The 144,179-nt window shown below is 37.0% G+C and overlaps 3 protein-coding genes across 6 annotated transcripts; 1 reads left to right on the forward strand and 2 right to left on the reverse strand.

Annotated features, from left to right (window-relative positions):
• Window positions 1–12,660: 12,660 nt before the first annotated feature.
• On the reverse strand, window positions 12,661–16,905 carry LOC134661189 (neurocalcin homolog). Its single transcript, XM_063517156.1, has 4 exons — window positions 16,745–16,905; window positions 15,870–15,988; window positions 15,110–15,298; window positions 12,661–13,130 (listed from the first exon to the last, which is right to left on the reverse strand). Exons 1-4 carry the CDS (start codon window positions 16,812–16,814, stop codon window positions 12,936–12,938), a joined length of 573 nt encoding a protein of 190 aa, XP_063373226.1. The 5' UTR covers window positions 16,815–16,905; the 3' UTR covers window positions 12,661–12,935.
• A 5,292-nt stretch (window positions 16,906–22,197) lies between these two features.
• LOC134661185 (neuronal calcium sensor 2) lies at window positions 22,198–79,227 on the reverse strand. Of its 2 annotated transcripts, XM_063517150.1 has the most exons (6): window positions 79,141–79,227; window positions 78,697–78,788; window positions 33,681–33,799; window positions 30,331–30,474; window positions 29,984–30,112; window positions 22,711–23,411 (listed from the first exon to the last, which is right to left on the reverse strand). In XM_063517150.1, coding segments are annotated over exons 1-6 (663 nt in total). In that variant the 5' UTR covers window positions 79,143–79,227; the 3' UTR covers window positions 22,711–23,234. The 2 variants fall into 2 exon arrangements, with proteins under 2 accessions (XP_063373221.1, XP_063373220.1); XM_063517151.1 differs by lacking the exons at window positions 78,697–78,788; window positions 79,141–79,227 and adding an exon at window positions 50,528–51,128 and having other exon boundaries at window positions 22,198–23,411; window positions 33,681–33,795.
• Window positions 79,228–80,535: 1,308 nt separating this feature from the next.
• LOC134661161 (activated Cdc42 kinase-like) lies at window positions 80,536–113,134 on the forward strand. Of its 3 annotated transcripts, none has more exons than XM_063517114.1 (26): window positions 80,536–80,670; window positions 80,770–80,848; window positions 83,246–83,426; window positions 84,683–84,856; window positions 85,102–85,251; window positions 85,551–85,699; window positions 86,225–86,365; window positions 87,108–87,267; window positions 90,733–90,864; window positions 91,279–91,376; window positions 91,986–92,082; window positions 94,601–94,834; window positions 96,537–96,699; window positions 97,332–97,417; window positions 97,620–97,724; window positions 98,154–98,219; window positions 100,089–100,178; window positions 102,036–102,076; window positions 102,767–102,889; window positions 103,835–103,965; window positions 104,751–104,806; window positions 105,110–105,294; window positions 106,549–106,594; window positions 106,888–107,284; window positions 110,226–110,338; window positions 112,928–113,134. In XM_063517114.1, the coding sequence occupies exons 1-26, from the start codon at window positions 80,667–80,669 to the stop codon at window positions 113,117–113,119; spliced, it is 3,393 nt and encodes a 1,130-aa protein (XP_063373184.1). In that variant the 5' UTR covers window positions 80,536–80,666; the 3' UTR covers window positions 113,120–113,134. The 3 variants fall into 3 exon arrangements, with proteins under 3 accessions (XP_063373184.1, XP_063373185.1, XP_063373186.1); XM_063517115.1 differs by having other exon boundaries at window positions 84,692–84,856; XM_063517116.1 differs by lacking the exon at window positions 94,601–94,834.
• The last annotated feature ends 31,045 nt before the right edge of the window (window positions 113,135–144,179 follow it).

The raw sequence follows: 144,179 nt of genomic DNA on the forward strand, positions 1-144,179 counted from the left end.
AGATAATTGTGGTTTCATCGCTGCATTTTCAGCCATGCAGTCAAATAATGATATGAACTGGTATGTGGACACTGGGTGTTCACATCATTCAACACCGCACCGAGAATGGTTGGAAAATGTAAGAAATCCGCCTATTAAAAGCATAACAATTGCTAACAACCAACAATTAGATGTAGAATGTTGTGGCGATTTATCAATACAGGTACCAGACAAAAATGGAGGAAGTAATGCAATTCTGGTGAGAGAAGTATTATTTGTACCTGAAATGGCTACTAATTTGTTATCTGTGGGTATGATAATTAAAGCTGGCTGTAAAATTGATTTTCATAAAAAAGGCTGTGACATAAAAAACCAGACCGGGCAAATAGTAGCTACTTGCACTGAAATGAACAATACCTATAAGCTTAATGTTTTTAATAAGGAAGTTAAGGCGATGACAGCTACGACAGCGACAGATACCTACTTAATGCATCAGAGAATGGGGCATTTGAATTTTAATGATGTTGATAAAATACCAAACTGTGCTACCGGTGTTCAATTAGTACAGCAGTCTGAAAGTTGTGTAACATGTGTTTCATGCTTAGAAGGAAAGCAAACAAGACAACCATTTCCAAGCAGTGGCTCCCGGGCAAAAGAGTTGCTAGAGCTAATCCATAGTGATGTATGTGGTCCGCTACAAACCGCATCAGTTGGAGGTTGCAGGTACTTTACAACTTTTATTGATGATTATTCAAGGAAAGTTTTTGTGTATTTTATCAAGAGTAAAGCCGAGGTATTCGATAAATTTTTAGAATTTAAATGTCGTGTAGAAAATGAGTTGAATAAAAAGATAAAGATGGTGCGCAGTGACAATGGGAAAGAATATGTAAATAAAAACTTTGATGTTTATTTGAAGAAAAATGGCATAATGCACCAGACATCCACTCCATACACACCCGAACAGAATGGGATGTCGGAACGTATGAACCGAACGCTTATTGAACGTGCTAAATGTATGATCTTAAATGCTGGTTTACAGAATGACCTGTGGGCTGAGGCAGTGGCGACTGCGGCGTATATTGTAAATCGCTCGCCAACTCGTGCACTTGCCTACATCACACCTGAAGAAGTATGGACCGGAAATAAACCAGATTTGAGCCATATGAGAATATTTGGATGCAAGGCAATGGTGCATGTACCAAAAGAAAAACGACAGAAACTGGATGCAAAATCAAGTGAGTTTATTTTTGTTGGTTATTCGGAATGTACTAAAGGGTACCGGTTTATGGATCCTAAAACCAAGAAAATAATCATGAGTAGAGATGTCGTATTTCTCGAATCAAGTGTTAAGCGAAATATAGTTCCTGCCACGCCTGAAAACTCTGAAACAAAAACAAAACAGGTTAGAAACATAAATTTGAAAAGTAAAGTAAAAAATGTAAAGAAAAATGTGATATACTTACCTTTAACGGAACAGCCTGAAGTGAGGTCTGAAGATGATGATGAAGATGATAATGATGATGATGACGAAGACACTACACTGGAAACTTCAGATACACCAAGCTCAAGTTCTACTGTGTGTGATTGTCTTACAGACGTTCCAACTACACCGAGGACTCCGATAGAGCCCGAATCATCAAGCTCAAGTCCTATAGTAGATGAAGATCCCACAGATGAAACATTCTTACCTGATAATAATGAGAGCTTTCATACTCCTCAGTCGTACAAAGAAAAACTCCGCCCACGCCGTGACAAGCAGGGTACCGATTTAAAACCGACTTCTTACATGTGCATGAACGCTGAGTCAACACCAAGTCTGCTAAACAGCGATCCTCAGAGCCTTGAAGAGGCTCTTAAAGATGATAAGGCGACAGAGTGGATAAAAGCGATGCATGAAGAATATCAATCGTTAATAAAAAATAATACCTGGTCTCTAGTGGATAAACCGGCTGGTAAAAAAGTTATTCCATGCAAATGGGTGTATAAAACAAAAATGAACGAAAATGGAGATATAACACGTTATAAAGCCAGGCTTGTTATTAAAGGTTATAAACAGACAAAAGGAATTGACTACCATGAGATCTATGCACCTGTTGTAAGATACTCCTCTGTTAGATATCTCATTGGATTAGCTGCAAAATATCATCTAAAAATACATCAAATGGACGCTGTTACAGCGTTTCTTCAGGGCGATGTTGAAGAAGAAATATATATGTCTCCGCCACCTTATTTTGAACAAAGAAATAAAGTATGTTGTTTAAACAAAGCCATCTATGGGCTAAAGCAAGCAAGTAGACAATGGAACAAGAAATTAAACAGTGTTTTATTGGAAATTGGGTTAGTCAGATCAAAGGTGGACCCATGTATCTACTATAGAATATTAAACAAAGAAGATATATTTTTTGTAACTGTATATGTGGATGACTTGCTATGCTTGTTCAACAATGACAGCACTGCTAATATGATCAAAGAAAAATTGAAAGAAAAGTTTCATATGAAGGATATGGGAAGAGCGACCCAATGTATTGGTTTCAAGATCACCGAAAACAAAAATAAAGAAATATCACTTGACCAATCTATTTATATAGAGAAAATTTTAAGTCGGTTTGGAATGTTGGATAGTAAACCAGTATGGACTCCAAGTGAAGCAAATATACAGTTGAAGAAAGCTGAAAGTAGTGAAGAGATACTGGCTGACATACCTTATCATGAGGCCGTTGGGTGCTTATTGTATTTGTCTCAAGGGACAAGACCCGACATAGCATATATTGTCAATTCATTGAGTAGATTCAATAACCAGCCGACTGCTCAACACTGGACAACACTGAAGAGGGTCCTAAGATATTTGAAGGCTACAATCGATTACAAACTAACCTTCAATGGTAATAATGAAAATATTACTGGTTACTGCGATGCTGATTGGGCCGGTAACACTGAAGACCGAAGATCGTGTACTGGGTACACATTTATTTTTCAGGGTGCCGCCATAAGTTGGTGTTCCAAACGTCAACCAACTATTGCTCTATCAACTGCTGAAGCCGAGTACATGTCGTTATCTACAGCTGTACAAGAGGCACTCTGGTTAAAGCAATTACAAGATGAATTTTGGCCAGAGCTTTCACAATTACCAATAACTATATTTTGTGATAACCAAAGTGCAATTAGCATTTCAGGTACCGAGGCATTCCGTGCTAGAAGTAAACACATAGATGTCCGGTATCACTTTGTGAGAGAGAAGATAGCCACCAAACAAATTGTGGTTAAGTACATGAAGTCTCAAGAAATGGTGGCTGACGTATTGACAAAGGCTTTGCATCAACCAAAACACAAGGCCTTCACCGAATCAATGGGTTTGCGTTCAGTGGAGGATGTTAGAAATTTAGAATAGTATGAACGCAAGCCCCTACCAATAATGCCTGAGCAATGTCTCGCACTCGTTTATATAGGCTACTAAACATATAGGCGCTCTCTCTCTGTGTGCCTACATGTTGCCGCGTCACCATCAAAGTACTTGTAATTTTGATTTTCTTTTAATATATTCGTTAAAGTCTACTCTGCTTGTGTTATTTATTTCATCAAATATTTAATAATTTATTTTTTCGGGATTAAAGACAGGGTAAATTAAATGTACCTACAAGCTAAAAAACAAACACACATCCACTATAAAAATAAACCCACGATAGCGATGCGTATATTACTTAATGCCTCGAGTTGTGACTCGGGCTTTTTTGGCAGCTGTTTGGCAGTGACTTATGAAATAAATATTTGATAGTACGGTAATAAGTAGGCAATAGGGACACTTTTTTACAAGAGCTCCTCTACCCGCGTTTCATAAGATGGACCACAGCTCACAAGAAACGAAAAAACTCAAGAGTTAGTGATATGTGTTATTTATCCGGTCGACTCATTAATCGAATTTGGGTAGTTTAAAAAAATAGAAATGTTACCAAAATGTTTTTTCACTACACCAGCTGGTAAAGGCTCTCTTCATTGTTCAAAAACTGATAAGAAAGTTGCATTTTATTCACATGTGAGGCAAAGTACCTAATCAAATGCAAATTTTGAGTTGTTTTCTTATGTTTGCTGGTAGAATTGACTTTTAAATTATGATTTTTAATGATAAATATTTAATACCATTCATTTTGAATCGATGTGCTTTGATTTTGTTTCATATGTTAGGTACAGTTAGTATTTTCCTTAGTGTTGGAGTGGTGAAAAATTTTGTGTTTCAGTCGGTGGCAAATTTTGTTTAACCCTCGTGCGTTGAAACCCTCGCAACGCTCAAAATTCCACTTTTCGAACCACTCGCTACGCTCGTGGTTCAATTTTGGAATCTTTTGCTTGCTCGGGTATCAATATTAGCACGAAAGGTTAAACAACAACTTTGCCCTCCTGTAAAACGAATAACTTGTGTCCGTCGTGATCTTAATATTTAGCATTAGGTACCTAATATATGTATGATTATCGATTAGAAAAAAGAATGATGTGATGCGTAGGTAGTTCTATTAGAAAACAAAATTCCTACAATATAGAAGGGTGGGATATACGTTTAAAAGAGAGAAAGAGATTAGATTTGACTGTTTCATACCTAAAATTAAATTTTCTTTATGTTTCCTTACTTGAAGTGCTTGAACTACTAAAGGTAAATAATACATAGTACATGTATTCTGTTATTTATTGAGTTTTTTACTCTTTTTAAATTATATATTTGTAATTTGATTATCATTGTTGACATTGTATAATTACGTTTTCATGCTAAATTATTGACGATCATATTGTAAATTCATATAGATTAGCGTAAGAATAATTTATAGTGTAATTTATCATTATGAAATAAATAAACTAAACTAAACTAATATTTGTTTAGGAATGTTCTTTACATTTAAATGAAACTTCATTCATGAGAGAAGAAAGATTTAATAAATAGATGTCATAATTACAATCTAAAACAGGTGTACCATTTCATTTGGTCAGATTCCACGTAAACGATGTCACGTTACTCATGTCGACGACACAATATCTTCGCGAGAAACATTAAGTTGGGAACAACGTCAGAGTCAAACACTTAAAGATAGGTACAGAAGAACAATTCACACGGTAAGATAGCATTATTGTATGTTATGTTCAATGTGTACTGGGATAGGGTGCTATTACAAGTCAAATGCAACCCAATAGTGTAACTCTTTAAGAGCCTTATTTAAATATTTCCATACAATGGAAAACTACCTACGCTTTACACAAAAAAGACATGTCAAGCACTAAGAACGTCTGAATAAACGTAGGTATATATGCATCAGACGAGGCGTAAGTGGACACGCGAATACGAATATATTAATAATGTTAATTTAAAAAAATTAAGCCAGGAGGTCAGCCTGCGTCAACAGTAAAGTTTTCAAATCAAGCAATTAAATATCCAGCCGGGCTAGCACAGGTGTGGCGCGACAGTATCTCGCCCGCGCGATAGACTACCTGTCGCTCTTTTATTAATACAAAAGGCGGGTAGTCATCTCGCGGGCGAGGTACTTTCGCGCCTCTTTTGTGCTAGACAGACCACCGATTTAAGGTGGTACTGAAGGAGGTACCTACTTACTATTTACTTCATCTGCAAATTAAATTGTGGTTAATGTTATTATGCCGGTAGGTATTAAAAGTATCTGTTTAGCCCTTTACCAGGCCGAGGGATATGTGTGTCCCACGTCCCACATAGTATTTCGTTTATCGTAGTAGCATAGTCGTAGGTAGCATATAATCAGGATTAACGTTAAATTTCCTACTTAAATTAAAATTAATTCTATAGATTTCTGGGGCTTTAATTTTAAACACGCTATTGAAGCCAATATTATAACAGTCATAATGATTTTGTTTTTACATAATCACAGCAAAATAAAGGCCGGGCTAAACTTTACGACTTATATTTCGCCCCGAATTTTCCTGCGTGACTTTAATCGGTTAAGAGCGGTTTCGCACTACGTCCGATCCGAATCCGTGAAAATATGGTCCAAAGTAGCCGTAGAACTATTTCTATGGTAATTTACGCACTAGATCCGATCTCCGTCATCCGATTTCGGAAAGAAATCAGACGGATCTAGTGCGTAAATTACCATAGAAATAGTTCTACGGCTAATACTTCGGACCATATTTTCACGGATTCGGATCGGACGTAGTGCGAAACCGCTTTAACGTTGATTGACAGTGGACATTTCTAAGTTCACATACTGGACGGTTATGAATTGATATTTATAACCATTTCGAACAAGATCTTTTAGGGTTTCAAATTATATAGTATTATATGAGATACATTTAAAGTCACGCTTGTTTCGTCGACCTGGTAAAGGGTTATCATCAATACAAGGCCACCTCGGTATTGTTAGTAGCGAGTGTAGTGACTCAAGTAGCACCCTGGATTCAACAGTTTGTATTGTAACATAGCGTACGCATTCATATTGTACCAAAAGAAAAATAATTATACACACGTTATGTAATTAGCTAATGTTACAAAAAATTAGTAATAAGAGATATATTATCTAACAATCCATTCATCTCGTAGGGAAACCTTTTGCACCATAGGTTTATCAGTGGTGATATAACTAGTATAATTATAATAGTGAAATAGCTTGAACACGATAAAATATGAGTACAAATTTTTGCTTATAATTTTTGACTAGCGGTAGTTTTTTTTAGGTACAATCCAACACGTAGTTTTAAAATCAACGAAACTCCGCTTGTATGGGAAGGTGAAATTCGGCCGAGCTTATCCTCATTATTTATTGTTGGTTTAACAAGCTACTTGTGATTTTGGTATGGGTAACTAAATGTACCTATCCGTTAATTGACGCTCAGGAGGGGCATTGACCAAAAATATAGATATATTAAACATTTTTGAAACCTACTTGAATACAGTTACTATTTTGGTATGCCAGCAATGATCGTGTTGTCACTTACACTATGGCAGCAGTGACAAAGGGGTAGTATTAACATGATAGAAATGCTAACAATGCCCAAAGGGCGTTAAAGGGCTAAATTAATGCAAATGGCAAAGGATTGACGAGTATAAATTGGTTGAAATACGACGAAGTTTGTTAATTAGGTACCTATGTCGGAAAAACGTTTATGCTTTACTACCCGTGCGAAGCCGGGCAGGTTGCTAGTAGCTTTAAAATTAGTTAGTTACCGTAGATATTAAAATTTATATTTATTTGTCATTTTATGTGTCCACATTTTGTCATGTCCAAGCTATCAGAAAGAGAAGATGTTGCAAGCGTGTAAGAAGGAGCCAAACATGTCTAACTAGGTGATAAAGAGATTGTAAATATGTATGTAATGGCGCCGCCACACACTCGACTACCACTCGTATGGGAAGTAGTGAGGGAAGTATGCAGGGCAGTAAGACGGCCGATGACGAGTAACGTGTAGCCACTACGTCTCTGCCTATACTTCCCTTGCTACTTCCTATACCACTCGTCGAGTGTGTGGCCGCGCAGTAGTCTCAGAACCGTACCTATCTATGATAAACAGTAAAAACGTCGTCACGCGCGATGCACTCTTGCATTAAAATATTCCAATAAAGCATTTCTTAGATCGTTATTTTAATGTAAGTAATAATATTTAGCACCCATTTAAGCTAGCATTGAACTAGTAGGGTGCGTCTAAGTCTTCTAAGGATTTATTTCGATTTTATGTAGGTAGTAATACTTAGGTAACTTGATTAACATTTTATGTCATAATTTTATACTTAATAAAGGTCAGGTTACGATTCATAGTTCTTCTACCGCTTAAAATACTGGAAGACTGTAAAAAAACAATGACCAATTAAATCAGCGTAATGACTAGTTACGGGCGGGGCGTTTACCTACAGCGCTCAACTGAATCCTATCTAACATTATTAGCCTATCTATCTACGTCGCGTCGGCCGATCGAAGACTGGATCACTCGCGAGACGAAACCACAAACGTTTACAAACTAAGTACCTATCGCTCATTGAATTGTTTTGCGAACCATGAATCCTTATGTGTAATCACAATATATGTAAAATTATATTCACGTGGAAGTTAATTGGCTCGTTTTACCCAAACAAACTTGGCATAATTATATGGGGATGCCATGTGGATACATTGCAATGGTGTTTTTGTATTAGAATAGCATTAGGGGAATCAATTCCACAAATTGTAACACGATCAGAAATTACAACGCGATATTGTGCGGTACATAAATAAATTGTGCATTGGATTAAACCATAAAATAATTATCGAACTGGGCTAAATGGAAAAGTCGTCCAGTTTAATGACTATTATAAATGTGATAAAATACCATAGGTTATATATATGGTTTACGAATAATTTTGTTATATATCAGTTCATAACTTATATAAATTATATATATACCTATGCAGGTATATTTATCAATTTTATCATCTACTCAATTATACTGATTCATTTAATGATGAGGATTTTCAAAAATAGCAACACTAATCAATGTAAAATTTGCAACCGATTACTCGTAATAAATAAATAAATATTATAGGACATTATTACACAAATTGACTAAGTCCCACGGTAAGCTCAAGAAAGCTTGTGTTGTGGGTACTCAGACAACGATATATATAATATACAAATACTTAAATACATAGAAAACAACCATGACTCAGGAACAAATATCTGTGCTCATCACACAAATAAATACCCTTACTGGGATTCGAACCCAGGACCGCGGCTTCACAGGCAGGGTCACTTCCCACTAGGCCAGACCGGTCGTCAAAGTAATCTAAAGCAGCATAAAATATTAACACAATAAGCTCATATTAACTGGTTAATATTGAGTTTTTTGCCGCATACATGGATACTGCTGTTATGCCATTAGAGTACCTAGTTAATTAAATATTTGCGGAAACCTAAATTTAATCAATTCATCTCACAGTTGAATAAAACATTTAAATGAAACAAATATGAAGGATCCAGGGATGTTAAAACTCCCCTTGTAATTGATGTCATTTGTACGAGTAATAGTTGCTGACTTTGTGAGTGACGAATTTGTGTGTTATGTAGACTCAGGCGCTCTGTGAATCGTACCTCGTACTGATACGCTCGGTTTATTTTTAATTTCACGTCTTTATATTTGGGTAGTACCTAAAACTAATAATTTTGTTTTTTATAATCCCGCAGTCGTGCCAGTTATTTTAAGCAATTAGGTTCTTTACTAGGGCCAGGTAATAGGAAGTATTACAAAACTAAATTAGTTTGTGTACATTTTGTTAAATACCTAAATAAATACACAGGTTATGCATTTAAAATCATTCGTTAAGACTGTATACCTACTTTTTTAATTTTCCCATTGGTCAAAACAGTGATACAGATGAGACTACAAGTACCTAGCTACGACTAATACAAATCAAAACAAGGAAACATACGTGCAGCAGACCGATAGGCGTACTTTAAACCCCTATGCCTGTAAAAGGAGCCTTAGCACCATATAAACGAGGTGAACAGTCCAAACGTGGCAGTGAGAGGGGTAATGGGTAATGAGAGATAGCCAATGTAGTTCTTATTAACCTTTTGGACGCCGATATACTCGTATCCGCACCGTAGTAGGTTCAACGCCAGACCGATTAATCGGTCACATATCACAGAGCAATAGTTCTACGTGCATGCATAAAGTTCAATTTCAGTTTTGACACTTCGGTGACGTGGCGTCAGCGTGACAGCTTTTGTGTTTGACACGGCGTCGAAAAGGTTAATGGCAGGGAACTTCGTGCCATAAGAACGAAATGAAGTAGGTAGATATAAAATACCTAACTCTCAGCCCTGTAGGTTTTATGGACCAATTATCTCATACATAGTTTGGATTGATCTCCCTTCATATTCGAAAGCAGTATATCTCTTGCGCTTTTGTTTACAATTAAATCCAAAGTAACAAAACTATATCAGAAATCGCCGCTTACTACCCTGATCGAAATTAATATTTAGAAAGGTAAATGTAATAACAGCGCGAATAAATCCCTAACGGACAACACATTTTATAATAACACGAAAGCACACAATAAACGAATGGAAATAAAGTCACGCGGAGGAACTAGAAACTATGATAGAAATGTTTCATATTTATAAGGAAATTGATTAAACTCCACATTAATTGGGAACAATAATCATAAGGAGAAATTCAGAAATCTTAGTAACTATATTAATTTAAATGAATTATAAATACACATTTAGCTACAGATTCACCAGATGTAAACCACGCCTACCTGACTAATGGAATTAGGTCAGTCAAAGCTCAGCAAGCCGAATGGATGTGGAGATTAGTAGTGGGAGCGCATGTCCGCAGACCAAGCAAATTCTATTCGTATTCAATTTTCCACGGTCCCCGCCGTCTCAGTGACAACAATTCTGGTGATACCATAAATCTTTATCAAGCGGGTTATATCTGGACACAGACAAGACATCCTCTAGACTGAGCATAGTAACGCTACCCCCTCTGCCACTATATACGGTAGTTTTACTCCATCTTCGAGTCAAAGTGTCAGAATCCCGTGCCGTGATAGGTCCGTGTCTTTGAACGGACCAATAACGGTACGGGATTCGCTCACCTCCTCCCCCCGCACCCCCGTATTTTTGGCAGCATCGGTTTCATGAAATAATTGCTCTAAACTCCGTCTAGAGGATTCCTAGTCTATGTATCTGGATGACGTAACTTTGTTCATAAACATCTAGAGTTATTTCATTATTTTATACGCGACTCGTCGCTATAACAGTTCATTAAAAATAATATAAAACACTATGCGAAACGCGTCGAAAGATCATTTCATAGTAAAATAATTGAATAGTAATACTTAGGCTGACTCGAAGCTATACTTTTTTTTCGAATTCTCGATCAATACAACTAAATCTTAATAATAGCTACACAAATAGAGCAGCATAAATAAGTTGTAAATAACTACGAATTAAATAATAATTACATTAGGTATATTTGTCAGTATCGTTTGATGCGTAAATTGTCTTCATATTGTGCAATAAACCCACAGTCTTTCCAAAATTAGCTTAGCAAGTAATGTTGAATTTGATCGTAAGTTAACTTAATGTCATAAACTAGAGAACAATCTCGTAGCACCACTAGATACCTATTTCAGAAAAAAACAGAAGCTAGTAAGTATTGTATTTCCCAGGTAGTGAGGCTGGTCACTTCCAGTCCATCATATCCCGTCTTCGCTGGGATTATATATTAACGATAATAAATATAATATATATGTACAATTATGAACCATACCATTGAAAACAAAAATTAACAGCTATTCACTGTACTTCACAATAACTCGTAGGTATTCGTAACATCGGGGGTTCTCATCTGGTTCAGAATGGGTTTTTAATAAAAAGTCATCTACTATCATTCTTCTACAACTTATAGGTACATAAATTATACTTTTTCGGGATTGGGTTGTACGGTTTATGCAAAAAATGGTAAGTAGGGGTGATTTTTAACAAGCTTTTAGGCAAACCACGATTGAAGTATACATATAGGCTAAGTTAAGCAAAGATTCATTGTCTGTGTAACATAAAGAAAGTCTAAGACAATTTCGTTCTACAAATTTGACAGCTAAATGAGATGGCGATGTAAGCTGGATATAAGTCTCCGTACATTATGCCGTAACTTATCAAAAGTTAACGTTTAACAATTGAATCACCACAAAACATATGGCGCCATCTTTTTTTTACAAATTTATCTTTTGCTGTCAAACCGAAGCTGGGGGCCGATTTTTGAATTACGATCGCTCGATTTCGGCACTCGAAAATCGGTGGAAAACGGTGAAATGCTGATTTTTTAAATACGAGCGGTAGAAATTGGGAATCTATTGGTATTGACCACTCGTTTTCCATTCTATTAGTAGAATTTACATGCCTAGTAGTGGAGATATTACTAAACGAAATACACGAAATCGAGCGGTCGAATTTCAAAAATCGGCCCCCTGCCCCCCTAGGGCACGATTTTCTTAGACTTTACCTACTTTTTATTACAGTCAATAACTCTTTGGTTAAAGTAAAAAAACAACTTTAACACAATCCTACCATTATGTCACGAAACTTTAACATGTAACTTTTCTCACATTATCTATACTTGGAGTTTGAGTAATTAGAACGGACTAGACGGCGCCATAATTATTCTGCAGCTTATCTCAAAGCATATTAGCATATTTTAATGCTAGTGCGTGTGTCAAGATTCAAGATCATGTCTTATTTCTTAAACGTGTAAGGCTGACGTCGTTTACCCGAGCCAGTCTTGTAAGACATATGCAAGGCTTAGAAGCTGCGAAAACAAGGAAAGGACGCCAATTGTACTAAAACCCATGCATCAAGCAGAGTAGGTACCCTCGTACATACTTTAGTACGATACGACCACACAATACACCGATCAAAGCAGAAACTTAATCTAGTTTTTTAATGTTATAGTTTCTTAATTCCTAACTGACACCGTTTGCTGATAGCAGGTATTTCCAGTAACAAATTGACCGATAGATGACTGCCAATGAAAGTGTACGAAGTTTTGTATTCGATTGAATGGTGAGATAGTCGTAATACCAGCGACTAGATATAAAATATGATTGAGATTAAGCCCTATTATAAAATATAGTGTACCTATTCGAATATAATCCGCGTTCATTTTTTTTTTGGTGATGTTCTATCCACTTTCAGTACCTTAATATAATGTCTTTATTTAAAATACAAACGTATAAATACATAGCGAAGAATAAATAACGTTAATTACTGAGAATTGTTATTGGATGCCTAGTGAAATAAGAGCAATCAATACAACATAAATCCAAGTAGGTATGTGCCTTAACGATTTGCGTCGCGCACTAGCTCTTACAAGCAAATTTAACTGGGGTTATAGTATAGGTATTGGTAATAGTTTCGATAGATGCGCACGAGCCGAAAGCGTGGCTGTCGATAGTATTCGAGGGCAGGCGCGGCTCACTGCGACTGCGGGTCGCACTGCAGCAGGCGCACGATTGAGGGGTCACTCTTAGCGCCTTCTATAAACTCTTCCAGCGACAGTTTCCCGTCTTTATTTCGATCCATTTGACGGAATATTTTGTCCGTCCTCTTCTCCGGCGTGGATTCGTCTTCTGGCATCTTCATCACGGAGCCAACCATCTTGTAAATAGCCTGAAATGTAAAATATAATGCCGTCAAAAACGTCATGTTTCCCGTAGGTACATTATTCAATAGGCAGCAAGTGATTTATGGCTACATGTTAAATAGATGATCTTCACAAGTCCGTCCGTGCCAAGTAGGTACCTAAGGCCGCACTTTTTCGTAAATCTGAATTAATACTATTTTCTCCAATATGCTCGGAAATGTTCACCTTATTGTAGCAAAAATAGTACCGGAAGTACTTCTTTATTGTCAAACTCTAATTTAAAAAAATAAAACTATCGCTGTCCTGTTCTAGCGGACGGGAAGTAAAAAAACACTACAGTAATAACTTATTACTGTAGTGTTTTTTACTTTTTAAAAATAAAAAACGCAAACAGCCAATTATTATTGCCGCGGGCCGCGTCTACACGACCCGATCAGCTATCATTTCAAGCTATAGGATAGAGTGAGATAGTAATATAAACGACCTTACATGTCTCGTTCTTACAAGACCGTTGTGCTCGTGTATGATCGTGCGAATACTGCTTAATAAAATCAAAGATTATTTATATTTTTTTAAGGATCTCATCCGTGTTCATAAAGCTTATATTGCACAATTATAGTTTGACATAGACAGAGAGAATCATACTATCTTTGTCTTACACCAGTACTAGAACCCAAAAGAAAAGGATGAGTATAGTTATTTTTGTTCTTATTTACTGACAATTTGCTTTGACCAACTATATTTTCAATGAACGAATATTGAATGGTACTGAATTGAATGGCAGAATAAGTTTGTGCCTTTAACTTTTAAAAATAACGAGGGAAATTGTTTTTGACGTTTTTGATGTGAAGTTTCGATTTGAGTGATGCTCGATGCTTAAATAATTATTATTTTACTTTATTTCCTCGCATGTTTTGGAGAAAAGCACTATATATGCCTCGGCAGGAATAGCAATTCGTGGATTCGTCTTCTTTGTCGGACTCCGCTACGCGTCGTCCGACAAAATCGAAACTCATCCACGAATTGCCCTTTCCCGGCCTCTGCAATAATGTACTATTGACAAAATACATATTAAAAATTCCTTGTATTGACACAATTTTTAACTATAATAACTCGTATTTTACCGTCACAGACAAATGTTGTCGGATTATCAAAAAAAAAATATTATCATTTTTAATGCTGATTTGAATTAATGTTTTTTTTCTTAGAGCGCAACCGGATGGTATTCGGCAAGTATGTTGAAATGAATAAATGTTACGTTTTCCCGTTGTCACTAAAATACATGATGAGGCATATTTAATCCATAGGACATCCTATTGGATTATTTGGTGTTGATATTTTGTTTGCGAGTCCCTTGCCTTTTGACCTGTTTGTTTCTAGGGAATTGCTGAAAAAGCGATTTATTTTTAGCTGCTAATGTACCCAATTGAAAAGTTAGCAAATGTTTTATCTATTCGAATTATTCAGATGAACCGAATAATTTGGCCGAATCTATACGACAAACTCCATATTCGAAAAAAATATTGTTTGTCTGTTGGTCCTTGTCCATTCCTGGTGCTGTCACCTTAAAGCATTTTTAAGTATTAACTGTTTTAAGATTGCATTAATCATATGACGGATTTAAAACGGTTGCCTTCGTCAGTCAGTCGGTATTTGTAGTAAAACAAAATAAAATAATAATCTCTTTCAGGCGAGCGTTTTCTACCGCCAAAGAGTGTGTGACCGTGACAGAGTGCGGCGAGATCGAATCCGAAGTAAAATTTTGGGTAATTAAAAATATACGTCTACAATAAGGTAAACGTAATATTAAAATGAGCGGAGTTTTAATGTACAAAATAGAGGTACGTGATCTGCGAGTTACCCTGGCCGCACGCGCTTGGAATTTTTATTCGGTTTCCGTACGGAATGACAGGTGGGAACGAGACGTGCATAGTGCTGTCTCGTTGCACACGTCATACCGTACCGAAAATTCCGTGCGTGTGCGGCCAGGCTTAAGATGACTTACAGTTACAATCTCTAGCATCTCCTGGCGCGATATGTATCCGTTACCGTCCAGGTCGTACATGGAGAAGGCCCATTTTAGTTTCTGCTCGAGCTTGCCTCGTGAAGTGACGCTGAGTGCGCATAAGAACTCCCGGAAATCTATCGTGCCGTCGCCATTCGCGTCGAACGTCCGGAACACATGTTCTGCAAACTAGACATTACAGGTTACATTAATTATAATTCATACATGTAGGTACATATACCTACTTAATAGCATTAAAATAGAAACTATAAAAATCCTGTTTAATAGAAGTGACTAGCGCAAAATACAAATATACATATAAGTAACTTTACTAAATATTTAGGATAAACTTTACTAAAGTGGGCAACATAGTATAGTTTCATAGCCAATGACAGCACTTAAAAGGGCCAAATGTTGGGTAGTAGCCCTAAAACAATTATTTTTCTAGGAGACTATTCTTTCAAGAGTCAATAATTCACAAAAGACAAAGCGAGGTAGCGGAGCGGTTTGCATTTACGTTCCTATTGGTGGACTCCTCCCGCTCAGACCGCTCCTCTACCTCGCTCATATCTGGTGCGTGCTGCACCTAAAGGCCCCAGTACACAATGGGCCATCGCCGGCCACTCTAAGGGACGCATTTATGCGTTAGAGGGAGCAAGTGATATTGCTATCTCATTCTACCGCATGGCTGCGTCCCTTGGAGTGGCCGGCGATGGCCCATTGTGTATTGGGGCCTTTACATTCTGACTATCCAACATACCTTACTAGCATCACCATATGGGAAGAAATTCCCGTATATTTTCTTAAACTCTTCTACGGACAAATGTCCACTGGGGCAATCTTTCAAGAAGCCTTTGTACCATTCCTGTATTTCTGCATCTGTAACAGCCAATGAGTCTCGTATAATATTATCATATGTTGTTGAACGTCACCACTAGAAAGAAAAATAAACCATATTTCATAGTAAAAATAGAGCTAGTACTAATTTTTAATTTAAAGGTATCCGAATCACTTTATTAAACAATAATCATTGTTAAAGTTAATTAAGTAAGGATATTTTAACTTAGTCCATTGCAATAAGGTGACAAAAGGTACCTATACATATTTATGAATTTGCCGTACCATATCATATATTCAAACATTTTAAATCCTCGACAAACAAGTTCAAAGGTGGCCGTAAAAAATGTCATCTAGACTAATGCCAGTTGTGGAAATAACAAAAGAAATAGGAATAGGTACCTACTCGTACTTATGAAATGTTTCAGAACATACTTATTGCTAATGATGTCTACATTAAATTCTGACGAAAAATATCTAACATGTCAATAACATCGAGAATGAATAATACCATAATCACCTAAAACCGTGCTTTATATTATTTGAATATTTTATTTGTTGGTAAAAAAAAATTGTTTCAATCTAATAATGAATACTTGTTCTATTCGTCAGACAATACCGTACCAGGTCAACAACACAGCGTTTTTGTCCCCTTAATTCTTTTGATATATTTTTGACAGTGTTATGAAGATAGATGATAGGGTGACTGATAATTTGAGAATATTTTTACTAGTTGTTAACAGTTGAAACTGTAGTTACTTATCTAGGCTAACTATTAAATTTACACAATAAAATTACCTGAAAATTCTGTATTTTGCTTCAGATCTTCTAAAACCTCAGGTTTGAGTTTACTATTTTGTTTACCCATTTTAATTTATGTTCAATATGGAACGTAGATTTGACTCTCAAAATCGTGCTCTTCCTAGTTAGGGATCTCGAGGCCCCTAGAAAATAACAACCTAGAAATAGTATAAATTGCGTCATTACAAGAACATGTATACTTAATTATAAACAAACAGATCACAGCGATTTAGTGTCAAGCTAACATAAATGATACAAAATACTAGTCGCTAAGAAAATAACGAGACGATTTAAGAACTATTTTTGTATTTTGTATATTATACATGAATAGGCAAAATGTGAATCAATAAAAATATTTATTCTTAGAAATACAACAGAGACTTTATGGGGACACAGTGGTTACTTCATCTAGTTTACGTGCCTATCTACAACACTATATGACACCGGATATACTCTACGTTACATTGCTAAACGACAGATCATTGCTTCTGTAAAGAATGAGTAGGCTGTAAACAGTTTAAACATTGGTTCAGACTTAGATATCTTTTATTAGAATAGTAACTTTTTGGATAGAATTGCAATCGTCAAGACATAATGTATAACAGGGGCAAGTCAAATTATAACATGGTTTATGAACTGTGAATTAATTGATACAATTATTTAAAACAAAAACTATTGTTACAATCATTGAGTTTTTATGTTAATTATTTAGAATATTTACCAACTAAAGGGCTCCTTTTTAAATGCTGCTTCGGCTCATGGTGATTTCATAGTAGGTATTGTTTATTTTTCATATTGATTGTATGTATATAGAATGTATAATAGAAATGCTTAGGTACAATGAGTATAGACAGCCAAATGTAATAGTATCGGATAGGACTTTCTGTCAAGCATCTACTACAAATAAGTAAGTGGTTCGAGGGTATTTAATAACTAAATTGTAATGTTTATAACCTTAGCGGCATAATATAATAGATGTAAATCTGTAATTAGTTGATTGCCTTATGGAGCCCATTAGGTGGTAAATAGACGTCTGTTATAAAACATAATAATCTGAAAGTTTGGTAGTTTAAGGGCAAGTTGCACCATGAACATCAACAAACTTATTTACGATTAGGTAGGGCTGCTGTCACCCAATAGATAACTATTAAACTTATCAATCATACAAGCAATTTTTTACGAACTACAATAATGTTGACAGAAGTGACAGAAGGTTTGGTACAACGGGCCCTTATACATGACTGTGTAGTTTAAAGTAACGTTTTATTACATACATATTAAGTACATTATCGTGGCGTAACTGTGGCGAGGCGTCCATGCAATACGATTTCACGTTTTTAGAGTTCCGCACAAAACTGTTATCTAGTATACAAGTTGTCTAGTAAAGAAAATGTGAACCTTATCCCTGGATTGGACAGATACTCAACCTCCTCGTATGCTTGACGCCACACCACTTTGGTGTAGTATATTATACTAAGTAGATAGGTAGGTACTTAAAAAAAGGAGATCCAAGTATGTTTATACAATGCGATAAATACTACTCTGTTCCTAAAAAAAATGGTTTCCTTACAGCAAATAACAACCAAAAAATTTTTATTAAAAAAGCGGATTTTTGCGATAGTCTTCCCTTCCACGCTTGTTAGCAGGATGACTCAATATTTAATATCACAATTAACGCTAGTTATAAACAGTAGCTTCGTGGTGTTTTTTTTTCTTTTTTTAAATTTAAACAACTTTATTCTAGGTACAGTCGAATCATGAAAATACGTGGCATACAACTGAAAGGTTTGAAAATAGATGAAAATAGTAAGCAAAAATTACAGAAATGTTCAAAGTTGTCGTAGGCCGTTCTGTGCAGCCAAATATCAGAAATGGGAAAATAATGTTAGCTATCCATGCAAAACTTCTTCTCGTAGCTACTGAATCTGCAGCTCAACTACTTACACAAAAAATATACAGAAATAATAAAAAATGACATAATGACTACAGTTAGCTTTAAATTTATTTATCACATAATAAAGAGGGTCTACATCGGTTCATGACGCGCTAATCGACTCGCGTCACTCGCGGGACTTCAACAGGTCATAAACAATTTAATGTCTACAGAGTAGCGTTTTCGACACGTTTACATTTTTTCTATTAGGTACTTAGTTCATTTAAATGTGCTTATTGTAGTTATGTGCTATATTTATTCAATAATCGCCCTTTTGGTTCTCGATTGTGGCTTACATTATTTATGGCAACATACATGGCACATTCTTATCTTGAAGCATATAGAAGAAAAGCAAAGTTAGACATTAAGATATTGCTACAGAATGAGACATTTCTATAATTAAGTACAAATACGCTCTTAATAGATCCGTGCTGTAAAGGTGCAAGTTATTATGTTAAATATGACCGACACATCTCTGTGAGTGGCGAGATAGAAAAGTCGTAATGTGGGAACTAGTAAGTACATACAGCTAATTACTAATACTGACTACTTAATAGTTTTGGTAATACAATTGTAACCACTGATGCATAAGCTTAAGTCGCGATAATGACACAACACGGTAATGACACTAATTGACCAAGAATTTGAAGTGTAACTTCTCAATTTATGAGATATGTATTAATTCATTCCTATGTAAAGTCGCTAGTGAGCGTGTCAAACTAAATTGGAGAGTATCTGCGCGTGTATATACGATTTTGAATCGCAGGTTTTTATACACCGTTCAGAATAAAACCAATGGTTAAATAATGCTGTGATATGTTACACAAGACCCTGTCTGCGAGCTATTTTCAGGTCCGAATGAGTATCATTGATCCCTCTTTCCTAGTGTTATAAATTCAGTCATTTCATATTTGTGTTATACCTTTGAAACTAAAATCATAAAAAAGACTTTAATACTAAACTAAGTAATGGTTTAGTGATACAAAAGATGCACATGCGTTGGCGAAGTGTTGAATAAAATATCCTACAGCATTATTATGTAGGTATGTAGCGTCTATAGTCTATAACAAGGTTTGTGAACTTGCATCTTGAGGTATAGTCGACGTAAGAAAATGTTGAGCATAGTTAAATAGATATTACGTTCTAAAAGGAACAACTTTAAAAAAGTTTAAGTGTTAAAAAGAGGTTGAAGTTTATAGCAAAATGATATCAACATTTTCGTAGGCCGTACTCAACATAATTACCGCACTTGAAAACTGGCGGTACACAAATAAAAGTAAACCTAGATGATAGGTTTATTAATAATAATGATATTATGGGGTACACATACACACCCACATGAGATTCGTCAACCATAACTTAATTTAATGACATAGAGTATCTTGATAGCCACTAAAGTAAAATCTGATGAAATTCTGAATGAATGCTCGGAGGGAGCACTCGAGGCATAATTATATTTAATCAACTTTTTAATGCACTGCTTGCAGAACACGTTACAGGTAATAAACTTACAAAGTAGGTATTTGGAATGTATTAAATAAAATATACTACACAGATTCTTTACAAAAGACCCGGTGGCCGTTTCTCAATACGAGCATTGTTGGTTTGTATGATACCTATTCCTGAAACGGGCCCTAGAATTTCAGTAAATATTCATCTAAACTAGGACGTTTCCTTAATCTTTTTTGATTGAATTGCTTTTACGTTTTAGAGGCGCTGTCTTGTGTTTTTTAATTAGGTACGATTTGCGACTGGTACACATAACTAATGAATAAATATTTTCATGTTATCATAATTTCATAAAATGTAGTCAACTCCATGTCCCAGGGATATTGAATTGAAAATCACAAGAATACCTACTAAGATTAAAATTATCATAAAAATAATCCTCGTTCGATTTGCGCCATAGGCAACTACATAGAGCTATGTATTCAATCATTACAAATTCGGTAAGTACCTATTATAAAATCACATAATTTTATAAAAAGCAATGTCTATACGTTTGTGTAGGAGACCATCAACAGATACCACTCGGCAGTCTAAAAAACGTTTACCCTCATCAGCAAAGAGCAGGTTTGTTGGTTTAGTTAGAGGTAACATCTCAACTGTACCTAATGTGAGCTCTTCCCGTTGCTATTATTAGCAATTTGTGCGTTCGTTTACTTTGTACAATGACCCGTTATTTGCGCCTATTTTAATAAAATACAATACTCAAGATTAAAAGAAACATTAGCTCAAATAATAATTAGTCGTAGGTGCAACTGTTTCGACATGTTTAAAATATTGCGACCCAAATAAGTTTAAGCAAATGAGTAAAACCTATTACGATATGGCCAACCACTCATGTCTTTATAGAAGAATCTAAAGAATCACAAAGTACAGTACCTACTATTTTTTTCTTATACTAGCATTATCACCCCGAAGGAGGGGATGAGTATATGTATTCTGCTTGTCTGCTACAAATTCGAATGGTTAGTAAAACTACAATCAACACGGGATCAAATAACAGTTTTACAAAAAGTAAAAATCCGACAAATTATTTAAACTAATAAAGTTGGTTAGGAACATATACTGTCAGCAGCAGAAGTTGCTAAGCGAGCAAGGTGTATAACATTACCTCGACACGCTCTTATTCTCTTATCAATAAAGCTGCGTCAAGATCATTTTGAACACCTGGCCCGCTTAGCAACTTCTGCTGCTGACTGTACCTGATAGATAAAAAGTTAACCATAGAAAATAATAACTATGAAATGCAATAAAGTGAAATGTTAACAGTAACGTAAAGAAACAGTTAATTGATGAATGAATTACCTCCTCCTTTTTTGAAGTCGGTTAAAAATGAATTATAACTATTTACAAAGAGAGCTAGAAGGCACAGTAGTGTGGAAACAATTTGACCAATGTTATCAACCAAGAAGGCAAAAATATCGCCAGATATTTTATTGTATTGCTTTGAATACTACAACAATATAAAAAATATAATAAATAAATAGAATCTGTAAAATCTTGTTAGACAACTAGTAATAAGAATGATCCGTTTGCAAAAACTGCAACGAAGTGAGTAGAACTGTTGATGACAGCGCCACGCACGCACGCAGCTGCTTCTGTCGCCGATTGTGTGACGATTATCGCGCATTCCACTTCGAGTATACTAAAACAGTTCCCCCAAAACCAAATCCTACACCAAATAAGCTAAACTCATCAGAAATTATACTTGAAATGTAATTGAGTAAATGAGTTAAAAGCATGCATTTTGAACATTGATTTACATTTAAAGAAATAAAAGAAATATAATGACGCATATTGTAATGACTCCAAAAAAAACTGTTACGTTTGTTTCAGCGCTGCATGCTTGTGTGCATACATGCAAGTCTCTCGACTCGGCTCAAACCTCTCTTGTTAACCGAGGAGATCTCGTGACTACTGATAGCAAAATACATATAATATGTATGTAAGTTTGAGTTGGTAGCGGGCACTGAGCCTGCTCGATCCTAAATATTAGGATTAGGATTAGTAAAAATATGTGTCAAGGGGCATTAAGCCTGATCAGCGAAGAATGTGACCTACGAGCGATAGATCTATGCGAAAGGTGAGTGGTTCGGATACATTATTTTTAAATATAGGATAGGACAGTCCGACAGCGACAGAAATGTAATACTTCTTATACAATTACCGTTCACATACATTAACTTTATCAAATAGGAATGGACATTTCAATATTTTTTAATATTCAAGAATTCATTGACTTTATGTTCGTTACATTAATATTCGCTAAGTACAAATATATTTTCACAAATATATAGTAAACACGTATTGGAAAAAGCTCGGTGTGGATGATGTCAATGAGGAAGCGCAGCTATCGCTATCGATAAAATTCACCGCCTCTAATTTCTAATCATTTAACTTTTGTGTTTTATTCGAGAACTATTCTCACCATTTGTATACTCTTACAAATATACGTCAGCATTATAACATCTCCCACTACTCACGTTGTTCATGGGAGTTTTTCGGATTTAGGCTTAATTTAATGACGGGTTTTACCAATGAAAACGAAGGCTGCACTTCGCGCTAGCGGCCGCTGCGCTAACAATGCCAATTATCACGGATACTGTGTACACTGCGTAGTTAACCATGCCGACACGACAGCCACACAAACATCACTTAATAATTACTCGCCGAAAGACAAACGTCGCTATGCAAATACTAAATGAGTCGACAAGAATTACATTTTGTAACAATAAATAAAATTAATCTCAAAAAAATCATTACTAATTGACTGGATAGCACGCAATTGTGTTAAAATAAACCGTTCATAAAATAGTGTGCATAAATTATGAAAAATATTTACAAATGAGTAATGTTTTTTAATCCGTACTCTATACATATATCTCTCACCAAAAAGGAGTGTCGGTTACGTTAAATCGTGTAACCGGATTACTTTATGCCTCATAGATTGCTGTCGTGTCTACAGGAGCACACCGTCGGGTTATCGTGAGGTACAGTGTAGGGGTGGGTGGTGAGGCAGGACCGCGGGCTGTATGAGCCGGGAGCCGCTTAAGGGGCCAGCATCTTGGAGAGTTCTTCGTCCTGGAGGCAGCCTTTGAGGAACTCGTCTTGCGTGAGCTGGCCATCATTGTTTTCGTCCATTTTAGCGAAGATGTTCTTGGCACGCTCCTCGGCGGAGTCGGCGGGGCGGTTACTCGAACATGCGCCGAGCATATCGTAGATCGCCTGAAATGTATAATACGTCATCATTTATTACTTAATCATATTACAGACATTGTTAAGATGATGATATGTGAGACTCCTACAGACATAATTTAGTTGAATAAAAACAAAGAGAAATACTATTTATAGCCAACAAACTAAATACAATTAAAGTAGAACCTAGTAGAATAATAGTAAGTAATCAATAAGGAGAGCCGTTGGGCATATTTACGCCGACTAACCGAGTGCACTAGAGAGTCTACGTCAATGTCTTCGTCACGGGCGTGACTGTCAACTTTGGCTTATCTTATTAGCGATCCGGAGAGGACTCGTCAGATCCGCACGCTTCAGGAGTAGAATTTTGTAAAGGGCATAACGCCACAAGTATTAACCACGTAGAAACCGCAATATACGAGCATATTTAAGGGCACACTTATTGTTAGTGAACAGCAAGTCATCTCTTGCCACGACAACTCGTGCAAGCAAATTATGGCAGGTGGCCTCCTTGCAATAGCCCAGTCTTATAGGTACCACTTAATCTTCAACAAAGAGACCAGTAGGAGTATATGTCTACTCCTTTCATTTTATTAGGGTTCCGAAGTCAACTAGGAAAGTAACCCTTATAGTTTCGCCATATCCGTCTGTCTGTCCGTCCGCGGCTTTGCGCCGTGGTCGTTAGCGCTCTAAAGCTGCAATTTGGCATGGATACATAAATCATGCATGGTGATAGAACGATAAAATAAAAACTACAAAAAAAATTTTTTTAGGTTACCGTCCATACAAATTTTTTTTTTTTTGCTTTAACCCAAGGATGTGGGATATCGTCGGATAGGTTCAAAACGAATAAGGGCCTCCAACAACAACTATATACGTGTGTAAGTCCAATACGGGCAATAAATTAAACCAGATATAGGATTTACCCATCTAATCATTAATTTACAAGTTACACTTAATTTTATTATTATTTTTCCCCCCCGTAATTATTTTTTTTTTACATGTACCGAGCATCAATGTACTGCAAACATTAAGAAACATAACCTAACCTAATATAACCTAACCTAACCGTTTAGCTTCATAAGAAATAACAATAAAGCTTATACATTTCCGCACACCCACCGAAATATTTGATTAAAGGTTGGGCCACACGCCTAAGAGGTTCCTTTTTCATTAGTCGTTTGGGGACATATTTTCTTTTAAGAAACTAGCATTTTAATTAAAACATTGAATCTTATTAAATTCCACACGTAAAAGTACTTGGCACCTTTCCGTAATAACAAGCTTTTTTTGAAAACACACTTGAACAAACAAGATTATTCGTCAACAGCCCCCAGGATATAGATAATCTTTATATGAAACTTGGGAGTAAGTATAGAAAACCTACTTTTATTTATACATTTCTCTCTGTTATCAACAGAGACGTAATTAAGAACTGATGATTTATTGAGAATATTAATACAAGACAATTTACATGGTTATTTCTTAAATTCACTCATATATTAAGGCCTGTACCGAAAAGTTTTTATACAGAGTATATTTATGATATCAATCAAACTACAATGAACAGCAAGGATATTTAATTTTAGTTATATGATACATAATGTCTATTTACAATAAATATAATTATACATTTTATGGTTTGAGGTTTTTGCGGCTCAACCAGCGGATTTTTTTCTTCAAGCCTGCCATTAAGTTTTGCACAGGGGTTTCAGTGACTTTGTTGGCGGTTTTTTCCACTTCTTTTTAAAATCTGTCTCTGATGTTGCTGGAGTACAGTTTTTACGCAACTCTGCTTTGACTAATGCCCAATACCGCTCAATGGGTCATAGCTGGGGACAATTTGAGGGTTTTGTATCTGCATTTATGGTGCCTTGCGTGATAAATGACCCAGTGCGTCTTCCACAGGAACATATTGCTTGCCAGATTAAATATTTTTCGCCAAACTTTTCCATAAAAATATTTTTCTCTGAACGCTTATATTCGCTCTATTTTCGGTTGTAAAGAATTGGTCACCTGGCAAAGTTGTAAAATCTTTTTTCACATACGTCTCATCGTCCATAAGAACATCGGCATATTCCGTCCAAGTTGCAGAGAATCTTGTACAATGTTCGCGACCTTGAAACAGAACTATTGTATTGTTTTACCGATTGTTTTGGGGCTTTTACTTTTTTATAAGTCTTTAAATTTTGACGCACTTTGGCTCTCTGGACCATAGATGAACTAGTTTTCAATTTTTTTGCCACATCCCGCACTGATAAACTACATTTTTTCTTGTAAGTATTAGACACTATTTTCTTTTCTAATTTTTTATTATAAGGACCCGTCGGGCGTCCACTTCTAGCTTTATCTTGGATTCTAAAGTCTATTTTTTTATTCCGTAGACTGAAATGACAGTTAATAGTATGAACATGAAATGTCATTTCATACTATTAACCTGTCATTTCAGTCTACCGAATAAAAAAATAGACTTTATATTCTTTTACGTACCGATTAACAATATTTCGCACCGTCGCACGACTCACATTCACCATCTTTCCAACCGCTGCATAAGTTGAATTAGGATATTCAAAAAATAATTAATTAAAAATTAAAAAAACACGACTGCAGTTTAATTAAGCGAACTGAAAAGCTAAAAATAATTTTAGTTATATTAGTTACTCAACTTAATTAATGTAAATTAGAATATAAGTGTTCAGACAGGGTCATAAACAGCAAATGCAAAAGTTTAGGCTCGTTTAGGATCGTGACTGTACCTGTATATTTTATTTCAATTGCAGTCGGGGACCTTGATGTATTAAAATTTTCCCATTTAAAAGGTCCCCGACTGCAATCAAAATAAAATATACAGGTACAGTCACGATCCTAAACGAGCCTAAACTTTTGCATTTGCTGTTTATGACCCTGTCTGAACACTTATATTCTAATTTACATTAATTAAGTTGAGTAACTAATATAACTAAAATTATATTTAGCTTTTCAGTTCGCTTAATTAAACTGCAGTCGTGTTTTTTTTTATTTTTAATTAATTATTTTTATTTTATACATTTTAGTGATCATACAAACTAACGGTTATGTAGCATAATTTCTAAAATCAAATTTCCTAAGTACGAAATTCCTAAAGACAGAACATCGAAAATCAAAATGTCTAATATACGAAATTCCTAAAGATACAGGTCCTACAGTTAATCAACCTACTATTTAAATGTCTAAAATACAATACTGCTAGTGCACGAAAATACTAACGATCTTTTTCCTACGTTCAGTTGACCTAAGTTTAAAATGTATAAACTGCGAAATTTCTAAGACATTTGTCCTACGTTTAGCTGACCTTAGCTTAAAGAGTCAAACGTACGCAACTTTATTTTCAAAAAACTTCCTTTACAACTTAACTAGACGGAGCCCCGCTTCGCAGGGCTCCTATTTCTGGGTGGTTTGCCCTTCGGGCCTCTGAAGCTACCTAACGAACCTAACCTACCTTTTCCCCCAAAGTGTACTGTTTTCACGGACGTCACACTAAACTAAATCAATAGGTAGATAGGTTAGGTTCGTTAGGTAGCTTCAGATGCCCGAAGGGCAAACCGCCCGGAAATAGGAGCCCCGCGTAGCGGGGCTCCGTCAACTTAGGGTAAGAAGGAAATGTTCTCGGAAATATTGATTTTCAATATATCGTCATTAGGCTTTTTGAACGTAGCTATTTTGAGCACTAGACATATTGACTTTTAAAGTATTGTCCTTAGGTATTGTGTACAAAGGAATATTGATTTTCGAAAATGAGATCGTTCGATTAAAACTGTATTAGGACATGCGTCTTTAGGAATTTCGTATATTAGACATTTTGATTTTCGATGTTCTGTTTTAGGAATTTCGTACTTAGGAAATGTGATTTTAGAAATTATGCTATACTCAGAATTGCATGTACCTAATGCTGGTACAGATGGCGCTGATTTATTCGGATCTAAAGTAACACTCATGGAGGTTTATTTACGTGATTACCTCCTCATCAGTTAATCAACCGATTTGAGCGAAAGTTGTGGCATCTGATAGATATTACTGCGATTTAGGTTAATAGTAAAAACATAAAATATGTAGGCTTATAGCGAGCTGTAAAAGTTCCTTCGACCCTTTGTGGAGCTTGGTCTTCGGCCTTTATCATTTACATACTTATAATATTTTTTCTGTGTTTGAAGAACTAGTAAGCATGGACGCGAGCTTACGTGGAAACGATCCTCTCTTGGACGCTTCTAGCCATCGGCCCCTAATTGGAGCTTTGGCCTTCGGCCTTTGCAATTAAGAAACTTGGGGAAGTTCCAAAAAGCACGCACCTGGCTTACGCTCCGGGCCTTTGGCCCTACGCGGGGCTCGGCCTTCGGCCTTCGCAATTAAGAAACTTGGGGAACTTACAAAAAGCACGCACCTGGCTTACGCTCCGGGCCTTACGGCCCTACGCGGAGCTCGAGGCACCTGCCTTACACTCCAGTCCTTCGGCCCTGCGAGGAGCTCGGCTTTCGGCCTTTGCAATTAGAATACTTGGGGATTTTGTATAAAGCGCGCACCGGGTCTGTCTTACGCTCCGGGCCTTCGTGTACCCATGAAGCTCGGCCTTTGGCCTTTGAAAAAATGTAGATTTTACAAAAAAAATTGGTTATTAATGACACTTTCACACTTTTTTCTGTCAAAGTCGGTGCAGTTAGCTTAGACGGACTCTACAATCGTATCGATTAATAAATATAAGTTATTTGTACACATTTCGATTCCATTAGCGCAATTTGGAACATAGGTATTGGCGGCTTTTAAAACATGTGTTAAAAACTTTAAGTAGTATAATGTAATATGTACTATATTATGTTTTTTTATGATCGGCGGTCAAAACCTTCCTTTTAATATCCAATTCAATAATAATATTTGGTTTCATGGGATTTGCTTTTCTTAACATATTTTGAAAATTCTTACTTTCCTAAAATTAGATTTAAACCAACATGTTGCATATATATTATTACTCGTCTTTCAAAGCTCTACATTTTGATACCCTACTCGATAGGTTTGCAAGATATTTTTTTCTTAAGGTTGCGTAATTTGGCGTATTAAGTCCGCCATATCGATTTTGTAATGACGTAAGGATTCTAACGATATATCATACATCTAAATTGGTTGAGGCATTCTGAAGTTATCGTGGAATAAAGAAACTCACATAAATACATAAATATATACATACAAACATGAACGCTGAAAACAATACACTCTTTTTGTTTGGGCAGTCGTGTAATAAAATTATTATGCCAATCGATATGTCGCTGTCGGATCGTATAATCCGCCGTATTACATTACGGCTAGCCGTTTTCTAAAACAGGGGCATTTTGAAATGCGGCGGTTTAACGATTAGCCAGATTGAATGCGGCTGAATGAGATTCCGCCGGAATGTATTCGGCGCCATACGTTCTTCAACACGGCTAGCCGTAATGTAATACAGCGAGTCATTAGCCGCCGCTTTGACAGTTTTTAGTTCCCATTTTTAACACTCGTGGCGCTGCCTGACATAACAACAACAAACTATGAAAAAACGCTGGGGTGTCCATCAAATCTGGAGTTCGTCGGACTGTTTCTTTTCAAAAAACATTTCCTTCGCAACTTAACTAGACGGCGCCCCGCTTCGCGGGGCTCCTATTTCTGGGCGATTTGCCCTTCGGGCATCTGAAGCTACCTAACGAACCTAACCTACCTACCTATTGATTTAGTGAGATGTCCGTGAAAACATAACACTTTGGGGAAAAAAGCGAAGGTAGGTAAGTAGGTTAGGTTCGTTAGGTAGCTTCAGATGCCCGAAGGGCAAACCGCCCAGAAATAGGAGCGCCGCGAAGCGGGGCTCCGTATATTTAAGTTGTGAAGGAAATGTTTTGAAAAAGAAACACATGTAGTGCGGTGGGACCATGGTAAAAATAAATTAAATTGCAAACATTGTCAAACTCCGGTTACGTAGGCGACCGAAAGAACTGGTCACTCTACAATCTAAATAGTATTACGATGCGGCTAAACGAGGGCCGCCTTATTGAAGAACGTATCGCAATGACAATCCGGCTAATCGTCGAACCGCCGCATTTCAAAACGCCCCTGTTTTAGAAAGCGGCTAGCCGTAATGTAATATGGCGGATTATACGATCTGATTACGACAGATACATCAAGATGACACAAACTGAGGAATATAGTAAAAAAAATCGTTTACCATCCAGTATTTTACTGGTATACAGACTCTGTAAAAAAACTATTCGGTACGGGCCTTAGTAGAAATATCTGGGAGAAACATGTAAAAACTCAAAACTGCGCGTTTCCCCAGAGATAAAACCTCGCTAGATCGATTTTTCGCCCCCGAAATCCCCCATATAGTAAATTTCAACGAAATCGTTAGAGCCGTTTCCGAGATCCCCGAAATATAAAGATACCAGAATTGCTCGTTTAAAGGTATTAAGATAATAAATTCTAACGTCAGAGTCATTTTGTGTAATATCAAGCAAATATGTTGTACTGTGTCTGTACTTAATTTTTTATATAAAAATGAAACGACCGAACTAGGTATTAAATAATGTAAAAAGTTAATATTTAAATACCTGAACAATTTTGGTCATCTCCTGGATGTCAATGACTCCGTTGCCATCCACATCATACATGCGGAAGGCCCATTTAAGCTTTTCTTCTGGCGTGCCACTCGATGTAACGTGAATCGCCTGCAGAAATTCCTACAACAAACACAACGTTCCGATACACGTCAAATCCAAACTATACTCCACCAGCAACAATATGTCACAAGTTATTAAATAAGGTACCTAAAATTATTCAACTCGCTTAAGCAGAAACGCATTACATGTAATCATTCGCATAAAGCTTAACAGAAACATGTGTGAACTAAAATCGATCGCTAACTTCGCAACAATAATTTACTGTTACCAAAGTTTACCTTAAAATCTATATAGCCGTTCTTGTCCATGTCGAATGTGCGGAACACATGATCACAGAATTCGACTGCATTTCCAGATGGAAAGAACATCTTGTACATGTCGACGAATTTTGCCGGCGTCAGCCTCCCGTTCGGACAATCTTGCTGCAAGCGTAAAATACAAAACTTAACACACATGACGTCGAAATGTTACCACCACTTAATAGATAGGCAAAAAAAAAGGGAACCGCCTTCAAAAAACCAACCCACTGAAAAGTACAAAATAATTTTTATATGGCACCCCTTTACGTGTCCAGTCCATATTCCGTCGTAAAGCAAATTTTTGCCAAAAAGTAATTAATATCTAATAATAAGAAAATTAATAATCATCCGGGTAATTACTTAGTTTTTGAAGTCGGTGCCAAACCAAAATTTTTGAGAACCGATATTTTAGACAACGAAAAATGCTGCACTTACTTGCATTATAAAGACATACTTAGTTTACTCATCCAGCATCCTTGGTACAATGCCTCAAGGGCCTATTTTAGATTTAAGCTAGTTTTTAATTTCTTTTAGTAATACACTGTATATATCTTGTTTGTAAATAAATGATTATATATTAGTTTACTCATTAATTTAGTTTTTGTAGGTACTATGTACTCGTATTTTTTTTCTGATTTCAAAGAATGTTTTTGTTGGTTTGGCACCGCCTTCAAAAACTAAGTAATTACCCGGATGATTTTCAATTTTCTTATTATTAGGTATTAATTACTTTTTGGCAAAAATTTGCTTTACGACGGAATATGGACTGGACACGTAAAGGGGTGCCATATAAAAATTATTTTGTACTTTTCAGTGGGTTGGTTTTTTGAAGGCGGTTCCCTTTTTTTTAAAAAGATATTATATTAAGTTATTTTATTTTGGTTTTATTTTTGTTTATTTTTAATTTTTTAATTCTTTTTTATTTATTTTATTTTATTTTTTACTTTTTAGTGATAGGTAGGTACTTCATTTATTTTAGGTTTTGGGCTAAAATACTAGTTTGTTAGGCTCTCCATTTAATATTGGGCTAGTAACTACCTACTAATGTTGGTGATGGCCTAACTCGACGATAATCGCGACACAACATAATATGACGTTTTGGTGCTAAACGATTTGTGTATGTATATTCCTCCCACTCCCATTCCCAGTCCCAGTCCGAGTCCGCCTCCCACTCCCACTATTTTATCTAAATCGGTTTCAGCAACTTAAATTTGTTGATAGGTATACGGATAGCATGGCCACCTACGGGGTCCAATTGGTTTTTCAAACCATCCATGTACTGTACACTAAAACCTTCTGCAGAATGTAACACTTTTCTGAAAACCGCATCAAAATCGGTTTAGCCAAACGCAAGATAATCACGAACAAACATACATACATACATACATACGGGTCAAACTGAGAACGCCCTTTTTTTAAAGGCAGTTAGAAAAAAGTTTATCGACCCACCTAGTGGAACTCTGCAACATCGGCACACGACGACAAGTCGGTTAACCAAAACAAAGTGCCTATGATGCACCAAACCCGAGTTCCACTAGGTACAGCAAGGGTTCAGCGTCAGCTTTATCTTGGGTACTGCTCTCCCAAGTGCTCATCAAGATGTGACGGATGACCAAAATAGCGTGGGCCTATGTTGCACCAAACCTGAGTTCCACTAGGTACAGCAAGGGTTTAGCATCAGCTCTATCTTGGGTACTGCTCTCCCAAGTGCTCATCAAGATGTGACGGATGACCAAAATAGCGTGGGCCTATGTTGCACCAAACCTGAGTTCCACTAGGTACAGTCAGGGTTCAGCATCAGCTCTATTTCGGGTACTGCTCTCCCAAGTGCTCATCAAGATGTGACGGATGACCTAAATAGCGTGGGCCTATGTTGCACCAAACCTGAGTTCCACTGGGTACAGCCAGGGTTCAGCATCAGCTCTATCTTGGGTACTGATCTCCCAAGTGCTCATCAAGATATGACGGATGACCAAAATCGCGTGGGCCTATGTTGCACCAAACCTGAGTTCCACTAGGTACAGCCAGGGTTCAGCATCAGCTCTATTTCGTGTACTGCTCTCCCAAGTGCTCATCAAGATGTGACGGATGACCTAAATAGCGTGGGCCTATGTTGCACCAAACCTGAGTTCCACTGGGTACAGCCAGGGTTCAGCATCAGCTCTATCTTGGGTACTGCTCTCCCAAGTGCTGATCAAGATGTGACGCAGGACCAAAATAGCGTGGGCCTATGTCCACCAAACCTGAGTTCCACTAGGTACAGCCAGGGTTCAGCATCAGCTCTATTTCGTGTACTGCTCTCCCAAGTGCTCATCAAGATGTGACGGATGACCAAAATAGCGTGGGCCTATGGTGCACCAAACCTGAGTTCCACTGGGTACAGCAAGGGTTCAGCATCAGCTCTGTCTTGGATACTGCTCTCCCAAGTGCTCATCAAGATGTGACGGATGACCAAAATCGCGTGGACCTATGTTGCACCAAACCTGAGTTCCACTAGGTACAGCCAGGGTTCAGCATCAGCTCTATCTTGGGTACTGCTCTCCCAAGTGCTCATCAATATGTGACGTATGACCAAAATCGCGTGGGCCTATGTTGCACTAAACCTGAGTTCCACTAGGTACAGCCAGGGTTCAGCATCAGCTCTATCTTGGGTACTGCTCTCCCAAGTGCTCATCAAGGCGTGTCGGATGACCAAAACAGCGTGAGCCTATGTTGCATCAAACCTGAGTTCCACTGGGTACAGCCAGGGTACAGCATCAGCTCAGATCTATGTATACTAAAACCTTCTCCAGAATGTAAGAAACACTTTTCTGAAAACCGCATCAAAATCGGTTCAGCCAAACGCGAGATAATCGCGAACAAATATACATACATACATACATACGGGTCAAACTGAGAACCTCCTTTTTTTTTTGAAGGCGGTTAAACAAAAGAATAAAAAGAGGTAGGTAGTTTTAGAGTGATTAAATAAATATACGGAGAACGCATTCTTTCTTAGAGCCAGACCAGGCCGTATGCATAATGAAGCACGGGTCCGGATCTCAGCGTAATAAATACATCACTTCCGTTGTGTCGGAGAGTCCGCAACGCCAAAATCGCTGTACTCTGCAGAGATGCATATTGCACACCTTTAGCTGTGTTATTTGGCCTTTATTGTGCGTACGTGGTACAATATGTACAGACTGTACTGTGATTTATAGAGTAACCCGCTCTCTCCTCAAGTCCCCGCTATCTTTAGAGACGCCATGCAGATGTTGACGTTCAAATTTTAGTTAATTTCAGGCGTTAGTCACATATGGTAGCGTTATTTATAGGCATGTATGGATTACCTTAAAACCTTTGTACCACTCCTTGATGGTAGTCTCATCGTAAGATGTGTGCGTTTTGAGGAAGTCCATATCTTCCTTGGTGAGTTTATCTTTGCTGACGAAACAGCCCATCTTGCTTTCTACAACAATAAAAAATAAAAATTAATTAATTTTAATCTTACGAAAATGGACCAGTGTGGCTACCACCAGTTTGGCACTGACAAGCGCTAGCGTGAACGTAACTTACTTTCTAGTCATCTCGCTCGTACTGACATATTAGTGCGAACGAGATTTATAGAAAGTAAATTACGTAGACGTTGGCCTATACGTCAGTGGTGATACTTTCAGTGACTCATGATATGGGTGGTGGTAAAGCCGTAACAGACTCCAAACTCATGAATACACACAGACAGATTATTTCTTACTCACTCTCACTTAATGGTGCGGCGCACCAAGAACGCGGTGCGGTGCGGTAGTCTGTTACTGCTATTAAACTGGACGTATATAAACGTATCTAGGTAATTTAGCGAGAATGATCCATTCTCAAGACTTGTATTTCAATAAATGAATGACTTTTCCTTTTGCAAGTTTATTATTTACAGATTGTTGTGGGTTGGTCCTCTTTTGCCCTAAATTACGTCCAACTTAGTGTGGCATGGGCTATGAGTACACGTCACGATGACGCGCAGATTTGTCAAATCGAACCTTTATTAGTATGACATTACGCGTCTTCGTGAATGAAACGATCTATACCTACCTATAGGAAAACACGGGTCATACACAAAGTAAGTGTTTTATTTCTTTCTTTTCTGTACCCGCAAAGTGAAAAACATTGGTGATACAAATAGTACAGTATCCTAAACTTTCGGGTACGATGGGATAGGAGGTGATATTTTTTGTTTACCTACCTTACCCATATAAACGAATGTTCTTATTGATATATATACAGGGTGACTCATAAGACGTGAGCAGGACTAAGGCTACACAATCAGTACATGTAGAAGAATCGTTCACCACAATATTTAAGTAAAACAATCACGATTTTTTTCTGTTGTTATACTTTTTGGTAAGGACAAATTTAATTATCTACAATCATGGATACCCTACAACATTTAATTAACAAAGATAAAACCTTTTTAACCGTTATGACAGCACTTTGAGTATGAAGAATTGATGCACTTTGAGGATGAAGAAGATTTTTCAAAAGTAACCAGACTCCGATGACATTCAATTTGGCACTTGTTAAGGATAAAACAAAGAGGGTGACCATGAAAGTCGTAAATAAATTAATTTTTTTTTAAACAGTATAAAATTAATTAAAGTTAATCTCACAAATACTGGTACGAAACAGTTGTTTATAACCTACTGTATGCGTAGGCTTGATCCTGCTCACGTCTCCTGAATCAGACTGTATATATAACAACATTAATTATACTGGGCATCGCACAAATATTTTCGTTCCGACATTCGAACAATAGCTGGCCAGTTTAAGTTACAAGTTCTAAAAACATATTTAATGTTCGCCATCATTCCGACTCGTATTTTAATGAGAGACATGAGAGTGTTTATGGAATGAGGGTTATAAATTCAGGGTTAAGAGAGACTTTGACGGCACACAGTAAATGTGTGTCGCAGTTGACAGTTTTTAGGTAGTATTAATTCCATGTATCTGCTTTCACTGTTGGCAGCACGTGAAGAAACATACACTAGTGCGCTAAGTTAAAGTATTACATCAAGCTAATGCCACAGAATAAATAATAGTACATACTAGGTACAGAAGACTCACTCTCTAACAATACGCGTCTGTTACGATCAGGACAGATATGGCCGCTAGGTGGCGACAGCGCTACGCGCGAATTACTTATGGCTAGCCACCAAAGTTGATGTGGAATGGATGTACTTTTAGCTACCTGTAGCAAACTGACGAAATCGCGGAGTGAGCCACGCCTGCCAATGCTTGTTTGGCATTTCTACCCAATATCGTTCGATAACCAAACACTTTGTACATGTTTGAATTATGACGAGTCTTGGATTTATCAGACAGTCTAAATACCTACGTCTTATTTTTTTATCTAGCAGTGAATGTGTTATTATAAATTCATCCACATTGTATATGATAGATGTAGAACGAAAATTTAAGGTCGCTGACTTCATGGGCGGTTTTTTGACACCATTCTCTAAGACCGGCCTTATAGTAATTATCACGTCCATAATCGCGACCATAATATTAAGTTTATAACTTGTAGATAATATGTAAAAGGGCAAACTAAGACAGCAAGATAGAATGCAACTTTATTTTAAAAGTGTTCACCGTCTAATGAAGTAGTGGGTGATGTATTTGATGGGACGTAGGGCGTGGAAATGTCACGGCCGCTTCGTCGATAAAGATAAAACGTGTCTAGCGAGAGTAATACCCACAACTTACGACATTTTCTTTTCTTTTTCAGAAGATATCAAATTCGTAAGCATTCTTGTAAATATCCACAACTTATTTAGGTATTTATTTAATTAAAAATGCTGAATAACTCAAATGGTGACATGGGAAAAGATATATTCCCTTAAAGTCATACTTTTATTAAATTAGTTTGACTTGTGTTTTGATAACACGCATGCTGTTAAAAATATCTATAAATTACATTTGAATGGAGAGGAAAACTGATTGCATTTACATAACGCGTGCCAATAAATAAAACCAACTGAAATAATTGAAGTTCACGTACGAATTTCTGTGAGCGTCAGGATAACGGGTGGACCCCAGCGATATCAACGAAATATTTATAAACATATGTAAATTCTGTGTACCTCAGTGTATCTTTAACAGAATCCCGTGTACCTCTCCCTAAAACAAGATATTTAACAAAAAAGGTCTACCAGCCATTCTGACGTCAGGATGGCGGGTGGACATATGAAATACCGCTATTATTTTTGAAACTAATATATCTGATGGCGAACGTACGACTTTTATTAAAGTGTAAGAGGTCTTAGATGTAACCTCTAAATTATGGAATATCAATTCGCTCGATGGCATTGGCAAAATTCCTAATGTATTTCGACACTTGGTTATTTTTTCAACATTCTTATTTTGCTGAAGTGCAATAATAACAGGAACTAATAAAACACCAAATAAACTATCCTAAAAATAGCTGTTTATGTGACTGTGACATTATATACAACGCTTTATCTACACATACCTACCTATATGGTGCTCCCACATTGGTTATTATAAAATGTTACATAAGGGTGGAATCACATCTGTCAGCATCGAGCCGCATTTTATATATGAGAAATTGCTCGTTAGTATGAAGATGCGTACGCATGCTTTCAGCTTTCCGATGCGTACGCATCTTCAGACTAACGAGCGATTTCTCATATATAAAATGCGGCTCGATGCTGACAGATGTGATTCCACCCTAACACTGTGTGACAGGGGCAACATAAAAAAACACTACGATTACTATCATCTTGTCCCTGTGTTCACAATGCTGTGTATAATATTTTATAACAGGTAATGTTGGAGCACCATTATATGTTCTGGAACCGCCGCCGAATGTTACCACCGCCATTGCGGCATTCTTGCTCTGTCGCGATTATCAGGCAGCGTATTGATCTCATTTTTAAACGAAAGTGATGCTTAACTTACGAGTATTTTTGCGACAAGATAAACTGAACGTCAAAAGGCGGTAGGTACGAGGGGCGTTCAAAATATTCTCGGTATTGATATCTTACGACCTCTTCTAAAATTTCTTTCGTTACTGGCCGCTAAGGTTTATTCATTGACATTAAAAAAAAGTATAATTCGAACCGAGATGGTCTTTTGTTTTTCTGCAATTGCTGAACAAACATGAACATCATGTGCGAATTGACAATGCTAACTAAATTAGAACATCGATGCGTGATAAAATTCTTGACAAAACAGGGTAAAAATCAAAAAACCATAAAAGAGGAAATGGATTGTGTTTACCGTGAGTCTGCTCCTTCTTTATCTACCATTCAAAAGTGGTCAAGCGCGTTTAAACGCGGAAGGGAGAGTATTGAAGATGACCCTAGACCTGGCCGGCCTGTAGTAGCTACTTCACAAGAAAATATTGATAAAGTGGAAAAACTTATATTGGAAGATGGTCGAGTGAAGGTAAAATCTATAGCACAAGTAACCAATCTCTCTATTGGTACCGTACATGATATTATACATGACCATCTTAATATGTCAAAAGTAAGTGCAAGATGGGTTCCGCGAATGCTGACTCGGCTTCAAAAAGACATGCGTGTAGCTTGTTGTTCCGATTTTATTGACCTGTGCGGTGAAAATCCTGATGAGGTGCTGCAAAGAATAGTTACTGGAGATGAAACCTGGGTTCATCATTATGACCCAGAGAGTAAACAAGAGTCCATGCAGTGGCACATTAAGGGTTCAGCTCATCCCAAGAAGTTCAAGGTCATCCCTTCAGCTGGCAAGGTCATGGCCACGATATTTTGGGATTGTGAAGGAGTATTACTAATCGATTATAAAGAAAAAGGTGTAAATATCACAGGACAGTACTACGCTAACATTCTACGTCAATTAAAGGATGTAATTAAAGAAAAGAGGCGAGGAAAGTTAACCAAAGGTATTCTGCTTCTGCATGACAACGCCCCCGTCCATACTGCTCATATTGCCAAGGCAGCTATTGTTGAATGTGGGTTTAAAACTGTTACTCACCCACCGTATAGTCCGGACTTAGCCCCCAGCGACTTCTTTTTGCTCCCCAATCTTAAAAAGGATCTGCGTGGAAATAAATTTTCTGACGATGAAGCATTGAAGGCGGCAGTGGAGGAGCATTTTTACACGAAAGATAAAAAATATTTTTACGAGGGATTAAAAAAAATAATTGATCGATCTTTTAAGTGTATGAACATAGGGGGGGAGTATATTGAGAAATAAAAATATCAAACTTTTCGTACTTGTTTGTTTTCATTCTCATACCGAGAATATTTTGAACACCCCTCGTAATTGAAATCTTATTCACGCATGTCACGCAACCGTAGTTTTTAACCGACTTCAATTTCATAGAAGGAGGAGGTTCGGTTGTGGCTATTTTTTTTTCTACGTATTCTAGCCTCAATCCTGAAAATTAACCAAACAAGCATCTGTAAAATAACTTGACTACTATTTACTCGTATGTACGTTCACCGATTACTCCGACATCCGTAGTCCGATTTGAGTAATTCTTTTTTTGTTTGAAACCTCCTTTACCTCCAAGTTGGTCCCATATTAATTTGGTTCTGTTTTGATGATGGGATCTATGAGGAATTGAGCTAACTCCTCAATTTTTAAAGGCACATGCATGGTGATTTGGGTGTTTTCTTAAGCAACTCGAGCATTTTTTCCCGAAAACCACCAATTTGATGAAGTAGACCTGATGATGATGATTGTTTTGATGATAATGATGATGATTTTTTCTAAATGTAGTATATTCAGCGATTACTCCGCACCTGTGATCCGATTTGAGTAATTCGTTTTTAGTTTGGAAGAAGTTACCTCCAAGGTGTTTCCGTATTATTTTTGGTTCTGTTCTGATGATGGAATCCATGAGGAATTGAGGGAACTCCTCAATTTTTAAAGGCACGTGTAAAGTGATTTCGGTGTTTTCTAAAGTAACTCGAGCATTTGCTTCGGAAAACCACCAATTTGATGTAGTGCGACTGTAGCCTTACCACAAGTGTGACATTGACATATTCGCTAACGTCTTCGTGACTTACTTTTTATGCATCTCGCTCGCACTAATATGCCAGTACGAGCGAGATGCAAAGAAAATAAGTTACACAAACGCTAGCGAATATATCAATGTCAAACTCGTGGTAAGCTGGTAAAGCTCTGATCGGGGGTTAGGGTTAGGAGTTAAGGGGTCAGGGATTAAGGGATCGGGGAATGGCGCTCGAAGGGTTGCTGGTTCAGGGTCGAGGGGTTCCTGGATCAGGGGTTGATGCGCTGTGAGGTTGAGTGATCGGGGGGGTTGAGGGATTGGGTCAGTTGCGGGGTGGAGGATGGATTTAGTGTAGTGACAGGAATTATAATTTCCCAGACGGACTCGAGAAAATTCCTGATTACATATTTATTAAAGTAATACACACACACGAATACACGAATATACACGAATTTAGTGTTAAACATGATCTTGTTTTTCATTCATGCGTCGCGCTCTTAACAATGCGTTAAAACTAAAAATGAAAAAATAAAAACTTTTTACAAAAAAAAAGAAAACCGACTCAAAAAGGATGAAATAAAATATTATCCTTTTTGAAGTCTATGCGTTACCAACTGATATGTTTGAAGTATAAGCTTAATTAACCCAAATTACTAACTCCATGCAGACGAAGTCGCGGGCAAAAGCTAGTACACAATAAAAACAGTGTCACAGCTAAGAAACGTATTCTAATAAACAGTTTTTCTTTATGTTTTATGCATGATAGGGGATTTATGATAACTTGATAAGTGAGTAGAACTGTAGAGAAATAATACGCACATACATAATGGCAGATACATTGAATCTAAATCAATTGATGAAGTAAAAGCCTTAAAAGTTGACGACAAACTATTATGTCTTTACTTGAAATAAGTACATTGCAATTGTGTCCTGGGGCATCAACCCATCGCTACTTCCCTACTAATATTTATTAATTTTATTATGTAGATACTTATAAACGCAAAAGTAACTCTTTTGTCTGCTACTTCTTAAATCGATTTAGATATTTGGTATGGAGATGGAGACATAGGACAGTTCATTATCATGACTATCTCGGGCAGAAGCAAGCTATGTTATAACTGTGTTATAACTTATAAATTGTTAGAGAGCAGCCTCACATTGGTGTCTAAGGCTAGTTTTAGTGTCACGCGGACCATCCGTGCGGATCGCTCCGCACCGGACCAATATGTATTAACTTCAGGGAGCGTTTTAGAGTGGTATACAGCTTTCTCATACAATTTGGCAATCCGCACGGACGGTCCGCGTGACACTAAAACCAGCCTAACAAACTATAAATTGGATAGAGCAAGCCTGTTCGAAGAATGGCCATTGTGGCGAGCTGTATTGTGTTGTGATAGTGCAGAGTTGCTAATGAGCATCAGTAATGCAAAAGTCTGAATCAGGAATGTGCTGCACCGAGAAACGCTCTGTCGGGCAGGCATTACGAGGACGTTCATAAAGCGACATTCTAATTAACTCCATTTCGGAGATAATCAATATTTTATTTTTTTGCTATAAGGCCTCTACAAGTGTGTACACTTGCCTTTGGGCCGGTTTACATATTGATTAGTGTTTAGAATGAGTTCATACATTTGCTACTAAACTTAGTACAATCTCGGTCGATCGATGTTCGAAATGACATTGATATGTCACAGATTTCAATTGTTTGGTTGAGTTAAATGTAATGGCCGTGTTACAACAACGCTATATGCTACATTTAATTAGTTTTTAAACATATTTTTTTTACATTTTTTACATAAACATAGTTCTCTTAAACGTACTTAACCATACCCCGAAGTTAACGGAATTCAATAAAAACACGGTTTAGGTGCATGTAGCGACGCGACGAAGTCGAGGAGTGTGTGGGCTCACAAAGGCCTTTCATTTGGTACCTACCCCATATGGTAGGTATGTTTAAAAGAAAAAAAGTTTGTACTTAGAGCCAACTTAATGACGTCACAGCAACTACCCCCACCACTTTACACCAGGGTATTACACAGAATTCATCGATACCATAATTACCCATGTCTAAGACGATGTGAGCGAAAATCGAGTTCTAGTAGACTTTTCGTGAACGGCCCTCTATTAACCCTGAGTAGGTAATGAAAGTTCAATAAGTTGGGATTGGGACAATGTGTATCGATACATATTAAAATGACATATTATTCCTGATAAAAGTTAATATATCCGTACTTAACTTAAAGAATAACTTATACGGACTGAGTAATATACAATTAAACTTTTAAGAAAGTAATACGAATCATCTGACTATCCTGCATACATCTGCGAAGAAATTCAAAGGTGTATGTGAAGTCCCCAATCCGCTTTGGACTAGCGTGGGGACTATAGCCCAAGCCCTCTCGCGCATGAGAGGAGGCCTGTGCCCAGCAGTGGGACGTATATGTGTATATATATATATATATATATATAGGCTCAAATTATTTATTATATTTATAATAATAATCATAACAAACTTCCGAGATTAAATACTCTCGAAATTGGGATATGATCATAATGTAGGTATACTAGCGACCCTCCCCAGCTCCGCACGGGTTAACAAATTATAGGTACATAAACCTTCCTCTTGAATCACTATCTATTTAAAAAACCGCATCAAAATCCGTTGCGTAGTTTTAAAGATCTAAGCATACATACAGACAGACAGACAGCGGTAAACGACTTTGATTTATATACTATATATATATATAGTGATGATGAAGTCTGCGGAACCAGAGGGCTACCGCGAAACCCGAATTTCGCAAATTGCGGGGATCTTTATGATGTATTTTTCGTATAAGAGTGTTTGTAGTTTTTTCGTATGATAAACAAATACAATAAACTAATTTGTATCAAGCAGATTTGTCTGCGCGCGATACCAATTTTTTTAATACATATTAAAGAAAAAATGAAAATATTCACCGCTTACGGCAAGACTCGCACTTACAAAAGCGTTTCTGGTAAGCTTCCTTAGCTCTGCTGGTTGAGCATAGTACAATAAACATAGGGGTAATTTTAATAACGAAAACTTCCGTGAGACACATTCAATAACGGGTCACTCACGTATTTTAACTCTACTTCAAATACGTGACATAGGGGTAAACTACAGCAGTGATGATTTTCTTACAAGGGCCAATTATTAGCCGCTTACCTTATAATGAAAATATCATGTCTATGCAAAATTGGTAAATTAACGAGTAAATCGGGGGCCGGATCCGATGACTATGCACTAAGTGTAAATTTGATGAAACTTGCGTTCACAATATATCGGAAATTCAATAAGTTTGAACCGCGCTACCTAGTTATAGTTACGCCGGCCTTCCTAAACTGCTACGTCATACAACAAATCTATCTTGTACTCTGTATTTTTTTTGCCACAGTTAATAGGTGAACTTGATTTTGCTTTGTTCTACTCGTACAACTTTGATTTATAAAGCAATGGTTTTAAAGATAGTGCTTATGTGCTTAGTGGTTCTTCACACTGAACTCTATTGTGCAAGGAGTAACCAGGGCCCCTATTCGACATGTATAACTGTCAGATTTCGCGTCCACTTCAATTCATCAGTTGAATGAATCGCGTGTTCATCAAGTGCGGATAATATCATTTGGTACAACCAATAATTCAACAAATATCAACTTTGTTTTATACTACTTTAAGGTTTATAATGGTTTGGTTTGGTTGTCACCTAAATGTGGATTGCTAATGTAAAATTTTGACACCGGATTGTTCAGATTCAACGGGAGTTCAACACGATACGAGTACGTCAAACGTCGCTTGTCGAATAAGGCCCCAGTTGTAGTTCACATTTACATCTTTCCTTGTCTCCTGAGTGTTCCTGAGACCCATATAGAACAATCCCTATTTTCTATCGGACAAGAAACTAAAGGTCTTGAGATAAAGCTACCCAAAGTTGCTTGATTTTTTCAATATTAGGTAGTAATATGTATATTATATAAGATTAAACATAATCGAGATTTTTGTTGAATTATTGGTTGTATAAAATTATATTATCCGCAGTTGATGAACATGCGGTTCAATCAACTGTTAAATTGAAGTGGACGCGAAATCTGACAGTTGTACATCTCGAAGTGACATTTAATATTTTGTTAGGCATGGTACTAGGCCTCTAATGCAGTCCGCAAATACATAGTTGTGAAAAAGATAAAATCCTGAGTAATAATGACACCCGAGGTATCGTGCTAAGGAGAACTCGTTAAATTCAATAATGGTAATGACCTACCCAAATACCAACAGCCTTTCAACAGTACACACCAGGGATGTTGCGAATATCCGCATCCGCAACCGCGGAACTTCCGCATTATTTTCAACATCCGCATCCGCATCCGCATACAATCGATGCGGATTTAATGCGGATGCGGATGTGGAACAGGTCGGTACAGGAACGTCTTAGCATCGGCGTAAGTGCTAGACTGCTAGGTAATTTAGTCATTAACCAAAAAACCTATTAGAAATGAGCAGTCAAGCGTGAGTGGGAATTAATGTACGGAACCCTTGGAACGCGAGTCCGACTCGCACTTGGCCGGTTTTTTTAAATAAAAATTACTAAAATGTAATATTTGACGTTTTTTATGGTAGGTACTATCTTGACATCCGCATCCGCATCCGCATCCGCGGATGTGAGCCTTTAAAAATCCGCATCCGCGGATGTCAAAAAATCGGCATCCCTGGTACACACATTACGTACCTACATATAGTACGTACGTACATAGAGATATATGACAGGTACCTACATTTTCAAAAGTCCATAGTTCGATTCCACCCGCAAGAGCTGCGTGAAGACTAGTTTCGAAGTTATACAAACACGCGGTTGTGCAGTGAGCCCGGTCGGTCTGGCAGTATTCAAACTTTTTCCCTCTTGGTCCAGCATATTTGTTTTTTAAACTTATGTAACTGAACTAAACGGAAACGCTAGTGCAATATATCCCAACAATTTCCAATAACTCTAAATAATAAAGTTGGTTTGAAACTGCAGTTTGTAGGTATGGTCAAATAATTGAAAATCGAGATTGCATCAATGTGAATATTATCTATTTATTTAAACTTTATTGCACAAAAGAAAAACTTATTGTACAAAAGGCGGACTTAATGCCAAAAGCATTCTCTACCAGTCTATCTATCATTTATTTCTTATCAAAAATAAATAAGAGATGAGGGTATAGGTATAAGTATACATATATTTTGTATTTTATAACGTATCTTATACTATTACACTTAATTTCGTTGCGGGCCACAGTTAGAAATAACAGAGAGAAGAAATTATAGACTAATGGCGTTATTCATAAACGCGTTACTGGTCTAAATTTGCTTTGAATCGTTTGTCTTTATCTGTCATTTTGACTTAATGTATTTGTAAGAAAGGGATAAACTATAATTTAACTAAATCAGTAGGGCTATGATGGCCGGCTCTTTATCATTTGTCACCATGGCTGTCACGTTCTTACAAATATGTAAGTGCGAAAGTGACGCATAGCATGACAGGTGATAAAAATACGAGCATGATAGCTGGTCTGGCCCGTAAAGTTTAATGAAAGTTTACTAATAATATAAGTTTATCAAAGCAATCGATGATCAAGTTGTTTCTGTTAACCTTTTACAAACACTATAAAAATGTTAAGTGATTTATATCCACAACAGCGGGTAGCCATTTACAAAAATAGCTTTACGATATATTTGAAGGTAAAGAGCTTTATGCTGATACTGCTGATAGTCATGTGTGCTTCATACTTTCATGAAATATCTGTTGAATAACATTAACCAACAGATACAACAATGTATTAGTATACATAGTATGTAAATCCAATACGGGCGAATATTTAAACGGTGGTTAGCATAGGACCCAAGAAGTATATTGAGATAGATTTTGCTTAGAAAAACCATTAAAATTTTAACCATACAAAATAATCGGCCCGCAATGTAATAGGTAGGTACACCACACAAGTTACAGGACACGAGCTTTTTAAAGTAACTCAACGCTTGTTGGCAGTTACTATAAAAAGCTTGTATCTCATTTTTTACATAATTTGGGTACCTAAGGTGACGGCTGTCATCTCAATACAAACTTTGTTTTACCTATATTTTAAGGTTATATTATAATATAGGTACCTATAGGTTACATTGTACGTAGATGACAGCTGTCACCCTACCCAATCGCGAAATAGGACCAACATTGTGCAACGAGGGAGGTAAGTGAAATATTGTTAACGAGTTGCTATTAGATTCACGACAGCCGGCACAGCCGCAGGCTAGAGTGAAAAACTCGAGTTTGCAATATTCTTACCCCCGAGTACACGCGTTTTTCATCACATTGATGAAGAAATAACATCTTATTCGATCAAGTGTGATAAAAAATAATTGGTTATAAATAAATAATTAGAAACATTTTTAAATAAAAGTAATTTTGGATAAAGTAAAATCGGTTCTATTACGCCATAATCCCATGAGATGCGTCCGCAAACGTCAGTTTATCTAATTTTGAATATCACTGTCGTCGGTTGCCTGATATTTGACATACGACAGGCCGACGAATGACCTCGCAACTCGCCGTTTATATTCAGATCCAATACTCAATCGATTTAATAATGCAATTGCAAAAACTGCGGATGACATAATATAAAAGAAGGACTTTTGCTCATTTGCAGTCGCGTCTTGTTCTAGTAAAGGTTGCTGTCGGCACATTAAAAGTTGGTTGTACTTCACGGCCGGCCGTCCACGCCAGTCACGTACCTAGGGCACGATTAGCAACTTAAGTGCTAACTTCTCGAATAACTCAAATAACAAGCTTAAGCTTAGTTTTAAGAATTCGTTTAATTACAAGTAGGTAACTTCAAACCGGTAGTGGATTGTCAGAAGTACACATCGGTAACTCGTGGCATTTAGGTAGCACTTAAAAGATTAGTGATGAGCACACATCGGTAACTCGTGGCACTTAGGTGGCACTTGATAGTTTCTAACAGACTAGTGATGTGACAATGTTCTTCCTATACGAGTCGAGATAAAGAAAACACTAAAAAAAGGAATTAATTAAACTAATCTTTTAAGTGCTACCTAAATGCCACGAGTTACCGATGTGTAGCTCAGAAGGGTGTCTCAAAAATACTGGCGTTGAGCAGATCAACGCTATAATCCGTGTCGCATTATGACTAGGAAAAAGTAAAATAAATATTTTTGATACAATTATTCTCTATGAGAGTAGGAACTGTTTTTTCCTAAACAGAATACAATATTGGGTTTTCATTTCATGTCCTTACTTCTGAACGCATGTACTTGGCTAACCTAAAAATCTTTTTTATTGGAACGCAGTGCTACGTTTTTACGACCAACATTGCAGGTTAAAAAAAAAGAAATATAAAAGTGGGTGCCGTGTTAATCTGCTCATAAATCACACACATAAATAAAATAGTACTCAGAATAAATTCCGTGTTACCCTTACAAGGTCAAAATCGTTGTATGACCAACGAGTGTACGAGTCACGGTGTTCAATTACACAAGCAGCAATATTAACCCAGCTGTTTTATTGTTCGTGAGCTTTACTTTAAGTTACTTTACCAAGTTACTTAAATCAAGGTACCTATATCAAAAAATCGTTGACCTTATAGGTAGGTTTTCCAGCAAGTAAAATTTTTGACAGTTATTTTCTCCCGGTCGATACCACCAATCACCATATTTAATTAAATAAATAACATGTTTGTGTGTTGTCGTCTGTGTTTACGAATAAAAAAACTATTCTATTCTATTCTATGTTGGTGCATAAAAAATCTATAAGTAGGTACTTAGGTACATACATTGGCTGATTATATTTCAGGGCGAATCTATATGTACGTATCTATGAAATACATAACAAGTAATCTCGAATCCCATGTATAATAATATATAATAATGCATCCAAGCATTACGATGTAACACAATCTGATACGAACGCGCTCCGTATTCCTTGAACACTAGATCGCAGTAGGTGTCAATGAGGAGTGGGAGCTTTGCTTACCTGGTGTTATGACAATGGCTGTCAAACAAGCCGGTAACGGGGAAACGAATGGGGGCTTTCAAGGCAGCATAATGGCAGGGCGGCGTGCGGCGGCGGGCGCGTGAACACTGACGTTGGCGGAAACAAATCTTTGAGCAAGCAATATCAAACTTAGTAGGAAACTTAGTGACAAACACTCTAGCTAAAAATCACCATACTCTAAATTGCACTTTTTATCGTTGGTAAATATTTATAATTTGTAACAAATGTTGTGTTAACGAATTGATTTTAATTGTGCATCGTTTTATTCCCTAGCTAGCCTTGTCTTTTGAAAATTAGCTACCTAGATTCAAAATTTCATTTGGAGCCGCATTTCAAATAGAATCAAACCGAGCGGGCTGCATACATTCGTCTCATTGGCAGAATTAAGTATGGATGTATGCAGCGCGCCCGGCTTGATTGTACATAGAAGTGGAGCTTTCAACGAGAACGTGATTATTTTAGAATAATTAATAAATTTTCACAATGAGTTATCAATAGGGAATAGTCGTTCTGATGTACAATTGTACATACGACACATCCGCCAGACATTCGTCGGACATCTGTATTATATCCCTATAGTTATCGACTCGTTTTGAGAAAAAAAAACCCATTCAGCGCTAGTCACGACACGTTGTCGTTTTGCCTCTACGATGCATTTTCGCAACATGTCGGAAAAACCATGTTACCGGTTACGACGTAGTGCTACGATCGTACCTCAGCAGCGTTGTGAAATAGATTATTTAATTAGAGCCCCGCTAGTGTTTATCAATGCTCTAACTATGTAATCGCAATAGTTGGCGAAACGTCTTATTTATTTACGTAGATACTTAATTACTATTCTGACTGTGAAGTACAGCGAATTAAAATATATTTGGCTTCAAATATATTCTATGCTAATCACTACATTTGCTCGTTACGGATCTACGAAACATGTTCGCCGCATACCTGAAAGACCATGCGTTCGGCTACGGCGTAGCGTTGCAACCGTAGATGAGCGGTGAATGAGTATTATGACTAACTTAAAACAGTAAAGATTGCTTCCCATACACCAAGGCTTACTTGTCAAATATTGTTCCAATAGACAACAGACGATAGCAACGGTAAACAATTGCAGGATAGCATTTGGTTTGGATACCTTGATTTTTATGAAAACTCCGCAACATTCCATTTTGAATGTTTTTGCCAATTCCGTTTGCGTCATGTGCAGTTAGGCGCAGCAAAGATTGGACAACTCGGCTTTCAATCGCAATATTTCGTTCAATCTCAATGCATGCAAATTATATTTCATTTTTTTAATTGGCAAGTGAAGCGCTCACAACATATCGGTGTAGCATATACCAATAAAGTAAAGTGCAGATGTACAGGTACTTATTACAATGAAAATATGCGAAAATCGTTAATAAAAGTACGACTAGATAGTATAAAAATATAGAAGGTTAGAACAAAGGTCGGGTAAGCCAAATACGTATGGTTGAGTTAATTCCTGGCTTTTTTTTAATTTACTTTTGTTAAATATATTTTGATCCTTATAATTATCGTATTTGAAACAACCCTGATGTCAATAGTAGTATGCCATTGTAGGAACATTTATTATTAACGATATAGCACAATCAATACCATGGACTAAACATGTATATTTACTGTAGATACATCAAGTAAATACGACTTAGGTGCTCATTATCTACAGTATAAAGGCACTCTCTCTGTAATCATATTATTGCAGGTTCATTGACTGTCGAATATAACGAGCAAAATGTAAATTTTCCCGTAACTCTCATCTAAGGCTAACATTCTGTTTTGGGAAGTTAAATATTATCATAATACGTACTTCCTTCCTTCCTTTCGTATTATTTAATTATTTGAAATCATCTGGTATGATTTAAAGCGGTTAGCAACTCAGGAAATTAGTAGGTACCGTAAGTGCGCCAGAGTTTTAACGGATATATGAACTGTTTTTTTTTTATAGCACGAAGGTGGCAAATTACCTCTGGCAATCAAATGCACAACGATCATGTTACGTATTTATGAAATGGAAACGATTCACTTCATATGGATATTTTATACTAAGCTCTTAGGTATACAAATTTAATAAGTAAAGCCTGACCAGTAATATATTATGATCATTGTCAAGAGGGCGCTGTCATTCTCATTCATATGGTGACAGTTCAGTAGTATGAAAAAAATAGTTCCAATGAAATTCCGCAACATGGCGCGTGATCATTCAAAAGTATTTAAAAATACGTACATACGAAACCTTTCACTTATGCTTTTTTGACTTTATAGGTATGTATGCGAAATTATTGGATACCTAGAAGATGTAAGAATACCAATAAAAAATCGGCTTTATTTATTTAGCTGGAAAACCGAACCACACTTTTATTATTAAAGCTAAACCCTACGTATTTAGTACTTAGAAAATCATTTGATAGTATAACTTAATTCGGTTTACGCAGATTTATTATTAGCATCGTCCAGTAACAGGCAGTCTTTATTGCAGTCGATAGTTGGGCAGGTTGTCATCTAAAACCATTAAGTGATGTTAGAAATAATGTTCTAAGACGTAGCCTGGCGCTGTGAATCAACAGTTACAGAATTCAGGTACATTCCATTGTACAGTCAGCCTATACGACAAATAAATTAGAACTCAAGACATGCGCAGTAAGAATAAGAATAACTTATCACGTGTGGGAAAGCTCTCATGGCTACGTACCCTAAAATATGTTCAATGAATTTCGCTACTTATGACTTATTACTTATTTTTAGTAAATGAGCAAAGTAATTGTTAGGACTTGCGGTCTTTGTGATACACGACCGCGTTAAGGAAACAGCTCCACAAATACCGATACCGATGATTCCTCGTGGTTTACGATTTAACAATCTAACTTTAGACATTTAAACCAGATGGCTAGCTCATGCACGCTCAATAGAAATATTTGAATACACTTTACCCACAACTCTATTATAGTTATAAATGCGATAAAAACGTAAGAACATAAAAAGAACACAAGAGTTTTATGAAAATATATGTATTTATATATATATGTATATGAAAGTTTTTTTTAGACATCTTTGGTTGTTTAAACAAAAGAAACAGTAAACAACATAATAAATTTACACAAAAGAGCACGACTTACCTTTTATAAAGTCTGCTTTTAGAGATCAATCAAGAATGAAGTCAAATGTGAGTTAGGCACTCTTCAGATGCGTCCACCGCGATATTAATTAGCTTCGGCGTTCATGATCGCGCGGATGGAATAGGTAAACGCGGCGCGTAATGCACTGTTTACAAGGCCGGCGCCGACGGCGACCGCTAGGCGAATATCCCGAGAAACGTCGTGCACGAGCGGCCACACGAAACGCTCAGATCGATACCGGGTCTGCCGCGCTCCCTTTCGAGTGCTCCTCTAACCGGGTGGCTCGTGTGGATAAAGAGCACGGACTCTCCGTTGATAGTGTCAGGTCTAATCAAAAGATGATTATTGACTGCGACTAATATCCAGCTTGATGGCCATTAATTACTTCTGTATAGAATTTTAAACAGTGACGTAGTAGGACGCAAGAAAAGCGGGGAGAGCATGCGCGGTAGGAGGTAGGCGCGGCGACGCGAACCGACACGGCGGAGGCGGAGGCGGCGATGTGAGCGCCGTCGAGCACCGGGCCGAGGACAAAGCGAAAGCACGTCTGCAGCCCAGGTGTAGCTGGTTTCAGGCTGCGCTGCGGCGTCGACCATCCCCGCCTGGCGCCACTTCATCGCGTCTTAACCGCGCTCTGAGACGCACGCAATATTACAATACAACGGCACGCACCGCCGACCATTTCTGTATGTTATACTTCACCGACCGACTAAATAAATATAATTACTTATAATATTTTTAGATGTCGGTATTATTTAGAACACATTCCCGTCCATAATTATATTTTTGTAAAACCAAACCAAGTCAAACATAATCATCGTTAAGTTAATGCACAGGCGCGTGCGATACGCACGGGCACATGCCAACAAATTGACATCATTTTGACATCGGAATGTAAGTTCGAATTGGCCGGTATATCTCATTCTTCTAATAGTAATGTACAGATACATTACACAAGTAGGCATTTAAATATTATATAAAATTATCAAACATGTATAATATAAAATTTGGGAATTCACATGCCTACGCAAGCGTAGGTATCGGCCCAAGGCCTTCAATACCCTAGGCCATCTTGAAACCGGCGTCTTCAGCATTTTGATACAAATATTTATATAATATTTTATCACAAATTGTACCTATTCGTAGGAAATTGGTACATAGAAAGTAGACAAGTTGATGAATTGTAGTTAGAACAAGTCACAACGACCGTAATTTGTGCATGGCTCGTACTTAAAAACCTGTGTACTTTAGGCTGTTAACATTTGACTAGTTTAATGCTCTTATCTCCAGTGACCACAAAAAAAGTAAAAAACCAACGTGATAACAAATATCACGAACTCCGAAAATCCGAATAGGTAGTCGTTGATAGAGATTGGATATCAGTGATATTACACTTAAGGTATTAACAAAAACCGACAAAATGTTTGACTATACGTGAATGCTATAAGCTTCGGAATTTCGGTTATTGTCATCCCTTTTGATTTTGTCAACAAAAGGTAGGGACTTGCAGGGAAAACCGACAGGAAAAACAAAAACTTCAATAAAGACAACAAAACATCAAAAGCATGCGATCACGAATGGTTTTTTTTCTTTCTTTTATAGCTACACTGAAAACAATGAGTTGAGACTGCAAAATAATTTACGCACATATTATAATTCCAATTTATGTGCCATGACCTCCTGTTAAAAATGTAATACAAAAGACTTCACGTACAAAAGGATGATATCTGTTTAACAATGCAAAGTGCCCAGCAAGCTACTTTGAGCGAATGGACTGGTCTGTGAGATTCACAGGGTACCTATTGATTTAGACTGCGATGAGTGATGCGCCCCTGCGCCTTGATACAGCAGAGATGTAATTGACAAAATGTATTGATTTTGATTGTGATATCAATGGGTATTGATTTGATGAGTGATGCTGATGCGCCTCTGATACAGTACATACGTAATTTACAAAGAGTAGAGTTAATAGACAGGGTCAAGATTAAAGATATGCCTTGTCCATAAAACAGTTTGTGCGTCTTGCGGTTTATGACTGCAAACGAAAATCTAATTCAGACTTCAAACTAAGTAACAGACCAAAAATTACATCCAGCCTTTCATCTAGTAACACATTTATGTAAGTACTAGCTGTTGCCCGCGACTTCGTACGCGTGGGTTTGTATATTGGTGGTTATATATCTACATTAACTTAGAACATTATGCAGCAAAAGATAGCAGTAGGGACGGTTAATCATTTATTTTGTTAATTATTATACAGTGAAACCTGGTTAATTGACACCTGGATAAATGCAAAACCTCAATAATTGCAACCAGAGGTCCGGTCCCGGTCCCTTGAGACCAAAAGGCCTCTATAATTGAAATTTTGGAACCTCTATAATTGCAATTTAGATTTAATTGCTTTTCGGAATTTTGCCTCTGTAATTGACCACATTGCAACTAAGACCGTTATTTTAGCTCTTCTCATTACCTCTATTATTGAAACAAGTCTTACTTATTACCTCTGTAATTGAAAGAATGTGGACTTGTAGAGAGCAGAAACAATATGTTAATAGCAATGATAATTTTATTTTAAATCTTCATCCGGAAGTCAATTTATTTATTGACTATCTATCACAGAGTGTAGTACAGTAGGTGAAATAGTTTTAATTAAATCAAAAACATAGTATGCTTTTTACATTCCAATTAAACTTTCTTCTACAATTCAAGGGATTTTTTTAAACCCAAATGACTATAAGAAAATAAAGTAGTAATTAATGTAATGTAAAAGTGCAAGTTACTTAATATATAGACCAGACACCCAGAATGTAAGCTTGTAAATCTTCTTTCATTTGTTATTTGCACCTCCGTAAAAGCAATTTGTCAGAACGCAACCTCTATTAATGAGAACCTCTGTAATTGACACAATGATTTTTTTGAACTTCGTTAATTGGCACGACCTGCTTAATTGAAAATCAGGTTAATTGACAAAAAATTGCCAGTCCCTTGAGATTGCAATTATGCAGGTTTCACTGTACAATGTATGAGATTTGTCTTTCACAACCTGGCGAACGAAGTTTCAAGCCCCTAACTGAATGAAATTGTTCTCGATATAATCCCTCTCACGTCTCAACCCCAAGTCAGATTTTCAAGTCCACTATTTAAGAAAACCTACTACCTAACTACCTATTTACGAAGTTTGAAGTTCCTAGCTATAAATAAAATTGGAACCCTATACAAACTTTCAACCCCTTTTTACCCTTTAGGGGATGATTTTTTTAAAACGCTGACTTACTTTCCTTGTATTCTCATAATATGCCTTTATACAACGATTCAAGTCCCGCACTCAAAAAAAATGTTTGACCTCTATATAAATTTTCAACCCCTTTTTCACCACCTTGTGCGATGAAATATCAAAACCTCTGAAATTAGTTTTCTTCTCTTTTAATAAAATACCTGTTTACGAAGTTTCAAGTTCCTAGCTTTCAATAAAATTTGAACCCTATACAAACTTTCAACACATTTTCGACCCTTTTACCCCGATGAACTTTTAAAAACGCTGAAATTACTTTTCTCTTATTTTAATAATATGTCATTATACAAATATTCAAGTCTTGCACTTAAAAAAATGTTTGAGCTCCATACAAACTTTCAACCCTCTTTTCACCACCTTGGGGGATGAATTATCAATCACTCTAAAAGTAGTTTTCTTCTCATTTAATAAAATATCTGTTTACGAAGTTTCAAGCTGGTTTCAAGGTTCTAGCTTTAAACAAAAATTGAACCATTACAAACTTGCAATCCCTTTTCGACCCTTTTAGGGGATGAATTTTTATAAACGCTGAAATTACTTTTTTCGTATTTTATTAATATGCCACTACACAAACCACAGAACAAGTTAGAATGGCGATGCGAGCAGGGTACGTGTCGCCGCGGGTTTTTGAGCAAACGCTCGCATGCTACTCGCCCGCGCTGACCGAAAATGAAGTAAACATGCCTTTTTGCGCCACAATAACGTTTAAGAAGCCAGACATGAAATCTGTCTAAAGGAGGCGTATCCATTCACCACGCACACAAGGCGCTAGCTAGTTTTTACTACCGTTGCGAGTGTTAGTAAATGTGGAGAGGAACGAGCGGCGATACCGGTTCCGATACTAACTGCGCGCGTTAGCCATTCTAACCTCTTTAATATGTTCTGTGATACAAACATTCAAGTCCCGCAGTTAAAAAAATGTTGGAGCTCCATACAAACTTTCAACTCCTTTTTTACCACCTTAAGGGATGAATTTTGAAAGACGCTGAGATTAGTTTTCTTTTCTTTTAACGTAATAACTTTTTACGAAGTTACAAATTCTTAGCTTAAAATAAACTTTGAACCCTATACAAACTTTCAACCCTTTTTAACCCTTTTAAGGGATGATTTTTTAAAACGCTGAAATAACTTTTCTTGTGTTCTAATAATATGCCCTTATACAAAGATTCAAGTCCCGCACTCACAAAGTTATTTGATCTCCATACAAACTTTAAACCCCTTTTTCACCACCTTGGGGGATGAATTTTCAAAAACGCTGAAATTAGTTTTCTTGCTTTTTAATTTAAAACCTTTTTCCAAAGGTTTATGTTCCTAGCTTAAAATAAAATTTGCACCCCAAGACAAATTTTCATCCCCTTTTTAATCCCCTTAGGGGTTGAATTTCCAAAAACGACGCAATTACTTTTTTTTGTAATCGGCTATTATACCTTTCTATGAAGTTTCAAAGCATTTGTAATGGATTCAAACTTTCAACCCTTTTTTAACCCTGTTAGGGGATGAAAATTTAAAAACGCTGAAATTTCTTTTCCGGTATTCTAATAATATCTCCATATACAAAGTTTCAAGTCCCGCGCTCGAAAATATTTTGGATCTCCATACAAACTTTCAACGCCTTTTTCACCAACTTAGGGGGTGAATTTTCAAAAACGCTGAAATTAGTTTTCTAGTATATCTATCTTTTCACGAAGTTTCAAATTGCTAGCATAAAATAAAACTTGAACTCCATACAAACTTTCATCCCCTTTTTGACCCCCTTAGGGGTTGAATTTCTCAAAATCGCTTCTTATCTCGTGTACACTTTATAAATGTACCTGGTGTGCAAATTTCAACTTTCTATCTTTAGTAGATGCGGCTCTGCGTTGATGAATCAGACAGTCAGTCAGGACACTTGTGCATTTATATATATAGATTTATTGTATGTAGCGTGTAAGTAATAACACGTTTAAGAATACTGATAATAAGAGGTAACAGCAATTTCTCCCATTGGTCAGGAAATTTACGACGCCATAAAGATCGGTCAGTTACATGACATGATCGCTGACGGTTGTAATCGGATCAATCGGATGGCTCCTGCCGACTCCCGCTAGGTACTTTTAACTTGATACTTCCTAACCGATACTGATTCAAATTGATATTATAAAATTGGACTGCCAGACTATACCTACTAGACGATCATTTTGCAAATAAAAACATAAGTTCTAGCTGTATGCAACATAACAAGTTTGTACTTAGATTAGATAGGTAGTTTAACAATCGAATGAAAACCATAAATGCAAGTATTGCATCGTTTTATACGCAGGTAGAATACGCTAAGAGGCTTTACGATACCATGCTGCTTGGATGCGGCCACTAAGAGACTTTGACGTTAAAGTAGCTCAGGGAGCAATAAGTAGGTACGCACTACACAGAGTTAAAGAGAATTATGAGCGGCAGATATCATTTTGTTACATACAAAACAAAAACCACAGCCAAAAAAAATTGTTCATTAGTTAATTTCTTTCTCTGGGTAGTGCGTGGATTTTAGAATCCAACTAGTAAAGGGAAATGTAAAATTGGGAGGCAAGTAGAGTACTCATTTTGAGTAGGGCGGGCGACATTAAATCTGTACGTAACAACGCCCTCTGTAGTTAGTTTAGTACATAGGTACTTATATGTTAACTCCAGGCGCATGACAGTTTAAGTATTAAGTTTTAAACTCTTTCTTTCAACTTTCAATTCAGGAGTTCTTGTAAACCATAGAGTAACTGATACATTACATACATACTGTGCCTTAAGCTGTCTTATGACAAGTTTTCACATAAAACAAAGGGCCTACCGGGAAACGCGAGTATCGAAACTCAGCTATCTGCCTCTTTATCGCTCGAATATGCAAGAGTGATAGAGAGGTTAGATAACAAAAATTCGACCCTCAGATTGCCAGTAAGTAATTGTGGTAGTGGCGCCCCTTACGCAGAGTTTCGCGTAATATTCCCTATTCTGATACTTAGATAAGTACTGATTCCACGACGATCCTTTTACGTGAATTGTTCTAAAATAACGATTTGTTTTGTTGACTACGTGAATTGTTCTAAAATAACGATCTGTTTTGTTGACAACTATTGTAGCGCTTTTCACCCTTTTCACCTCATTAGCTGCATTACTACGAAGTTCCGTTAGTTAATAATAACATAATATAATCAGTTCCACTTTAACTGAAGTAGTTTTATATAATCTATAATCTAATACCTTTAAACGAGCAATTCTTGTTTATTTATATATATATTTCGGGGATCTCGGAAACGGCTCTAACGATTTCGATGAAATTTGCTATATGCGGGTTTTTGGGGGCGAAAAATCGATCTAGCTAGGTCTTATCTCTGGGAAAACGCGTATTTTCGAGTCTTTTTATGTTTTCCGAGCGAAGCTCGGTCACCCAGATATTAGGTACTTAATTAGGAACCTTAAGAAATTAAACTATTAACCAAACGTAAAATGTGGGTTATAATATTTGAGGAGATCCTTTGATTCCTCATAGTATTAGCCATCATTAGAACTGAATCTTGACAAAACGTAGCTGGTTAAGTTAACAATCGTCTAACGGGAAATATCGAAAATTAGGTGTCGATCTAAAGTTCTGATTTTCACCAGCAGTTCTACTTCAACAAATGACACGATTTGATTTTAAATGCTTAATTTGTTAATGAAAATACCAAAATCGCTATATTATTAAGTTTTAAGCAGAATTAATATAATATTTGAGGAGTTAATTAAGTCATCAAAACAAGAATTTGGTTAAAATCTGCCCTTTTTTGGGGAATAGACTAAAGACTTGTCTTGACAACTATAAGATAGGGGTTTAAAGGTGTGTGCACGACCCTTTAAATGACAAATAAAAGTACGGGAGTAGAAAACATACTACCGATTTTGACACGATACATTATGAAATAAGATGTTAAAACGAATAATCAATTAAAACACTGTTAATAGTGCTTACGCCGAAATTAAAGCGACTGCGAGGGTGGTTGTTTTGAATTTTGAGTTAAGGCTCCGTTAACGATTTTAGAGCCAAAATGTAAAATTGATAGATTTAGTCATTGAAATTGTACTCCTTTTGTTACGTAATATCTAAATAACAAGTATTGGTTTCTATTAACCCCTGGAGCGCCCCAGAATTACCGTAGTATGGAACTCCTATACTAGTTACTAGCACACGTGTCTTGTTAGGGCGCTCCACGGGTTAACACGTCTTCTCATCTTGCCTTTTAATAATAAGGTCCCGAGCGTGCGTCACCGGCAATATATGACGAGAAGGGGCAGTTTTTAAAATCATCAAAAAATTATAGTTATAAATTATAAAAAATGATGTATAAGAACAGTTTCAGGAAATGTTGTAGATTGTTTAAGTATCAAAATTACGTTGAAATTAAGTCGATTTTCACGAAAAATTTTCACTTGTTTTGAAGTAATTTCTGGTGAAATTTTTTTTCCGTTTCGTCTAACTTTCATTTACTCTTGTTCAATATCATATAACAAAAATGTAGTCTGTGAAAGTTGGAGTACAGGATATGTGTAATACAAAATTACCATTTTTAGCAGTCCAAACTTTACTAAATCAGTGCTTTACGCGCGTTTACCTAAACGTCCATCAGAAAAAAAATTATTACTAATTTAGTGAGTCAGTTTTCAAAAAAATGATCTGTACAAATGTAAGATAAGAAGACGTGCTAATAGATACCAGTACTTGTTGTTTCTATTACGTAACAAAAGGTGGACAATTTCATCGACTGAATCTATTAATTTTACATTTTTGCGACTAAAATCGATACCGGCCTCTTAAAGCAGGTAAGAATATGAATATGAATTTATCTACACACATGTCATTAGTGCTCTATAATGCATTCAGAAACCGTAGGAAATGACAAGCTTTATTACAAACAATTTTACTATGAGAACTTTCTTATCTGTGGTAGTAGTAAAATTTGTACTTTAATGTACAGTCACCAGCAAAAATATATGACTGTGGGCAGCCGTGCGAAAATATCTGATGCTCCATTGGAGGCATAAGTATATGACGACACTACCTCGGTAAAAATATGTGATGCTTTGTGGCCGGCAAAAACATCGTTATTCTGTATCCGCATAAATATCAGATCGGGTCGCTTAAAAATATTTTACGACTCATAAAAATCAAAATTATGTGATTACTCTCATCTGGCATAAATATCTCTCCTCTGTGAATGCAAATACATGGGATGGCAGACGGACCGCCTATATATCTGACACGAAATTATGAAATATGTCATCAATCGGCAAAAACGAACCATACCTGGATAGCATAGAGCCTTAAATTGTATAAAGTGATTTGACAATCCACGAAAAGAGTGCAGACTTGTCATTGCATATGTTTGTCTCACGTATTTCATTTGCAATTTTAAATTCGTACTTAATTCAAGTAGACTTTTAATAGAAGATGTGTAATAAACCTCCTTCTTACATAAAAAAGAATGATGAAGAAGTCAACTTGTGTGCCTGACAAGGACAAACAATAATAGCGCTTTCGCTGCTACTCCTACTGAAAGATACATAAGACTATCCCGCTCGGTCATTTCCCCCACCCTTCATGCCAGATCCAGTTATATACTAGATTCATGATATGATTGCAATACGTTCAAATTAACAAAAAAATTACATCCATTTTATTCCGTCAAATCGATGATAGAATATAATGTGAGACAGACATATACAATGACAAGTCTGCACTCTTTTCGTGAATTGTCAAATCACTTCATACAATTTACGGCTCTATACCAAACATGTATGGTTCGTTTTTGAAGGTCGATAACATATTTGTGATTTTCCAACGTGTCAGATATATAATAGGCGGACCGTCGTCCATCCGATGTATTTGCTTTCACAGTGGAGAGATATTTATGCCAGATGAGAGTAATCAGATAATTTTGATTTTTATGAATAATCAAATATTTTTAAGCGACCCGATCTGATAATTATGCGGCCACTAAGCATCACATATTTTTACCGAGGTAGTGTCGTCATATACTTATGCCTCCAATGGAGCATCAGATATTTTTGCATGGCTGCCCATAGTAATATATTTATGCTGGTGACTGTACATAACGTTATAGATTTTTGTAAGGTTATGAGTTTAAATTTGGAACAGCAGTCAAAACTCAAGTGGGTCTCTATTCTAGTATCCATAGATATTAAAACAGTTATCGAACGAAACGTCAATTTAGTATATATTTTTTTAATATAAACCGCACGATATTTGATCTCGAGTGAGAATAGGAACTTCATTCTTTTGTCTAGGAATTTAAAAAAACTACGGATGTGTGACATGCGTGAAAAAAGTTTTCATTTGCCGCCATTTGACGTACAGTTTATCTTTTAGTTAGTTTTAAGTATGTGTTTAGATAAAGTAGTGTATGTCACTGTACATAATTAGGCATTAAAACACTCCTGTGATCCTGTTAAGAAACTCACTAACGTTCGTTTCTTAAACCCACACTCATATTTTAATGCCTCTCATTATGTAGCAGTCACATAAACTACTATTGTAATCGCCCGTGAAAGCATTATACACTTACTTATGTTACGAGTATGTATACATATAATGAATTAATTTCATTACAGGAGTCGTAAAAAGCTCGTATCTTCGAGGGCCTCTCCTGACTTGTCCATCTATTGCTCACTTCTACTCTTCGTTTTTTTGTTCAATTGTAATGTGTTAACAACGAGTTACAAGACTCAATAATTTATTAGCCACTGTCTTTGTAAGAAAGGACATAATTGAGGCTATAGTAAAGCTTTATTAGGGTTAATCTTTGCAATAAGGCCTCTTATAACTGTGTGGATGATTGGGTCCCCCAAGTGTCCCTGACCACGTAGTACTATTATTAGTGTGGCCTGACTTAATTATTATTATTGAACGTTTACAACAATATAATCTAATCTTACTACGATTGAATATTCGACTACGTCGGAGAAATGGATACCTATACCTTACGAAACGCGTTTGTCGAAGCAGATCCGTGTCATCTGTGTTTCGTCGTCAAACGAGATTACCTTTAGGCGTCCTAATTGGCAGGCATCCGTGGGATTCAAGCGGTCGTGCCGTGATTACATCAAATTGAACGCGATCAAATTAACTTACTGGTACCTAAGACTTGACGTATATTTTATTTAATATCTGGGTGACCGAGCTTCGCTCGGAAAACATATAAAAACTCGAAAATGCGCGTTTTCCCAGAGATAAGACCTAGCTAGATCGATTTCTCGCCCCCGAAAACCCCCATATAGTAAATTTCATCGAAATCGTTAGAGCCGTTTCCGAGATCCCCGAAATATATATATATAAATAAATAAATATATAAATAAACAAGAATTGCTCGTTTAAAGGTATTAGATAGATAGATAGATAGATAGATATAGTACCTACATAAAATATATACTTAGGTTGAGGAATTGTTCGTCAATCCGTGCTCTCTCCTATTCGGTTCAGTTCATATTGATATTATAATCGCCCAAATCTAATAATTGATTCGATTTTTGATAAATTAATTTCATTCGGCGCTCGAGGTCACAAACCTGGATTATTCATTGGACCAACATCATAAACAAATCTGCAAAAAATCAGAACTACCGGATTTAACGCAAACGATCTGAGCCCCCTTACAAAACGCGACAAAGTTACTTGATTCAAATAGTTAGAATATTAATTTCTCTCTTGATTTTTTTTCTCGCGGTTTTAAAGTTAGAAGTAGTTTACACCGACCACTTTAAAAATGGCAAATTTGTAACATAAAACGATCACTGAGTTAAGCCGCTGACAGACAGACCGACATGCGACAGGTACGTTGGGAAACTGTAAGGATTCCTAGTAGACTACGCAACTCCAAAAAGCAGATTTTCTTTGCAGCAATCTAGCTTTGGCAGGGTGCGAAGTCGGTGGAGGGGTATGTGGCGCTGATTGACAGAAACATAGGTACGTAGGTAATCAGGAATGTCGCACATTAATGCTACCACCAGCAGCCGCTGGAACTAATTTTAGCCCATTTTATACCTTTAAACTAGCAATTCCTGTATATTTATATATATATATATATATATATATATATTTCGGGGATCTCGGAAACGGGTCTAACGATTTCGATGTAATTTGCAATATGGGGTTTTCGGGGGCGAAAATCGACCTAGCTAGGCCTTAATCTCTGGGAAAACGCGCAGTTTGAGTTTAACGTAGAAAAACCCACAACAAAATTAGGGCAGCACCAGTCCATACATTTTCAGATAACCAGAGCAACTGGTAGCGACCTCTATATTATTTGTAAAACATCACTTCGAGCGCCACACCACAGCGCGGCCTTTTGTATAGAAGTGTCCCCATTTAACGTCAGATGGCGTGGTAAATTACAGACCTAGTACAAACAGCAACTCTCTTAACTGTACATTCGGTACATCTTATTACAAAAAGCATAAGGTCCACCGATGTACAGTTAACAGAGTGGGCGATGGTACCAAATACACATCTATTCTTGACTACACCAACAACGTATCGAAATTGAATCGATTGAAACTACAGTGTGTAAATCCAGTACGGGCAATAAATTAAACCAGATATAAAAATTATCCGTATAATCATTAATTAAGAAGTATTTTTAAGTTACACTTTTTTTTTCGAATATCTTTAACGGAATATTTTTATATCTTTGTGTGATGAACGCAAATATTTGTATATTCGAAAAGTGTAAACTTGAGCGTTGCGAGGGTTTCAAGGAACGAGGGTTAAACACATTTTGCCACCGAGTGTAAAATATCAAAAAAATCAAATCCAAATGAACGTTATTAAATAAGTATGTATCATTCAAAAGCATAATTTAGAAGTCAATACTATCAGCCAACATGAGCTAACAACTCAAATTTTGCATCAGATTACTTTGCCTCACATGTGGATAAAATGCAACTTAATTATCACTATTATCAGTTTTTGAAGTACAAAGATAGCATTTCCGACCCCGAGCTGGTGTGGTGAGAAATATATTTAATCAGCTTTAATTTGATACCCCACACACACGTACGTCGTACGTACGTGCCCCGCATAGTTTGACTCTAATTTACACCATTCCAGGCGTGTCTCACTCCGCGATTTCGTCGCTTTGCTACAGGTAGCTAAAAGTACATCCGTTCGGCCCCAATTTTGGGGAAAGCCATAAGCCGCGCGTGGCGCTGTCGCCACCTAGCTGTGCTGTGCTGTGCTGATCGTAACAGACGCGTTTTGTTAGAGTGAGTCTTCTGTACTTAGTACTATTATTTATTCTGTGACTATTCATTCACAGGGGCATTCATTTCGTTGACGTAATTATTTGGGATTCAAGGAGACGTTTCGAAATATGTCTTAATATGGGCAGTTTTGAGGTCTGTTATTATGTGGGTACAGTACTTTTGTGTTTATCATAGGTTATAAATATATAACGTAGAATACCAAAACACCTGCCGGATTTGTCAAAATTGTATGCAATGAGGGCTACAGTTTTTGTGCTCACCAGTTGGCGCCACTGTAGATGTAGGTCCAGAAAAACAGATCTCAAAATTCTTCTATGTTTGTTTTTATAAAATCACTACGTTCTAATATACACAAAGGTATTTTAACATCTGAATTTTCAGTTTTTTCAACCTGTTTAATGTTGCATAAGTATATTTTAGTTGGCATTTTTTTCAACCACTAACATTTATTGAGCTATATCTATTGTTTACCGTGATTAATCAAAGATGGACAAAGATTTACCACAATTATGAATAAAGAGTGAAAATTCGCGATAAAAAAGCTTGAAACCCCTAAAACTTTTATGCATTTGAGATTTTGAAAGACCTCCATCTACACTAGCGCCCCTAGCGGTGAAATTAAACGCGGTAACCGTCATTGACATTTCAAAAAATTCAAAATTCAAAAAAAAAATCTTCGATATTTGAATGTCATTACCAAATCGATTTTGATATAATAATGAAGCTAGAGTCTGGCTACTGAAATATTACACAAGTTTTTGGCGGGAAATTAAAAAAATCTTGGTCTGGTCACATTTTGTGTAGTAGGATTTATAGTTTTGATACTAGAAAATATTTTTGATTTCTGTGCACACGTAAGGTACCTAAGGAATTAAGTTAAATATACGTTGACGTGCACTCAAAGTCAACTCACATAATTTCTACCACTTTGTAAAGGACAGTCAACGATAAACACATATGTTTACACTTTCTCACCATATACCATTGAACCAGGCGAAAAATTAAATGTAGTGTAAATAAGACCTAGTTCGATACTACTGTAATATTAATCGATCCCCAAAAAAATTACATAAGTACTATACCAAATATGCTAAATGCTAAGTATCGAAATAGTTGTAAAGCACCAACCTCCTAATTTATTTACATTTGTTTAGGACTTGTAAACACTGCAGTTTTTCGTTATACAACGCTACTCGTCGACTTCGCATATTGTCGTAATTATTTACGAGCTTAAATAATAGTTTGCGGACCTCACTCAGTATAAAGTCTATTTTTTAATTCGGTAGACTGAAATGACAGTTCATAGCATGAAATGACATTTTATGTTCATACTATGAACTGTCATTTCAGTCTACCGAATTAAAAAATAGACTTTAGTCATTATTTTATTTAAAATAAACCCCTTATAAAGTTTGCAAACAATTTGAATGAATGACATAAATTGACAACTGACTTTTAGCTTTTTTTTTAATCATAGACAATAGGGAGTATTACTGCAATGTTTTGCCACCAGAGTGCAGCACTAGTGACTTAAGTATACCATAGAGTAACTTATACATACTGTACCTTAAACTGTTTTTTGACAAGTTTTCACAGACAATCAAATATGACATTGATACATCCAAGGCCATATCAAGGCGGTTTGTTTACAAAGGGTCTACCGGGAAAAGCGAAATCGTAACTCAGCTATCTGCCTCTTTATCGCTCGAATATGCAAGAGTGATAGAGAGGTTAGATAACAAAATGTCGACTCTCCCGTTTGCGGTAGACCCTTTAGATTGTTTACTTGTTGTTGATGTGGCGCCCCCTACGCAGACTTTCGCGTAATGTTCCCTATTGGTGATACAACAAGGAAATATCCGTCAACATTTTTTGGCTAGCCAGACTCTATTACAACATTTTCACACATCAGAAATTTGCTGTAACAAAACAGTTTATCCTTAATGTTGGCCATTATGTACGGATTTTGAAGGCTTCATAGAGGGTTTATGATACGTGTGTAGAATTGTAGATAATAGTAAATTACGATACAAGTGTCTAGAATCTGTGCGGAAAGAGAAGAGTCGTGAAATGTATGGGATCCAATACATTCTACGACTCTTCTCTTTCCGCACAGACTCTATAATAAAAATCTACCTGTATAATCATCAGCTTTATGTCCAGTGGGTGACTAGAGTGTCATTCAATAGAACTTGCTAACTATGTAAACAAACCGCCATACTAAAATTGACACTGAATGTCAAATTACTAATAACTTTTGTTTACATAGTTCGCAAGTTCTATTGAATGACACTTTACATCATACGATCAGTCATACGATAGATCAAAGATTCTCATTAATGTACCTATCTACTTAGTCTTCATCAACATCACAGCACGCCAATTGGCGAGTGCTATTTCTAATACGAATAAGTATACCTAATATACCTATTGTTGCATAAATTATTACTTCCGTCATAGTGGAACTGAGTGTGCGATCAATCTTATTTACAGTATAATCCGACGTCTTCTATTTGAATTGTGATGGTGATCTAAATAATAATTTTAACATAAAGCAGTCAGGTGATTGCATTTCCAAATTTAGTTTTGAGCACTAAATATAGAATGCAAAAGCTTTTCAAAATCGATATGAATGTGTAGGTGTTAGCGCGGCCATGCAGATACAGATACAAGTAGGTATGTACTATGTACTTAGTTTCGATTAAATTGGTACTCCCACGCGTTATGTAGGTACAATCATAAGAACGTGGCCGGCGATTATTTGTTCGCGAAGCATAGACAGTTCGCGTAAATAGCATCTCTTGCCAAATCTATGTTAGTGAACTTTACATTTGGCACTCGATAGTGTGTCTGCGCTGTTACGTTAAAAATATGCGGCGTCATGAGCGAGTCACAGCGACTGTCCACATCCGAGAGGGCTGGCCGCAATCCAGGGTACACACGGCGGCAACCGGCCGGACTTCAATCTGATCATTTCCTTGTTCACAGGGGGAAAGGGAACCAGTTCAAACCATTAATTTTAATCGGTTATGGCAGGCACCTTACGAACTAGCCGATTAAAGTTGCTAAATGAATTCCGAACACGGCGCATGGGTTCGACGAATGACTCAGTGACGCACTGGCGGTGTTAGCTAATGTGGAACATTAAACATGGCCATGTTGATAAACCCGACGCACGATCCCGAAACAACGTTAGGTGTGAGCGAGAACTAAATGCCTGGTTGACTGTAATTAATTCGTTCATTAACATACACGCCCGAATTACATTATAATAAGCTAAAAAGAAACACACCCATGTGACAACTTTTTTATAAATAATAATATCTATCTCTGCGAACTCTTACTGATTTATAATAATTAATTTGACAATAATATGGAATAAATACTTGTACAGTACGTTTTGTGATGACTATTTGACCACATAGAATTAATTAGCTACTGTTCCTGTTTTTATATTTTTATGTTTGTTTGAAAGTAAATATATGAATTGCACCACAATTACGTACCTATTACGAAACTATTTTTTTCATTCACGTTATGGCATCGGAAATTTAGCGGTTGTTTTTTCTCTCCGCAAAAGCCAGTATGTGGTGCTAACTTCATATATCAGGCACTTTATTTATGCTATTAAATAAATAATGAATAATAAATAATGAATAATCATAGACATCATAGTACTGGTTCAGAATATTACCTATTTAGGTAAGTAGGTATATAATCGATGACACATAAAGTGAACGAAAAAATACGTCTGCAAAGTTCTGTGTAATGCAAAAAAATAGCGCTAAGTAGAGGTATGTCAAACGGAATGGCAAGTGTAATACGAGTTTCATGACAGAAGATATCCGATCTATTTTGAAATTGTATAGATATAAACGTTTAAAGAGATCAGAAATATGTAGTTTACGAGGATTATATCTTTCATGCATCTCTAACGCTGGTAATCATTCATTGAAAATGCACCAAATTTTCATATCAACACGTAAGTCACGTGACAAGAACGTTATATGATTTATATGTAACTCAAATTTGGATAATGTGCTATTTTCAGTAGCAGTAAAATAAGCGAACAAGGTTTTACAACATGTGTACAATGCCAGTGTGTGCGTGTATTATCATGCCGCGATCAGAAAGGGATTAGAAATAACAGATTTCCATACACTTACGTCAAAATCAATATGGATTGACAGCTATCTCAATCCCTTTCTAATCGCGATTCAGTAATATACAAGATAATAGTTATTCGTAAGCAGGAAAACATAATAATTTCCGCAAAATATAATTGTAACTGACGTAACTGATGTCATACCGGCCGCGTGTGCCATGTGGCTGCAGCCATACGTAACACTTATTTCATGACATCACACCCGCGTTTATTTTTAGGGATCGCTCAGCCTCAAAATAATTCACTTCGACACAGCGGATCCGCGCGCACGTGTTACTCTATCACCGGACCAGAAATAAAATGACAACTTTTATGTCCAATCATATGTGTACAAAAGTCAACATACCTTACATACCCAGTCGTCCTTAAGAGGCATTATTTAACAATGAATTGTTAAATTTAAAGGCTTCATCAATCTTTGACCAATTGGTCAGAATATCAGACCATATAGGATCCGCATAAGTACGTTAATATTTAGTAGAGTATGAAAAAAAAATCAGACAACAGGTGCGAAATGTAGGTACTCAATATATGTATGTACTGTCATCAATGCTATTATAGCGAGCCTAAACAATGTAGAATTACATTGTTGCTTATGTCATATTAAATATATTAAAAACGGGTCACTCTCGGGTCCCGTTTTTAATATATTTAATATGTCTTTGTCTCACGCAAGTTTTGTGATTAAAATTGCTTATAAGTGTTCCTATGGTCACTGACAAAATTCATAATTAAGAGGCCGGTATCGATTTTAGCAGCAAAAATGTAAAATTGATAGATTTAGTCGATGAAATTGTACACCTTTTGTTACGTAATAGAAATAACAAGTACTGGTATCTATTAGCACGTCTTCTTATCTTGCACTTGTACAGATCATTTTTTTGAAAACAGACTCACTAAATTAGTAATGATTTTTTTTCTGATGGACGTTTAGGTAAACGCGCGCAAAGCACTGATTTAGTCGATCTTATTTGGAAATTTCGTAAAGTTTGGACTACTAAAAATGGTAATTTTGTATTACACATATCCTGTACTCCAACTTTCATAGACTACATTTTTGTTATATGATACTGAACAAGAGTAAATGAAAGTTAGACGAAATCAATTTTCACCAGAAATTACTTCAAAACAACTGATTTTTTTTTTCGTGAAAATCGACTTAATTTCAACGTAATTTTGATACTTAAACAATCTACAACATTTCCTGAAACTGTTCTGATACATCATTTTGTATAATTTACCATTATAATTTTTTGATGAATTTTTAAAAACTGCCCCTTCTCGTCATATATTGCCGGTGACGCACGCTCGAGACCTCATTATTAAAAGGCAAGATGAGAAGACGTGCTAAAAGACACCAATACTTGTTATTTAGATATTACGCAACAAAATGTGTACAATTTCAACAACGAAATCTATCAATTTTACATTTTGACTCTAAAATCGTTAACGGAGCCTTAACTCTGCAGTTTTTTCCTAATGTTTTAGAAGTGTCAGCTTGATAATGTTAAGATAAGCGTACATGTCGTGATACATAACACTAGAAAAATGGCATAATATATAATATTATTTATAAATTGGTTATGTCTACATATTAGGGTTATTAAAAACCTAAGTTTTTTTTTACTCCCACCCCATAATTTCATCCTACAGTCAGCAGCAGAAGTTGCTAAGCGGGCGAGGTGTTCAAAATTACCTTGACACGCTCGTATTCTCTTAACAATAAAGTCGCGACAAGATCATTTTGAACGCCTCGCCCGCTTAGCAACTTCTGCTGCTGACTGTACCTACTAAAATAATAATAATTAATTAATTTAAGATTTTTTGGTTAACGTTTAGGGTCGCTTCCAACCAGTACTACCTGCCACCTTTTAATATAAATTTCTACAATTACGTTATTATATATTAATATGTTCCATGACAATATTTACTTATTTGTAGAGGGTTAGAGTAAAAAAATTAACTAAAATTGAAGTGATGTTCTGTGTAAAATAACTAATGATATTTAGAATATTTAGTCATATTATGTATTCTAAATATGAGTAGTATGTTATATATTGGTATACAAATGAATAAACATGTACACGTAACGTAAGGTTCATGAATAGGTACAAAGCCCATAAAATAAGTCATGAATATAATGTTACGCGATTACGACTTGCTATTGTTAATCAGGCCAATATTGTTATTCAACAGTTGTCTTGATGAAGATGAGCTAATCACCTTCCTATAGGATTGCTGCCTCTAGTCATCTCTAGTTAATTATCTTGTGGATGTGTTCATATGTTTAAGAGGAAATATTAGTGATCATTTTTCCATACAAACGTTCTCAACATTTTCCTTCCTGAGTTTGGGCCCTGGATATTTTTTTTATATGAGTGCAATATTGTACGTTTTACTTTTGTCGCCCATGATGCCGGTTGGCAATGTCACTCTGCGAGCTTGACAGCAATATAATTATGCGCGTGTAATAGAGATAGCAACAGGTGGGTCAATGTACGAAAATCGATGTGTAAAGTGTCTCTTCTTTAGCATTCAAAATCGCCAGCAATAAACGCAAAAATCAAAACGGTCATACACAGATAATTTTTTTCTCAATCCGTTCCCAATATTTCGTTACGATTCGTTAAATTTTGGAGGAGGAAAATGTCAAGAACGTAACCTCGATTTCTGATATTTATACCTACTTACGTCGGATTTTTGGACGGAGCTGCAGTTGTCTTTATCGCACATTTTTGAGGCTCCGCCCGCGCATACGAGACAGCAACCTTGATTTTAATAAATCTGAAAAGTGGCTCAACTAATATTTCCTCTTAAACGTAGCGCTTAGGCCACTACGTATAAACATTTTGAGATATGTGGTGATATTGTGTACGATGACAACATATTTGGAAGTGTCTAGACTCGATTTCTATAGACAGCTACTTTCGCTACGTGAATTTTAGTGAAACTAAAGACAACAAAAATAAAACTATCGCTAAAAGGGCTTATTTAGACGGTGCGAGAACTCGCATGCGAGTTTCATTACATTGCGTTATTTGATCGGTGCGTTGAATTGATGTAACCTCAATGGTCCGCAATGTAACTAAAATCGTATAGGAGTTCGCGCGCCGACTAAATGAGCCCTAACGATGCAAAAATATTTTGTTCAGGTATGCCAACATAAATCAAAGATACTATTTCAAAGTTGGTGTAATAAAAGGAAACCGCAAGGGTCGTGGTTTAGTGAATTTAATACGCGTGAATAGGTATTGAGACTGTTTGCGACTTGCGACATAGTTTTAAATGGACAAAGCGTGGATTCTAGCGAACATTTCTTAGAAACCATGACCATTCGCGTCCCGACCATGACCATTATATTTTTACGCATTTTGCCCGTATTAACACATTCACTGCCAAAAACACGTACCAGTGTTCATTTTGTACTGGAAACGGGGCGCCCAGTGCCGAAAGTGTTAATATGTAAAATGAAATAAATTCAAACCAGTAAAACATATCTGGTGACACCAATTGTATTGTATAACCCGTTATTGCCTGGGTGCACCTAGCGACCCCTTTTACCAGCGATTTTAGTAATATCCTGACGCAAGGAACCCCACATCAATACAATTATCCATTTTTCATCAAAGGTAACATCACGTGAAATGAAGTCTGCGTTTCTGAGCTGAAATATGTATTGAACATCATACTGTAACAGAATATTCCTGTTGTTATACCAGCACAAGTTTTGACTCTCATGAACAGTGAGGCAATTAAGAGGATATAGTGGACGGTCGCTTCTTCATGCATACGTAGTCCCCATTTACCTCCCTGGATATTAACATCATGGAAAATATTTTTACAGAATTTATTGTATATTTATCATAGCTATAGCCCCTTGGTTTGATTTTCAAAGCTCCTGACTCTTATAATAATTTAAAAATCGACGTAAATCAAACGTTGCTTTAAAAAAGGTCTGTAGTAAATACTAGTATGGAATTATGGATAGTGCATACACTAGTAAGTATGATGTACAGAGTTAATGTTCGGGGTATGTAATGTACAAATTAATAAACGAGCCGAGCACTGCATGATTAGAAAAACTCATACCTATTTAAAATATAATAGATACATACCTCTACCATATCACAAGCATACTTAGCACTTGTAGTAGTAATAGGTACCTAACTACCTACCTGATAAGAACTGTATTAATAAAACCGGCCAGGTGCGAGTCGGACTCGCGCACGGAGGGTTCCGTACCATCAACAAAGAGTAGAGCAAAAAAATCGTGTTTGTTGTATGGGAGCCCCCCTTAAATATTTACTTTATTTTTAGTATTTGTTGTTATAGCGGCAACAGAGATACATCATTTGTGAAAATTTCAACTGTCTAGCTATCGCGATTCATGAGAACACAGACATGAGAACAGTACAGCCTGGTGACAGACGGACGGACGGACGGACAGCGAAGTCTTAGTAATAGGGTCCCGTTTTTTACCCTTTGGGTACGGAACCCTAAAAAGAGTACTGTTCTTCTGCGTTAAAGTAGGTACAGTCGCCATCAGATATATGGGAACGGCCAAGGTGCTCACAAATATCTGAACACGCCTCAACTGTCAAGGCGTTAAAGTGCTTGTTCAGATATTGTGAACACCTTGGCCGCTCCGATATATCTGATGGCCACTGTATCTACTTACATACTCTTGTTGTATTGCTTGTCACTAACATTCCGTTCGAAAAACAGAGAGATCAAACGTTGTTTACGAAACTTTATGGAAAATATCAAGTTTGTTTTTTTAACTCGAAATAACAGAACTAGAGCATTGCATACTAGGTAAATATATTAAACAGGAGCAGGATTTCCACTAGAAATACCTTGATAAAACATTACTTTAGAAAGTAATATTATTCTACATAATAATGAAATGCAATGCTGTCGCAGACTTTTCCATATTGTATTAAAAATATTTCTCTTTTCAATATGATTCAAAGGCTTGGCTGATATGATTTTCCAAAGCCGGTAAAAGGCAGTTGATACCATTATTACGATATAATCGTCATCCTTTATGTCCTTATTCATTTTTCCGAAAGCTGAGAAACGAAACCCTATTAGCTAGGGATATAAATGTACCTACAAGTATGTCTGACAGGTGGGTCTAGCGGACAAATCTATCAGACAGATGCGTAGTTTAATACGTATATTCCTAGCTATAACTAAGCCTCCTCTGTCCGTACGAGTTTCCATCTGTCCGTCTATCCATCTGCCTGATAGCGTGTATGTATGTAACTCAAGAACTGTAATCGCTAATAGGGAGAAAGTTGATATTGTCATAGTGTTTTTTATTGCCACTGTAACAACAAATTGATGCAGAAAGGGGCATTGATATTTTTGACCCTCATATCGCTAGGTTTAGGAAGTGCTTGGCTGGCGTCCTCTTCTCCTCTTCTCCCACTAACTGATGACATTATCTGCCTTAATCCTCTAAGTTTGTTTCATTTGTGATGTTTAATAGTCTTTATAATGTAATGTTCGTTACTCGTTATATTGTAATGTTTAGATAGTTATTTCTTCTCTGATATTTTTCACTGTAGCTATAATATGGTGTTAATTAGTTTGTAATATTTCCGCTACATTGTAAAACATGCTGTGTACACTTGTTTTGGATCTCGTGCTAGATTTAAGCCATAATGTGCAATTGTATTACCCATGATATTGTACAATGTCTGTTTAGTGTACCTGATAAAGTAAAATAAAATAAAAAAAGAAAGTAATCTGATGCAAATTTTGCGTTGTTTCCTTATGTTGACTGATATAATTTACTTTTAAATGATGATTTTGAATGATGAATATTTAATAACGTACATTTGGATTTGATTTGGTTTGATTTTGTTTGATATTTTAGTTTATTTAGATTATATCATTGACATAGATATCTAGGGACTGGCTTTACGGGCAATAATAATGAGGCATGACAGGGGCCAGTACAGCGGTGTGAAATCGCTACAACGCGATTGGTTGACGAGTTCGCATCACGCGTGCAATTGGTTAACGAGTTCGCATTACGCGCGCTATTGGTCGCAACTAGTTGCGTTAGACTGCACGATTGGCTGGCATTCGTGAGTAACACCGCTGAACTAGTACCATTTTTAGTGCCCCATTAGCCCGTCCTTAGATATTATACGTCAATGGATTATGTTCGTCGCGTTCGTGTGGTGAACATTTTTGTGTTACGGTCTTGGTTATATTTTGGAATCTTTCGCTTGCTCGGGTGTCAATATTAGTAGATTTATTAGCACGCGGTTAAACAACAACTTTGCCCCCTTGTAAAACAAAACTATTATCGGACCGTGGGGATTATCTCATGACCCGTAAATAATAAATATACATGCAGATTTAATATTTCTATCGCTACTTAAGCAACAAATAATATTATTTAATCTAAATGTAAGCTTGAGAGTCTGAAAGCGTCCTAGCTCCCGGTCGAATCTTTATAAAATAATAATATATCCATTGTCTCTAACATAGGAGTAGCTTCATCCTACACAGATTAAAAAGAGAAAATGAAACTACACCTCCACTTAAACTATACATATGTATCTACAGTGTAGTAGAATAATAATGACGTAAAAAGTCTCAACGCATCCTGGATCGAAACAAAACAATGATCCATAATTGCTGAGCCTTTGTTCTTGAGACATGTGTAGACTAACTATTTGAATTGTAAGTTAACATTTCCAAGACATGATCAAGTGGAAAAATAGGTACTTATCTACCAAGATAAGTACCTATTTTACCAAATGGTTCCCACTAGAATGAAGTGTATCATAGATTAAGACGTAGTTATTTCTGGGACATTTCACGACAAGAGTAACGCCAGTTACAATTTTGATGCTATTCAATTTCATTTCAGTGTTAATTAATTTCCATACATACCTAAATAAGTATTATTTTTAACCCTATAGATAGATGATAAAACATAAATAATCACGAACCACCTAAAAAAGCACCCAATAATTATAAATCACCAACATGACGAGTTCGTCGTAGGTACATTTACCTCGGGTAAATCTGTATTATTTGAAAACCAGACTGAAAATGAGATGCACAAGAGAAAAGATAAAATACTGGAGCTTGAAAGAAATAATTTTATAAATATCTATTAATCACTACACCTTATAAAACAAAGTCCCCCGCCGCGTCGGTCTGTTTGTATGTTTGTATGTTCGCTATAAACTCAAAAACTACTGAACAGATTTTCATGCGGTTTTCACCTACCGATAGAGTCATTCTGGAGGAAGGTTTGTGTATAGTTTGTTAATCTGTGCGAAGCCGGGGCGGCTCGCTAGTAACGATATAAAACGAAAGCTCAGTCCGATCATGCTTGACATATGGATGCCGAAGATGGTCATTTAGAGTGCGAAGAAGATAAGCTAGCAGTATGTAATCGATATACATATAGAGAGGAGTATGTTGGGTATTAAATTGTCAGACAGAATACCAAGCAAAACCTCTAGTAACCACCAGTGACACATGAAATGTTGAAATGCCATTTATTTTATAAAAACTTTTGCGCGGTGTTCGGAGGAAATGGCGCTACCACTAATTTACTTACTTCCACGTAAGGGACTTTCTTAGGACTAACAGTGAGTCAAAAGTCAAATGAGTAGTCCAGTTATTAGTCATGTTGTGGGAAAACGGCTAATAACGAATGGACGTAAAATATGGTTTATGAGCATTTAACAAATCCTGATACCTCTATGAATGAAATAAAGCTGAAACACTTGACCAAATACTAAATATACCCACTCCATCGTTAATTGGTCCTAACTGGTCACATACCCGCCGAAAATATATCAAAAACCAGACAAAACACAAGGTGTACCTAAGCGTACATTAAAATTAGCAAGTATAGTAAGAAAATATAACTATTGCTGAAAAAGGAAAAAAAATGTGTGGAACATTACGTTACAAGTACTTTTCGTAAATATAAACAATAAATACGTAGCTTATGCCGGCTTAACTTAACTTCATTGGTGTAAAATTGTTATTAATTCATCATTTGAAGCAGGGATGTTGCGGATGCCGATTTTTTGACATCCGCGGATGCGGATGCGGATTTTTAAAGGCTCACATCCGCGGATGCGGATGCGGATGTCAAGATAGTACCATAAAAAACGTCAAATATTACATTTTAGTAATTTTTATTTCAAAAAACCGGCCAAGTGCGAGTCGGACTCGCGTTCCAAGGGTTCCGTACATTAAGTCCCACTCACGCTTGACTGCTCATTTCTAATAGGTTTTTTTGGTTAATGACTAAATTACCTAGCAGTCTAGCACTTACGCCGATGCTAAGACGTTCCTGTACCGACCTGTTCCACATCCGCATCCGCATTAAATCCGTATCGATTTTATGCGGATGCGGATGCGGATGTTGAAAATAATGCGGAAGTTCCGCGGTTGCGGATGCGGATGCGGATATTCGCAACATCCCTGATTTAAAGCATGACAATGAGCATACACAACCATCAAGTTTTCCCTTATGTCTGATATATTAACTACTAGCGACCCGCCCTGGCTTCGCACGGCACGGGATAAAAAATTATACATAAACCTACCTCTTAAATCATTCTATCTATTTAAAAAAATCGCAGCAAAATCCGTTGCGTAGTTTTAAAGATCTAAGCATACATAGGGCCAGACAGACATCGGGAAGCGACTTTGTTTTATACCATGTAGTAATGAAGTTACGCCTTCCCAGCTTTCATAAATTGCTGTTTTTTTACAAGCTCTAACATTACATGTTTCTAGTCTCGGACTTTAAAAATAACACGACCTGGAAACCTATTTCCAAATCCTAGAGAATCCTGTTAATGTAATAATTTCAAATGCTGAAATAAGTTGTAGTATCATTGTATTTATTCTAATATTCATTGTATTTTTTTATATAGGTACCTATTAAGCTTCTGGATTTAAATTGGTTTCGGCCCCAATCCTCTCAATTCAATTTATTATAGAAATAAGGAAAAGTAAATAAATATGTTTATTGTAGGGATTGCAATCCGGTCCGGCGGATCCGGTAATCCGGCCGGATCCGGTACATTTTTCAAGCTACCGGATCCGGCAAAATTCACCGGATCCGGTCTCAGATCCGGTAAAAGGAATCAAAGCGCTAAAATATAAAATAACAGCTTAAAACACTGCTAAATTTTCAAAGTTCTCGCCAATATTCGAACGTAATTCTATTTTAATGCTCCCTTTCCCGCGTTTCCGCTCGCAAACAGCAACACAACAACTTGTTTGTTGGTTGAAGCTTGACGCCAGTCTTCTACCGACGAAATATGTATCGTTCTAGAGCTTTGGTTGCACCGTAAGTAAATACTAAACTATTTTATATTTAATTAATTGTGTTGTTACATTATAATTTAATGTACAATTTAATGTACATGTTGTTTCGTTTTATTTAGTACAAACCATTATAGCCCAGTTACAATAAGTGTTAACTGCATTTAAAATATAATGAAGAAATATTTATAAGACTTCATTCAGCAGTCAAGTTAATATTTTGTCGAATTTAAAGTAAATAGAATATGAATATTATTTTGTTATTATTATGCTACTTACTAAATAAAGCGGAAAAATGTTTTGTGTGAATAAATGTATTAATGTATAATCATAATCATTTATACTTGTATAGGTATGCAGTATGCACGTTAATTGATTTTGTTTGCTCAAATTAAAATGGTTGAATTGAAAGCACCTTTTTGTGGGAGTTGTAGGTGGGGCTATAGATATTTTAAGAGAAAAAGAAGATTTTCATTTGTGAGATTGATTGTTGTAATAAGACTTAGTGGTTACGTAATAAAAACGTTGATTGTTTAAACTTAAAACTGTCGTTTTATTAACCCATTAGAAAAATATGCTTAACTTTGCGTATAACGCAAAAAATAATAATAAAATAGGTGACTTGATTAATTTTTCTTCCGCAAAACCAATCCGGCCGGATCCCCGGATTGAGGCCAAAACCCGGCCGGATCCGGCCGTATCCCCGGATTGAGGCCAAAATCCGGCCGGATCCGGCCGGATTCAAAACCAGACCGGATTGCAATCCCTAGTTTATTGGCTCCTCTACACGATGGGCCAACGCCGGCCACTCCAAGGGACGCATTTATGCGTTAGAGGGAGCAAGTGATATTGCTATCTCATTCTATCGCATGGCTGCGTCCCTTGGAGTGGCCGGCGTTGGCCCATCGTGTAGAGGAGCCATATGACATAAACACAAAAATTTGTATTACTAAAAGTATTGTTTATTTGGAGCAAAAGTAGATGACCGAATTAAAACTGCCTTTCCATATAAACATAGTCCCCATTTTCCTCTCTGGATATTATAACATTATTGAAAATTTTGACACAGTTTGATGTAGGTATACCAACCACAGATATATATGCCCCTTTGTGTGAATTTTTTTTAAATCTTTAATTAATAAAATACATAGTTTATGATTCTTTATTTCGAATAATTTAATTATTATAAAAGTTAGGAAGGAGCAATGAAAAATATTTTTTGCTCTTAATTCTTATAATAATAAAAACCTATAAAGTCTAAATCAAAGTTTAGGTACCTATGATTAATATACAAAAAATTGAGTAATAGTACATTATGATATGATACAATGAAAAATAGGAAAAATATTTTCCATAATGTCAACATCCGGAGTTTTTTTTTATCTCATCATTATCTGGTAACAATTGTGATATGCCTCTGATGTCTGATGAGTTGTCATAATATAGGTAACTTTAGTCAGACCGATGTTATAAGTAAGAATTTCCAAACATAATTTAAAAACCGACTAGTAAGACTTTGCTACAATTACTTATATTGATTTTTTTTTTCATATTCCATTTCAAATGTATTGTCCTTTTTAAAATAATCATGTTTTATTTGGATACCTACCCCATTCATTACAGTATTAAACCCTAGAAACCAAATGTAGTTCCATAACACAAACATTTTAAAAAGTAAAGAAAATATTATGACTATCTAATGAATCTATCTTTTGCCATTACAATAATCAAGTGAATGACCAATACTGCGATGACAGGAAACCTTGTCAGAATAACAACAGTAATGGTTCATGTTGATTGCCAGTACTTTCTTCCTAGGCTTTCCTTAATCCCAATCAATGGCTTTTGAAGAACAAAACAACATACTGAGAATAAAATATTTAGAAGAAGAATATACAATCAAATAAATTTTGAATAAAAAGAAAAGATTACCGAAATTACGAAGAAATTCGCCGTCCACCTTCCTATAATATTTTTTTGCTGTACCTATTATAAAACATATCTAAACTGATATACCATGTATTTAAACCTTGTCAGTAAAATTATGTAAGAAATGTAAAATAAAAACTGAATACATGTTTATAATTATTTATATTTATGACTTACTTGAAAATCATGTGTTGTAGCCGGATCACACCACATTCTTCTTTGTATTTTGGCAGCCTTCTTGATGAAACTTAATGAGTCCATAAGCCTTTACAATATTTATGATTTTAACTCTACTACTTACAGCTAATTACATTTATTAACACAAATATACTATGATTTTTGTAACAGATTACACATTAACAGCACAATAACAAAAAGCACACGGTAATCCCTAAACAAATTAATGTAGCAATATGCCCTGCAGAACATTAGTCTTGACAACTGGTTCCTACCTAAATTGATACTAAAATATGCATAAAATAATATGACAAAATACCCCAGAATTCATGTACGTCAACTATGAAACAAAAGCTCACTAAACAATCGTAATAAACACAATTTAATACGCAAAAAAAAAGACATTTGATTAAAATATGATAGAAAGTATTGACACCTACATTGCGATAAATTCACATTTCACTCAATAACTTAACTTTGTATTATGACTTGATTCGAATGTTTTAATCAATGAACATGTCTCTCATAAAAATTTAGAAATGTCAGTCTAACAAAATAATCACCCACTGCATTTTGTAAAATCGTAACGCCATATTTGCACGATTGATTCGATGTTGCCAGCATACAACATTAAGTCATAAATTTAGTAGTAGTAGAAAACAAATAATTAAAGGGTTTGGTCTCGGTAATTAAATTACAAGCAAGGTAGGTACACACTCACTTGACTCACTTTTACTTAGTTTGAAAAATATAATTTATCCATATAAATATTATAAAAGGAAGTCTGTCTGTCTGTCTGTTACCTCTTCACGCTTAAGCGGCTGAACCGATTTAAATGAAATTTGGTTAGTATTTATCCCAGAAATCATCACTTAAGGGGGTGAAATTTTGAATGGGGAATTAACAACAACTGCATAACAAACTTTGTCGATAGGAACTGTAGCGCAACTGTAGCGCGCCGGCGCTAATGCACGATTTAGTTGAAATTTGGTATAGTGATAGTTTGAGTCCCGGGTATAAAAGGTTAGTTTTTATTTCAGAAATCACCCTTTAAGGTGGTGAAAAGTGGGGAAATTTGTATGGGGAATCAACAAAAAGCAGATTGGACTACTAAAGCAGACCTAAATTACTATTCCATGCAAACGAAGTCGCAGGCAAAAGCTAGTTGATGATTATTTATAGTAATCTAGGTGGTCTTGGTGGTCTCAATTGTATGGTATGCGATGTCACCTGCTCTACACTATAGGCATCGTGGAGCGCTGGTGCAATAACAACAATCTCACAGTCAATCCAAATAAGACTAAGCTGGTTACATTCACCAACAAAAGCAATGGGAAACTTAAATCTTTCCAAACTGTTCAATACTCAACTCCAGCTATCTACAGTGGTGGAGTACTTTAGTTTTGTTTAGTACAAACTATATTATAGGTGAACCAGGATTTATTGAGGGTGCGCCATGTTGCGGAATTTCACTGGAACTAATTTTTTCATACTACACTGAATTGTCACCCTATACATGAGAATAACAGCGCCCTCTTGACAATTATCATATATTACTGGTCAGGCTATAATTATGACATTACCGCCCTTCGTCTTGCAAATATGTATCATAAAGAGTTAGCTTGGTCCAACTTTACACATTTTAAACTGGCTTTTTTTTCGTAAACACTTTCCTACAGCCCCCTCCACACTCGCGTTCGCGGCTTCGCGCCGCGATTCACGCACGAGTGTGGAAGGGACTTATGATTTTTTATTTTATTTATGGTCTTAATAGTAGAATTTAGTAATTTACGTTGGTCACACTGCCAACTGTCAAAGTTGTATCTACCTATTTAGATTTAGATAAAACAGGCAGCATCATTACAATATAAATAAAGTTGTTTGTACTATTATCAAGATTCTGGAACGAAATATTGAATGGTGTTTCTGTATAAAGTTGAGTCTGATATTACATTGTTGAGTAGGCATGGGTACGTGGCGTTTATACCAAGACATCATATGCGTTATAACATGTATCTTATTGCATTTTTAGGCAGGCTAACAAATGTTTTTTTATTTGGCATTTTCAGATGGAATTCTTGAAGATCATGAGAACCTTAAAGATTTCCTTGACGAAGCAGAGCTTCAACAGTATTATGAGTTATTTAGGTAAGGATTTTCTATTGTTATTCTCCTTCCTTGGCCTCGTGTGATTCTTTCACGTGAGCATTTTTTGTGCGAAGGTTTTTCTCACATAGACCCATTGCGAATTGGCTTTATCTTTATAACTCTAAGTGAAATAATTTTGTTTGACATTTTAGACTAATTTCATGCATAAATACTAGTTGTGAGTGACATCATAGATTACTTAATTTACATAGATTACATATATTTAAATTATTCCAGTTGCTGCTAGTGTAGATAGTTGTTAATGGTCTGTGATAGTCCATGTTTTAAATAACACAGTCATTATGCCAGGGCTCTTCTGCTTGTGCTTGTGGCGATTGATTTAATTAATTTTGTAGACTATTGTACAGTTGATAATGCTGATAGCCTAGGGGAGGGGTATATATTTAGTTGCAATTTTTAATCTCTAAGAAAGGGGAATGCCGTTGCCATTGTATTGCATGAGTCAACAAAGACAGACCAAAAGTAAAGGGCTATAAAAAGCTTGCTTTATATTTAACACATTTGCTGCATCACCGGGTCGGTTCGGCCTGATATGCTAGTATGTGACTTATTGCCACAGCGAAAGAGTTAATTCTTTATCTACATAAAGGGCTGTTACTTCCTTTTCTACTAATCAATGTGGTATATCTGTCGGCGGCAGATCGTAAAATCGGGCATATCGAGATATTCCTAGGCATATCATGAAACGCCGCCATTTCATGATCTGACTAAGATTAACCCAGGCGTATCACGATCTGCCTTATAAAAGAGGCGGCAGATCGGTCAGACCAATGTATTCGTTGATATTCCTAGCTTTATAGCGGGCGCATCGAAAAATAATTGTTGAGATATTCCTAGGCATATCATGAAACGCCGCCATTTCACGATCTGACTAAAATTAACTCAGGCATATCACTCTCATATCATATCTGTCTTATAAAAGATTCGGCAGATCGATGGGAGCAATGTATTCGTCGAATTCCTAGCTTCATTCATACCGATCGCATCGTAAAATAATTGCATTTTTTGCCACTGGTGGCGCTGCATTCTATATGGCGCTGCGTCCGAGTCCAGTGTTGCCAGATCGTACCTTTTAATACAAGTTTACGTTCCTTTTGAGCCTTGAGGTTTGCTCGATATGGCTGGTGGTCGCTAGGCAGATCATGAAATGCCGGCGTTTCATGATCTGCCTAGGAATATCACCCATTGAGGTTTGCACGATATGGCTGATGGTCGCGCTAGGCAGATCATGAAATGCCGGCGTTTCATGATCTGCCTAGGAATATCACCCCTTGAGGTTTGCACGATATGGCTGGTGGTCGCTAGGCAGATCATGAAATGCCGGCGTTTCATGATCTGCCTAGGAATATCACCCCTTGAGGTTTGCACGATATGGCTGGTCGTCGCTAGGCAGATCATGAAATGCCGGCGTTTCATGATCTGCCTAGGAATATCACCCCTTGAGGTTTGCACGATATGGCTAGTCGTCGCTAGGCAGATCATGAAATGCCGGCGTTTCATGATCTGTCTAGGAATATCACCCCTTGAGGTTTGCACGATATGGCTGGTCGTCGCTAGGCAGATCATGAAATGCCGGCGTTTCATGATCTGCCTAGGAATATCACCCATTGAGGTTTGCACGATAGGGCTGGTGGTCGCTAGGCAGATCATGAAATGCCGGCGTTTCATGATCTGCCTAGGAATATCACCCCTTGAGTTTGCACGATATGGCTGATGGTCGCGCTAGGCAGATCATGAAATGCCGGCGTTTCATGATATGCCTAGGAATATCACACCCTACTTATTTGATATGCCTAAACGTCGCTAGGCAAATCGTCAAACGTTGATGTTTGAACGATATGGCTGGTAGTCGCTAGTCAGATCATGAAATGGCGGCGTTTCATGGTATGCCTAGGAATAACTCGATATGGCCGATTTTACGATCTGCCTCCGACATATCAATCAATATATGTTACTGAAATAAAACTGCAAAGAAACTTTGTATAATTTTATTATGATTGATTTGATTTCAATATGCTAAATATTGACAAGTATAGAGGTATTTAAGAAAATTGTTTTGATTGTGACATTAAGTATATGTATATATTTTTACTTAAGAACTGTTGTTGATTAAAAAAGAGTTTAGCAGAAATAATTGAATTAATGAAAATAATTGAATGAAATCATTTCTGCTAAACTCATCATGTTAAATATTTTATATACACTCTTAATATCATTTATAAATTTATAATTAGTAAATAATGTTTAAAACATATGCTCTCACTCCTCACTCCCAGATTATGCAGACTGCTGAAAAATAGCACCATATGTACTTAATAGCACCAAAATTGCAGTACAAAATATTGATGATTAATATACTTAAAATATTTGCTTCAGGGACATATTGAAAGTGGCAAAAGTGTCACAGTTAAAGTTTGTGGTGACTGAAGATCTGGTACAAATAGGCCTGTCCAAGCCAGAGCAAAGGCGGTACAAGAAAGTTTATTCTAAGTATTTCCCTAACCCCTATATATCTAAAATCAAGAAACTCCTCAGCTCAAATAAGAAAAATGATGTTGTAAGTTTTTATTTGTTTCTCTTATTGCTTGCATTGGCGGTTGTTGGAAAATATACATTGACTGATCTAAAAATCTAATTGGACCAGCACCTTTTCCACTAGATTCATTGAATGTTATGTCCAACAAGATGCCTATGTTTGGGCCGTCTATAACAAAGTACTAATTCCTAGAACAGTGGTCTCCAAACTAGATCCGCAAACCTGCCATTTCGGCCTGCAAAAAGAGTCAAATTTCACACAAACCGACCCATAATAAAAAGGAATTGGAGGCCCAGCTGCGGCCTCAGGTCACAATGGTTGGAGACCGCTGCTCTAGAAGGCCTGTCCTATATAACCTCTGAATCAATTGGAAAAGGTTATTCATCTATTCTGTTATGTGTTTTATGGCACATTTAGATTAAATTTACGGTTATGTGGTTCACAGTGAGCCATCAATTAGCATCTCGTTTTAAATACTTTTAGAAAAGCTTCCACAGATCAGACAGTGTTATGCAGCACATTTGCTTTAAACAAGAAACATTGCCACTTCTTGTAATGTATTTTTTCGACTCCCGTACTTTTATTTGTCATTTAAAGACCTACCTATGCACCTTTAAAACCCTACCTTATAGTTGTCAAGACAAGTCTTTAGTCTATTCTCCAAAAAGGAATTTGTGCATACATGCAGTATCTTTTTGACCACTTAAAAAATATTGAATGAAATACAGTGTTGCCAACCTTATTTTATTCATTCATTCATTCTTTTCCCACCCGTACCCTCCATTTTTGCTACTTCTTGAATTAAAACAATAAAAATATTTGTTACATTTACAATTTTATTTCAAAGTAAGTGCTTGGTCGTAGAAAAAATATTGTATGCAACGTTATTTATCGAGTCAAAAAATACTCGTGGCGTCTTTATTAACAATTTTCGGCTTCGCCTCAAATTGTTACGCCACTCGCCTTTTTTGACCTCTCTTAAACAACGATTGCATTAAATACTATATGAAACAAATGTTTTCTTTTAAAATGCACTGCTTATGCATAAAAGAGGCACAATGGAGGGTTTATTTCATTCTGTGCTCTGTCGCATCATCATTTGTATTAATTACCTATAAATGGTTGTACACAAATTATTGTCTTTTGAATTGCAGTGTAGGTTTCAGTTTAATATTTAAAGGTCATAAATACAGACCATAGCAAATTAGTGTTTTCTAAATATTCATTTAGAAAACACTAATTTGCTGATAAATATGTACTTAATTTAGTCTTAACAGTATTTACAGGGTCATTGTTCAATACCAATTGATTTCGAGCCATTCTCTGAAAATAATATTAAAGTTCCTACCAAGCATATTATACCTGTGGAAGATATTACTATTAATAAAGAACTAGGTATGGGCCAGTTTGGAGTGGTACAACAGGGTACTTGGGCTACCGGCAGTCAGAGAGTGAGTATACAGAGGAAACTTTATAACAAAAAGTACCGGGTTGTCCATTGACAACAAATCCCTAATAGTGATAACACATTACAACTTACGAGTCCATGAGAAAAAATACAATTAAAATCGCTGTTATTGACATCTGACAAATGCCCTTTGCGTTAAAATAAACTTAAAAAATAAAAATATAATGTGTTTTTTCAAGACTTTCTATTCTACGGCCATTTTATTATGCTACCTTTGATTGATTACAGTTGCAAGTGGCTATTAAATGTCTAGGCCATGAAAGAATGACTTCAAACTCGACCGAGTTCTTAAAGGAAGCAGCAGTGATGCACAGCATTGAGCATCCCAATATAGTCCGCTTGTATGGGGTAGTCTTACACTTGGATTCGTTAATGTTGGTAAGTAACAAATACCTATATTACAATCTATAATTATACAAGTACCTACCTATTGTTACAATTTTATAGCCTGATTTATAAAAATATTCGTATTATTAGTTGGTATTAATATCAGGCACTTGTGTGAAATAAGATCCTATACAAGCAAGTAAGAAAAATATATATTATAAAACATGCCGATCGGCCATTGGTCATCGCAGTCAATGTAGGCTCTAGACTACCTCCTCAAAACACCACTTTAGTCGCTGCAACTATCATCTGCAAGGATGCTGTGGCCAATAATAATGACTTATTTGTAGGTAACCGAACTGGCTCCTCTTCGCTCTCTATTGGAGTGTCTGCGCGAAGTCTCGCTCCGGCCAAACTTTCCTGTGCCAAACCTCTGCGAATTTGCGGAACAGATCTGTGATGGCATGACTTATCTGGAAAATAAAAGACTGATACATAGGTAATACAGTTTCCAAACAAAATATTGGTGCAAAGTATTGTAGGCCAGGTTTATACAACTACATGGTTTTGTATGGCGTCACACGTTTTGTGGTTACACCAGACTCCTTAGCATGACTTGCGTTGTCGTGCTCGACTCCGGACTTAGGCTTAGCACGCACTGCGGTTTTTAAAAAGCGGTTCCGCTACCGCAGAAAATGTAACGTGCGGCATTCTTTATAAGCGCACGCACGCAACTTGCTACATTTTGACCGCAACCGCAAGAAAAAAACCGCAGTGCGTGCTAAGCCTTAATGCCGCACGCGATTCCACAGGTCATGCTAGCGGGTCAGGTGTACTTTTTTATTAACCATGAAAGCTTGACTACCACACTGATTAAACGTGGCTGTATAAGTGTACAGTACAGTGAGGTCTAGTCTAGTGTAGCTATCAAAACTAGGCCTCCAATATTTGGCATCAGATAGACTGATGTTTACAGATGATTAAATTTTCAATCTAATTTAATTTATGGTATTTCGTTTTGCAGGGATTTAGCAGCAAGAAATATTTTAGTGTTTAACAAGGATAGGGTAAAAATCTCCGATTTTGGACTGTCTCGCGCCTTGGGCGTTGGAAAAGATTATTATCAAACGAATTACAATGTCAATCTCAAGTTGCCAGTTGCTTGGTAAGTATTTTGTTATTAACCACGTCTCATTATTTTAATACTAGCTTCTGCTCGTGACTTCATCTGCGTAGATGGGTGATATCCGTGACAAAAACTATACTGTGTCTAAGCATCAAAAAGTACAGACGGTTACTTTTGCATTCAAAAATTTATAATATTAGTAGGGATTACATGTTTACTCATTTAGTCTCGGAAGTAAGAGGTGTATTGATTGTCCGAGGACATCAACGTACTCGCATGTTACAGTTTTACACATTAGCTGCTAAAAACTCCATCACAATGCGGCGAAATATAATAAGTAATTAAAAAGCTATAATGTATCTTTCTATACAGTCGATGTCATAGATAAGAATTCGTGAAATGGAATAGAATAAGGTGTAAAATTGTAATCATATTTATGACGTCACAAGTCATTAGAGTTATGTATGTCTAAGTATTATGAACGAACTCAGTGAATTGAATATATCCTTTACATCCATTAACCCTTTAATGGGCAAAGGGGTGTCAAAAAGTAGGCAAAATTGAACCCTGTTATCTTGAAATTAGGTTAAAAATCATTATGGGAATTATTATATGTATTTTCTTTCCTTATTAAGGCTTAAAATCTAGAGGGTAATGAGGTGTTGTCTTGTTAATTTATTGCAATTTACTATATAGATACTTATCTCAAGTAATTGGAAAATAGGCAAGCAAACGATCACCGATCAATACAAAATACAACTGTTTTTATTTCATGTTTCAGGTGTGCTCCCGAATGCATTCTATACCTCCGATTCACATCAGCCAGCGACGTGTGGGCCTTCGCCGTGTGTCTATGGGAGATGTTCACTTACGGCTTCCAGCCTTGGGCTGCATTCTCGGGCCAGCAGATTCTTGAAGCCATTGATGCACCAAACTTTCAGGTACACTCGGTTGTTTCTTTATCCTAGAGCAGTAGTTTGTGTTACAAGGGATCAAAATGATATATTTCCGTCAAGGACGTACATCGAATCCTGAGCGTAATGAGGGATTCAAGTGTTAACGCCCAAAACGAAATAATTTTGATACCGTAGTGTGACACATACTGCTTTTCACATCAACTATGAGGAAAATAAAAAAATCTTCGTGTTGACACAATCTGATGCTTAAACAGATTATTTAAGCAAAAAAATAATAATGTGCAAAAAAAATTAAAAATAGTGTGCTCGAACAGAAAAGTGTTACTTTGATCCCTCCTAGCAGGGAGGAAAAGTGCCACTTTGATCCCTCTTAGCAAGGAAGAAAAAGCTCTTTTCTGAATAGGAGGTGTGAAAAGTAATATGATATATTGGGTCATTCTCTCATTTCGTGCAAATCGGTGAGATTCTCTCGATTTGTAATTTTTGTTTTAAATGGTAAACTTTTGAGTTTCGTCAATTTGTGGATTCATTTATTAACATTTTTCTGCTAAAGGCACCTTTGTAACGTTATTACTTTTCATTTAATAAGGCTACTGGTAATGAACTACGCGCTGGTAATGAATTCGGCCGAGATGGTAATTTTATCAGTGGACGGTAATGAAACAAACTTATGAAATCGAACATATTCTATGTATATAAGTATGTATTTATCTATATACGTATGTATATCGTCGCCTAACACCCATAGTACAAGCTTTGCTTAGTTTGGGGCTAGGTTGATCTGTGTAAGATGTCCCCCAATATTTATTTATTTATTTATTATTTATATAAAAAACTGTATTTCAAGAAAATTAACACCAATTAAAATCAACAATATTAAAAACATGTGTCTTAAGCACTGCGGAGATGATCAAACCGACTTGACATACACTTGGAGTTGACAATCTCAACTTATAATGTTCAAGCTAGATGGTACATTCACCATTTACTTATCATCATTATAAGTCGAGATTGTTAACCCCAAGTGTTTGTTTAGTCGGTTTGATCATCTGCGCACCATATCACATTAAACATAGTTTTCAAATTTTCAAAAATTAGCATAGACAAAATATATTTAAATCATTCGCGTTTTGTACCTATGTAATTTTTTTTTATCGTTTTAACCCTATAGTGTGGGGTGTCGTCGGATAGGTCTTTAAAAATAAATAGGAGTTTGCAAACAACATTTTTGATAAAGTCAATCAATTCGGAAATAATAATTTAGAAAGAATAAAAAACGGTTATTCCTTCTAACTTTTGAAAAATGGATCCAAAAAATATGGAAAAAAATCATAAAAATAGTGCTTAATAAACTCATTCAAACAAAATTAAAGCGAACTTGATAAGTTAAGCCGTTTATGAGTTATCGCTAAAAGTCTTCCCTTCTTATTTTATTTAAAAGCCTGGCAAACCTTATTTGTGACCGGATTTTCGCAAGCAACCCTATAACCACATAATAGTGACCGGAAAAAGATAGGCAACCTAGTTGATTTATATTGTACAAGTTGTATACTTTCCATTGGAACTTATTTCCTTTGTCAGACAGATCGGTGAAATTTAAAGAAAAAAATTTTTTTTTTCAAAAAATAATTAAACATAGTTTTGACCATATTTCTTTAAGCAACCCTATTTATTTATGTTCAGGAATATATTTTCTTTCATAATATGTAAGTTTCATCCGTCAGACATATCGGTGAAGGTCGACCATCTTAGACTACAAAGGCTCCCCGGTTGGGCTCCCCTATTATCATATACAGTTTTAAATGTTTATAACAACGTAATATTTATAATAACTAAGCCTCTTTCCATTAAATGCACTGCCTCGAATATATTATCATTACCTTCTTAAGTCATTCATTACCTTTCCCAGTAAAATTAGAAGGAAAAGAAGTGAATGAAACCGATATGAATGAAGTTTTGGAAGTTTTTGTCGCCTACATCAGTTGGCATCAGACCTTAATTTTGCAGAATAAACTATCTGAAAGGGGACACTAAAACACTTCATTACGTATAATTATAATAATGTACACTTGCTACTTACTGTATAAATCACGCGATGGCGATGAAGACTAACGAGAACCACACTCCTTCCCGACCCGAGAGATCGTATATATTTTCGCTAACAGCGGCACACGGGCGTCCGCTACGAGATCACGCGGCCAACTGACTGACGAACAATGTGTTGCATCGGCGGTAGGCGCTATATACCCTCGCTATATAGCAAAATATAGCTAATCTATTTCTCGCGTCGGTAATGAAGAAATTACTTGAACCATACACTTATAAGGCTGTATAGTTTTTATTATTTATTTCTAGCTTCTAATATTATACGATTTAAAACATAACTAAATAAGTCATTTATTGAACAAACAACGAATTTTCTATTTGTAGTATCTTAAGGTTAAAATGTAGGTCAAAGTTATATATTCACGCGTTACATGTAGAGATGAATGAAAAAATTGGGTGTTAATTGTACATATAAAGAAAATACATATCTTTTTAGAATTGTTCATTGGAGAGACATATACTTTAGGCCCTATGTTACAACCTTGCATTAACAGATATTTGAAAACGCCACCACATTTTTGGTAAATTTCCGAAAACACCGATTTGCACGAAATGCGAGAACGACCCATCTGTGTCCTGTTTTTATTATGGATATTATTATCTTTTAAAGTCTATGATAATAGGGTGCTCCACATATAACGAGCCTCCTCAAGTCCTCACTTATTAGTGACAGTGACATGAAGTTTTTAGCAGCTAACTTAAAACTTCAAACATAATAAGTAATTAAAAAGCTATTATGTATATGTACTTATGTATGTATGTTTGTATTATGTGCCTCGGTTACGAACCAGGCACATGGGTCACGCGTGCGTTTTAGGCTGAGACTCGGCTGAGGCATATTATGTCTTCACAGTTAGATTGATCTGCTAAAAGTAGTGCAGTACGTTCCGTGTGGGGTCCACTTTACATTGCCAAAAATGTTCCTTAATTAACATTGTTTCAGTTTTCATGTTTATCTATCTTTTTCATTTCTTCTCTAGAGGGTAATTGTTGTTCTAAAAGGTGTGCAGAAAATGATACGTTTCTGCACTAGAGCATTTTACGTTCCAAGTACGATTTTTTTTTTTACGATAAGCAATTGAAATTTGCGCTTAAATTTGTTATACAATTTCCATTCTGATGTTTAACTCCCCATTCCATAAATGATGACACTTGTCTAAATTGTTAATTGAAAGTACCCTCAAGAAATACTATAAAAATGTATACTTAGTCATGTTTTAAAAAACATGCATTTTACTTTCCTCGTATTCGAAATGAAAAGTAGAGTGTTTAACTCGGGTAAAAGGCATCATATCATTCCTTGGTTAACTATCTACTATTTATTACACACGTTTTCTAAAAACACTTTATCTTGTCTTGTAATTTTATTAATCCCAATTTCAGAGGTTGGAAAAGCCCGAGTGTTGTCCAGAAGACTATTACTCCGCTATGTTGGAGTGTTGGTCCCACGACCCAAACAACCGGCCTAAGTTTAAGGATCTAGGACCGAAACTTAGAGCTATTCGACCAGAACAGGTGCGGACTCCTGTTTACTTACTCGTATTAAAAGTTATTATTTAACTTGCCCTGTTAGTATGTTAGTGTGAGTTAAATCTTGGAAGCTAAATTTGACCCATTTTCGATTTTCGATTGAGCTGAAATTTTGCATACATATGTAAATCGGAAGACAATGCAATATTATGTTGACATGGAGCTGATCTGATGATGGAGACAGGAGGTGGCCATAGGAACTCTGTGATAATGATGAAACAACGCAAACTAATTGTGTTTGGGTTGGTTAGCATTATCTCGTTGAGTATTAGTTGCCTGTGGAAAGAAAACTACAGTCAGTGATAAAAGCTTCTACCAAAAATGTATTAATAATTTTATTACTCTATGAACATGATGTGACCAGAAAAAATATTGTATGACCTTGATTATAAATTACAGGTTGAAACAACTGTGAATTTTCAAAAGACTGAAGATGGCAGGAGAAATAATTTATTAGAATATAAATCAGGACAAATAATTACAGTTCTTGGCAAAGAGTAAGTAGACTAATTGAACATTGGCATGCCTACTTAGCGGCTTAGAGGGCGTATAGGCAGGAAATTAGAAGGGAACAAAAGATTGGCGCGCCGCGCGAAACTTGCAATGGAAGATATGGTCACCGGGCGGATTGTAACGTTTTACCTTTAAAAACTCTAAAAATAGACATGTGTTTATAATTTTGCTCGTCACGTCCCTAGACTATATCTTTATTCTAAAATTTTAGCTTTATTCTAAAATTATACTGCTGTCTGTAAATGAAAATTAGTCATGTTTTCGTGATTTTTGTATCGAGCCAACAAAGTACCTATGGTTTTGGTTGGAGTCTGACTTCCTGTGAATTTTTTCATGGCATTCGCCTGTGTAAAAATCGAAGTCCAATACTTGAAATGGCCAATTCAACGATTTGAACCTAGGTGATCTGAATTAAACACTAATAAGAGAGTGAGAGAGTTCATGGAGCCGGGTCATGAAAAAATATTTTTAAGTAAGACCGTTTACAATTACATGACCATTATAAAATTTTAAATTTAAATTACATTAAGTTCATTGGTATCTTCATCATCATAGTCATCTATCTGGCCTTATAGGTATGTACATGTTTTCAGAAATAGTACTAAAACATCAATGTGGCATGGGGTACTCCTGGGTGGCGCCTGTGGCATGTTCAACCCGAATAACACCAAGCCCTATACTAAGACTGAAGTAAGTAGCCTCATTATCATTATATTCATTATACATGTGCAAGTTGCATAAAATTTCTAAAACATAAAAATGGAAAAGCTCTCGGAAATTTCGGTAAAAAATTATTTTCTTTAAGTTTCCGAAATTATTCTGTTTGAAATTTCCACAATTTCGCAGTTTGGCTGACGGCACTCATCATCATTATCATTAATCACTGGGTTCATCGTGTTTGTGTGTACAATGTTTGTTTGTTAATAAGCCTAATCAGAAATGTTATATTTTTTAAAGTTTTTAATATTTGTACTTATTGAACAAATATAAAAATTTTACCTTCCAATAAAATTAATATTACGAGGGGCGTTCAAAATATTCTCGGTATTGATATCTTACGACCTCTTCTAAAATTTCTTTCGTTACTGGCCGCTAAGGTTTATTCATTGACATTAAAAAAAAGTATAATTCGAACCGAGATAGTCTTTTGTTTTTCTGCAATTGCTGAACAAACATGAACATTCTGTGCGAATTGACAATGTTAACTAAATTAGAACATCGATGCGTGATAAAATTCTTGACAAAACAGGGTAAAAATCAAAAAACCATAAAAGAGGAAATGGATTGTGTTTACCGTGAGTCTGCTCCTTCTTTATCTACCATTCAAAAGTGGTCAAGCGAGTTTAAACGCGGAAGGGAGAGTATTGAAGATGACCCTAGACCTGGCCGGCCTGTAGTAGCTACTTCACAAGAAAATATTGATAAAGTGGAAAAACTTATATTGGAAGATGGTCGAGTAAAGGTAAAATCTATAGCACAAGTAACCAATCTCTCTATTGGTACCGTACATGATATTATACATGACCATCTTAATATGTCAAAAGTAAGTGCAAGATGGGTTCCGCGAATGCTGACTCGGCTTCAAAAAGACATGCGTGTAGCTTGTTGTTCCGATTTTATTGACCTGTGCGGTGAAAATCCTGATGAGGTGCTGCAAAGAATAGTTACTGGAGATGAAACCTGGGTTCATCATTATGACCCAGAGAGTAAACAAGAGTCCATGCAGTGGCACATTAAGGGTTCAGCTCATCCCAAGAAGTTCAAGGTCATCCCTTCAGCTGGCAAGGTCATGGCCACGATATTTTGGGATTGTGAAGGAGTATTACTAATCGATTATAAAGAAAAAGGTGTAAATATCACAGGACAGTACTACGCTAACATTCTACGTCAATTAAAGGATGTAATTAAAGAAAAGAGGCGAGGAAAGTTAACCAAAGGTATTCTGCTTCTGCATGACAACGCCCCCGTCCATACTGCTCATATTGCCAAGGCAGCTATTGTTGAATGTGGGTTTAAAACTGTTACTCACCCACCGTATAGTCCGGACTTAGCCCCCAGCGACTTCTTTTTGCTCCCCAATCTTAAAAAGGATCTGCGTGGAAATAAATTTTCTGACGATGAAGCATTGAAGGCGGCAGTGGAGGAGCATTTTTACACGAAAGATAAAAAATATTTTTACGAGGGATTAAAAAAAATAATTGATCGATCTTTTAAGTGTATGAACATAGGGGGGGAGTATATTGAAAAATAAAAATATCAAACTTTTCGTACTTGTTTGTTTTCATTCTCATACCGAGAATATTTTGAACACCCCTCGTATGTTTCCTTCCACGCAGACGTGGAACGGAACACATAATATTGATTTAAGTAAATATAAAAACATATCTCAGCCAATAAAAAGATAAAGCAAAGAGAAAAGTGACGATAAGTCCACCGACAAGAGCATAGCTCTTATATATTGATGATGATGATTGTTATAAAATTAATATACGCACATACTTAGCAAGATTTAAATCTTGCACGTAAAAGTTCTGATAAGTTGGTTATTTTTTCTAATTGTGTCCAATCTTCGTCCAGCAGAATCAAATCTGTTGAAATATTTCACTTATACATACAAATACCTAATTAATAAATATCGTTGAATTATTATTTAATTTCTGATCGGGTTATCTTTTCATATTCCTTGATGTGGGCGAATTTGAAGGTTTTATTGATCTGCGGCACGACTCCGGCTGTTCTTGTTTACTATTAGGTACAGTAATGGCCAATAATACTAACCCGTCTGATAATTGAAAAAAAAAATACTAATTTGGTTGCTCCTACGTGTGCTCCTTAGTTTCATTTTATTTTATACTTGGTCAACCAGATCTTGACAGTTGTAAAAGGCGGCAAATTTTGAAAAATGTAGGCGCGAAGTGATCGCGTCCAATAGAAAATTTGAATTTCGCGCCTTTTTTTACTGACAAAATTTGGTTGACCAGCTATATTTATAAAATTTTATGTAGCACTACACTTTGTTTCTGCAATGGTGCAGATTTAGCTTAAGCGGATTCTATACAACGAGAATGTGGTAATATTGGCTGTAACTGTAACCGTTTTCATTCTCTTACTTTCACGTGTGGTGAAACTCTGTTAATATTCATATCGGGCCCATTTCATACCACGCCGCTAACACGCCGGTGGCTTGATCATGCATTTTCTCACCCAGAAATCGCTGGGTACCGTGTCCGGTTCCCTGTCGCCGCACCCGGCGCGGCAGTCGGCGCGCCTGGTGCGGTCGGCGCTGTCGCGAGGCGACATGAAGCGGCACACGTACACTGGCAAGCGCACCATCCAGCGCAGCATGATCTCCAGCCCGCAGGGAGACCTCAAGCACACCGGACACGTCGGACTCGACGGGGCCTATTTCGGGGACATTTCCTTCTTGGATCCCGCTGGCTGCGTAAGTATCTGGAATAGGTGGATACACGATTAACGGGTTGAACACACCGGGGCTTGGAAGTAGTGACGCGCCGTTATAGTACATTACGAATTAGGATACAAGTGCGAAAAGTAGGAAGTGGAGTGTTGTAAATCGACACGGTGTTTTAATTTATCGCCACTCGTTGCGAATTTCCTACTTTTTGCACTGTTATCGTAATGTACTATTGTGATATGTAAGCAATAGCGTAACTTAAAGTGGCAAAGCAGGTAAAATGCCACGGGATCCTGGTCCGAGAGGAGTTGACTAAAATGCCGTGAGCACAAGATGTTTTTTTTTGTATTGTTTGGCGTGTGTACGATTGTCATCTTGGCTAGGCCCCCAGATCATACTTCGCAACAATATTTATTAGTTTGGGAATGGGTAGCGCATCATAATATTCGTTGGTTTTGGCTTTTATCATTTGCATGCATATACAAAGTGATTACGGTGGGTAACAAATAAATTCGACCAATCACAGTCTCGCATTGCCTTTGTGGTATACGCGTGCCTCACGGAGGCACGCGTATACCACATCTATTAGAATCCTACCATCTATGACGGCGCCCTATGTTTTGTGATATCTGAATTGTCAAACGTCAACTTTGGACAATCAGAGCTACCGCATAATGTACGGAGCAGTACAGCGTTTCTCAACTTGCTGCTGGTATATTATTTAATACCCGGATAACTAAAAACGTCATGAAGTGCCCGTTAGCCACTCCACCTAGGCTCTCGTTTTTAGGGTCCAGTACCCAAAGGGTAAAAAAGGGGCCCTATTACTAAGACTCCGCTGTCCGTCCGTCCGTCTGTCTGTCACCAGGCTGTAACTCATGAACCGTGATAGCTAGAGAGTTGAAATTTTCACAGATGATGTATTTCTGTTCCCGCTATAACAACAAATACTAAAAACAAAACAAAATAAATACTTAAGTGGGGCTCCCAAACAACAAACGTGATTTTTTCCCGCTTTTTGCGTAATGGTACGGAACCCTTCCTACGCGAGTCCGGCTTACTGTTGGCCGGTTTTTTTAAATACTTCTAGACGCACACGATGAAATATTGAATTTATTTATAACACTCGAAAGACTTGAGTAAACAAGGCCTAGTTCTATTGATAACGAAAGACGCTATTCAAACTTCCGCTCATTTCAATACTCTCATTATTAGATTACAAACATAATTACATGTAATGAGGTCTCATTGATACCGCATGCGTTCTATCAATGGCGGGTCCCACGATAACCCCGGAGTGGTAACGCGGCGAACAGTCGCGAGCGCAAGTGCAGCTAGGGTTGCCAGATCGAAAGGCGCTATTATCGGGAAAAAATATCAATTTTTCGGGATTTTGAGACTTAAGTCGGGAAAAAATAAACATTCAAATTAAAGTAATTGTATTAAAAACAACGATATTTTACACTATTGGCACTACGTCAGCTGCTCTGCCCATAGACGTTTTTATAACGCTGACGCGCTCGAGACGGGTCGCTCTCTCGCTCGACGACAGTTCGGAACTTGAAAATCTTGAAATTATTGTTTAATAACGTGCAGCTGTTTTTCGGGACAATTTCTACTTTGTCGGGAATCGGGAACACATGCTAAAAATCGGGAGAATCCCGCCAAATCCCGACCATCTGGCAACCCTAAGTGCAGCATGTTTGGGCTGATGAGTCGTGTGTGGCAGCCGCCGCGGCAGGTGGTGACGCCGTACAAACCGTCGGAGGACCTGGAGCAGGTGCCGCTTCTCAACCCGAACTCGCCGTCGCACCTTACGGCCGCCTGCGCGCCGTACCCGCTGCTCAGCGCCGACCCCGGCCCCAACAACTGCGATGAAGTCGACTTGCCATGTAAGTTACGTTTTGGATTATTCCCAAGTCTTATTGTCCCGGCTAATGTGTAGCTTGACGATCCGGAGATGATACTTTAATTTTTCATTTAATAAAGTCATTTTACTAATTAAATTTAAGTACGCAAAAAAACGCAACCACTCAAAGTGCTCTTTTCACGTATGTATCTACCCTTAAATTTTAGTTATAATTAAAATGATTTAGTATTTAAGTGGTTTTATCGCCATCTTGCTCGGAGCGGCCAAGGTGCTTAAAAATATCAGAGCATGCACTTTAACGTCTTGATAATAGAGGCTTTGTTCAGGTATTAGTGAACACCTTGGCCGCTTCGATATATCTGATACAACTGTACAAATTGTTAGACAGCGATCATCTTTTCTGTGGTATTGTTGAGGGGATCTCATTTATGATGTTATCTATGAAAAGGGACCTTATTGTCGATGGCGATTACGCCATTATTAACGATGCTCCGATATAAATACAATGCTGCGCGACGCTGTGCGGCGTAAGCGCCATCGACAATAAGGTCCCTTTCCATAGATAATGCCCCATTTGTTTGTTTAACCCCCACCGTAGAGTGTGTGGATCCATTTATTCTGGACACGTGATTAATAACTTAAATTACTTTTCAGATGCAGGATCAATGACTAAGAATTTCAAAAAACATGGTCTCAGAAATTTAACAGAACCCACAACGAGCAAGAGCATTCTTAGTAAGGTATTGTATACTTCCGTTTCCGTTCCTATTAATTTTCTTCACAAAAATGCGCTAAAATATTAGTAGTAATAGACCGGTAAGCATCGTTTTTATTCTCATACAACATATTATTTTACACCGTATCACATTGAAGCTTTATGCTAATATTTTTATTTACCCGTTCAAATACCCTTGTCAATAAAATGTTTATGTATATTGTCAGGTAAAATCAGCTACACTGGGTAGATCACACAAGACTGATGATGGCGGAACCGCTCCCAAGACCGACGATCCGCACGAGTACCACGAGATATCCGACACTGACACGGTAATAACCACCTAGGTCACCTAGGATAACCAGGGGTCGGAAGCGGTATTGAAATACCTGGTTATATAGTTCCTAAACCGTTATATTATTTCGTTTATTAAAAACCGGTTATTTGATGGAACGGGAACTAAAAAAAATCGTTTTAGGTCCTAACCGGGCACGGAATTTTATGGTTCGTGGGGAACGATATAATACCGGTTAATATCATTTCTCGGAAATTTTCGGTTAACAGCAATACTTATTCGTTCTATCTTCGACTTTTTCAATTTAACCGATTAATTGAGAAATGAGAACGTATTTAGTATAAACCGTTATCTCAAAAGAACAGTTATTTCGCTTAACGCGGTGGATTTCTTATGATCTTAATATTACCTACTTAAGCAATTAAAAAGCCGCTTCTCCATACAAACTTTTTTTTATTTTTTCCAGGAAAGTACAGTGGCTGAGCGTACGAGAACGGATAACTTAGTTCCGCTAGAAAGTCCTGGAATTCCTGTAAGTGCTATCCTCTGTGTAACTTACTTGACTTACTATAGGCGTGGCCAGGGTTGGGCAGTATTTCAATTACATGTATTTGAAATACGTATTTGAAATACAAATTAGTATTTTGTATTTGTATTTCAAATACTACCTCAAAAGTATTTTGTATTTGGTATTTCAAATACTGCACTCACATGTATTTAGTATTTTGTATTTCAAATACTTCAAGCTTCAAAATACATTTCTATAAATACATTTTATTAAATTCTATAATCCTAAAATGTCTAATCTCTCGCACAAGCTGTGAGCCGACCGCGAACCTCCGATCCAGCCGAGATACAATTTTCATTGGCTGGATACTGGATCTATATTAGGTCAACTTCTGCGTGGAACTTTTCGTTTTAATCTAGGGGATAGGGTCATTGCAGTAGTTTCCGTCCATGCACTAGTTTTCGACGACTTGACGGATTATCAAATATATATTTCATTTTTAATTTACTACTTTTTGCGAAATCTTCATCTTCCTCGCGTTGTCCCGGCATTTTGCCACGGCTCATGGGAGCCTGGGGTCCGCTTGGAAACTAATCCCAGTAATTGGCGTTGGCACTAGTTTTTACGATAGCGACTGCCATCTGACCTTCCAACCCTGAGGGTAAACTAGGGCCGTAATTGGAATTAGTCCGGTTTCCTCACGATGTTTTCCTTCACCGAAAAGCGACTGGTAAATATCAAATGATATTTCGTACATAGTTCCGAAAAACTCATTGGTTCGAGCCGGGGTTCGAACTCGCGACCTCCGGATTGCAAGTCGCACGCTCTTACCGCTAGGCCACCAGCGCTTCCTTTTTGCGAAATATCATTGTTATATGTAGACAGATATATTGCTTAGACGCCTTAGACATAAGGATTGAAATCAGTCCAAATTTGTGCAGGAATGTAGGTATATATTCAAATTTCGTCATGTGGACGTAAACTAGAGCTGGACGAAAACTAGCGCAATGACCCTATAAGTTTATATGAAAGGATATTCGTTAACGTTAAAACTAAATGCGAAACAAAAAAATAAATAAAGGTATATTTTGTAATTGAAATACATTATTATAAACACTGTAATTTGTATTTTGTATTTCAAATACCCGTCACCAAAGTAGTTTGTATTTTGTATTTCAAATACTTATAAAAATGTATTTTGTAATTTGTATTTCAAATACGTGGAAGCCAGTATTTTGCCCAACCCTGGGCGTGGCTTACTCTAACATGATGTTTCTTTCTGTTTCTTAGTTTTATTCGTTTTCAATTTAACCAAGATGCTTCAAAGAGGAATAATTCATATCCGTATTGGAAGCAGTATGAAACAATTTGGAGTAATGGCTATCATGTTTCTAAGCAATTTGTACTAGTGATGTACCGACTATTGATTTGGCCGACTAGCCGACTAATCAGCGCTCAGATGGCCGATTAGTCGGCTAGTCGGCCAGATCATTAGTTTGGTCTAAGGTCGGTTCAAATTCACTAAAAAACAATCGTTTTACCCTTTCGTCGCGCTATTTATCATATAATAACGCTAAAATATTAAATAAAAAAATCCTAAGGTTATATTTCATACGGAGATCGCACAATCGGACATAAAAATGCGACCACAAGGTCAATAATTTCGAACAAAAGTTTTCGTAAGCACTCTAAATAAAAATTTGGGTAAAATAGCTTATGAAAATATGTGCTCTTCATTTCTTTTTGCCCTTTTTTTCTGTCACTTATAAAGTGCCGACTAATCGGCCATTTTTGCCGACTAGTCGCCGACTAATCGCCGACTACAAATGAGGCCGAATAGTCGGCTTTCCCGACTAGTCGGTACATCCCTAATTTTTACCTTTGACTTTGCAGAAAAGTTATGGCGATTTTAGTCAGAGTTTGCTGGATGAAATGGAATCCATGTTCCGAAGTTTGGACAGCAGGGGACGTCCGGAAGAAAGTGTAAGTTATTATTATTATCTATAGCTTTTCGGCTTTTAACAAAGTCTAATTCTAAGTGGGCCTTCTCAGGGTTCCTCTAAGTATGAAATACCTTGCTGCTACTTGTTACAGACGAGCCGTACCCGCGCGAGTTCTCTACACTCACTACCGAAAAGTTCCCATAAGGGAGGATTCTTATGAATTAGTATTTCAATTTGTAATATCTGGGAGACCGGGCTTTGCTCGGAAAACATATAAAATCTAAAAAAAATAGCGTTTTCCCAGAGATAAGACCTAGCTAGATCGATTTTTCGCCCCCGAAAACCCCCATATACCAAATTTCATCGAAATCGTTAGAGCCGTTTCCGAGATCCCCGAAATATATATATAAATAAATAAATATACAAGAATTGCCCGTTTAAAGGTATTAGATAGATAGATAGATATAGTATTGGCGCCAGGCTAGGCCACATAGGTCATTTTACAGTTGACAATATTTATAATCACAAACTTTATTCACCGCACACTTCGCATATAGCGAAAACAGTTAAAGCATTGGCTCTCTCCTAGACCATCCTAGCATTATGCATATGTATTATTATGTCGTGTGGTATTGAAATGAATATTTTAACTATCGTCACCAGTGTATTACGCGAGGAACGCTCAAGTTATTTTACTATATTTTTATAAGTTTATTAATATCATACGGAAGTATATAATTATCAAAATCTTATTTATTCAGGTGCTTAGCGCAAATTGGATTTTCGGTAAGAAGACGTTGTAGGCTAGATTACCTAATATCGTGAGCGTGGTAATGTAAATACATTATTAAGTTCATTTTGCACTGTCATTACTCGTAGTTACCATGTTTTTAGTTTTAGTATTAGGACACAATGTCATTCATAAAAGTAGTTACCTACCTATCCATTTTGGTAACGTATTGAGGCAAAAATACTACTTTATCAACTGTCCGTAAAGGGGCCCACTGATTACCAGTCCGCCGGACGATATCGGCCTGTCAGTTGTTCGGAGCTGTCAATTTTTTGTTCTAACTGACAGGCCGATATCGTCCGGCGGACTGTTAATCAGTGGGCCCCTTAAGGCAATAGAGTTACAGCAGTAGTGCCTCAGTGTCTATCCGCAAAAAGGGGTGTCATTCTGAATCCCTAACAACGTTTGTCCTAAAGTCACTTGCCCTAACTGGTTTGTCCTAATGGGCACATGCCATAACGATCAATTGTCATAACGATTATTTTCCATAATGTAAGGTTCTGAAAAATGGTTAGGTTTTAGAACTTGCTGCCACAAAAGTGGGTTAGGTTAGGGTTCAACTGCGACCCTCGCAAAAAAGAAAATATGCATAATAACATTAGGATAAGTAATCCATATTAGGATAACCAAAATTAGGGTTTTTAGTGTTAGGGCAACTGATCATTATGACAAACAATATTAGGGAATGCATCGATAGGATAAAAGACTTTAGGGATTTAAATATAAATCCCGCAAAAAGAACCTTTTTCTGAAAACGATACGGTTTACCAAATCCTATTTTCGACTACCTATATAGTTGTTGTGCTATGCGTTAATTTCATCGTACATATCGGGCAGTGTGCTCGCCATTCTTATTATTTCGAAAATGATTGACTAAACATGAAATCTATTTTTATTAATAATTCTCATTTATTAAGGTTTGTGATTTGTAAGAATATCCTTAGAGTAAAAAAAACTTTGTAATGAATACGTCTTCTGAAAAAAAACTTTTATTTTTATGTCACCCGTTATCGTCCTCATACATGATTACATACCTATTTGTAATTGAACACACTATGTTGTTACCTTATTTTGTGATATTTACTTTAATTATAATGACATTTCCAGGGTTCATTGGCTAGGCATTTTGACTTCGACACCGCCCTAAGGTAAGATCTAAAAATATTAAACTTATAAGACTTATAAGCATGTACTATGTAGCCTTATACGCCAAATACAGGTATTTTGTTTTGCATTATAGCTAAATACAAATACATAAATTATCCGCTGACATATTTCCATCAAACATAGCTAAAAATCATCTCGGCTGACAAAATAATCCACTTAAAAAGCCGTACTGTTTGGAGGCCATGATGCCACAGACAGATACGAATGTTAAACATATGTAAACATCATCCTTGCATCGAGTGTGTGAAACCGGAAACATGTTGATAAAGAAAGCATGAGTTAAGCGTAACCTGACCTACTGTATCTCCCCTTGAATGCATCTATATGACAAAACCGTAGGTGTTCTCGGAGATAACGAAACGTACGTCGCGAAAGAAATATTGTTATATTGAAATTCTTTTTTTAAACTTATCAAAAAAGTTCGCTAATACAGATGATAAAAGTTAATCTTTTCAAACAATAATAAAGTACAATATCTAATATCCTGTAGATACACTTTTATACCTATTTTTTTTTTTGAGTTTAGTATATTTCTTTGATAAGAGAGTTTATTAGGGTATCAATGTAATTTTTGGTGGTTATATTTAATTACAAATAATATTGGTATATTTTAATAAGTAAGTATATTTTCATAAGTACCTAGTACTTTAACCGCTTTACACACGTTTCAGATCTCATACATTCAAAGCGGACAAAAAGAAGAGTTTTCAGACTGGCACGATGAAACCCATGTCGGCGCACGACGAGAGGACCCTGGAGACTGCTGTGGCAATGGCCAACGAAATTACCACCAAGTAAGACCTATCAGTATATAGACGGTAGAAAAAGGCAGCAAATTTGAAAAATTTAGGCGCGAAGGGATATCGTCCCAAAGAAAATTTGAATTTCGCGCCTTTTTCTACTGACAAGATTTGGTTGACCAGCTTTAATTTACATGCTTCCGAAATCGTTATGTTTTACTTACACGGGCGGCGGAGTAAATTACTCCGCGTTTTTCTTTGTGTAGTAGTGCTGTAAGAACTTGCTCCTCCAAAAAACTCAAAAAAGCTTGCGCTTCGCGCGGTTCTTTACGGTCGAGTTCGTTTCGTAGTTCATACGAAACATTACAAGTACGAAAACATTTTTTTCTCAAAAATGGACTGCGCAGTCGACGTGACCGGTTAAAAAATAGGTCGCGAAGTGCGTAGTTTATGGTCAGTAAAAAAATTAAAAAGTTAAAAACATTGCAGTCTCGATTTCGGGATTGCAATGTTGCATACAAATTCCATTATTTAAAGCGTTCCAAACTTTTTAAAACTTTAAATGGCCATATCAAATGAAGGCGTAGGTCCATTAAACAGCCAAACAGATGATCAGTACTTGTTATTATAATGTTGGTACCGCGACTATTTAGGTGTGTCAAATAAGTTGGCGTATTTAAAGCAGAAAAATACACTTCAATTTTTTTAATAAAAAAAGGCGGTAATGCAAATCTTTTCTATGGTTTTACTTATTTCTGTTTCTAATATTTATATTAAATATATTTATATTTCTTGCACCATTTTTGAGAAAAGCACTATATATGATACGGCTGGAAGGCTACTTGCTGGCTTCGGATTCAATTAAACGGACACCCAAGGTCGTCCGTTTAAAACGAATCCTCAGGCAGCAAGTAGCTACTTCCGATCCTCGACAATAATAGACTATTTTGTGTAGGTACTTAACGTGGTAACTACCTACAATATTTCTTATTATTCCAGGTCCATGAACGACTTAGGCTTAGACAACAAAGTGCCGAAATCGCCGAGCGACCGATCCAAGTTCCACTTCAAGTTCCCGCTCGTATCGCGACACCACGCGAGCCCGCACGAACCTGAAAAGGATGTTAATGGTAGGAAAATGGTTTTTATTTTTTTTATTTAACATTTTAAATCAGACAACAAGGCCCATATTACAAATACCTTACAGACTAACATATATATGCATTTTATATAAACTTAAAAAACTAAACACTATTTAGGCGACAAAACGGCGTGGCTCCGTTGAATCGGTTTTGAAGGGGCCCACTGATTACCAGTTCGCCGGACTATATCGGCATCTCAGTTGTTCGGAGCTGTCATCTGTAACTGACGGGCTGATATCGTTCGGCGAACTGTTAATCAGGGCCCACAGACAAGACATCCTCTAGACTGAGCATAGTAACGCTACCCCCTCTGCCACTTATACGGTAGTTTTACTCCATCTTCGAGTCAATCCCGTGCCGTGATTGGTCCGTGTCTTTGAACCAATCACGCCACGGGATTCGCTCACCTCGTCCCCCCGCACCCCTGTATTTTTGGCAGCTTCGGTTTCATGAAATAATCGCTCTCAACTCCGTCTAGAGGATTCCTAGTCTATGTCAGGGCCCCTTGAGTCGATGGAATGATAACTCATCATATAATTCTGAATTCAAAGGTTAAAATTAAGTTTTGACAATTCCGGAGGTTTTTCCTAGGAGAAAAGGGGCACGACATACTGCGACGTGCGAATCGGTCGGCCATGCCCCTTAAAATATAAGTACATCTTTTACCGGAAAAGTATTGTCTAACTTGTATCGATAATGCGTTAATGATTGTGTAAACACATGTAGATTCTAGGTATATGTGTGATGTATCACAATATTTTCTGTTGTTTCAGGCAAGCATGAACGGCGCAATTTCAGCGAAGAAGCACATAGTGTCCCTGACATTCAGGTATTGTTTTGTACCTACTATATGTTAATTATGTCTGAGGCTATATCAACTATTTTTTGTTGTTATTCTGTCTCGTCAAGTTGTCAGCCATGGGACAATAGTAGACAAAATGATTATTGTGAAAAGGAAAGGCCTTATAGTACTAGTATAGTATAGTAGTAGTAAGTACCACTTTCATGCAAGGTTGGCTTTTAAATGCTTTAAATTAAAGTCGTGGTGTTAAGAGTGACCCAGGAAAATGTAACCATGGCAACGCCTGACCAGAAAAAAATTCACATTGATTCACCCCTGTATGTTCGACAGTCTACAATATCTGAGGAGAGCAAGCTGGCGTACACGAGCCTGATCGAGCAGCCTACGCCGTCGTCGCTGCTGCCGCACCTGGCGGCCGAGGCGCCGCGCCGCCCCGCCACCATCCCCAAGCCGGCGCCGCGCGCGCCCGACCGAGACTTCCACTCCTTGCAGAAGCCGATACCTTACCAGAACAAGTATGTCCCAACACTTTATACGTACACGAGCCTGATCGAGCAGCCTACGCCGTCGTCTGCCGCGCCTGGCGGCCGAGGCGCCGCGCCGCCCCGCCACCATCCCCAAGCCGGCGCCCCGCGCGCCCGACCGAGACTTCCACTCCTTGCAGAAGCCGATACCTTACCAGAACAAGTATGTCCCAACACTTTATAGGCACTCTTGGAGGATACAACTAAACGGAGTAGCCATTAACAGGCTTTCCCCTCTGTCGAAAATAGGCGGCCAACGGTCATACACAATGTATGGACTGACGTTTATCTGACATGGCTATTTTTACGTTACGCATACATTTGACGTTCCCCTCCCCCGCAAAAATCGGCAGACTGTTTTGTACAGAAAATTACAGACATGGCGTCTCCGTTTGATTATATCCTCCAAGATAGGCACTGCGTTATAACCAGAGCTCGGCGGGGGTGAGCTATTTTCCTTATATTATGACGTAAGACTTGTCAAATTATAAGGTAAATAGCTCACCCCCGCCGAGCTCTGGTTATAACCTTAATTAATTAAACTGCCACCTGGAGCTGCAATCAGAATAAAGATGTTTACTCTACTTAAGAGCCAACAGCAGTGGTCATTTCTCCATACAAACGTACTCGACTGTTTCCTCCGTGGGTTTTGATGCTAGAGCAATGATTTTTTCAACACAGATTAATATTGTCAATATCTGTGTCGGACCGTTTTCCTTTTTTTTTCAAAAATGGCCAAAATGGCCTAATTGACTATGCCGCAATGAGAGTCGTGGTATTCAAAACTGATATCAATTAGCCAAAAAACGGTCCGACACAGATAATTTCATAATCATTTAGATTTCCAAATTTGGTTACGATTGGTTAAGTTTTAGAGGAGGAAACAGTCGAGTACAAAACCTCGATTTTTGAGATTTTTACGCAGGATTTTTCGCCTTGTCCTTATCGCACTAGTTTTAGGAGCCGCTTCCGTTAGCGAGACGGGTATATGTACCTAAAATATTTAAATCTCAGCTCCTGTTTCGTCTTAAAGTAAACTATTTCACACCGTGCACGAAATAAAGCGGCGCCATCTATTCGAGCGTATTTTTTTCTTAATTTTCCAAGGCACGTTAATTTTCTTAGACTTTACTTATCTTATACAGAGTTACATTATATCTTTGTCATAAAAAAAACAATAGTCCAGAACACCATTACCTTTTAACTTATTTAAGTGTTTCGTCTCATGTTTTTTTTTATTTACAGGCAACCAACAAATATTTTCGATGTCCCTGATACAAGCCTCGATGATGTAAGTACTATAACCACTGTATTAGTTATATATTTTACGTCACCCTAAGCCCGTAAGCTGCGCGAGGAGATAATCTCACTTCCTGGCCAAGGCAAGACGTAAAACTTTAGACAAACCACGGGCGGTAATTCGTAAAGCCCCAGATTCGGTTTGGACCACAAACACCTGCGATCTAGGTATGTAATGTACTATAACACCCATACTTATAAGCATGATTTCGTTTGAAACTAACCATCCTGCGTAAGGGTGTGCTATAACTGGTGTAATTTTTACAAGTAAGTTTTTTATTTTAGAATAATCAAAACGAACTGCCATTGCCGCCTAGAGCAACTAAGCCCAAGCTCATCGACAAGCCTCGTCACATCAGAAAATACCCGCTAAAACTGCCCACGAACTACGACACAACAGCAATCAACGACAAAGTCACTACAAGACCCGTGAACATATACCAAAACGCGGTTCCCAGTTCTATGATCAAAGAGTATATGAGTAAGAGATGTGATAATGAGATCCCGGTGGGGAATGGGAGGGACGTGTTCGACGGGTGTGAGCCGAACACGAACCCGTTCACGAGCGCCGGGCCGAGCTCGGCTAACCCCTTCAACTGCTACCTGACACCGGTGGCGGAACCCGCGCCGCACGTCGAGCCGCGCCAGGAACACTACTTCGAAGAGGGATCACTTGTCAAAGGTGAGATTTGGCGTAAAAATATTCCACGCTATAGGTAATCTTATACCCGCTAAAACTGCCCACGAACTACGACACAACAGCAATCAACGACAAAGTCACTACAAGACCCGTGAACATATACCAAAACGCGGTTCCCAGTTCTATGATCAAAGAGTATATGAGTAAGAGATGTGATAATGAGATCCCGGTGGGGAATGGGAGGGACGTGTTCGACGGGTGCGAGCCGAACACGAACCCGTTCACGAGCGCCGGGCCGAGCTCGGCTAACCCCTTCAACTGCTACCTGACGCCGGTGGCGGAACCCGCGCCGCACGTCGAGCCTCGCCAGGAACACTACTTCGAAGAGGGATCACTTGTCAAAGGTGAGATTTGGCGTAAGAATATTCCACATAGGTAATCTTATACCTTTAAACGAGCAATTGTTGTATAGCCTGACCAGTAATATATGATAATTGTCAAGAGGGCGCTGTTATTCTCATGTATAGGGTGACACTTCAGTGTAGTATGAAAAAATTAGTTCCAGTGAAATTCCGCAACATGGCGCACCCTCAATAGATCCTGGTTCACCTATATATTTATTTATTTATTTATATAATTCAGTGATATCGGGAACGGCTCTAACGATTTCGATGAAATTTGCTACATAAGGGTTTTTGGGGGCAAAAAATCGATCTAGCTAGGTCTTATCCCTGGGAGAACGCGCGTTTTTGAGTTTTTATATGTCGCCCAGGCCCAGATATTAGTACATTATGACAGAGGCCGGGACAAGGCAAGTCGTGGATGGGTTTCAAATTCAAGTCGGGCGACGGGAAGCGGAGTCCGATAAAGAAGACGAATCCTCGAATTGCTATTCCTGCCGAGGCATATACAAGTATATTGCTTTTCTCCAACATGCGAGGAAACAAGGTAATTAAATCATTATTTAAGCACCAAGCATGACTTAAATCAAACCTTCACATCAAAGACAAGTCTTTAGTAATTTTTTTATGTTAAAGGCACAACTTATTCTGCCATTTAGTACCATTCAATATTCGTTTATTCAATATATAATATACTGAAACACACCCAACTTGTCAGTAGAAAAAGCCGCGAAATTCAAATTTTCTACTTCACTCACCATGTTAACTATCTATTTCGAATAGCCTAGCTAGGTTAGGGCGCCGAGATTACATTTTAAACTTGCAAGTGCGCCACGGACTGAAAAATATTGGGATCCCCTGTTACATTTATGTGACTGACATGTAAACAGTGTGCGTGAATGCAGGACATTGCAATAGTTTGCAGTTATTACATATTTTTGTTTAAATGAAATACACGTAATATTTTTACTTGCTTCACAAATATCTGTACATCTTATGAAATTACTTGGTTTTCGCAAAAAATTGTACGTTGTGGGAAATTACGCCATCTTTTGTACGCTTTCTTATGTCAGGCGTGTCTCACTCCGCGATTTCGTCGCTTTGCTACAGGTGTACCTGTTAGCTATAGCTAAAAGTACATCCGTTCGGCCCCAATCTTGGGGAAAGCCATAAGCCGCGCGTGGCGCTGTCGCCACCTAGCGGTCATATCTGTGCTGATCGTAACAGACGTGTTTTGTTAGAGAGCGAGCCTTCTGTACTTAGTACTATTATTTATTCTGTGCTTTTGTTTCAACCGGCATGCCCAACATTGACGCTTATTATAAATAGAGCGGTCAAATAGGCTACATTCCTACTAGTCAAATCAGCTTCTTTTTTAGAACTGTCAAAACGATTTGCTAATATGGAATTTATATGAAAACGAATGTAGTGACGTCACGGTAAACTCACCTACTTTTTATATTTCAATCCGATTTATTAAATACAAATGGTGTTTAAAAATAGCTGCTGTCTATGTTGTTCTAATAATAATTATCTGGTGCTTTATTTCATGCACGGTTTGAAATACATAATTTATTTTAAGTACAGGAAACATCCCTATTGTACCTATAACTGTGATTATTCATAGACGCCACATTGTTACTCACCTGTAACATTACAACATCTATCATTCATCGTCTGCTCTACAGTCGCCATCAAAAATATCTGTAGAATAAAGATTGTTCAGGCGACGGTATGCGTAGGTAAGGTAGGATACCTCTATACACTTAATTCTATTATATAGTTCAATAAAATTTAAACGCGTATGTGCATGTTTACGATCATAATCCATACATAGGTGTAGGTACCAATAGAGTATACCTTTCATTTTGCCTTTATAAGTATAGTGCGCACCTAGCCTTAATAATAATGCGCGGTTGTCTTCCCTAATTTGACACGGCCGCAGCTGCGTCATCTACGACGTTCACATTTTAAAATATGACGGTGTTTCACTTTCACTTGCGCTCAACTTTCTAATCAGCGTTCTATACAGTTATTGTGTTTTGAACGCATTAATAACTATGCGAATCAATCTTAAAAGTAATTATAGGGAATTAAAATTATCTAAAAATAATTGTCCCTGTGTTGGCGTTTTAACATTATCTATTGGGACACATGAACAGTGAAAGTTTTAATTGAAATTACAAACCAACCAGTGCCTACCTATGGAAAAATAATCCAAGTTTATGAATTTACATATAATATTAAAAAGCTACAGCGTTCTTGACAAAATTCCTCCCTCCTCTCCTCTCTGATTGTATTAGTTACTATAAAATATAGACACAAGAATGAAGAAAATGTGGACGCCTGAACAATAAGTGTTTTTGTCTTCTGTTACAAATTATTACTTGAAATTGTATATTAAAATTCCAAGGTGGTAAACGTTAGTTGTTTGCTCGTGCTTTAAATTACTTATACATGCGTGCATTAGGCTGGAAGGCTCACCCCCACGAGTAACGTCTTCGTCTATTTTACATATCTTTGCATGGGAACCTGTCACATATATAAGCGGCTTTGTATCGATTGAATATTGTTCGTTTCAGATCACGTGTCTGTGGAGGATTTGTTGGAATTTGCCGATCAAAAACCGTGCGGCCGACAGCGCGGGGTGGAGTCGGATGAGGTCCGAATTATGAATAAAGTTCTCAAGCAACAGGTGCGTATACTTTCTTAAAATACTTCCAGCATGTATAACAACAGAATCTAAATTAATTATATTAAAGAATCTATATAAAATCAGTTTTAGCAGATAAATGTTTGGCAAAAATTTAATTTTTGGTACAAGCTTTTATCGCTGACTGTACTTTTCTTACGACAGACAACTAATACTCATCAGAGACAATTCTAAAAACCTCTAACAAAATTAGGTTGCGTTGTTTCATCACAGAGTTCCTATGGCCACCTTCCAGCTCCATCATCAGATCAGCTCTATGTCATAATAATATTGCATTGTCATCCGATTTATACATGCATGCAAAATTTCAGCTCAATCGGAAACCGGGAAGTGGATCATATTTAACTTGCAAGATTTGATTACGGACCGACAGACAACGGGACAGGTGAAACTAAATAAAAGCTTGTAATAATGATGTCGATTTTCATTTTTATAATTAAAACATTCAGATGTATGCTGACCGGTAGCGGTACATACAACCCATCTGGTGTTGCGGGTGTCTATAGGCGACAGTAATCACTTACCATCCACCACCAGGCGATTCGTCTGTTCGTTTACAGCATTGTTAAAAATAATTTTTAAGAAAAAAAAACCGACTTCTATGCGGCCCGGTGAAAGATTATTGTAGATGGTGCGCTATGTAGAAAAGGAGGTAAAACCACCCACTTTTCTAGTAGCATTTCGTTTCTGTAAGGCTCGCAGTTCTAACCTAACCTAACCCACTTTTGTTCGGTTCTGTGAGGATAGCAGTTCTAACCTAACCTAACCCACTTAACAGCGCATATGCGGTGCGGTGTACGGGGGTTTGAGCGGGAGGGGTTTGGCCTCATACTTTATACCTACATTTTATGGTAGGTAATCATAGTGGTTTATTTAGTTTAGGTATCATAGTGGTTTTCCCGGTCAAGGTCCGGGTCTAGTCCAGGTCCGAGTCCGAGTCCAGGTCCGGGTCCAGGTCCGAACCGGATCCGGATACGAGTCCGGATCTGGATCCGAGTCCGAGTCCCAGTCCAAGTCAAAGTCGAAATTCGAAATCACCAAACGTGTACTATGCATCGTTGAAGAGTTCTGTTCTGATCATCATCAGCAGTTCCAGTTCATCAAATGTGACAGTTTTTAATGTTAATGCTTTATTTTATGATGAAAATACAGAAAATTCTATACGTGTGCCTTTAAGATTTGAGGAGTTCCCTCGATTCCTCATGGATCCCATGTTCAGAACTTGAGCTTGACATAAATATGGCTTAAAAACCTAACTTGCTTAACAAACATAACGAAGAGGAAAAATCGCCAAACGCGAGCTATGCGTCGTTAAAGAGTTTCGTTCTGTTCATCATCAGCAGTTACACTTCCTCAAATGTTACTTTTTTGAATGTATATGCTTGATTTGTTGATAAAAACACAACAATCACTATATGTATGCCTTTAAAATTTGAGGAGTTCCCTGGATTCCTTATGGATCCCATCATCAGAACTCGAGCTTGACAGAAATGTGGCTTAAAAACTAAGCTTGCTTAACCAACATAACGAAGAGGACAAATCGCCAAACGTTAACTATGGGTCGTTGAAGAGTTCTGTTCTGATCATCATCAGCAGTTCCACTTCATCAAATGCGACAGTTTTTAATAAAAATGCTTGATTTTCTGATGAAAATACAAAAATCTCTATATGCATGCCTTTAAGATTTGAGGAGTTCCCTCGATTCCTCATGGATTCCATCATCAGAACTCGAACTTGACAAAAATGTGGCTTAAAAACTTAACTTGCTTAACAAACATAACGAAGAGGACAAATCGTCAAACGTGTACTATGCGTCGTTGAAGAGTTCCGTTCTGATCATCATCAGCAGTTCCACTTCATCAAATGCCACGTTTTTGAATGTATATGCTTGATTTGTTGATAAAAACACAAAAATCACTATATGTATGCCTTTAAGATTTGAGGAGTTCCCTCGATTCCTCATGGATCCCATCATCAGAACTGGGTTTTGACAAAAACGGGACCAATCTGTATGCATATACATACAATCAAAAAAAGAATTTTCAAAATCGGTCCAGTAATGACGGAGATATGGAGTAACAAACATAAAAAAAAAAAAAACACGACCGAATTGATAACCTCCTTCTTTGAGATTTGGAAGTCGGTTAAAAATAGCTAATGTATTTCGCTCGGTATGTGTAATATTGATAGATTTTGTATATTTAAGTACCTGGGCGTTTTTTTTTTGTTGTCCCCTACACTTTTTTTTTTCAAATTTGGGTTTTTTTAATGTTGTTTCTACTCAGAATCACGAGCTCTTTCTATCCTAATAGGAGAAAAAAAGTGTCCTAAAGTTTTTATTTCGTCACCATTTTTCATAGACTTTGTATGGCGGTCGCGGAATGGAAAGATCGAAAAATGTATGGAAATTTTGGGACACTTTTTTTCTCCTATTAGGATAGAAAGAGCTCGTGATTCTGAGTAAAAATAACCAGGAAATAACATAATAAATCCCAAATATGAAAAAAAAGTGTAGGGGACAACAAAAAAAAACGCCCACCTACATGTTATGTTCGTATTATGGTGGATCAGGTTTCACCGGAGGAGTGCTTGGAAGCCTTGGAGCTGAGCGAGTGGAACGTTCACGGAGCCATCAAACTCGTTCGAGTCAAAATCGCCGTCGACGGAGCGGCTTCCTTACAGGATTGTTGCGAAGAACTGGCAAAAGCTAACGGAGATATTGTGAGAGCATCTGCAGTACTTGTCTTAGGTAAAAAACAATAAAAATTAAATCAAAAACTCTGTTTTATTTATTCCACTGAATACATTCAATAAACTGTAACCAATCACTGTGGCGAACCCATTTTAATGCATAAGGTGACGCAGGTACTACGTATTAGCTATAGCTATTTTATTTTAGAACCGCAGGCTTACCATAATGCACACTTAACGGACAGCTGGTACTTAAACCTTAAAAATGCAAATGCTCTGCTTTAGATCAATACGCTATGTGCAAGAGTGTAGCACTTAACTAAACTAATTAGCTATGCACCGCATTAATAATTGAACTGTTGTTACGTATCATATCATACAGTATGAGCACAAGGAATACCCACGTTGCATATACCTGCTTACCACGAGTTTGACACTGGCATATTTGCTAGCGACTGCGTTTAACTCTCAATACATCGCCATCGTACTGACTTTGGTGCAAGAGAGATGCACTGCGTGAGTTTAAGGGCGGGTAAAACATATCTCATAAATCAAATGAAGTATATTAAACACAACCGGCAGAATTAGTTGACCTAAAACGAGTTTCAAAGATAACTTAACCTTTTGGACGCCAATGACCGATATATACGCACCGCAGGTCCAACGCCAAAGACGTATTAATCGGTCTTAGACCACAGAGCAACATAAACCTAGGTGCATATGCATAAAGTTCAATTTCAGTTTTGACACTTCGGTGACGTGGCGTCTGAGAGACAGCTTTTGTGTTTGACACGGCGTCGAAAAGGTTAATAGGTCCCTAGAGTCAGACCCATGGTATAATAATATACTCCGCCTGGTACTCTCTTCCGAGATTCGCGAATGACCTAACTGTCACTTGCCTACGTCATCATGCTGTTTACAGGTTCTCAAACTTTAAAATTTGGGAGAATTTTAACCAACGGTGGAAATTATTTTAACGGCATAAATTTTAAGTTATTCATGTAGAAACATAGTAAAATAAAACAAATCTATAGTGCACTTTTCACTCCTACTCTTACAGTTCCGAATAGAGCAGCCAACCATTTTCGTAACAAAACATTAATTACCAAGCTTACGACGTGAAAAGTTTGGAAAACACTGCGCTGCTGACACTGAGCGAGAAGGAAATAACAATTAACACGCGTTCGACAAGGACGGTCGGTCAGGGACAAAATGGCGGATTGTCAAATGTGACAGCGCTATCCTGTGTTGCCAGTAGTGTAAACAGAATTACCCGAACGTCTGAAATTTCTTTCGTGAATCGGAAGATATTGCTAACGAATAATTAAAAATGACGTGTTATTGTAAAATTTAAGATAAAATACATATAAATGAAAATTATTAAATTATAAAGAAATAAATTAACTTATTAACCATAGATATAATGTACCCATGTAACATGTTATGTTGAAATAAAGTGGCAATGTTATTGTGACGTAGGCAAGTGACACTCTGGGAAGAGAAGACCATGTTTTATTAGACCATGGTCAGACCACACAAACTTTTCATGCCATGTACTACGTCAAGTATGGAGCTTATAGGAATATGTAGGTATGATTTCTTACTGCCCAGTTTGTGCAAAGTTGTCATGGTCAGAGTTTAGGTAAATATACTTCGCGCAGAAGAGTTATAGCGCAACCGCTGCTCGTTATAACAAGAATTGGGTCAATGAAAGTGGATCACGCCCGCAGTCGGGCTCTTGTAGATAGCTGTCCTGCAGAAACCCGGGTGAAGCGACAAACGAGGTACCTTTTAATTTAATTTTTAATTGTCATACAGCCGTTACGTGGTTTCGCTTTTCAAGATATGCAATATTATCATTTGATGCCTTCAGTTACAAATTACGCCCGGCCAGACAAGTGGATATTTAATAGGTCTTTTCACATCACCCACATCACCTATTCGGAAAAGGGCTTTATCACCACACCAGCTGGTAAAGGTTCACTTGATTGTTCAAAAACTGATAAGAAAGTTGCATTTTATCACTATTTTACTTATTTGGATACTACTTTTTTGATATATATATTACTAGCGACCCGCCCCGGCTTCGCACGGGTTAACAAATTATACATATACCTTCCTCTTGAATCACTATTTATTTAAAAAAACCGCATCAAAATCAGTTGCGTAGTTTTAAAGATCTAAGCATACAGACAGACAGCGGGAAGCGACTTTGTTTTATACTAGGTACTGATTTTGAAACAATAAGTTAACACTTGAATCTCTCACTACGCTCAGGATTATATTTTAGAATCCCTCGCTTCAATTATACAATCCTTCGCTCGGTTCAGGATTCAATGTACGCCCAGGCCGTAAACGTGTAATTTTGCTCCCTTGTGACACAATCTACTATTTTCATTGTTGAAGCAATGCGGAAAGAAAATGCGGGCGTATTTTTACTCGCCTTGCCGATGGAAATGAGATTAATAGGTACATTTATTTTCTTTATATAATTTTTCTACTCCAGCACTTAAATGTGTCAATTAAATGACTGACAGTGATATCTAAAGCAATGTCATTTGAATGATTTGTCTATAGGCTCATAAAATGACTGCTAGCAGTCATCTTATGAGTATAATACAACTGCTTTATTTTTTTTAAAGATACAAGTTCCGATCATCTTGATTGAAAGAGGTATGTTTTCATTTACAATAATAACTCTTTTTTTTTTAAATAATAACTCTTTTTTTTTTAAATAATAACTCTTTTTTTTTTTTTAAATAATAACTCAATTTTTTTTAAATAATAACTCTTGTTTTTTAATAATAACTCTTTTTTTTAATAATAACTCTTTTTTTTTTTTTTTTTTTTTTTTTTTTTTTTTTTTTTTTTTTTTGCTGCAGCTGTCATAGAAAAAGTAATGTATGCAACAGCTCATAATTGGTTCTTAAAATTCTCGGGTCTTTTTTTACAAAACTCGACTACGTCTCGTTTTGTAACTTCGACCCTTGAATTTTAAGAACCCTTATTATATCACTGTTGCATAAACTACTATTACAGGTTTATTAAATTATTTCTATGAGTTAATTTCTTATTATAAGTGGACTCTAATAGGTAGGTATTCAACCCAACCGAAATATATTATTATAAAATCTTCTTGATTCCTGAATCCTTCTAGCGTCAAAATAAGTACTTAGGTCCAAACTAGCTTTGATGTCATTTTTCTTACTCAACAATTATATTTATAAATCACGGAGTCCCATTATTTCATATCTTAATGGAAAGTATGATTGAAACATGCACTTTTTACTTCCAATTGTTATGCTAAATATTATATCATCTTTTAGCATAATATAAAGTGTAAATAATATATGTTAATAGGTTGTTTTATGATAATGAACACATACACGAAAGTATCTTTAATTGGTAGTGACGCCTGGTAACATAGGTAGGCAATGAGCTAATAAGATTGCAGAACCTGCTATAGATCCTACCTATAGTTAAATAACGTCTCAATAGAATATGCCTACCTATAGGTTAACTTTCCATCGCCATATCTCGTTTTGCCAGACACCCAAAACGAGCCCCGCGGTCACCACTACAGAAGCATTCCAATTAGGTCGTCATCACGGCACACACGCATAGGTGCTTTTGACAATGTTGCTTAAGCGTACCAACGCTGAACCACAATACTACGACCCGCCGAACATTGCAGAGTTCTCCTTGTAGCCTTGCAGCCTCTGCGAACCGGGGACCCGCGTAGATCGCCGCTATTGGTAGCACGCAAACCAGAAGGAACGCACACGTACACACATTTTTATGCAACGGTGTGTTCGTTGTGTGAGTTCCTTTGTTAATTTCTAGATCAGGGCCCTACAATTTGGAAGCTGGTCCTTTCAATATTATTATGATAAAATAGCCACACGTGTTTTCTTTGGCACGACTAGTGTGGTATACTGAAGTAGTTATCCATATGAACACTTACTTTTGTACATTAAACTTAAGCCAGGTTATAGGGAATCTCTACAGAAATATTCAATGATGATCTTCCTGAAACATTTTTTTTTTAATTCAATTAGAATTATTAGACATTTCACGACTAATGCTTAAAAAATACGAAGACGAAAGATTAGGAAATTGCAAATGAAAATAATAGCATTTGTTGATTGCAATCAATTACATCTTTATAGTAAATAGGTAGGTACTTACACCTAAGCTAGATTTGCTTCACTTTAACTATAATGATGATGCGCCGTCCGCTCAGTGCTCAGCGAGCTGCTTTCGGAGAACGACCGAACTCACTGCACCTTAATACCTATTTGAAGATGTTTTCACCACACCAGCCCGGAAAGGCTTACTTTGCACTTCAAAAACGGATAGCAAAGTTGCACTTTGCTATCAGTAATTCACAAGTAATCAAATGCATATTTTGAGTTGTTTTCGTATGTTTGCTGGTAGAATTGACTTTTAAATGATGATTTTGGATGATAAATATTTAATAACATTCATTTGAATTTGATTTGGTTTGATTTTGTTTGATATTATACATTTAATATTTGCTTCGGGTTGGTGTGGTGAAAATTTTTGTGTTTCACTCGGGGGCAAATTTTGTTTAACCCTCGTGCTTTGAAACCCTCGCAACGCTCAAGATTCCATTTTTGATTCTTTCGCTTGCTCGGGTATTAATATTAGCACGAGCGGTTAAACAACAACTTTTCCCCCTTGTAAAACGAATAACTATTTATTAGAACAAATATCAGCTCCCAGTTTCCGACGGTTTAGGCCCATCGTTTTCCCCGACTGATTATACGAGTTACCTTTTGGTCTGGGCATCCGCAAAATTTCACGCGTGGCGCTACCTACCTGCTTTCTTGGTTTCGGCGCACGGTGAACACAACCTTACAGGTATCAGAAAACTCTAGCTCCTTCCCTCGTGAGATTGCGCACTGTACCAAGGCTAGAAACGTGTGGTCTAACATGCCATAACCTAAAGGCAGTGGGACGATCCTCTGTGTCTTCTACCAAGAAATCCAAAGTCAAGTAACACTAACAAATGATCTGAAGCACCCTTATCAGTGACAAGGTTGCCAGGGCCGATGGCAAAACGACCTGACGGAATGACGCTGAATATCTTGGAGTATGGGTCGGCCGCTTGTCTGGGAACGGGACGCTACTTGTGTAGATACCCTGGCGCCGTCCTATATTCCAAGCACCAAAGTTGGCGCAGGTGCGGCCACCTCGGCCGAAAGCTTCAAGCGTCGCAAGTACCTACCTATGTTACCCTCGGTTCGGTAGTATAGTAGTAGCTACATATTTGGAGCGTTTATGAGGGCGCATCGCCTCTATAAGGAGCTCTCAAAGGATCTTCTGGTGACCAGACGGCTGGCCAATATTTCGCTTAGCGCCAGCGGATAGGCATTGTTATCCAGCGGGGCAATGCGATCTGCCTTAGAGAAGCAAGAACGTCTTAAAGGTGACAGTCCATTTCCAACCGCAGCTGCACTACTGTTCATTTTACTATGGAAATTGACAGTAACAGCGACGCGTTCAGTACCTAGTGCAGCTGCGGTCAGAAATGGCATGTTTATACCTTAAGGCAACTTTTTTATTTACTTATAAATTTTAATGTAAGTGTTTTTATTATGTTTTACCTAGGTACTTGTATTTCGTTTTAGAGAATCATTAAATTAATATGTTACCCTTATTATCGTATGTAAGAATTTAAATACCTACTTGTTCAGATAACCTAAAACAATCTTAGGAATTCATGTACTTTTTAGGAAGTGTACGAGTAGGTTTATCAAGTATATTTTTATAAAATAGAATCCCTATCTATATAAAATAACCGATAATGTTAATTAACTCAATGGGATGGCGTAATCATTCACAATTAGCCTCCGCCGCATACTTATGTTGATATTGGAATGTATTATTATCATAAAAAAGTTAAATAGCTATGTAGTGTATTTTTTCTATTTATTGGAAATTGAATGTCATAATGTTCTTGAATAGGTAGTCATAACCTAAATACATTAAGTATTTTATGTCGTTAAATTAGTTCCTATTTTATTTATTTATAATTTATGTTTCTAAGATTGTAGTATTTGTAATTCAAACACAGTTACACTAGGGCAAAGAGACCATTCTATGACTGTATCACAAAAACATGCAAATCACGCGGATTCATCCACGCATGCGCGAGTTTCGACCTAGTTTTCGGACGTGTTTACAGATGTGTGCGTTGAATGTAAGACGTGCTACAGTCTGTGTTTGGCACGTAGGAGGCGGCTCTCGACCTAGATAGGCATTAGTTAGTATAGTTACCATTGAGGGACATTGATACGAACAATGATAATCATAAATTCACATAAATTAAGGTAGTCGTTTTGTTATTAAAGGTTTTAGTCGGTGACACTAACAGATATGAGAAGAGTCGAAATGATTTTATTGCAAAAATGGAAGTCATGCCATATTTAAGAAAACAAATGTGCTAATATACTGAAGGTATTTCTTTAATATGAAAAAACAAAGTGAATAAGAAAGTTTGGACACTTATTTACTGATTCTAAAAAAAATTGTAACGCGATGCAACTATAAGGAGTTTGAGGAAGAGATTATAAAAGAAAGTATGTCCAGTCTGGGGGCAGCGTTGTGAAGAATGTCCGGGCCAAAAACATTTTAAAAAGTTTGCAAGAAGTGTGGAATAGTCAGAGAATTGCAAGTAGACTCGAATGACACTGAGGCGTACCCTCTGTCCCTGGCAACGTCATGTCATAAGATTGTAACAGATGGCGTTAGAAAGCGTTCTACATCGCGCTTACGGAGTTTCGCATGTCAGTTCCTGTAAATACAAAACTTGTAGATAACTCTCAGGACCTCGGAGTTCGGTCCTGAGAGAGTAGGCTCGGAGTAGGACATTCACCTGGCGGTCTAGCATGAGTTGCATTCTCGCGCGCGACTCTATACATCTGGCGCGACTTCAAGTATGGACTCGCGCGCGAGAACTCAAGTTGTGCTAGACCGCCTGGAGAGAGTAGGCTCTATAGGTCCTCTCTACATTTCACAACACAATGAGGAAATTAGATCATGCAGATGAATCGCTTTTGTTCCATAATGGTGAGAAGAAAACAGAAAATATACTGCACCTACTTTAGACATGGGAGCTGCATTTTGTAAGTTGGGAGCAGAATATTATAAAAAATAAACGGTCAAACGGACTTTTTGGCTTTGACTCCACCTCTGAAATCAATCTCGGGCTGAAGTCGAGTAGAGTCAAACCAAGATAACTCTACAGCGTCATAATATCATATAGAAGTATGACCGATGACGTTTAAAATAACACTTGCACGTCTGTGCTAAGTATATAAATCGTCTTGGTCTTACTCGTACTCTTACAACATTCTGTCCCACCTGCAATTCGGGCAGCTCACCACATCTTTTATCCCTTTCCCATTTTATCGTCTCTTTTCTTTCTTTTATTTGGACTGGGATATCAGAATTTATTTTCGGCTTTAGGTACCTATATGTCTTTTCGAGCAGGGAACTCCAGAACGTTTTCTTCTAAAAAATAAGTTCTGAGAGTGAGAGTGACAATACAAGTCCTTCTTAAGGGAAAACTATAATATTTCAGTGTTCCCCATTATTACTCGTATATTTAATAAGCATGCATTTTATGCGAAGCGAGCGTAAAAATGGCGTTAAGTACCTAATTAAAGGATGGAATATTCAAAATCGGATAAATGTCTCTATTTTTCCCCATTATGAGCGATGAATTTGTTTGAAATTTTCAGCTGTTAGGTATTCCAATAATTATTGGCACCATTGCATTGTCCCCTGGCAGACACGGTTAATTAATATTCGCTTTGCCGCCGGTATCCCTTTGACTGAAAATGTAGTAAGCTGCTTTGATTCCGGTATTACTGGTTTACTCAGACATACATAAAAGATAGATTCATTTAGGAATGTCTCCGACTGAATAACCCATGCATTGATATTAAAATAATTCATAAAAATTGAATAGACACACTGGTATTCTTTGAATGTCTTTTCTTTATTCAGTAAAGTGCTGGTGGCTTTACCGCATTATGTACAGTCGTGTATAATATACCGACCGCGTAGATTGTACTACTAAATAACGAAATCCAATATTGCATGAGGGGACATGGATTGAATAGAGCGCGAAGCTTATACTTCCTGAATGCCCATTTGAAGCGCAGTGAATTTTGTAGCAGACGCTCAGAGAATCTGAAAATAATTTTCCTTCCTCATATTAGAGCATGTAAAGAAAATATATACACGTACGTGCACAGGTACACACTAAACTCAATTGCTTTAAGTACTAGCTGGCTACATAAATACGTAAATTTTAATTGAACAGCAAATCAGCTGGCTCATAAACTGGTAGGTATTCGTTTGATAAAGTTGGTACTGCAGCAGTAGCCTATTTGCACGGTAACACGACCCAGTTCTCAGGGCGGGTGGGTTCGTCGAATAATTCATTTACAGCTGTAGGTATGGCTTCGATGAAAAAGCAGTGTGCAGCGGTACGAGGGTCCGTGGTTCCGTGCACATGTAGGGCACCTAGTTTCCGAGCGGGCCTCCTCGGCGCCTCATCCTCTCTGGCGCCCGTGCCCCCGCGACCTATTTAATTCCTGCTTTACGTAAGCTGGCCTCACCGTCGTGTGGCCTGTGCCCCTGGCCTGAGTTCCCGAAGGACGTTCGTACAGTATCTTTGTTCGTTAGATTTATAGAAGGGTTAGATGGTGGAGTTGTATTAATGCAGTCTAAAATTGCTTGGTAAAAGTATTCGTTCGTCTACCTACTAATTAATTGTGACTACGAGGGTAAAACCGAAACAAACGGTAATAATTAAGACATAGGTGGTTTTAAATTGACAAGTCGGTAGGGGTGACTGCTACAGTAGAATACACCTAGTAATTGGCCACTCCTTACAAATCAGAAAGAAGCAAGCCAATTGAAACCTTATTATTCAGAGTGGCCAATTACTGTATACTGGCCAATAACTATTAGGGTGACCCTAATTAATGAAAATGGAACTCGCCTGAGAAAATGTAGGTTGTCGAGGAATATAAATAGTCAACCTTCTAGAGATAGAGTTGAGCTGTCTAGGCCTGTAACAAAACGGAAACGCCTGAAGATTCCGTTGTTATACAGGGTGTCCCAAGAAGTAGTGATATACTGAAGCTGGGAGGTAGAGGACCTAGAGGGCTATCTGAATCACCCCCATGTATGTTCCGCGATTTTTCGTATTTTCGGAGTTATGATTTTTTTTAATTTTTCACCTATCGCCGAGTACGATGAGATTTTTATTTATGGTGACGTGAATTATTGCGGTAGATGCTTGATTTTTTTTGTGTGCTAAGCTGATAGATAGGCCAATTCAGTATGGTAACATTTACTATCGTTAGATCTCTGAATGGAATTAAAAAAAAATTGATGCCAAGAAAGATAAAATTACCCAGTATGTTCACAACTTCAAGGGCGCTTAGAAAAATAAAACATACTATTCACACTCAAAGGAGACCCTTGACATATTCTGCTATGTGTTTTTTTGATAATAAATTTTATTCTTATTCTTATTACCTTGTATACTTATAATAGTTGTTTGTTTTACAAGGGGACAAAAGTTGTTGTTTAACCGCTCGTGCTAATATTGATAACCGAGCAAGCGAAAAATTCCAAATTTGAACCACGAGCGTAGCGAGGGGTTCGAAGAGTGGAATCTTGAGCGTTGCGAGGGTTTCAAGGCAATTTTTCACCACACCAACGCAAGGAAAATACTAACTGTTAAAAACCAAATCAAATCCAAATGAACATTATCAATATTTATCATTCATAACCGTCATTTGAAAGTCAATTTTACAAGCCAACATAAAGATACAACTCAAAATTTGCATCAAATAAAGAATTGAATTTAAATGATGATTTCGAATAATAAATATTTAATGATGCTCATTTGGATTAGATTTGGTTTGATATCTTACAGTTAATATTTTCTTCGCGTTGGTGTGGTCAAAAATTATGTGTTTCACTCGGGGGCGAACATCATAATCACAACCTGTTTTGAGGTGAATTTCTGTCTCGCTTTAACATTTTTATAATTTCTATGGCTGTTTATCGACTTGATAATCTCTATATAGGTACTAAATGGGACAAAACATGGCAAGGAAGGCATTAATAACTAATAAAGACAGACAAAATGAAACACTGTGTGTGATACTGTGAGAAGATAGTGGATCGGGGATTTCCCCTAGGGTTTTCCCCGGACATCTTTCGCTCATACCACTGCCATCTGCAAGATAATCGGGATAGAAACAGTCAACTGTAGCTTCGTTAGCAAAATCCGAGTCAGATTGATGGCGTGATAACGGCTACAATAGTCAAAGTTAAGTTGTAAAACCAAACCACCCATCTATACCTAGTCCTAAAGCTCCCAATTATGATCCAAATATAACACATATTTACGTTCAGGTACCTATCCACTATTAAAGTATTCGAATTTTGCAGTTCTAAAGCCAAATATTTACATAAATGGAAGAAGAATTTCAAGCAACGTTAAAAATAATAATGTTATCGATACTGAATTACTTATTCAACTTGTGGATCAAAGTTGTAACACTGGCCACCACCACAACCTATCTAAGTACAGGTGGTTTTATGGCATGCTAGTTGTGTCTGAACTACTGAAGATTGATTCACAAGAGCTGTAAGATTAAAGAATTTATTTAAACATGACTTTGATGAATGAATGACGAATTTGAATTTATGTATTTCTATTTAGAACCATACGAGCTCTGAATCCCAATGGGACAAAAATAGCTCTAAGTTATTTTCTCCTATGATCTTACCATATTCTATGTTAAAGCCTACCATAGTTAAATAAACTAAGTATATCGGTTTTGAAATTTCGGGACATTTTTCTCAATTTAATGGGCCATGAATTTCGCCGACCTAATTTCCTTATTTCATACTTATTTATATGATACCTATACCCATGAATTGTATACTATAATTATTATGGACTGCGTAGAATGACCTACAATCAAATCCTGATCAAATAAAAATAGTTTATTTAATTATGTATATAGTCTCCGAACTATTGGTGAGGGTGGGGAGGGGAGGGTCGATCCCACAGACTTGTCATTCTCGCGCTCGCGCTTGACAGACAGCTGAAGTGTGCGAAAGGGAAGCCATCACGTATATGAACATCGCATGAGTGCGAAAGAGTCAGACTACAAATGAGAAAACGTTACCATTTTTGAGTTTGACGACGGCCGCGGACGGCCAAGAGCGTATCACCGTAATTTTCAATTTGAAAAATATACACAAATTCGGAAGAAAACTATTTGACAAAGTAATACAATGAAGATAGTGTCTTGTAGTGTGCCGGATTTCAGGGTCACGGGGCCAAATAAACCTAGCAAATACTCATTTCAGAGGAATAATGATATTCTGAGCGAAATTTTCTTAACGATATTTCGTCAAATTAACAGCATAAAAAGTGTAAGAAGCCGGTTTATACAGTTGATTATAAGTTTTTCTTCCTTTGTGTGCTAATATTTTATCATATTACTCAATAATTTAAAATATTTTGTGTAAAAACATAAACTGTTACTTTACGCTAGGGCTTGACAAAATGTTCAGATGACAGTATCGATAACTTGTCGGTATATTAATAACTATGTAATCATTTCTTCACAAGACATAATTAAGATATTAACCTTTATAACCGACTTCAAATAATAACGATTGTTATACCCATTTTGAAGGTGCAGATGTTTAGCAGTAAATTTAAACTTCACTTTCCAACACAGTAAGAGTTAGACTAAGATAAGGCTGTAACGATTTTGATAGCACACGCAGTGCAGGTGTTAGTTTATACATCATAATGTCGTAGAATTTTAACGTTTAAAATAACACATTTGAAAAAGTAGTCGATAAAGCAATCAAACACCGACAGATTATTAATATGTTGTAACATGACATCACTATTTTTGATCTCACATAGACAATTTACGCACACACTTGCATTTCATTTTTGGTCGCACTTTTGAAGATTGACAGTTGTTCTTGTCTATTCTAATTCTATGGTCGATCCCTAGGGGACACTTGGTAAACTTTTAATCAAACCAAACGAGATAAATTTTTTTGCACTGGTAACACTCATTCATTCGTTCCTAACTTCACGTTCTGTCATGGCACTGTATCGGAAAAGTCAGTGGTTCAAAAATGGCGGACGGTGAAAGATTTTCTGCGTACTATATTCAATTTTCGGTAAGCTTTAACTGGATTTATTTTATAATATGAGATGGAAATGATGTTAGTGAGTGTGCTTATTTTATTTGTTGTTTATTGAAGTGATGATTAACTTGGATTACATTGATATACGTGAACACGTGCGAGTGCGTGCATGTGCGAGGCAACTAAAGTTCCTACTCCAAAACCGGGTACTGTAGTAGGAATTTTCTTTCCTTTTACATTACCGGCACGTGACCTAAGTTTTGTACCAGGAAATAAAAATTCCTTTTACAAAACGCAGTTCTGGAATAGGAATAACTTGTCCTTTCACATTACTAGTTATGTAACTTGGTTATGTACGGGGTACAAGGGAAAAATTTAGCTTGTTACAAGAAATTTTATGTTATTAACTTAGATTTTTGTTCTTTTTTTAACTTTTTTTTTGTTCAAAAATTTATTCCCTATTTTATGTTGTTTTATGGATAATACGATTACATTGTTTTTAGGGTTCCGTAGCCAAATGGCAAAAAACGGAACCCTTATAGATTCGTCATGTCTGTCTGTCTGTCCGTCTGTCTGTCCGTCTGTCTGTCCGTCTGTCTGTCCGTCCGTATGTCACAGCCACTTTTCTCCGAAACTATAAGAACTATACTGTTGAAACTTGGTAAGTAGATGTATTCTGTGAACCGCATTAAGATTTTCACACAAAAATAGAAAAAAAACAATTAATTTTTGGGGTTCCCCATACTTCGAACTGAAACTCAAAATTTTTTTTTTCATCAAACCCATACGTGTGGGGTATCTATGGATAGGTCTTCAAAAATGATATTGAGGTTCCTAATATCATTTTTTTCTAAACTGAATAGTTTGCGCGAGAGACACTTCCAAAGTGGTAAAATGTGTGTCCCCCCCCCCCCCCCCCCTAACTTCTAAAATAAGAGAATGATAAAACTAAAAAAAATATATGATGTACATTACCATGTAAACTTCCACCGAAAATTGGTTTGAACGAGATCTAGCAAGTAGTTTTTTTTTAATACGTCATAAATCGCCTAAATACGGAACCCTTCATGGGCGAGTCCGACTCGCACTTGGCCGCTTTTTTAAAAGTATAAGATTATGGATTAATATGTGTTTGATATCTTCATATATTAATTTTCTGTAGATAAAGTGAATAAATTAATGTAGATACTACCCTCGAAATATGACATTGCCGCTTAAAATCTTTTTACCAAGTGTCCCCAAATCTGGAAGACTTGATCCCTTCGGCTTAGACATCTGATTACCGGAAATACAACTTCAAAGCATGGAAGATGCAATATATATATGTTTGCTGTGTATTTTACAAATTATAGATGCATTGCTAATAGCGATCCGAGTTATATAATCAATGAGAATCTGGTATGAGGAGACATGGTAAAAATCTGTTTACCATGTGTCCCAAGAACCAGGGTCACTTGATCCCCCTAGGATCAAGGCTCCCGACCAGGGGTAAACAAGTCTCCCTTACATAGGGGACACATGGTAAAAGTCAACAGTATGGGTTTTCATTAAATAATGGTCTAATTTATTGCACAAATCTGTTCTAATTCAAACTATTAATGAAGAGATAAATTCTGAATCGTATGGTCTATAAAGTTTTTCAATACTACAAATAGTTAAGAAAATGTATGCTAAAAACAAAAGGGGTGATCAACCCTCCCCAGTTTCCCCTTTTTCATCCCTTTTTCTCCTTTTATAGGTATCTGTTTATAAAACTCGTACTTAGCACTTACTTAGAGGAAGATAGTTAAGGAATAAACATACACGCTGAACTATTATCGCGACAACTTTAGACGTCGGCACCCAAAATTCTTCACCATTAACATGGATAAGGTACCTACCGACTAGGCATTACCTACTTAAATACGAGTAAGCCTGTTGTAGTGCCGTGAAGTACTTGAGTAGTTAATACGCCTTGATTAATTTCGCCTGAAGGGTGTAAATCGGATTGTTACGTTCCAGTTGCGGTTAGGACGTTACAGCTGCGAGTGGTCCGTTGTGGACGACGGGGGGAGGGGGCCGATCTGTCGCGCATACGTAGAGAGCACAATGCGGCATCGTTCTGCGTCGACGTGGTACCGCGCGAGCGTACTGCGCACCTCAACCGTCATAAATATACAAAACATGGTGGCTGCCGCTGCCAGACCGCGATCGTCCGAGCCCGAGTCGTCCCGTTCCCAGGTGAGTCCCGCTACGCGCTGACATGCCTACTATAACATGCGATTTTCTCCCTCGCTTTGCTGGCGACATTTCCACCGCGCGGGTTATCGCGGCCTTATCAGCCGCTCTTGTAGCCTTCTACAGTAAACAACTTATGATAGGCACGCTTGGCATGTAATCGACTCTATTTCATGTATTTGACTCATTACCAATGAGAACGATTTTCAGTTTACATATAATACCTAAATGGTACCAACTTCAGTGCAAACCTATACAGGGTGCCCAGTAATTAATGGATAACCATCTAACCACCAACAGGGCACCTTAGGCTGGTCCAGAAAATGCACTTATAGGTCTAGTAAAAGTTTCGTGGTTTTCGAGATAATCGAACTTTTCTGTCTTTTTTAATAGACACTAGCACCATACTTCAAATTTAGAAAAGTGCGATTATCTCGAAAACCACGAAACTTTTACTAGACCTATAAGTGCATTTTCTGGACCAGCCTAAGGTGCCCTGTCGGTGGTTAGAAGATTATCCATTAATTACTGGACATCCTGTATAAAATACAACCTTATTGTAATCTTGAAATTGGCTTAGCATGTCGAAGAAATTCTTGAAAATTGGCAATTGCGGTGTTTATTTATTCAAACAATATCTGTAGGTAAACTTTAGATAGTAATGAAATGGTAATACTATATAAAATGTTGGTAACCACATAAACATTTTCATGGTGTGATTACGGGGACTTGTGAAGTAATGTGTAGTAGATACCTACTTAGTGATATAATTCTTTGAAGGGTTCCCAAAGAGTAAACAGAACCCTATTAGGTATTACTAAGCCTTCGCTGTCCGTCTTCCAGAAGTCTGATTTTCCTGACTTTCATGTCCCGCATCAGATAGAGATTAGAGATAGACAGTTGAAATTTTCACAGAGTGCGTGTTGTAATTTGTAATGAAACTAAATATCTATTTCCTAATACTATTATAGTATTATATGTATGTACAATACTTAGAGCTCAATCAAAAGTTAAAAGCGGGCGCTCTATACTAAGGAACAAGTTTGTTCAGCGTATACTCTATGTATGTATTACCTAAAGTATGATACTACAGTGAATATAGTGAATATTACGACGCGAACATATGAACTACATATTTGCCAAGTCTAACATATGGTAATAAGGTCGTCTAAACATATTTATTTAAATGTGTCGCTTTGATATCTTAAACCTTAAAGTACGAGTATCTACCTACTCAGTTTTATTAGATTTTTACACGTTGCATCGGTCAGATTCGGTGACATTCGGATGTCAACTATGACTGCATGACTGTTGCAACATTACTGCTGCAACGTTGCAGCCGCCTCCGCAGCAATTTCTTTGATAAAATGAGTGAGGGACAGAACGTTATAGTCGCGGCAGCAACGTCACTCATTACTTATATCAATGAAATTGACAGACGGCCACTGTAACGCTGCCGCTGTAAATGTCAATTTTCTTCATAAATACCTAGCTGCCATCCGAATGTTCGGTCAAGTCGTTAATAAATGCACGATTGACTCACGGTTGCCATTCCCGTGGTTTACTGAGTCACCTAAATCAAAGCAGATGTGATCTTATTCGGTCATACAGTAAATTGGTTCGCCTGTGGCGAAGCGTTCGGCGGGCAGTTGGAATAAGAGCCTCTTGCCCTGTCCCTGTATTATCATTGCGTACTACATGCATTCGAGCAGTCCATGGCAAGTGTTAAAACTATGTGCAAATGAAATACACATGAAAAAGTGTCCCTGTGCCGAGTGCCCCGTAAGCGACCGGATAAAGTTATGGCTCAGGTCAGTACCTATCTTACCTACTTCAAGATCCGTATCAGTTATCAATGATGGGGGACGCTCATCTTATATACCTACCTAAATACATTGGTTCAGCTGAACAGTCAACTCTCATGCCAGCCGTATAGGAATAATACCCGGCCGGCAACGACGGGTTACGTACTCGTGCCTATCCGTGCAATAGTAGGTAGCTAGATGTCGAGGCTATGTGATATGACGCCACTCTTGAGATACGTCGCAATTATCGTACAGTTAGATACTGTGGAAATCTTCCATATTACTATGGAAATACGTAATTACATAGGTACTTAATCATTTTCCTGTATAGTAGATTCTTTCAATTGGCATGAATAACGGTGTCCTTTTAACATCTTGCAGTAGGTTTAGTTATTTATTGTTTAACATTCTTATGGCTTTAAAATCAGTTTTGTTTAATGTTACTCAGACGTTACTGTTATCAATCTACCAATATTATTGCACAGTTGCATACACGTGATACACGTGCAATCATTGTACATTAGTAATACAGAAAGCATGTAAATGAAATTAACAATTTTTAAGAAATCGACCTACCTTGACTTCTAAAATCGAAGTTTTAAGGAGGTATCCTGAGTAGGTAGGTAACGGCACATTTAATTGGACGGATTGAGTAGGGTTAGATTGGTGAGTACCTATACTCAGTTAAATTTCTTAAACTTACGAGTTTAAAAACACGATTTCTTTTAGTTATCTTTACTGTATTAAGTTACTCCATTATTTAACTATTTTTCTCTCCTTTAACAGGAATAGTCAACACCTTTGTTATGCCGTAGCAAGTTCTTTAGATAATTGTTTGACAAGGTCAATCGTAAAGCAGTGCTTAGGTTATAGACAAAGCCATTATAGTTACAGTAATGAGTTTCAGCTTCATTTGTTTTACTGCCGTATTCGAATTTCAAGATATTCACAAGAGACGACACGTACTAGATCCATTCTAGATACGTTATAGTTCAGATTTCAACTAGTTCTCTATTGCAGCGCAATTCGGGCAACCAATGTCACTTTTACGATAGATCGTGTTAGATATCTATTAGATGTGAATTAGATCTCTAAGTAATATCTTGTGGAAATCGTTCAAGAGCATCTCCAGAATCGCGGAAATGTCAAATTTGACAGGTTAGATCTTAAACATATCGTTATCGTATCTTGGCGATGTCTAAAAGATATCTAATAAATGTCTATTACAAAATCCGAATCGGGCCCTCTTTGTATACACACACTGCATTCCGCGTGAAGGTTTCTTTGTATGCTTACCAACTACGTCATTCGTGTAACCAACGCACATGCACACATACCTACATTACATAACTATTTTGTGTACAGTCACCTGCAACAATATGTTAGGTACGTTCTTATTTGTAGAGCCATAAGAGCGTGACACATATTTTTGCGGCCTTCGAAGAGTAACATATTATTGCAGGTGACTGTACCCTTACGAGGACTTAGTCGATAAATTTTAAGTATTTTCTCGGAATATTTTAAGCAGGGTTTTACTATTTGGGTACATTGGTTACAGGGAACAAAATGGGACCATCCACCATGGTTGTAACATTATTTAAATTATTTTTACAGTACATATGGGGCTACTTTTCCGCACTAGTGCGTAAAATAGCACTTTTCGTGCGTATGTCGAAACTTTAAAGTGCCATATGTACTGTAAAACGTTGTTCGATACATGTGCGAATAGGTAATTCGCAACTCGTGTCGATTTAAAACACTCCCTTCGGTCGTGTTTTAATTTATCGCCACTCGTTTCGAATTTCCTCTTTTTCGCACTTGTATCGAAAATAACTATTGTGAATGTGTTAGGTATGCATAAATAAAATTAATGTGTCAACATATATACATAACAATCAGTTACTGCTATTGTGTCTTTTATACGTCCCTCGACCTTTGAATTGTTAAGTAGTTAATTTCCATAGAATTTTATGCATATTAATTTTTGCATCGATTATCAATATTAAGTATCATGCTCGTAGGCATCTTGTACCATTTTTTGGTTTTGTACCACTATCTCAACTGAGTGTTACTTCGACCAGCTGACACTTCACTTCACTGTCGCACTAATATGGAAGAGTGATAGAGAGAGACAAAGCAAAGCGTTTCGTTGTCGTGGCGCAAGCGATTTGTCACCTTGGCTAGGCACCCTGAAGGCTCTTTCACGTGACGTGACAATAATGAAAATACATTGCAACATATTAACAACCAATTAATCCAATCATTAACCAATAGTTTCCTGTACATGGGTTCGATATAATAAATAACAAAGTAACGGCTTTCCAAAAGCGTCGTAATGAAAATGTGAAATAAATGATATGATCTACCTACTTATATAGCTTATCGAGCGATTTAATCTTATTTCATTTTGATTTATTCGGTTGGTAAATTAAAAAAATGATGTTTTTGTACAATATGTGTCTAGTTAGAGGGATGGTCTAACAGTTGTAGCTAAGGTAATGAATTCGTAGGTTGGGTTCCATGGTAAGTACATATGTTAAAATAGTTCCAACTTAGAACTATAGTTTGTCAAAGGACTGTCTCATTTCAAACATAGACAGAGATAATCATACTATCTTTGTCTTACACTAGTACTAGCACCCATTTCGTGGCTATTATGTTGTTGTGTTACTTATTGTTTTCTTTTATTTATTGTCACGAATAAACGCTCTCTATTCTCTATTCTATTGTATTCTAAAAGAAAAGGATGAGTACTTATAGTTTTTTCTGGTTCTTATTTACTGACAGATTGGTTTGACCAACTATATGTAATCTTATCATACTCAACTTGCTATAGGTACGTAAATGAAAACATACATTTTACACATATTTCCAGTTACAAACTCAAATGTTGCTAAGTAGAAGAAAAAGGTTGAACGGCTATGGAAAAGGTTAGGTTATTAGCGTAAAGAGCGAAAGTTGACACAGTTTCTGCACTAAAAGCCGTTCAGATCTCGAATAATTTACTTCATTTTATTGTTCTGCTCTGTACATAAGATTACCGCAGCGTAGGGTAGGTCCATTTCGCTAGCGATTCAGACCAAATTATTTGGGTCCAAAAGAGTGGCACAGCTCGAGGCGCCGGAGTTCCCTGTATGTTGGTCGGCACGGCGTGCTATGGTCACGAGCCGCGCGCGCGGCTGCGCAGTAACAGTGCCCTAGTTATTTCGGGTGCCGTCCTAGATCGGAACGAGGTCGCTCGAATAACGCCGTTTTCATCATCACCACCACCAGTGGGTTTTATACGAGGGGGCCACCGTGGGTAGTCCGATTGCAGATACCGACTTAGTTACATTACGTTCGCTCTGTGCTCGTATATGAGAACGTACCTAGTAATAAATTTTGATCACTTCACAATAATTAAAGTCTATTTTTTTATTCGGTAGACTGAAATGACATTTCATAGTATGAACATCATGTGTCATTTCATACTATGAAATGTCATTTTAGTCTACCGAATAAAAAAATAGACTTTAGATAGAATTTGGTTTAATAATTTATAAATTACATACATATAGAAAGAACTCCTGGCTCGATTTTACGGTCGTTTTGGCTTGGCTGATTATTATTATCAAACTCCGAACCGTTTTTCTCAGAATTAGTGGGACCTATCTATCACATGCACAAAAAATGTAAGGGGGAGGGTAGGCGGTCGTCACGCCCCCGGCCCGGCGCTCACCAGCGAGATGCTGTCCTGTTATTTACTACCGATTCCTGTGAATGCCCAGGTAGCTATGAATTTAAATAATAGTTATATATCTTGCAGTATTCCAAGTTGAGTGTGCGTTAAAAAGACATGGTGTATTTAGTATGTGCACATAGGTAGCCACCTGAAAATAATTTATCAATAGATAAATGATTCTCACTGAGATGGAAATAGGTACGAACTTTCTCATAAATAACAATTTCTCAGATTTATAAAACCTTATACAGATAGCAGATAGAACCGAACTCGTTACAGGCGTTTTTGAGAGTTGATTCACAAATAAATAATTAAATATAGGTATGTTAATCATCAATAATCAGTATTCTAATTAGGTATCAGTGGTAGATTCCATTTCAAATATGAATTAAAATTAGGCAAAATATAAATTAATCGATTTTCAAGACCTATTACCTCGTGGCACCCTTAGAAATATAAATATTTACGTATTAACAAAAAAATACATACATGCCTATGTGTTCTGAACTGAACTAGGATTTTCTATGTTATAGAACCCAGCTGCAAAACTTGTGATTAAATGATCGGTTAAAAAAGGTAAGGTTATCACATACATTGTTATTGCGAGTCATGCAGTGTTTTGTGAATAGACAGACAGTATTGTTTGCTGTAAGCTTCTATTAGGAGATTCCAGAGGATGCCGTAATACAAGCGCTGTCCGCGCGCGGCCTAATGAAATACCTATTACTCGAGTAATTCACTATGTATTAGAACATTTAGAACATACATTGTACACTTGGTATTGCGCGTTCCATTTCTTTATAATTTTACTTTTGTTGGGAATTCTGGTAATCTAATCTAATACCTTTAAACGAGCAATTCTTGCATATTTATTTATTTATATGTATATATATTTCGGGGATCTCGGGAACGGCTCTAACAATTTCGATGAAATTTGCTATATGGGGGTTTTTGGGGGTGAAAAATCGATCTAGCTAGGTTTTATCTCTGCGAAAACGCGCATTTTCGAGTTTTTATATGTTTTCCGAGCAAAGCTCGGTCTCCCAGATATTGTTATTTAAAAAGTAAACGGCTTATTTAAGACTGTAAAGAGCCATCAAAAATTTAATATTTTTATGAGTCCGAAGTAATAATCGCTTAAAATGATCGCATATCACTATCACTACATTAGTACATATAAAACAAAGTCGCTTCCCGCTTTCTGTCTGCCTGTCCGTATGCTTAGATCTTTAAAACTACGCAACGGATTTTAATACGGTTTTTTTAAGAGATAGAGTGATTCAAAAGGAAGGTTTATGTATAATTTGTTAACCCGTGCGAAGCCGGGGCGGGTCGCTAGTTTAATATAAAACATAGTATAGGTAGTATAGTTGACAAAGTAATATTTATCAGGTTCAATTTATAACACTGTTTGCACCTAGACTTTACTTTGCCTATTGCTGGTATTTTGATGGAAATATGTAGGTACAGTCAGCGTCAATAGTAACGGATGATATAACGCACTATAGTTCGTTTTTTTTAGCATTAGAAAGAACTTGAAAGAAGGTAAGCGATCTTGACATGTCTTTTAATAGAAAAACGCTTTTTAAAAATCAGTACTTAACTATTACTTATGAAAGCAGAAGAATATAAATGATCGTATTAGATTCATAATTGTTACATATTTGCCGTAACTTATTTTTAAAATGTGTTTTTAATTAGAAGACACATCAAGATTGTTTACCTTATTTCTAATGCTAAAAAAAAACGAAGTATAAAAGTATCTGCCACCCTAGAATACTTTGGCCAAATAGAGATAGGTATACCTCCACAGTTCGCATTCAAAAGTAAGTAATTCTTAGGTAGGTAGCTACTTACATAAAAGTACATTCATACATAATATATCCCTTTTGTTAAGTTATTAGAGAATGGTGGAATCTTTTGACGCGTACCTAGTCTGATACTACGCTATTGATGCTACGCTACTTTTAAAATGCATCTGCCACTGCATAATTATGTACCTAAACCCCCTTAGTTTAGTTTGAATTTTATTTTACCCTACTCTACTAAGGTTTCGTAGCAAAAAACCTTAAATATAATAACTATTTATTACAGTCCTGTGCCTATACTGTAAGAGTTATGCACATTTCAAGTAGGTACATCTACTTTATAGTAAATTTCGTATTGCACAATTAGTCGCCTTGTACTTATAATGTGGCCCATAGAAGAGTTAGTTGCGCGCCTGTCTCCGCGCGCCACAGAGAAGGGGAGGTGCTATGCCATTTGGGACAAAGTAAGCCAAGGCCGCCGTGGTGGGGATAATGTTTCCACGTGTGACCTAGATAGGAGCCGAGCGCTCGCGAGGAGGCCCGAGGAGAACCCGAACGACCGCAGCGCGGCGCTCGCTCTGCTGATCAATACTGAACGCTACAACATTATCTTAGCTCTGTCCCTCGACGTAGAGCTGAGCTCATATCACGAGTGCACGCACAGCGGTAGAGTTAGCAGTGTCGGAGCATCCTTTGTTAGTGCACGTGGAGGCAAGCACGTGTCACAGGAGGGTTCACTGACCTGTGTGGTTCGTCTCTTCTTTGCACTCGAGAGACAAAGCTGTGACGCCGGCGACAGATAAGCTGGTCCATCATTTATTAGCGTCATACAGCGCTACTAGAAGTCTAGGTTCGACCAGTGATTAGTTAGATGCGCATAGCGGGCGAGTCGAGTGTCAGTTAGGTTTATTCTCGCTGGTGTGTTGTCGTTGTCGACGTTGTCGTGGCCCGGTGTCGGTGCGCAGCGGTTGCGTCGCGCGGAGCGGAGTGCATCGATCGCGATTACATCACCACTTGCGTCCTTTCTCTGCGCGCGCAGCCGCCCCGCGCGCGCCCGCCGCCGCCCCCTTCCGCGCCGATTGCCACTACGATGTCGTTAGGCTACGCGCCTACATTCGCCTTTTGGACGTCGTCCGCAACGGTTGCTCACTTCGCTCTAACAGTTGACACTTGTTTAACTTTGAACTTTTAACTTATTAATTAACAAGTTTTCTAGTGAATAGAGCCGAATGAATTGTGAGATATAAAGTATTGGTGATAATTATTTAAATGAGGAAGTGCTTCTTATCTAACTAAATATTGATAATTAAAAAAAAATGTGAGATGTTCGCGACCTACTTTTATAACTTCCGCAATGTGGTAAAGCCGCCATTTTGATATTTTTTGCATCTGTCGAGCGATATAATACCTACGTTTTAACTCATTCGTTAGTTCGGTGAGCGTAATGTCGCGCGGTCGGATCTCTTCGCGCGCTCTTCAATTATGTATTTACAATTACTGGTCCACCATCCTCAACGTGCGAGCTCCTAAACTAGTTGACAGTCAGTTTCGGTGTTAAAAAGATTGAAGAATTGCTGCGGGAATACATAGTGTGTATTACTATTTAGTTTACAGCTGCTGGTGAAGATTGCTCCCTTGAAGAAGCCGCGTGAAGAGAAGAACAAAATGTCAGTCGTGTCGGGGAGAGAAATTGACGCGACTTTACCAGTTATCAGTCAGTCTTTTTCTCTCTCCTATATGGTCGGCATGCAACCGTCGCGCGGCGGCCGCTCCCGCAGCTGCTGGCGTCGGGCTCAGTCTCGCAGTGACCTCTGAGATTACGCAAGCTGTCTATATTCATTTCGGCTGCGAAATCACTGAATTTTCTGCTAAAGACGGCCAATTATGAAAAAAAAACATAATTTGTTTAGATGTTTGATGTACACTTTACAGCATGCTTAGATGTTTGAATGTTCACTTAGTTATAAGTTGTTTTATTATATAATTTAGTTATTAATGTTTATCTGTAACATTTAAATACTCCTCCGACTTGATTAGTTAGAAGCTGCCTAGTTGCGGTTTAACATTATAATGTCTTGCATAGTCGGAATACCGGTGTCGTAAGCGTACAGTTTGAGTCATCGCACCTACATACAGCATGACGAAATTGAAATAATCGTCGAGGCGGCCGCGCTCGCGCGGCAGGAATTGGGCAATCCGCGAGCGGACGTGCCCCCCCCCCTCGCCCCGCCCCGCACGCGGCCTAATAGCACCGGACAGGCGCGAACACCGACCTAAAACGAATTTAAACATTTCATTATCTCCATTGTTTCAGCTAGCATCTTCAGTCACCAGCTCGTCGTCTTCGTTTCTAATTATTCTTAACAATACTGCTTTTTGCGAATGTGCTCTTTGACCTTGATGTTATGTACTTACGCTAGCGCCTTTAAAAAATTAAACTCTTGTACCTTCTAACTGGATTTTCACTGATTAGGTACTTTGTTGTCCGTATACATAGAGTAAATAATAATGATAGTGACAGTAGGGTAATAAAACTATGGGCCGCGCGGCTCCGCCCCGGGGCTGCCGGTCCAATGGGGACCCGGTTTCCTGTCCGCCGAATCCAACGCGACCTTCGCCACTTCCACGAAATGTCCCATAGAACATTTTGAATTATTATTAGCCTCAAAAATCACGCTCAGCGAATGAATTTTAGTAGGTAGTCAAATTCGGATCAAGAAATAAATATGTAATACCTAACACAAAAATGGAATCAATTCAAGCGAGCGAAGTATAATTAAAATTTATTAATTATTACTAGGGTAGTTTTCCTTGGCCCGTCGAAGTACGAAGTACCTCATACTTTTCACATAGTTGTAAAACGTAACTACACAAGTATCAGGATTTTATTAAAACTACCTACATATTTACCTATACTACTTAATCAACCAACCTTAACTACAAAAGGAACTCACAGTTTTAGATAGATGTAGTTAGAGTTAGACAAAGAAAAATCTGCAGCGATATTTGCGTGTGCTACGCAAGTGCAAGTGTTATTTTAATAGTCAAACTTCTATGAAATTATGGCGTATAAATAACACTTGCACAGCGTGTGTTATCAAAATCGTTGCAGACTTTTCTTGGTCTAACTCTATATTAGTCTTACCGTCGACTGTCACCGTAAAAGTATTACAACATTTACAAATTTGCTTTGATTGCTAAGTGTTATCGATAACTTCGATAAGTGTGTCGAGTATTAGGTATGGTTGTTGCAATTGACTCTTAATGTCGATAAAAATAATATACGTAGGCACCGTAAAATAAGCTATTTGAGCTGTCTTCTAAAACGGACTACCACGCCAAGGTTCTCATTCTAGTCATTCCACTAACGTTAAAAACACTGTCTAGCCATTTTGAGAGCTATGATCAAACCTATGTTGTCTAGATATAACATCAAACACATAAGACAAGATTTGTATCGGAATCAACAGTAAAAACGCATTAAAAACAGACAGAAGATCGCTCTATAATATCTACATCATACATCATTTTCAGTTGATGATGCATACCTACCTACATAATATTTCAAACTACCGAGACTGGTTAATGATTGGTATAATGGAAAAGGTAATCGAAACCATAAACCTGCTGTAGTTTTATAACCTCTAATGTCCCACTAAAAAAATCGAATACATATATATGATTCAAATTTGACTGCCACTTTTCCTTGTATGGTGCGATTGGTCACCGTTAGAGGTTAAACGTATCCACATACGTATGTAGGTAGTACTATTTATGTAGGAAGTAAATATATGTATACACCTTAATATATGGACAATAAGGTCGTGTATACATTGTTTTGGCACTTTGTCCTTATCGATTTTTTCAGATGTGACTGTACTACGAGTACGTGCCTACTCATAGGATCAAATCTTGACACTGAATCGACTGCCACTTTTAATAATGTAAATTCACTATTTTTACCTGACAGCGCAACACAAAGGGGGGTAATTTGTTTATCAGTCTACAACAATATAGGCCTTTGTCCTCTATACACCTTCCTTAGTACACCTGCATGAAATCTTTCTTTAGCAAGTTTAATGAAAAAATTATATTATTCATTCGTCAAATACACATTAGGTAATAAAATTGTAAGAATTATCTAATTAAAAGTCCAACACTACCATAGTATCTACGCCAGCACCATGTTCGACGTTGTAAACTCATTAAAAAGTGCCAGCGCTGCGCTTTAGCAGTGGGAGCCTTTTGGGTTACTTAGGTACCTAATACCTACCTACCTACTACCTTCTTAAACTTAGGTACTTACGTATGTATGTATATACATGCAGATATGATAGCTGGTTAGTTATCATAGACGATCGTGTTTACTTATACTTACAGACCTAAACACACATATTCACCTAACATAAGTACATAAAATTTATAAATAGATTCAAACTTCATGTGAAACGAGGTTTTTCCAGTGGAAACACATGCGACGACGTTGCAGGCTTCGACGGCAAATATTTAAAAGTAAGGCTGGTCTGATGCTAAGCGGTCACCTAGCCTTCACAGGCTTGCAACTGATCACATACTTAATCCTGGCGGCCAATTCGAACGTGCAGCTGACATCAAAACGATGTCTAAATGATATCATTTTAGTTAACATTCACGCGTTCATTTCTCTCGGACTATTCTAGACCGTACATTAGCGCAAGCGAGACGTACGGGCGAATGAGAACAAAATGATATCATTTAGATACCGTTTGCATGTCAGGTCATAGAGAAAAAAATACATAGATTGCTCACTTCATACATCAGTTTTAGTACCAAAAAGACTATTAGCATCTAGGCCATCTAGCATCGAGTAGCGGAACTATCAGTACTGCTACATCTATTGTCAAGTAGCAGTACTGATAGTTCCGCTACTCGATGCTAGATGTAGACACTGAAATTAATAGTCTAACTGATGTATGAAGTGAGCACTCTTGTCTTATTATATTTCTCTAATATGGTCAGGTATAAGTTTGAATTGGCATTCCTCTTGGGTAACGCGGTCGCGTTTTATAATGACCCGTAATTTCAGCCAGTGTCTCAACAACAGAGATTGCAGGTTTCAGGCCTTTATAGGAACGTCCTCGATAGCCCTAACCAGCGCAATGTATTCGCATTTACTCTAAATACGCATAAGGTTCAGGATTCGTCGTTCATTAAGAATCGCGTAATTATCAATATCAAGCAGCTAAAAATAAAAAATATAGCGCACAGACTCTGGCCTAACCAAATTCGTAAATGTACAAAATGTACAAAAAAATTAACTTATCTATAAAAAAAACTAAAAACTAATACAAAATAAATTAAAATAAATCTCTCTCGGCATGGTGCCGAGGACGCTGGCAGCATTTCCTCGCTGTATTGCGAGGCTAATACGCTGCGCGAGAAAGATGCCAGCTCTTCGGTCACCAGTGAGGTCGATCAGTCTTTTCGACAGGTCTTTAAAAATATGTAGGGCACTAGGACCCCACGGGCCAAGGGTCTCATTTGGGGAAATGGCATAAAAATATACTCGTCTTTGTTACGCTTAGCATAATATGTAGGTACGTAATATTCACACTAACTAAGTACTGCTGTAGGCAGGGTTGGGCAAAATACTGGCTTCCACGTATTTGAAATACAAATTACAAAATACATTTTTAAAAGTATTTGAAATACAAAATACAAACTACTTTGGTGACGGGTATTTGAAATACAAAATACAAATTACAGTGTTTAAAATAATGTATTTCAATTACAAAATATACCTTTATTTATTTTTTTGTTTAGCATTTAGTTTTAACGTTAACGAATATCCTTTCATATAAACTTATAGGGTCATTGCGCTAGTTTTCGTCCAGCTCTAGTTTACGTCCACTTGACGAAATTTGAATATATACCTACATTCCTGCACAAATTTAGACTGATTTCAATCCTTATGTCTAAGGCGTCTAAGCAATATATATCTGTCTACATATAACAATGATATTTCGCAAAAAGGAAGCGCTGGTGGCCTAGCGGTAAGAGCGTGCGACTTGCAATCCGGAGGTCGCGAGTTCGAACCCCGGCTCGAACCAATGAGTTTTTCGGAACTATGTACGAAATATCATTTGATATTTACCAGTCGCTTTTCTGTGAAGGAAAACATCGTGAGGAAACCGGACTAATTCCAATTACGGCCCTAGTTTACCCTCTGGCTTGGAAGGTCAGATGGCAGTCGCTATCGTAAAAACTAGTGCCAACGCCAATTACTGGGATTAGTTTCCAAGCGGACCCCAGGCTCCCATGAGCCGTGGCAAAATGCCGGGACAACGCGAGGAAGATGAAGATTTCGCAAAAAGTAGTAAATTAAAAATGAAATATATATTTGATAATCCGTCAAGTCGTCGAAAACTAGTGCATGGACGGAAACTACTGCAATGACCCTATCCCCTAGATTTAAACGAAAAGTTCCACGCAGAAGTTGACCTAATATAGATCCAGCCAATGAAAATTGTATCTCGGCTGGATCGGAGGTTCGCGGTCGGCTCACAGCTTGTGCGAGAGATTAGACATTTTAGGATTATAGAATTTAATAAAATGTATTTATAGAAATGTATTTTGAAGCTTGAAGTATTTGAAATACAAAATACTAAATACATGCGAGTGCAGTATTTGAAATACCAAATACAAAATACTTTTGAGGTAGTATTTGAAATACAAATACAAAATACTAATTTGTATTTCAAATACTTATTTCAAATACATGTAATTGAAATACTGCCCAACCCTGGCTGTAGGTATACTACAGTCCGTTGCTGAATTATTAACTTCTTCGCTAGTGACTAAATTGACTACCCATTACCCTTTTCTTGGAAACTTTCGTCCCGTCGGTGCACTCGGTCAGGCGACTTTCCTGAAGAATTCATGCGATGTCGTTTGTTTCATCGATTCATCATAATTACATGTTCACCATCGATTCATCACTGCAGTCTTTAAAGTAGGTTCATACTTATTGAGTGAGATCTGTGATAAAGACAAGAGTTAGTACAGTTCAATTATATTGGGTTTACAATATAATTATGCAAAAAATTTGTAAACATTTGCCCAGTAAGGTAGGACTATATTATATTATTTCAATGATAAATATAAATACATATTGCCCACTGTACTATTTTTTTTTTTGTTTTTTAGGATTCTCGGCGTCGTAACTGCAGTAAAAATGGCCACATATTTAGTTTATTTCGATGACCGAGGTGGCTAAGGCAGCCTAACTACGCCGGTAGATACCAAGCTACATTTAAGAACGTAATTCTAATTAGAGAAAAGCTCGTACTTTCTAAACTGAAATAGAAGTCCTTTATGAAAGAAAGAGTGACCAAGGCCTCCAATGGCTAGAGTTGGAATCGAACCAGTGCCTGCCTGCGTTTACGGCATACAAATATTTAATCATATAATAATTTGAATTGTTTCCTGTTTTTAAACTTTCTGTTATAAAATGAAAAAGCGTTTATGAAAAACTTGTCATTTAACAGACAATTACGCCCATATAAAACTAAATTTAAAATGGAGCTATAGTAATACGCATAATAAAAAAAAATCGATCCAACAATCTTCCAAAATCACCTTCGTATGAAAACCCCTCTCACCCCAAATACGAGGCACTACGGCGTGAGGTGGGTTTTCCTCTTTATCGTCAAAGTTATGAAATGGAACTACCCAAAATAAAATAAAAACTAAAATACAAACGTCCGGAACACTTATTATATAGTATTATATACACCATTCAGTTTTCATATGTAAAAATAAAATGTTATCGAGGTTTGAATTTCAGTTTTGACCCTACTCACCCCATTTTACGGTAGGTACTTAAAAATCCCCATCAAAATATAGGTACCTAGTGCAACCCAACAAATGTAGGTAATTCCACATCACAGGGAATTTAATACGGCGAAGCTAATTCAGAGCGTACAGGGCCCAATAATAACGCATACAGGCACTGGCCATGCCACATTACGAGCGATAAGCACTTCGATAACGCTCGAAGTTACGTGAAAAAAAGAAGCGAATTTATAGAAAAAATTACAGCATTTTTTTAAACAAGTACCGTAAAATGGGGTGAGTAGGCGCAAAACTGACATTCAAACCTCGATGACATTTTATTTTTACATATGCAAACTGAATGGTGTATATAATAAGTGTTCCGGACGTGTGTATTTTAGTTTTTATCTTATTTTGGGTAGTTCCATTTCATAACTTTGACGATAAAGAGGAAAACCCACCTCACCCCGTAGTGCCTCGTATTTGGGGTGAGAGGGCTTTTCATAAAAAGGTGATTTTGGAAGAATGGTGGATCGATTTTTTTTTATTATGCGTATTACTATAGCTCCATTTTAAATTGGAATACATTATTTTTGTAGCAGTAGCCTTAAAATCCCTTCTCACCCCCCTCTCAAACCTTCTCTCCCCATTCATAACCCACCTCTCCCCGCGAAACCTACTCACCCCATTTTACGGTACCTGCCTAACGTACACGTAGATACCTAAAACAATAAATAATAATGGACATAATGGCTAAACTGCAACTCAACTCTACCTACTCATGCCGCGCACCAATGAATGTCGGTTATAGTTTTGCCCTTGACAAGTTATTAACCATCCGTTTTTATCGTACTTGCATTTATCTAACTAATACTTACTCATACTACCTACCCCTAAATTAGTGGTCCGAACTCAAACCTTGTGGTCTGTAAAAACGTCCACTTGTGGTCTGTTAAACGCAGTAAATATGCAGTAGAAACGATAAATACGTTGGTACCTATCTATGTAGTTGAAAAGGTATTTTGCTGATAGCTATGTTAGGTATACATAAATAATATTACATAGGTTCGAGTAGGTACCTGTCTTAAGTGTCTTATTAATATTTTAGAGGTAACTACTTACAACTTTACAATTACCTCTATCTACTTCTCTCAAAGTATTAATGAAAATGTAATGTTCAATAGGTACCTACTAATGTTCCAAAGTTGTGTTGCCAAATTGATAGTCCCTAAGCTATGCGTATAAGGGCATTAGCTGCCTGGAACTAAACTATTTTAATTTGTTATAATAACAACATAACATAATTTATAAAAATATAACCTTTATAAAACGAGACTTTAAAGGGCTATTTTAAATATAGGTTCACCATCTAATAGGCCTGATCTTACAAGAATTTTTAAATATGTATGTATATATGTATATATATGTATATATGTTTCTTAGTATGAAGGTCCTATGTTAGGCTTGGACCTGGACCTTAGTCAATTCTCAAAATCGAGGGCTTCTACTATTTTTAGAAACCTGTTTGG

The sequence above is a fragment of the Cydia amplana genome, chromosome Z (genome assembly GCF_948474715.1).
Source record: "Cydia amplana chromosome Z, ilCydAmpl1.1, whole genome shotgun sequence".
Lineage (NCBI taxonomy): Eukaryota > Metazoa > Arthropoda > Insecta > Lepidoptera > Tortricidae > Cydia > Cydia amplana.

Coding starts and splice junctions, on each gene's coding strand:
- LOC134661189 (XM_063517156.1), bottom strand. CDS start 16,814: ATGGGTAAACAAAATAGTAAACTCAAACCTGAGGTTTTAGAAGATCTG. Junction 15,989..16,744: donor GCAAAATACAGAATTTTCAG/GTAATTTTATTG, acceptor TGGCTGTTACAG/ATGCAGAAATACAGGAATGG. Junction 13,131..15,109: donor AGATGCTAGAGATTGTAACT/GTAAGTCATCTT, acceptor TTTACATTTCAG/GCTATTTACAAGATGGTTGG.
- LOC134661185 (XM_063517150.1), bottom strand. Junction 30,475..33,680: donor AGTGGTACAAAGGTTTTAAG/GTAATCCATACA, acceptor TTACGCTTGCAG/CAAGATTGTCCGAACGGGAG. Junction 30,113..30,330: donor ACGGCTATATAGATTTTAAG/GTAAACTTTGGT, acceptor TGTTTGTTGTAG/GAATTTCTGCAGGCGATTCA.
- LOC134661161 (XM_063517114.1), top strand. Junction 90,865..91,278: donor GAGCTATTCGACCAGAACAG/GTGCGGACTCCT, acceptor TATAAATTACAG/GTTGAAACAACTGTGAATTT. Junction 110,339..112,927: donor ATAAAGTTCTCAAGCAACAG/GTGCGTATACTT, acceptor ATGGTGGATCAG/GTTTCACCGGAGGAGTGCTT.